The sequence below is a fragment of the Elgaria multicarinata genome, chromosome 3, assembly GCF_023053635.1.
Source record: "Elgaria multicarinata webbii isolate HBS135686 ecotype San Diego chromosome 3, rElgMul1.1.pri, whole genome shotgun sequence".
In the NCBI taxonomy this organism is placed as follows: Eukaryota; Metazoa; Chordata; class Lepidosauria; order Squamata; family Anguidae; genus Elgaria; species Elgaria multicarinata.
Window position 1 is genome coordinate 1,734,199 of NC_086173.1, and position 140,283 is coordinate 1,874,481.

Sequence of the window (140,283 nt, forward strand, 5' to 3'; positions counted from 1 at the left end):
CATGTACAAATTAAACAGCATAGGGGATAAAATAGAGCCCTGTGGAACCCCATGGCTTAGGTGCCACGGCACAGAGCAATAATCCCCCAGCACCACCTTCTGAAAACAGCCATCCAAGTAGGAACGGAACCACTGCAAAGCAGTACCTCCAACTCCCAGGTCAGACAGCCTATCCAGAAGAATAGAATCATAGAATAGAGTTGGAAGGGGCCTACAAGGCCATCGAGTCCAACCCCCTGCTCAATGCAGGAATCCACCCTAAAGCATCCCTGACAGATGCTTGTCCAGCTGCCTCTTGAATGACTCTAGTGTGGGAGAGCCCACAATCTCCCTAGGGAACTGGTTCCATTGTCGTACTGCTCTAACAGTCAGGAAGTTTTTCCTGATGTCCAGCTGGAATCTGGCTTCGTTTAACTTGAGCCCATTATTCCATGTCCTGCACTCTGGGAGGATCGAGAAGAGATCCTGGCTCTCCTCTGTGTGACAACCTTTTAAGTATTTGAAGACTGCTATCATGTCTCCCCTCAATCTTCTCTTCTCCAGACTAAACATGCCCAGTTCTTTCAGTCTCTCTTCATAGGGCTTTGTTTCCAGACCCCTGATCAACCTGGTTGCCCTCCTTTGAACACGCTCCAGCTTGTCTGCGTCCTTCTTGAATTGTGGAGCCCAGAACTGGATGCAATACTCTAGATTAGGCCTAACCAGGGCCGAATAGAGAGGAACCAGTACCTCACGTGATTTGGAAGCTATACTGATATGCAGCCCAAAATAGCATTTCCCTTTCTTGCAGCCATATCGTACTGTTGGCTCATATTCAGCTTGTGATCTACAACAATTTTAAGATCCTTCTTGTTCGTAGTATTGCTGAGCCAAGTATCCCCCATCTTGTAACTGTGCCTTTGGTTTCTATTTCCTAAATGTAGAACTTGGCATTTATCCCTATTAAATTTCATTCTGTTGTTTTCAGCCCAGCACTCCAGCCTATCAAGATCACTTTGAAGTTTGTTTCTGTCTTCCAGGGTATTAGCTATCCCACCCAATTTTGTGTCTTTTGCAAATTTGATCAGCGTTCCCTGCACCTCCTCGTCCAAATCATTAATAAAAATGTTGAAGAGCACTGGGCCCAGGACTGATCCCTGCAGTACCCCACTCGTTGCCTCTCCCCAGTTTGAGAAGGTTCCATCGATAAGTACTCATTGAGTCCGATTCTGTAGCCAACTGTGAATCCACCTAATAGTTGTTCCATCAAGCCCACTTTTAGCTAGTTTGTTAATCAGAACATCACGGGGCTCTTTGTCGAAAGCTTTGCTGAAGTCAAGATATATGACGTCCACAGCATTCCCACAGTCCACAAGGGAGGTTACCCAATCAAAAAATGAGATCAAATTTGTCTGACAGGATTTGTTCCTGACAAATCCATGTTGGCTTCTAGTAATCACCGCATTGATTTCAAGGTGTTTACAGATTGACTTCTTTATAATCTGCTCCAGAATTTTCCCAGGGATGGATGTCAGACTGACTGGTCTGTAGTTCCCTGGTTCCTCCTTTTTGCCTTTTTTGAAGATAGGGACAACGTTAGCCTTCCTCCAGTCGTCCGGCACCTCACCCGTCTTCCATGATTTTGCAAAGATAATAGACAAAGGTTCTGAGAGTTCTTCCGTTAGCTCCTTCATTACTCTAGGATGCAGTTCATCGGGCCCTGGAGATTTGAACTCATTCAAGGAAATTAGGTGTTCTTTGACCATTTGTTTATCAATCTCAAACTGCAATCCTGCCCCCTCAACTTCTGCATCACTTTTTCCAGGGGGATCATAGACCCACTTTTGGGAGAAGACTGAGCCAAAGTAGGAAATACCATGGTCGATGGTATTGAAAGCCACTGAGAGGTCCAGGAGAACCAACAGGGTCGCACTCTCCCTGTCTCACTTCCAGCAGGGGTCATCCCACAGGGCAACCAAGGCAGTTTCCGCTCCAAAACCAGGCCTGAAACCTGATTGAAATGGATCTAGATAATCCGTTTCATTCAAGAGTGCCTGGAGTTGTCCTGCAACCACCCGCTCAAGCACCTTGCCCAGGAAGGGGATATTAGCCACCGGCCTGTAGTTGTTAACATCCTCCGGGTCCAGATTAGGCTTCTTCAGGAGTGGTCTAATTACCGCCTCTTTTAAAGAGGCCGGCACCACTCCCTCTCTCAAGGAGGGATTCTTATGGGGCATCTGTAGAACCTAGGGCTTCTCCACACAATGGCTTTTCATCCCGCAATTTTTACAGAGGCTCCTGCTCCTGGATTCTTTGCATGATTAATTTCGATTTCAGCCCTTACACACCGGTTCTCCCCTCATCAGCAAGTTCTACATTTCTTTGAACAGCAACATCTAGTGGCTGTAGTTATAGTGGCACTTCCTATTTATTTATTTATTTATTTATTTATTGCATTTCTATACCGCCCAATCTTGGGACAAATGCAAACAGATCTTTTTGTTATCACATTATTTTGTTTCAAATTAAGCTGCGGAAATGCTCAGAAAACACAAGAGAGGCACTGGAAATTGCTGGAGTCATGTAAAGGACCTGCAAACTTCCATGAGTAATCAATCTCAATTACAGGATAAAAGCTCCATGTGAAGAAACCCCTAGACTGTCTCTGGAAAGCCTGGTCTGTTTGTTGTAATGGAGGGGCCCTCTGTTCTGTCCTGAAAGCAAGAAAGAGCTAGGGCTTCTCCTCCAGACAGTTAAATCAGGCTGCTGAAATCCCTCAGAGCTTCCTAAGCCCCTCTTACATGATAGGGATGGCCTAGAATCTCTCTAGATCTTTCATGAGATGCTAGACACCCACTTTGGCATTGGGAAGTTGATACTTTTTCAAATTTTTATTTTATGTATGTACTTAGGTATACACTATACATCTTCTGGTCCATCCTGTTTCTGGAGAGCCTGGTCTGTCTTTCATAACGGAGGAGCCCCCCTCTCTTCTAGCTGAAAGCAAGCATTTGGGCTGGCACTGTTTGCCATCACATCTTTTCTTTCTTATTTTTAAAAACATTTTATAGTTAAGGGGCAAACAGGTGGGCATTTACATGGATATAGATGCTCTTTTTGTGTGCGTTAAAAACATCTTACAGCAAAATGGTGCTTATTCCCAAGTCAATGTGTTTAGTATAAGGGCAGCAGAAGCAAACTCCATTTTATTCCTGCAGTCCTGATGGTGCTATGATTTAAGTGGATTTAAAATATGAAACTTCACAAGCTCAAATGTATTTCCTTTTTTTAATCCAGGTTGGCACATGACAATTTCTTTTTATTTTCTCCCTCTTCCCTCCCCATCCACTTTTCCTTGTGTGTCATGTCTTTTTTAGAATGTAAGCCTGGGGGTAGGGACTGTCTTCTTTATTCATACATTGTAAGCCGCTCCGAGAGCCTTTTGGCTGAGGGGCGGGATAAAAATACTCTAAATAAATATATAAATAATGACTAAAAAACCTATGTCAGGAATGTAGAAACAGTTGTAAAACGTGGAATAGTAGTGGTGGTGGTGGTGGGAAAATGTTAGGTGTTCTGCAATCAAAGTAGTACACCTGGGGCCTCCCATACAACCCTTAAGTCCAGGGTCTAAAATTTCCTAGCTTCATGACGGCTCTTATAGAAATACTTCCCACTTTGGTATTCCATGAAGCAGATATGTCCTATCTCAAACTCTATCACACCACACCTACCCTTTAAGGTTAGATGCAGCACCATGCACAATTCTATGCATATCTACTCAGTACTGTTCCATTTAGTTCAGACTTCCTCAACCTGGGGCGCTCCAGATGTGTTGGACTGCATCTCCCAGAATGCCCCTGGCTTGGGCATTCTGGGAGTTGTAGTCCAACACATCTGGAGCGTTCCAGGTTGAGGAAGGCTGATTTAGTTCAATGGGGCTTGCTCCCTGGTAAGCAAGTATAGATTGCAGCCTAAATCTCTGCTCTGGGGTCACTAGCAGTATCCATCCGAAAGGAGAAAAACATTTGTCTTTTCCTTTTACAGCTATCGGTCTGTGCAGTGGGGATGGGATTATGATTTTCTAAGACTGGAGCTCTAGCTTTCAATTTTGGGCCTGTCCTTTAGCACACTCACTGGGGAAGGACAGATTTTTGAGGGCAAGGAATGCATGGCCTTGTTTTCCTCCTGAAAGGGTGGGGGGTCATGAGGGTTTGCTGCTTGCCCCATCTCTTCCTCCCCCACCTCCCCATCCTGAGCCAACTCGAAACCTGGCTGGTTTAAAATAAAACACAATGTCTGCATCGATTCTGCCATGCCTGATTTGCCCTGGGGGAGTTCCACAAGACATTGCTTTTTTTATTGTGCAGTTGGACACAAAATGTGCAGTTGGTGAAAAAAATGTGCAGTTGGAAATCTGATAATGTGCAGTTGAAAAAAGTGGTGGAGAAAAAAGATACGTGTTAGGTGTATGTGTTTTTTAAGAACTTAACAATAGACGAAGTCAGGGATGGCATGTAACACAAATTATATAAGGATGCAGGTGAAAGAGGCCTTGATGGTGTGACTGAGGTTGTTGGGTCCTGTGACAGTGTTGCCTGAATAGATGTGGGGGCAGAGTTGGCACTTGGCTCTGGTCCCTCTGTCTGTGTCTCTGTCCTGTGCACTGTTGCTGGTTAGCATCAGCTTCAGGTTGGGAGGTGGTCCGTAGGCCAGGACCGGTCCTCCTCCCAAGGCTTGTGAGAGAGAAGTGTCTGGGCTGATGAGGGGTTGGAGTTCACTGATGATCTGTTGCAGTGGTTCTAATTGGAGGCTGTAGGTGAGAACCAGTGGTGTTCTTCCCTTGGTCTGTCGTCCTTCCTGGGTATCCGTATGGCCCTGTCAATCTGTCTTTAAGTTTAAGGTGCTTCTAGAGTTGGTGATAATCTCTCTAGTTGCGAAAGAGAAATAATGTGTTTGTCTTGGGCGGGGGTGGGGGGGAGGTGTCCGATAGGGCATTTGAGCAGTTGGGAAATTTGTTTTAAAAAAAAAAAACCCTGCCCTGGTCTGATCTTGCAGGGCTCTTCTTATGTTGTTGAGCCCAGGCAAGGCAGAAAGACAACCCACCTGTGCCCTCTCTCAGCCCCCACCTATTCAACAGCAGTAGTATCGACCCCCTCCAACCTCTCTCAGCCCAATGTGGCTGAGTTCGGACGACAGGCTAATCAATGGTTGTTTTAAACCGAAGAATTTTAAGATGCTGTGGTTGTTATTTTAATATTGTATTAGTTGTATATGCTCTGTTAACTAAGTTTATGTATTATATTGTATTTGGTGTTGTTCCCCATGGGTTATTATTATTATTATTATTATTATGCATTCTGTTCCTAGCCTCGTGTGGCACAGAGCAGTAAAGCAGCAGTTTCTGCAGCCGAAACTCTCCCCACGGCCTGAGTTCGATCCCAGCAGAAGCTGGTTTCAGGCAGCCGGCTCGGGTCGACTCAGCCTTCCATCCTCCCGAGGTCGGTAAAATGAGGACCCAGTGAGCTGGGGGAAAGGTAATAACGGCCGGGGAAGGCAACGGCAAACCACCCTGCTATAAGGCCTGCCAAGAAAACGTCAGCGAAAGCTGGCGTCCCTCCAAGAGTCAGTAATGACTCAGTGCTTGCACGAGAGGTTCCTTTCCTTTCCTTTCCTTCCTATTACCCACCCCCAGTTGATTAGCGTGTCATCCGAACTCTGCCTGTGGCTTAGCGTGACCTGCGAACCATGTTTGCGCGTCCAGGCAGCCTCCTGTGAGCATTGCAGCTCGGGTAGGTAGTCTGGTGCTACCATAAAGGCCACTCAGGCGGCCGCCTAGAGTGCCAAGCTAAGAGGGGCGCCGGTTACAGCGCAGCACTCATGCGCGTTGGCTGTGAGCCGGCCCACGGATTCAGCTGGGCCTGGGTGGGCGAGATGGCGCCCCTCGCCCGCCCAGCCGAAGCGAAGCCAGGGACGCTGGGATGGGGGTGGGGCAGCTCCATGTTTGGACTTCCGGAACGCGCCTGGAAGAGAGAGAGAGAGAGAGAGAGAGAATGTATGGGTGAATGGGGTGCATCATGGGGTCTTTGAGTAAATGTATGTGTTCATGTGTGTGTGTTTGGAGTCAGTGATGCTGAGTGTGTGTGTGCGTGCGCGTGTGAGTTGGGGGGGATGATTTGGAGGTGATATTCCTATTCAATAATGCATTTTAGACCCATAGTCTAAAATAGCAGACCCTTTCCAATTAGTTTGCTATAATTGGCATCACGTATTTCCTGCACTTTAAAATAAATTTAGCAGTTTCAAGTTTTGTGCTTCTTATTTTTTCCAGGAAACATCTGTTCTTAAAAATCAAAGTTGGCATTTTTTTGGGGTGTGTGTGTGTGTGTGTGTGTGTGAAAGTAGCTCACCTTGCCTAGGGCGCAAAATAGTCTGGCACCGGCCCTGGTCGTGGCCCCGGGCAGCCCACCGGGGAGCCCGAACAAACGCAGGCAGTCCTCGGCCGCGGCGGCGGCTTCCTCTGCTGCTCAACAGCCTCCCGGGGCGGCAGCGGGGTGGGCAGAAGTGGGCAGCCCCCGCAGCCCGGGCCCTGGTGGGCCGCCAGGTGAGGTCTACCTGCCTCCGCGTCGCCAGCCTCCCTGGATGGCTGCGCCCCGGGCGCGCCGCCTGGCGCAGGCGGAGGAAAGCTCGGGTCCCTCCCTCCCTCCTTCCCTGCCCGCCTGCCTCCCTCCGCGCGTGACGGAGCCCGCGGCGGCCCCATGACCGGATGTTTGCGAGCGCCGTGCGATGCTTCGGAGCCGGCCGCGAGGAGCTCCATGTTGGCGGCGCCCGCTCCGCTCCGCGCCGGCTCTCCCGGAGGTGAGCGCTCCCCTTCGCCCCTGCCCCGAAAGCCGCCGCCGCCGCCGCCGCAGGTCTGCCTAGTGCCGCCTTCCCCAGCCCTGCTGGGGCCCGCGGTCGGGTTGGACTGTAACTCCCATCACCCCCGGCCCTTGACTAGGCTGGCCGGGGATGATGGGGGCCCTAGTCCAGCCCGTCCGTTGCGGGAGGCACCCCTGCGCCCCGCCGCGCAGTTCAGTGCTTGCGCCTGGGCAGGAACCCAGAGCATTTTGATGGCGACGGGGGTGGGGGTGGGGGTGGGGGGACATCCCAAGAGCGCTGGAGCCCCTTCCACGGCCAAGACGTTTCTGTGGGCTCCAGCTGGACAGGACCACACAGGCCACCGGGACACACCTGTGAAGCTATCAGAACACGGTGGCTGGGTGGGTGGGTGGCCGGCTGGAGATGCCCTGCTTGGAGCTCTTGACAAAACGCCTGGGTTTAGGACAGCCTTCCTCAACCTGGGGCGCTCCAGATGTGTTGGACTACAACACATCTGTAGCGCCCCAGGTTGAGGAAGGCTGGTTTAGGAGGAGGTGCCGGTTGCAGCCAGAGGGAAGGAGCTCGAACCCTCTGCCCGCTCGCCCTGGCTTCAGGCCAGCCTCGCCACTCCCTGCTTCTGTTGACCAAGAAGCAGAAAGAGGGAGAACCCATGTGTGGGCCGGGGGAGTTCGGGAGGACTAGGGTTTATGTGGTCAACAACAACAGATTCTGAAAGAGCAAACAATGCAAGAGTTAACCGCACAACACTAAGCAGAACTGCATGCAAGATCCACTCCAATGAATAAGATCCAGGCAGGGTCTACACGACTGCTTTAAAACGGTTTATAACAATAGGAACCACTGTTGGGGCCCAGGACACGCTCCCTAGACAGTCTTCAAAACGTTTCCAAAGTGTTACATCCTGCTTAGTGTAGATATGGCAGGTGTCATCCACTGTTCATTGGTGATGAACTTCTCTCCCCCAGCCCTACTTCCTGATGTCGTTCTGGAGGGTTTATTTATTTATTTATTTATTTGTTTATTACATTTTTATACCGCCCAATAGCCGAAGCTCTCTGGGCGGTTCACAAAAATTAAAACCACAAAAACATCGAACAGGTTAAAAACACAATTACGAAATACAGTATAAAAAGCGCAACCAGGATAAAACCACGTAGCAAAGTTGATTATAAGACTAAAATACAGAGTTAAAACAGTAAAATTTAAATTTAAGTTAAAATTAAGTGTTAAAATACTGAGTGAATAAAAAGGTCTTCAGCTGGCGACGAAAGGAGTACAGTGTAGGCGCCAGGCGGACCTCTCTGGGGAGCTCGTTCCACAACCGGGGTTCACATCTAGATGGGGGCCCAAACATTCAGCCCAAACCTTAGTGGTTTTCTGGGCTCGTCAAACTGTCCTGGAAGAGAGTCCCCCTCCCCCTGGACTACCCATTGATCCCTCTGTGTCAGGGTGTGTCTGTGTATGGCCCACCAGATGCTGTGTATGGCCCACCAGATGCTGTTGAACTCCAGACTCCCATCAGCGCTAGCCAGCATGACCAGTGTCAGAGGTTATGGGTGTTGTAGTCCAACATCTGGAGAGCCACATGCCTCCGCCCCTGCCTTTCGTGATGCACAGCTGTGGTAGAGATGTGCTGGGCTCATTCTAAAACACACCTATTGGTTGCAGAGGAGAGTGCACCCTAGACGTCATCCCAGAATCCTTTGCAGTGCACAGCGATCCTTCAACAGACAAGTCCACCTATGAAGAGTTCAGGGTTTCCTGAACATCGAACGGGAAGGATGGGAGAGGCATAGATAGGGCCCAAAACCCAATCCAGCTCTTGTGAATGAGATGGTGATGTACTAGCTTGACACCCAGGGACTTGAGGGTTCCGCAGAGCATGCTAGAAGTCCGTTACCTGCCCTGCAGAGATAAGCAGACACACATTCATCCACAAGGACAGATGATGTTGTCATGCTTTGGCATAGAGAACTGCTGGGAGGCTAGGATGCCCTTAAAATATTTATTTTTTTCAAACGTATTCTGCCATTCCTGCCATTCTCCCCTTAAACAGGCCACGAAGACAGCCTACAATAAAGATCTGTTAAAACGTTTATAATATCCCTGGTGGTCTTCCAGACTGAAGAATTTCAGTGCTAACTATCAGAAGGTTTGTCTGTCTTTTCTTCCTTAATGGAAAAAAGATGGAAGACACAGTGAGAAAGCACTGGAGGGTTATGAATGGAAGACAATGCCATCTGGACCCCCCCTATGAAATCCCACCAATGAAGCAGGCTGATGCCATGATCAATGCCTTGTCTGGAAGCACCCTTGTTCTAAAAAAAAAAAGAGTGGGGGGACATTTAGTACTGCAAAGTGTCATGGGTGCCAACGAAGAACCTTTGGGGAGATAGTGATGGAATTGCTTAAGAGCCAGCATGGTGTAGTGGTTAAGAATATTGGACTAGGACCACAGAGATGTGGGTTCAAATCCCCACTTGGCCATTAAGCTCATTGACTGACCTTGGGCTAGTCACTATTTCTCAGTCTAATCTATCTCACAAGGTTGTTGCGAGGATAACATGGGTGGGAAGGACCATTCAAAAGCTGGGGTGTTGAATCTCTTTAATTCCATTTTGGAGAAGCTTTTGGTGGCCACTTTACAGCGGTGGGTGGGGGCAATTTTTTTTAGCTTAAAGCTCTTACTGACCAGGTTCGCATGTCATGGCAGCCATTCCACACCAGATCTGTTTTTTTAAATCTATAAACAACCCAGAGTTTCCAGGTTTTAATCCATAAACAACCCAGACTTTCCAGGTTAAACAACCCAGGAATTTTGGGGACAAGCAGAGTGTTCAAGCTGTGTGTGTGTTGTTTCTGCTTTTAATTTACAAGCCAGGAATGAGGCATTCCTGGGTTGTTTCATGATTTGCAAACGTTTAAACACTGGGTTGTTTATGGATTAAAAAACAGGACAATTGTTGGGTTAACTCTGGGTGGTTTATGCAGTGCCAGATTTAGCCCCTGGGCTTGAGGTTCTGCACCCCTGATTTAAAGGAAGGGCATTATTCCGTGGACCTTGTTTGTGGTAACTTAAGAGTACTGTTGTTTCTTCTTTGTTCAATGTGCTGAACTTTGTGTCTGGCTAGTCAGCAATTCAGATCTGGTGTGGAACTTCCACTTTGGGCTAGTAGCTGGAAACACAGAGCTGTCTCACGGAGAACCTTTCCTCTTTCTACTGATCTGTAGTAGGAGCGCCTTGGGTATTCTTCTACTTACCTGCCATCAAGCGAGTCAGCAGCCACTGTGTCGTACTCGTCTTGAAACTAATGCTTTTGTGGACTCGCCTGCTCACGGTTCTTTGAGCCATTGTGGTTGGCCATTACACAGAGTCATAATTTGGCACACCCTCCAAAGTCATGCACTTATGTAGTGTTATGCCTGTTCTTAGATACTTGCTGACAAACTGCATGCCTCGGAGGGGAACGAGACGCACCAGCAAGTCACAAAGCTGGTCTTGTGAGCTGACTTTGGAACTGCAGGATGGGTAAGGAGGGGAGAGATTATTGTGAACTTTGCAAAAGTATGCATTTGTCTTAAGTGTTGATTTGCCTGTTTCTTTGGCAGGGGAAGTGTAATTCGATTAGGTGAAGTTGGGATTAGTTGGGTAGCAGAGATAACAGCAGTAAGTTTAGGGGACTTAACTATCATACCTGTTAAATCACAGGAATCTCGGATTGTTTTCATGAGTGCAGAAAGGATTTTAGTCCCCTTCCTTGCAGCATGAAGCTGGGACTGTAGAGACTCTGTGCTCTTTTCCCTCTTTGCAGAGAGGCAGAAACTGCTGACCCCAGTGAATAACTACGGGTCTCAGGATGGAGACGAGCGGCCAAGGTTGGGCTCCGTTTCCTTTCACCCAGAAGAGGAGGAACTCCGCAGGCGGCTCAAGTACTACTTCATGAGTCCCTGTGACAAGTTTCGTGCCAAAGGCCGGAAGCCGTTCAAGTTGGTCCTGCAGCTGATCAAGATCCTAATAGTCACTATCCAGGTGTGTAAGGAAAGGTGAACCTGGGACAGTGTCTCTGATGGCTTTTGTGCTAGCTCTGTCCAGAAACCTTCTAAAAATGTTGTCCTGTGAATAGCTGTTTACCTTCTTCCTAGAGATGTCGGACCTGGCCACGGTGACACATGCCTTAGTTACATCCCGATTGGATTACTGTAACGCGTTCTACGTGGGGCTGCCTTTGAAGAGTGTTCGGAAACTCCAGCTGGTTCAAAGAGCTGCAGCCAGATTGTTGACCGGGGCTGGTTACAGAGAGCACACGACTCCCCTGTTAAAACAGCTCCACTGGCTTCCAGTCTGTTTCCGGGCACAATTCAAAGTGCTGGTTATGACCTATAAAGCTCTATATGGTTCGGGTCCAGGTTATCTGAAAGAACGTATTCTCCCTTATGAGCCTGCCTGTGCTTTGAGATCTTCTGGAGAAGCCCTTCTTTCAGTCCCACCATCTTCACAGGCGCGCTTGGTGGGAACATGGGAGAAGGCCTTCTCCGTGGCTGCTGCGGTGCGCTGGAACTCTCTTCCCGGGGAAGCTAGGCTGGCTCCCTCTTTTGATGGGCTTTCGGAAGCAGGCTAAAACTTTTTTGTTCCAGCAGGCCTTTGGAGAATAATTTGGTCCTCCATCTATGTTAATGTCTTATAATTTTGTTGTGTATTTTTTTAATTGTTTATGGTTTTGTTTCCCTCCCCCCCCCCCCATGTATATTTTAAACTTTTAAGGCCGCCTTGAGGCCCAGCATTGGGCAAAAGGCGGGATACAAATAATAATAATAATAATAATAATAATAATAATAATAATAATAATAATAATATGCTGAACACTGCAGTCTCAATCTGCCCATGTAGAAAGGGTTGCCCTCTGGTTAAACTTTGCTTAGGCAATAAGCTATCTGCGTTTTAGTTGGTACAATTCGTTCGTGTAGTATAATAAAAGGTTTGTTTAATACAAAAGTCATGCATATGGCTGATGTCCTCTTCAGAACTTTTTTTAAACAAATAATGTTAAGCACCCAAATTGTTTAAAGGAAGAAAAGATCCCTTTAATATTTTTCATGAAAGATGTCAGACTGAAGCCGAAAGGACTATCAGCTATTGTGTTTAAATCAGGGCTAAGACACTTCAGCTTGTTAATAATGTCAGAGTCAAGGGACATGCTTAACATTTCGCAGTACTAGCCGTGGAAAGCACCTTTCCACAAGGCATTCGTGAGTTTGGGGGAAGCAAAGAGTTTGTTTTATGCCCTGTGCAGCCTTTGACAATGGGCTCTGTGCAGCAGGCTACTCTCCTACATGGAGCAGGACTTTTGTGAGTGCTGGAGGGAACAGCTCTACCGAAATCTAGAAAGGTGCCCTGGGTGGGGGATGGTAAAGTACTTCACTACACACACCCCAGAGATAGGAGTTGGAAATAATCTCTCCTCTCTCTCCTGGCAACTGACTCTGAATCCCTGGACAGATCTGCCTTACAAGCAAGGAAGGGGTGGGCGGTGTGGGGCAGGGGGCATTCCGGCATACCAGCTTGTGTAAGGCTGTGGTTCTTCCACTCTCCTCAGCCCGGTCTGTGCTTTCTACCTTCCCTTCCCACAGCTCATCCTCTTTGGACTCAGCAATCAAATGGTGGTAACTTTCAAAGAGGAGAACACAATTACATTCAAGCACCTCTTCCTGAAGAACTATGCAGACGGGTCAGAGGAAACCTATGCGGTCTATACACAGGCAGATGTCTACGACCACATGTTCTATGCGGTGGATAAGGTGAGAAGGGGCACAGCTGCGCTGGCGTGGGCGGGGGGGGGCTGTGTGAGGAGGCAGCGGCATTAACTGGCACCGCCGTGGCGGTGGGAACCTTCCTCCTGCAGTACTTGGCCATCCCAAATGAGACCATTGGGCGCTACGCCTATGTGCGGACAACCCGTGCTAACCAGTCGGCGCTCATGCTCTGCCAGCAATATTACCGCAAAGGGAGGATTGATCCGGCCAATGACACCTTCAACATCGACCCCAAGGTCATCACAGGTGAGCCGATGACTTCCCCGGGGCCTCAGATGTCCTAGCTGCTTTGCACCTTTGGAGGTGGAAATGGCGCTTTCCCTTGCTTTCAACCCATTCAGCTATCTGGGGCCCACCCTGGGGCTTAAAGGAACAGCGAGCATTTTCCTCTGTAGTATAGCACTATTATTATTATTATTATTATTATTATTATTATTATTATTATTATTTGTATCCCGCCTTTTGCCCAATGCTGGGCCTCAAGGCGGCCTTACAAAGTTTAAAATATACATGGGGGGGGGGGAGGGAAACAAAACCATAAACAATTAAAAAAATACACAACAAAATTATAAGACATTAACATAGATGGAGGGCCTGCTGGAACAAAAAAGTTTTTGCCTGCTTCCGAAAGCCCATCAAGGAGGGAGCCAGCCTAGAGAGTTCCAGAGCACCGGAGCAGCCACCGAGAAGGCCCTCTCCCATGTTCCCACCAAGCGTGCCTGTGAAGAAGGTGGGACTGAAAGAAGGGCTTCCCCAGAAGATCTCAAAGCACGGGCAGGCTCATAAGGGAGAATACGTTCTTTCAAATAACCTGGACCCGAACCATATAGAGCTATCCTCTGTAGACTCTGGGAGTTGCTCTATTATCCACTTTTGCCTTCCTGAGTTGTACTCCTGTCTGTCAGGTTTCTGAGCTGCTTCACTTACGTTGGCCTACAGCAGAGGAGGGTGGAGAGAGGAGATGTCTTGTGCAGGTTGGGTGTTTGGGAGTGTTGCTTTCCGTGTATTTTGCTTTACTTTGTAGAAGGAAGTGTCAGGTACAGCTTGGTTTGGGCAGATGCCCCACCTGCCCCATGGGCATGGTCTGGAACTTGTCCCTGGGATAATGTCTCCTTTCTGTGTAGAGTGCCTGGGTGTCGATCCTCCAGAGAAGACACTCTCTCCATTGGACTTTGATGAGACGTTTCCAGACTTCCTGGAGCCAGACCGCAGCTACAGGAACTTTACTCTCAAGTTTTACAAGTAAATAGGCACATTTTCTGGTTGTCTGCAGCAGCACTGAATGGTTTGCAAGAAGTCAAAGACCTGGTTAAAATGTTACAGCAAACTATGATTTAATTAACCATGATTTGTAGAATCATGGGTTGTCATTACATGCAAACCCAGAATTAGGGATTAACTTTGGGTTGTTAACCACAAACGACCCATGAAGAGAAACCATGGTTTCCTGTTGGGTTGTGAACTGAGGATTGTTTAAACCATAGGTGGTTATGTGTGAACCCAAGATCATGGGTTGTTTCACCAGGCTATAGAAGCAGAGAGCAAAAGCAGTAAAAAAAAATCCCAGCCTCTTTACAGGCCAGTGCTGCAAAGACATCTGGAATACAGGGAGGGAGCAGGCAAAGGAAGAGGGAAACAAACAACCCAGGGAACTGAGAAAACAAACCATGGTTCATTTGATTGTCTGTCAGACAAATCATGGGTAGGGCAACAAGCCATGTTTTAATTAAACCATGGGTTCGCTTTGTGTATGAACCAGGCCATGGGAAGAAATCATTAGGGTTTCCCTCCAACTTTGTTTTTAAATCATTGAAGCTTTCTGATCCCATTACTGTTTTTGGAAGATTATTCCAAAGTTCTTTGTCTGTGCAGATCTGAAGGTTTCCATCTACTAACCTTAAACTTATCAATGGACATATTATAGCCATTCATTTTTGAACCCACCATATTGCATGATTCCTATTACTATATTTGCTGAGTTTATTATAGCCAACATGGGTACCTTTGCTTTTTGTAAGACTTGGGGAACACTGAATTGCACTGTTCAATAGTGTGACCCTTTATTGGAGGAAGAGAATTTTCTACTTCCCAAAGGTGAGACTTCCTTCTCTGAGGGTTCTTCCCTTCCATCTACTAAGTAAAGCTACTCAATTTGGCTTTTATTAACTTCCCTCTACCTATACTAGTATAGCACCTAAAATTACCTCCAGTTTTGTTAATATAAAGACTGCCTAGTTTATCTCTACTCTTTCCCACTGATCGAGGAACCTGTCTGGTTCACCCACGATGGACACTGTTATGAGTTAACAGCTGGATTTCATATTTTTAAAAATGAAGGATCAGCAGTCGTCTGCTACTTTCTGTGGTCCTAGAGTCATTGAACCTGATACTATCACATCTCCTGCTAGAGCCCAGTTTCAGTGTCTGCAAATCCTTCTCCGTATTTATTTTAATTTAACCTTTTAAATTAAATAGTTTTACTGATTTTAATTGTTTTAAGTTTTTAAGACTCTGACAATACTATAACTTCAACAGCAAGGCAGCCTCCTCCTCCCTCAATCCCATCCCCCCTCCACATTCCGCCAGCTTGCATTTTGTAATATCTTACCTGATAAGAGATCTAGAGATTGCAAAAGTTTGCACAGTTTGAGACTTTTGAGTTGGCCTAAGGTATTACCTTAAGATTGATTTTGCTTCTGGTGTATATGAAGAGTGCTGCTATTCTCTCTCTCCCTCTCTGGTCTAAGCGTAAGCTCCCTTAAGCTTTTCTGATAAGAGAGGCCCTCCATTCTGTTTGCAGTCATGCTCTTGTGAAATTCAGTGACAGACTGGGATGGAGCTGATTCTGCACATCTTGTCTCTGGCAGGCTCATTAATGTCACCATCCAGTTCAAGCTGAAAGCCATAAACATCCAAACAATCATCAACAATGAAATTCCAGACTGCTACACATTTTCCATCACAGTGAGTACCGATGTCGGAGGAGGAGGAGGAGGAGGAGGAGGAGGAGGCGCCTTTGCCTCTCCGCCTGTGTTTGAGGACTCCGCATTCACGTGCTGCGCTGGGAGAGCTGAAGATGCTGGTCTGAGGCTTCTACTGTGCTGGCCAGGGGTATTTCCCCCACTGACCTCCTTTTCCTCCACTCCAGATCACGTTTGACAACAAAGCACACAGTGGCAGAGTGAAGATCTCCTTGGACAACAAAGTGGACATCCAGGAGTGCAAGGACCCAAGTGTCTATGGCAAAGGTACCAGTGGGGTGTGTGTGTGTGTGTGCAGGGGAAGCAACATTGCACAAGCAAAAACTAACTTTTGGAAGTGGCAGGACTGGCTTGATGTGAAAAGGCATCCAACAGGGGGTTGTAGCAATATCCTAATTGGCTTAAAGGGCATTTGGCTTCTTCATAAAACTGTAGCATGTGAAAGTGCTGCGTGTCAGTAAGACTGGACCTTCCACACCGGTGCCTTTGCCCCCCACTCCAGCTTCTGCCTCGCTGGCAACAGCTGTGCTGTACCTCATTCATGAACACATTGAGCTGCATCTCTTAATACGGCTATCCATTATTTTTATTTATTTATTTATACATTTATATCCTGCCTTTTTCCCTCCAAGAGCCACTACACCACACTGGCTCTCTCCCAATTTGTTGAGGGGTTGTTAATGCCATTGAATTTAGTGGCAATTCCCAGATCTTCAGGTAATCATAGAATCATAGAATCATAGAATAGCAGAGTTGGAAGGGGCCTACAAGGCCATCGAGTCCAACCCCCTGCTCAATGCAGGAATCCACCCTAAAGCATCCCCGACAGATGGTTGTCCAGCTGCCTCTTGAAGGCCTCTAGTGTGGGAGAACCACCACCTCCCTAGGTCACTGGTTCCATTGTCGTACTGCTCTAACAGTCAGGAAGTTTTTCCTGATGTCCAGCTGGAATCTGGCTTCCTTTAACTTGAGCCCGTTATTCCGTGTCCTGCACCCTGGGAGGATCAAGAAGAGATCCTGGCCCTCCTCTGTGTGACAACCTTTTAAGTATTTGAAGAGTGCTGTCATGTCTCCCCTCAGCCTTCTCTTCTCCAGGCTAAACATGCCCAGTTCTTTCAGTCTCTCTTCATAGGGCTTTGTTTCCAGACCCCTGATCATCCTGGTTGCCCTCCTCCGAACACGCTCCAGCTTGTCTGCGTCCTTCTTGAATTGTGGAGCCCAGAACTGGACGCAGTACTCTAGATGAGGCCTAACCAGGGCCGAATGGAGAGAAACCAGTACCTCCCGTGATTTGGAAGCTATACTTCTATTAATGCAGCCCAAAATAGCATTTGCCTTTCTTGCAGCCATATCGCACTGTTGGCTCATATTCAGCTTGCGATCTACAACAATTCCAAGATCCTTCTCGTTTGTAGTATTGCTGAGCCAAGTATCCCCCATCTTGTAATGAATTCCAGAAGTTTAAGATGTTCTGTATAAATAAATACTTTTCTTTAATATTCAGTTTCATGGACTGATCCCAAGTTTTAGTCTAGTGTAGTGAGAGAAGACTTTTTAATCCCTGCTGTGCTGATAATTTAAATTCTAATTATTTTTGAAATTCAAAAGCCTCAACCTCTAAAGCCTTTCTTTATAGGGAAGATCCATTTAGTTGTCCTTTTTTCGGGACCTTAACAACCTTTTGAAGGATTGGGACGACTAAAACTATACTTTGTATTCCAGATGCACCATAGCTTTATATAATAGCATTATGATATTTTCTGTTTTATTTTCAGTCTCGTTCTTAACCGTATCTTACATTGAATCCATCAGCCCTTTTAATGGCCACAGTGAAATAGCTTCCATTTTCTGTGATCCAAACATCTCTGTCCTGGGTGGTTTGGGCGAAGATGGGCTCCATCAGTTTTCAGGCTGTTCTCCCCATGCTCATTTCCCCTTTTTTCTTTTCCACTGCAAATGTGCTTGCTTTTGTCCCATTCTTTCTCCCTGTCCACCGGCCTCTTGAATGCCACGTTGCTACTTCCATGTGCCATCATAGCAATACCTTTGTTGCCTGTTGTTATTATTATTATTATTTATTTATTTATATAGCACCATCAATGTACATGGTGCTGTACAGAGTAAAACAATAAATAGCAGGACCCTGCCGCAAAGGCTTACATTGTAATAAAATCATAATAAAACAATAAGGAGGGGAAGAGAATGCACCAAACAGGCAGTATAAAAGTCAGAACAAAATCAAGTTTTAAAAGCTTTAGGAAAAAGAAAAGTTTTTAGCTGAGCTTTAAAAGCTGCGATTGAACTTGTAGTTCTCAAATGTTCTGGAAGAGCGTTCCAGGCGTAAGGGGCAGCAGAAGAAAATGGACGAAGCCGAGCAAGGGAAGTAGAGACCCTTGGGCAGGCGAGAAACATGGCATCAGAGGAGCGAAGAGCACGAGCAGGGCAATAGTGTGGGATGAGAGAGGAAAGATAGGAAGGAGCTAGACAGTGAAAAGCTTTGTAGGTCAACAGGAGAAGTTTATATTGGATTCTGAAGTGAATTGGAAGCCAATGAAGAGATTTCAGAAGTGGAGTAACATGGTCAGACCTCTTCCCTGCCTGCCCCTCTACAATAGCTTCGGCTATTTGGCGGTATAAAAATGTAATAAATAAATAAATAAATAATACTGTTTAGATTGCAATTTCTGTGATTGTATCTGTCCTCTTTAGCACCTTGCATATTCCAGAAACCCGTCACTGCCCTCCCCCTTTCTTGCAGGAGACAACCGTTTCCGGATGTTCTTTGATGTGGTTGTGCTCCTCGTCTGTGTGCTGTCCTTCATCTTGTGTTCCCGCTCGATCATCAGAGGGCTTCTACTGCAGCATGTGAGCATTTCTAGGGAAAGGGCATCTATTTATTTATTTATTTATTTATTTATTACATTTCTATACTGCCCAACAGCCGGAGCTCTCTGGGCGGTTCACAAAAATTAAAGCCATTCAAAGTATAAAACAACAGTATAAAAACATAATATATAAAATACAATATAAAAGCTCAACCAGATAAAAAACAGCAGCAAGGCAAAAGTACAAATTTAAAACACCAAGTTAAAATGTATTTATAGATTGTTAAAATGCTGGGAGAATAAAAAGGTCTTCACCTGGCGTCTAAAAGCATATAATGTAGGTGCCAAAGCAACCCTCCATCTCTATTTCTAGGAGCAGAAAAGGCTTTCCTTTCGTTTTTCGGGAACAAGGCAGTAGCAGAGTGCCATGCAGTACCTTTGCTCTGCTGAACAGTTCCAGTAAAGAGCAAAAAACCATGGAGATGGTGGGAAAAACAGACACGTGTTCCTAAGTATGTGGTTTGTATTTGAAGCCCATGAAACCCACGGTATGGACTGACCGTCCAATTCAGGATGGGTTGGTTTGTCCCTGGTTTTCTCTTTCCAAAGCAGCAGCACACCCACATTCCCTCTTCATTCCACACCCAGCCCTCCTAATAATTTGGTGGTGTGTAAAAGTAGAGATAAGGACAGTATCTGAAAATGTGCAAGGCCAGACCGCACTCCTCCAACGAATAAAATTGCAAGTGCTGCCTAGCGGTGGGTGGTTAAGCAAAACATCAGCTTTTAAAAGTTATGATGTGCATGGGGCAGAACCACAGTGAGTTGTTTGCTCAGAGTTATTAGCAAAGGATCTGGGAAGAAAGGTTTATCACCTGTTTATAGAGGTGCTGAATCAATACAGGAAGGAATTGCAGGCAAATCAGCTAATCCAGACATACGAACTCAACATTACAGTCAAAAATGGTTTTCAAAGTTTAAAATTCTAAGGTTGGGGTAGACCTGAGTGGACAGCTTGTTTTCACTCTGCACTGAGCCTCCACTGCCATATTCTTTTCTTCCAGGGATGGATTCTATAAACCACTTTTTCCCCATTGCAGAGTGTTAGAGATCTGGGAGATCTTATGACTGCTGGTAGACAGGCTGCTTCTTCATAAGAGTTCCCCCAAAAGAAAGAGAACAGGCTGGCACCAGTCAGGTTAACCCTCCTGACCCACCCTGCATGGGGAGCTGTATGCCCTTCGGCCAAGGACCCCTTCCTTCACCCCAGCTCATGGAAAAAAGAAAAAGAGAAAGACACTGTGGATCTTCTTGCGTGAAAACCCTAGAATCATAGAATCATAGAATAGCAGACCATCGAGTCCCACCCCCTGCTCAATGCAGGAATCCACCCTAAAGCATCCCTGACAGATGCTTGTCCAGCTGCCTCTTGAAGGCCTCCAGTGTGGGAGAGACCACAACCTCCCTAGGGAACTGGTTCCATTGTCGTACTGCTCTAACAGTCAGGAAGTTTTTCCTGATGTCCAGCTGGAATCTGGCTTCCTTTAACTTGAGCCCGTTATTCCGTGTCCTGCACTCTGGGAGGATCAAGAAGAGATCCTGGCCCTCCTCTGTGTGACAACCTTGCAAGTATTTGAAGAGTGCTCTCATGTCTCCCCTCCATCTTCTCTTCTCCAGACTAAACATGCCCAGTTCTTTCAGTCTCTCTTCATAGGGCTTTGTTTCCAGACCCCTGATCATCCTGGTTGCCCTCCCCTGAACACGCTCTAGCTTGTCTGCATCCTTCTTGAATTGTGGAGCCTAAGAGCGCAAGGGGTAATTTAGCCACCGTACAGTCCTGCCCCACGGAGATGGCTTCACTGAAAATAGCCTTTTAAAAGAATTCAGCCAAATGTCCAAATATTTAAAAAGGAGTTGATGGGGTGGGGGGGTGGGGCAGCAAAGGAAGTCACCAAACACGCACTGAATTCCAGGTAAAATCAAGCTAGTCAATGTAACTCAGCTAGATGTATGTTACCTGCTAAAGTAGAAACTTGAGCTGCAGAGCATGTGTAGAGGTTCCCCCCCCCCCCAGAGAAGTTGGTCTGTGAGAGAGCAGCTTTGGCTTCCTGATTAGATGTTGTTAGAAAGTCAGGAAGTGAGAGAAAAGCTTCACCGTTATGGGAATCTGAGATCAGTGAAAGTCAGCTTCTTCGTGGACCCGGCTGTTGTTTTGCCCAATAGTGTGATGCTCTCTATGTCTGATGTCATGGTTAAATCAGCAAATCTTAGTAGCAGCACCTACCTTCTTAAGCACCCTACACTTGAAGCTAACGTTCTCAACGTATATTGGAGAACAAAATATAAGAATTGAATTCTGTCCTCAAACCTTGCTCTAGGGTGCACTAGAACACCAGATTATAGGGACTTGTCTCACATAAAGACTAGAAACTGCCACCTACAAACTGTGGTGTCTGTAAGTGTTCTGTGGCCACCATGTGGGTGGGAGGGTGGGGGGTCATGGAGGGGGGGGCAGTGGACTTGGTTACCTGAAATGCTGGTGCTGCTGTCAGGCAGAGAAATGTCAGCTGAGTTAAAGCAGTTTTGCTCCCAGGGATTCTATTTTATGAGCAAACTCCTGTAAAATAGTAAGAAGGGGCTGGGATTCTCCCCAGTCTTTACATGCCTGGGTGGACCATCTGGCCAGGGAGGAAGCTGAGAGCCCCCAGCTCTTCACAGGTTCTCTGATGATCCTGTAAACTGAGTAGTATTAGCGCTGTCCTACTCCTCTGGAGCAGGGGAAGGGGAGCGAAAGATTTGGGCTGGTGGGGTTAGGAGGTACTGTGTTTTGGAGTGGGCAGGCAGTTCATGGGGGCTCCTTCTCTGTGCGCAGGAGTTCAGCCATTTCTTCCAGCGCCACTACGACCAAGACATCTGCCTATCCGACCGCATGGAATTTGTGAACGGCTGGTACATCTTGCTCGTGGTGAGCGACATCTTCACTGTGTCGGGGACCATAATGAAGATTGGGATTGAGTCCAAGGTAAGGAACCGCCCTGGCAGGCTGCTGGAAGGGCCTGGGCAAAGTTTCAGATGCTGGGCTGCAGTCTGAGCCACAGATACTCTGTTCACGTCACACCTCACGGTGCCTAAAGAGCAAACCCTGTGTCTTGTTCGCAGAACTTTGCCAACTATGACGTGTGCGGCATCCTCCTGGGCACCTCCACGCTCCTGGTCTGGGTCGGAGTCATGCGCTACCTCAGCTTCTTCCAGAAGTACAATGTGAGTTGAGCTGCTCTCTTCTCTTGTTTCCCTCTGTCATGGCAGGGGCCCACATCAGAAAGGTCCTGCAGCAGAAATGATACCTCTATATGCATTTTTTAAAAACTGAAAGCTGGCATCCTTGGCATGATAAATCCTGCACCCAGTACCACGCTTTGCACTTTTACTATGCCACAGTGCAGACACACTTCTTCTCGTCACCGTGCTCTCGTAGCCTCAGCTGTCCTTATCTGGATCACTACTGACTTGGCCGAGGCTGTCCAGCAAGGCTTGAGCTGAGCTGGGATGTGGATTTGGGGTCTGCGATTGTAATCTAGATCTTCTAATCTAGGGGTCTCAGGATTGCTCTAGCTCATCCTCTTGCTTGATGTCTCCCTAGATCCTCATTGTCACCATGCGGGTCGCCCTCCCCAATGTCATCCGCTTCTGCTGCTGCGTGGCAGTCATCTACCTGGGCTACTGTTTCTGTGGCTGGATCGTGCTGGGACCCTACCATGTCAAGGTAAGTGGAAGGGGGAGCAGGTATAGATGTTGGGCATAGCCTAGAGCAAGGGGGGAGGCCTTGAGATCAGTGCAAGCAATTTCCTGTTCCAAAGCATGGTCACAATTAACTCGTTGCTGTTGAAGAAAGGCACAAGGGCCTACGTCTTTGAAAATGTAGCATGACCAAATGTGTGTAGCATTCATTAGTTCCTTCTGGATAGGCAACATATGTGGCAGCCCCCCTGCTTTGGCCAGCGTCCATCCTGTGACTCAGCCGAAGTCCCTACAGCGTGGCTGCCAGCCCCCCACGTTCCAAGGAGAAATGGAGTGGTTTTGTCCCAGCTGGGAAGCATAGAACCTTGCTTGGGGATTTCCTGTTCTGGACCTGATTGAAAGCCCTGCCTCTTTCAAAGGTCAGAAGGACGCAGTAGTTAGCACCTGTATGTGTGGATGCTGTAGTGAGGTTGTACCATATCCAGCTGTGTGCAGGTTTCTTTAAGCATCATTATTGCTCCATGCTCAGCATGGCCCCGGGACATTTCTCCGGCTCGCTGGTTTTCTCCAGCAAGTTTTGAATCCCCCTGGGCTGTCTTCAGTTCCTCGCCTGTTCGTTTCATTTCAGTTCCGCACCCTTTCCATGGTGTCCGAGTGCCTTTTCTCCCTCATCAATGGGGACGACATGTTCGTGACCTTTGCCGAGATGCAGCAGAGCAGCTACTTGGTGTGGCTGTTCAGCCAGCTCTATCTGTACACCTTCATCAGCCTTTTCATCTACATGGTGCTCAGCCTCTTCATTGCTCTCATCACTGGCTCCTATGAGACCATCAAGGTGAGTCTTGTTGGGAGCGTGCAGGCCTGCCCATAGAGCTGGAGCTGAGCAGCTTTGCTTGAATGCCTTGACAAAGCTCGGCATTCTGGGACTCCAAAGATGCTCTCTTTCTCGTGCGAGCTGCAACCAAGGGGGGGGGCGGGGGAGAGGGGGAAGGAAGGGGCGCTGTTCCTTTCAGAGTTCTAGTTCCTGTCCAGAGAGACTGAATTGTTGGCTTTGCTGGAGTCCCTGTCCTGCTGCCAGGGAGAGTCTGTGGCTCATTGGTAGAGTACCTGCACTGAATGCAGAAGGAACCTGGTTCCATCTCTGGAGGCTTCTCTAAACCAGGCTGGAGAAACGCCTGCCCTGAAATGCTGGAGAGCCACTGCCACTTACGGTCAAGGCTAAATGGTCCCAGAGCCGCCCTGGCCGGAGCCGTTGCTGTTCAGACCCGTCTTCTGGGTGGCTAGCAGCTGCACCAGGCCTTGCTGCGGAGGCCCCTCACAGCCCCTCCTCGCTCCTCTTCTTTCAGCATCAGTGCGAGGGGGAAGCGGCTGTCACGCAGCTCCACACCTACATAGCTGAGTGCAAGGACAGCCCCAGATCTGGCAAGTTTCGCAGGGAGAGCAGTTCCTCGTGCTCCATCTTCTGCTGCTGTGAGCGGTAAGTCTGCAGGGGCAGGCGCTTGAGGGACCGCCTCAGTCCCTAGCAACTTTCCTCGGGTTGGAAGACTCCCTGTTCGCTCCGAGAGGATGAAACATCAACCATGCAAGGCTCTGCCCCATCCTGCACTGGTGCAGCGTGCTGGCTGCTGACCCCTGCCTCACAGCCCATGTGCTGCAGAGGATCTGGGCTGAGCCTCCAGGGCGTGTATGAAATCGGGGTGTTGAAGCTCTTTCAGCCCAAGGGCTGAATTCTGGGCGTGGGTCGTGCTGGAGGCCAGAGGAGCGCGGCAGAAATAGCCGTCCGTTTTAGCTTCACGCTCTGACTGCCAGCAACTGCGCCTTAGGAGTTTGTGCTGACTTTTATACTGTTAGTTTTACTCTACCCTGTGCCTGTTTGGTGCATTCTCTTCCCCTTCTTATTGTTTTATTATGATTTTATTAGAACGTAAGCCTAGGCGGCAGGGTCTTGCTATTTTATTGTTTTACTCTGTACAGCACCATGTACATTGATGCCGCTCTCTCTATATAAATAAATAAATAAATAAATATAATAATAATAGAGGCATTTCAACCCTTTAGAATGGGGAAAAGCTGGGAAACCATCAAATGTTCACTGGCAGGCTGGATTTGGCCTGCGGGCTGGAGGTTCCACGTCTCTGTACGAAGTGCTGGGAATGGCCCGACGGGAGCAGAGAGTCAGTGCTGGGAGTCCAGGGCACATGTTGCTGCCTTCGCTGTGAGAAGGGGGACAAGGGTTGCAGAGCGTGATGGTTCTTCTCTCTCCCCCCCCCTCCCCCAGAACCCCACTGCAGGAAACCGTGTTGGCAGTGAACTGAAAGCTCCAGCATGGATCAGGAAGGGACTGTTTGTTGGACCTGGCGTGGATGTGGACTGAAGAGGCCTGTTCTGTGGCAGTGACTAAGGCAAGACGTGGCAGTTCGTGTCACAGCCTCCTGTGAGCGCTCCTTCCACGGAGAGCAGTGGAGACCGTCCTCGGCATCTGAACGAGAGACACCTGGGGAGTGGGGGGAGAGGAAGTGGAGTTTTAAGTAGGCCTAGGCTTTCGCTGGGGCTGGATTCGGCCCTGCTGAAGCCGTTGCTGTGTGTACCACAGGAAACCAGGCCGTTTGCCAAACAGCTGCAGCGGGGGATAGAGTTTTTAAAAGTTTATTTTGGAAGAAAAAGGTTTCATAAAAAAAGGTCATGTCACAAGTAGGTCCAGGGCAAAGCCCTTTACGTTGCTCTTGAGGGGCCTCCACCCCCTTCCATGCCATATGGGGGGGGTTGGGGGGCACGTTTTAGAGGTTTTCATTTGTCTGGGAAGGATGGCACTAGAGTATTGCTTTGTTTCGTTCAAGTGAGGGCCTCCGCAGGATAGGCTTCTCTCCACTGTTACTGGTTTCACATCAGACTGGCACCTGGCAGGTTCAGGATGCTACAGAGTAAAATGCAACGAAGCCGTTGGTTGGTGAGCAGGGGAGCTGCTGTGAAGACTACGGAGAGGAAGGGCAGGGGCTTCCCCTGCCTCACCTGGTGCTGGGCTCCCTGGGGCTCAGCTAGAGGGCCTCCTTCCCTGCCTCTCCCACTCAGTTGTGAGGAGGTCTCACTTGAGTGCCTTGGTTTGGAACGAATCCTGTTCCAGATCAGACGGGGATGCCAGCCTAGGGATGGTACATCTCGTCCCATCCCTCAGGCGCTCTGCTCACCTCTTGGGTCCTGACAAGTAATACGGAGCTTGGCTTCCTTTCAATCATGTCTTAGTGAATGAGTTTCTCTTTCTAGCACCGCCTTCAAAATGTTGCACACAGGAAGATTGGGCCGTGCTCACTGGTCAAGCATACAGTGAAGAACATAGGCCACCTTCAATGGAATGTGAGTGGGCAGGAGGGCTTGGCCAGGCCTGGAACCCCCTGCTGGCTTCTGACACAGGCTCTTGCAGCAGGGTAATACTGGATTGACAAAGGCAACAGAGTTCAGAGTTGACAGCCAGGCATGGAGACACTTCCTGCAGGATGTCTGCGCTGTGTGGCTGTCTCTTGCACACAGTTCCGTGCTGCTGGGATTTTGCAGTGAGGGAATGAATGGAGATTCCAGCATGCACGTCAACATTTTGGATGAGAAGCTGACCCTGCTCCCTATGGCTATTGGAAAAGGGAACTTTGCTAGTTGTGGTCCAGAAGGGTGAAAACATCCACCTCTCTCCTGAAGTTAAAGGGCTTCTGGTCCGGCCCTGACTCACTGACCAGGTTTGCACGATCGTTGCGGCTCACTGTGGCTTATTTAAGCCATGATGGGTTGCAGCGTATACCAGTGGCCATTTTGAATATTCAGCCCTGATGGGGTATTACCATGGTTAGTCATGTCATCCAAACCCGGACGGCAAGGATTTTTTCACCGTCAAATAAACCATGGTTGCTTGCAGGGTTATTTGAGGGTTTTTTTAACCCTAAAACAACTCAACACCCTGGTTCAGACAATATGACAAACCATAGCAAACCGTCCCCTCAATCCCAGTTGGGGTTGCATTTTCAAAATGGCTGCCAGCATGCACTGCAACCCACTATGGCTAAAACAAGTCATGGTGGGCTGCAATGATTATTCTGTTTCCCCTTTACCCTGGGACATCTTTTTTGAGCAGTAGATCGCAGAGAAGCATCATTTCCCCTCCTTTCTGTGTGTGTCCTTTACAAAAACGAGCTCCAGTTCCAGAGGATGAGAGGCATCTTGTGACTTTTCACTTCAAGTACAGAAACGTCCACGGCCAGGGTTAGGATTTGACTTGCTGGACTCGGGTAGAGGGAGAGACGGGGGTTGTACTCTTCCCTTCCTACCTTTCTGCTAGCTACTTGAGTTGGTAAAACAAGCACTGTTGGTTGACCATTCAAGTATTGTGGCCAATTTTTTAAGTGTTAATTTTGTAGAATTGTAACAAAGGAGACTTAACTAATTTGGGGTTTTGTTGTTAGCATAATTTATGGGGGGAAATGAAGTGCAATTTTGAATTACTGAAATTGGTTATTTATAGCGAACTATGTTATTAAAATATGGAAATATGGAAAGAAAATACTAAAGGGGTTAAGTAGTTCCTTCTGCCTTTTATTCTGGAGCCCCAGGGTTGCCCCAGTTACAAATCTGTATATTTAATTTTAAACATACGTAGCAAGGGTGCTTCCAGATGGAGGGCTGCTACTGCTACCAGTTAAAAGGCACCTTGCAACTTTTCTGTCTTTCCTAACTTAATGGACTTTTCTAGTAAGAAAAAAGATGGAAGTGATGGGAAAGAACAGGAGGGCTCCAAATTGGGGACATGGTCTTTCCCAACCCTGTTAAATTGACATTCTTAGCTTCATGGAATCAGTGATCAAATATTGTCAAATAGCTGGCTAGCTGAGCAGTGCCTTTGCCCATGTAAACCTGACGTGACTACTTTCCTCTTAGGGTGTCTCTTATAAGAAAATGTGGGATTAGATGTTTTAAGAACATCTTTACCAAGTGTATGGTCTTGCTTGCATGTACGTTACATTTTGTGGCACTTTCACCTTAGGGTAATTTGCTGTGTGTTAAGCTTCAGCTGGGTCTACTATATTCTTTCTTGGGCTTGTGAATTCTTGAGGCATTGCAGCTATTTTAGAGATAATGGTGGCAAATGCCAAGGGCTCAAGCGATATAATGTGTGCCCACTACATGATGCAGTTACGTAGCTAATCATGCCTAGGGTTGCATCCGTAGTAACTAGAGTTTAGTTCATCTTAGTCGGTGTCCTCCAGATGTATTAGACTGCATCTTTCATATTTCCCTTGGAATTATGAGTTTTGGCCCAACACATGTAGAGAGCACTAGGTTAGGGAAGGCTGCTCCAGGCCACGTGTTTGGGGACACGCCGGCTATTGTTTCCACACGTATACCAACCACTGCTCTAAAAGAGAAGTATTCTGAAGCCCTGATGGCTTTGACTTTGTGTATATTTTTCTGGAATAGGTTGTATATGCAGGCAGCATCATTCACAGGAGCAGTGCCCTGGTACATACAAGACTTAACTGGTCTGCTGTCCTTGGGGCTTAATTTTGAGGACTGAAAGATACACACGGTGTAATAAGATGTTGAACCATTCCTGGAATGAATAAAGCTGTCCCGTCCCCCCATTCTTCTCTCGTTATTTGAGCAGGGTGAACAAGTTGCTTGGGCTGCGTTCAAGCAACCCACAGAATAATCCACATTTGTTTCTAACTCAACTGTTTATCACTCCTCCCAGCACGTGGCAACAAAGGCGCTCTGTGTGTGTAGCAGCAGCATGATGGCTGGTTAACCTTTCCTGCTGACAAGCAGGAATTTTCTAGACAGTTCAGCTTTATAATCAAGATGTGCAGATATAATCCTGCTCTGGTCAGGAAAGCAGAGAGCCGTGTATAGCTGAGAAGGTTTCAGCAATTTGAGTTTCCCACCAGGCACTCTAGTTGCACTGGTTTTACCATTTTTAGGTAGTGGCTCAGGCTGTACTCTTGTAAACCCCAAATGAGCCTTCAGCTATATGACCTGTGCTGCTGCACGGCATTATGGGCACCTGTTGGGCAGGACCGGGGCTTAGGGGTTGCACTCTCCCTAAAGGATCGGGTCCGTAGTTTGGGGGTGCTCTTGGATCCAGAACTGTCACTTGAGGCACAGGTGAACTCGGTGGCAAAGAGCACCTTTTATCAGCTTAGGTTGATATACCAACTACGCCCTTATCTGGACAGTGATAGCCTAGCTACAGTTATCCATGCTCTGATAACCTCTCGTTTGGATTACTGCAATGCGTTATACGTTGGGCTGCCTTTGAAAATGGTCCGGAAGCTTCAGCTGGTACAAAATAGGGCAGCCCGTTTACTAACAGGGACTGGCCGACGAGACCACATCACGCCAGTCCTTTTCCAGCTTCATTGCCTGCCAGTCCAGGTCCAGGCCCAATTCAAAGTGCTGGTATTGACATTTAAAGCCCTAAACGGTTTGGGGCCAGGCTATCTGAAGGAACGCCTCCTCCCATATGTACCTACCCGGACCTTAAGATCATCTACAGGGGCCCTTCTCCGTGAGCCCCTGCCAAAGGAAGTGAGGCAGGTGGCTACTAGGAGCAGGGCTTTCTCCGCTGTGGCACCCCGGTTGTGGAACGAGCTCCCCAGAGAGGTCCGTCTGGCGCCTACACTGTACTCCTTTCGTCGCCAGCTGAAGACCTTTTTATTCACTCAGTATTTTAACACTTAATTTTAACTTAAATTTAAATTTTACTGTTTTAACTCTGTATTTTAATCTTATAATCAACTTTGCTGTGTGGTTTTATTCTGGTTGCGCTTTTTATACTGTATTTCGTAATTGTGTTTTTAACCTGTTGGATGTTTTTTGTGGTTTTAATTTTTGTGAACCGCCCAGAGAGCTTCGGCTATTGGGCGGTATAAAAATGTAATAAATAAATAAATAAATAAATTAGGGCCCTCTCGCAGTAAGAGAGGTCATTCCCGTCTCCAGAAAAACAACCCCTACACTCCCCACCATGGGTTACGGAACCTCTTCTATCTCAACACTATTGATTTGGGGTTGTTTCTGGTATTTGTTTGATGTAACCGACTTGCACATATTAGAAAATAGCCATCAAAATGTCCTGACAGCTACTTCAGGGAGCTATCTTGTTTTGATTTGAACTGACACCTAAATCATGTGTTTGAAAAGAAAACCCCAATCTCAAATACTCGGTTTGGGGAACTGCAACTGTCCTCGGGGTAAGGGAACATTTCTGTAGTGCAGCCTTTTCTCACCTGTTGCCTCCAGGTGTTGGACTGCAACCCCCATCATTCCCAGGCAGCAGGGCCAATGTCCATGCTGGCTGGGAATGATGGGGGTTGCAGTCCGACACATCTGGAGGGCACCAGGTTGGGGAAGGCTGACAAATTGATTTTGAATGTCATTTATCCACAGTCAAGAGCCAGAATGGCAACTTGTGGCCGTCCAGATTTCAATTGGGCTAACGTGATAGGTTTTATTTGGCTCTCAATGATGGCTTGTATGTATTGACTTCTATGGGGCAAAAGAAATAGTTGTGAGCTGTGGCTGTGTGTGAAAAGCATGAGAGCCTCCTTGTCACTCCAGTGATGTGGGGATGGTGGCAGCGAAGGCCAACTTTTGCCCCCTGTCCCTGAGCATCTGCCATTTTTTTTTCATCATACCTGTGAATGGGAGACTTGTTATAGGTAAGTGCTGCTCTTGGGGGCAAACCTGCTGCTGGCTGGCTGAGTCACCCTGTTGAGGACGAAACAATGCCCCCCGCCCCCCTCCAGCCAGGGCTGTGGAGAAAAGGTGGGTGTCCCCCTCTTGTGCCCCCCCCCAGCCAGGGCTGTGGAGAAAAGGTGGGTGTCCCCCTCTTGTGCCCCCCCCAGCCAGGGCTGTGGAGAAAAGGTGGGTGTCCCCCTCTTGTGCCCCCCCAGCCAGGGCTGTGGAGAAAAGGTGGGTGTCCCTCTCTTGTGCCCCCCCTCCCTGCCAGGGCTGTGGAGAAAAGGTGGGTGTCCCCCTCTTGTGCCCCCCCCCAGTGTGTGAAGTAATAACCCCGATTACTGGGAGGGTGGGACTGCAGTTTTGCCCCCTGCCCCCCCCCCCCATCTTGTCCTTCGGAAAGAGCCCCATGGTTGGCCTGTGGCAGGCCTCATCTAGAGTATTGCGTCCAGTTCTGGGCTCCACAATTCAAGAAGGACGCAGACAAGCTGGAGCGTGTTCAGAGGAGGGCAACCAGGATGATCAGGGGTCTGGAAACAAAGCCCAGACATGAGAGCACTCTTCAAATACTTGAAAGGTTGTCACACAGAGGAGGGCCAGGATCTCTTCTCGATCCTCCCAGAGTGCAAGACACGGAATAACGGGCTCAAGTTAAAGGAAGCCAGATTCCGGCTGGACATCAGGAAAAACTTCCTGACTGTTAGAGCAGTACGACAATGGAACCAGTGACCTATGGAGGTTGTGGGCTCTTCCACACTAGAGGCCTCCAAGAGGCAGCTGGACAAGCATCTGTCAGGGATGCTTTAGGGTGGATCCCTGCATTGAGCAGGGGGTTGGACTCGATGGCCTTGTGGGCCCCTTCCAACTCTGCTATTCTATGATTTTATTCTATGATTCTATGATCTAAGAAGAGCTCGGGTGAAGGGAGCCGTGGGAGGCCCCGAATATTGCAGCAGGGGCGGAGACGTCCCTCCCCCCACCCCGACCGGGCTTGCTTCTGCTCAGGCGTGTACTCGGCACTTGCTCAGAGGCACGCTTTCCGAAGCTCAGGCGAGGGGCGGGGCCGGTCGGCGACTTCAGCTCCTCCCCCCGGGTGCTCCGCGCCTATCCCCGCGCCGGCCGGGCGCTCTTCTCCGGGGGGGGGGCGCTCCGCTCCTGACCCCCCCCCCACGTCCACCCCCCCCCCACGTCCCGGCAGCCTGGCGAGCGGCTCGCAGCCGGGTGTCGCGGGCTGATGACGTCATTGGCCAGGGCGCCTGTGCCGGGAGCGGCGGAGAGGCCGGGGGCGCGGGCAGGATGGGCCGCCGAGGGCCGCGGGGCCATTCGGAGCCGGCAGTGGCCGCGGGTGAGTCGGAGGGGGCGGCGGGAGGGGGCAGGGGGAGGGAGGGAGGGAGGGAGGCTGCGCCCCCCCCCTCAGCCATGGACATAGTAATGGAAGTGGAGAGAGAGAGAGAGAGAGAGAGAGTGCCTCTGAGCATGTGTGGAGTGCGTGTAGATAGATGTCGTCGTCGTCGTCCCCGCTCTCTCCTCGACAGAAGCAGCCCCCGTATAATGCTGTAGACTGAATAATAATAATAATAATGATAATAATAATGATGATGATGATAATAATAATATAATGCTGTAGGCTGAGAGGAAAGGAAGAGTGTGATGGGTGTGTGTGTGTGTGTGTGTGTGTGTGTGTGTTGGGGAATGGAAGCCCCTCAGGCGGAGGCGTGGGAGAGCCAGTGCTCGGAGGGCGTGGAGCGGCGGAGGCGCCTGAGCCCGCGGGCGCCAGGCTGCAGACGCCCCGGGGGCACCACCAGGATCGTGGCAGCTCTGCCCCCCATTGCCCGTCAGGCCTTTAGAGTCTCCCTCCAAATGAAGGCGCCCCCCCCCCACTTCCAGACCTTGAAATGCTCACAGAGGATGTTGAGGAGGTGGAGCGGAGCCGGCGGGCCCCCCACCAGAGCCGACGCCACCCCTGGCGCGACCGTGACCGGCTCCCCATCTCCTCCGTGGGCGCAGCAGAGGTGCGCCAGGTGTGGATCGAGGGAAGGGCGCTTGCGGCCGGGTAGCGGAGAGCTCGGAGCTTCGCCGTGAATGGAAGGACTACCCAGGGCAAGGAAGAGTAGCTGAAGGCAGGGGTGGTCCAGGAAAGGTTCTGCTCAAGAGACTGCATTTCGGTACGTGTTTACACCAGCCTTGCCCATTCTGGCCCCCTGGGAGTTGTAGTCCAACGTATCTGGAGCGTGGCACATCGGGGAAGGCTGTTTAGACAACCCTTCTGGAAGCTCAGTGCAGTGAGCTGATGTAGAGCGATGCCCAGGGAGAGGTTGAAGCTTTGGGATGCATGGTCAGTTGAGGGTCAGGGCAGGACAGCTGCTGCCTCTGGCCTCCATTGAGTGCCTGGAGGAGGGGCCCTGCTGCCCAGTCCCAGCCAACTTCCACACTTGGGTTAGTGCCACTCAGTGAGGGATCAGTGGGGCCCAGCAGGCCTTTGCCCTAAGGGGGAGAGGCAACCAACACAGGGGCAGGTATTCCAAGCAGCCTGGATTACTCAACAACCTGGATCCATTCCAGTAACATATGCTCCACTGAGCCAAGCTCAAGGTCATTTGGTTATAATCAAACGGTATCAGCTTTATCAGGAATTGGCGTTTGTTGTAATAAAGAAGACCCGGCTTGATGCGTGGGTGTCTGAGCAGCTCGTAGTAAGGGCGCTGGTGAGAGGTGTGGCAGGAGGAAGTGGATTGTGATAGGAGAGGTTCCATCCAGTGACTTGTCTGCTTTAGTGGATATTGGGGGAATTAACATGCAGGGAAAAGTGATGTACATGATCCAAGGATATGAAACAAGCTTCCCTTTGAGAAGGCCAGCAGGGCTGTACCCGTCACGCTACCTTCAGTGGCCATTCAGAGTAGCATGTTGCTGATCAGGAACCTAGAGTCGGGACGGCAAGGACTGCTACCTGTGATGAATGAGGAGAAAGCCCACCGCCTTAGCACCTGCAGGCAGGCCACACACGTACTCCAAGCAGAAACTGCCCCGACACTTGCGCACTCTTTTCCAGGTTTCTTCCAGCATGAATGAGAACTAGAAGATTGCTTTTGGGGTCTTCTGTGCTGGGGCTCTTTCTCGTACTATTATTACTGTGCTGATTTCTGGGTCCCCCTGTTCAAGGAGTGATCAATAAAATGCATGTTCATTTGGCAGCTGTAAGAATGTGGGTTAAGCTGAATTGTTTGTACAAGTTGCATTTGTACCGCTTTGCTTGTTTTAGATAATATCATAGAATCATAGAATAGCAGAGTTGGAAGGGACCTACAAGGCCATCGAGTCCAACCCCCTGCTCAACGCAGGAATCCACCCTAAAACATCCCTGACAGACGGTTGTCCAACTGCCTCTTGAAGGCCTCTAGTGTGGGAAAGCCCACAACCTCCCTAGGTAACTGATTCCATTGTCATACTGCTCTAGAATCATAGAATAGCAGAGTTGGAAGGGGCCTACTAGGCCATCGAGTCCAACCCCCTGCTCAACGCAGAAATCCACCCTAAAGCATCCCTGACAGATGGTTGTCCAGCTGCCTCTTGAAGGCCTCTAGTGTGGGAGAGCCCACAACCTCCCTAGGGAACTGATTCCATTGTCGTACTGCTCTAACAGGAAGTTTTTCCTGATGTAAAGTCTTCCACATGAGATTCTCTGAATGCTGATTTCTATGCATATTATTACATTATGCAGAAATACAGTATACCCGCACTCCTGATCAGATACAGGCTCAAAAATAATCTCCCCCTTGCTCATGTGCACTTTATTTTGTTGCCATAAAATATCTCCCAGTAGTCATGTACAGACACTAGTCTAGGCGGTCTGCTGGGCGGGATGATTCTGGAATCCCTGTATCTCTAGAACTCCTGCGATATAGGTGATTCCAGACCCATCACAGTCCACTTTCCTGCTGGTTCTCAGGTGTATGAGCTCCTTTTTGGCAGCAGGTGGAGGCTGGCCCTTCACGGCTGAAAGGAATGCAAGAAGTGGAGAAATTGGGCCCAAAGGATTGCAGATTCTGCATCCTCTGATCCCAATTCTCCCTTGCCAAAGGATCCTTTTGGAGGCTATAGGGCTCAGGCCTCCTTCACAATGCACGAGAAGAGCTGGGGGAGAAGAACCACAAGCAAGAGCCTAAATCTAAATGACCAACCCAAAATCTAAGGAGTTGGTTGCTTGTGATGTCACCTCCACGAACTGCCTGTTAGCCCCTACAGGAAAAACCTGAAGCTGCCTGTTTGGTTTTTTAGAAAAACTCTCGAGTGTTCGAGTGTCTCACACACCACTGTATTCCCTAGGTTAGTGCTCTCATGCGTCTTCAATCAGCAGATGGCATCTGATAACAGGAACTGCCTTCCACGGCAATTTGGGATCCCTCCCGTTTTTGTTCAGAAATGAACTTTGTGACCTAATCCTGGTTTTAGGGCATGGTCACATGATGGAAGCAACTTTCTCTAACAGGAGGGCGGGACACAGGCTTCTGGATAATTCACGAAACTGAATGTTTACGTTAGGTCCCTAAGGGTGCAGGTCAGGGCATGTGTTTACAGGATGAATTATCCTGGGCCTAAAACTTCCTGCATTCAGTTTGACCTCCATTTTGTTTGTGCGTTCAAGAGACCTATTTGAGAGGGTCAACAATCCTTTTCATCCAAGGATAAGGTCATTGTAGTAACAATAGCTGGGTTGGCTTGTTCTTAGTGACTGGAGTTCACAGTTCTATAGAGAGAGAAAGTGCTTTGGATACAACCCTAAGCATTCTTACTAGGATGTAAGTCCCATAGAACACAGTGGGACTGACTTTCATATTAACTTGATTAGGACTGTATTTTTAACAGTGATCTCAAAAAGGCCGGGCTGAAACACCCAGGAATTCTCCGGGAAGTCAAGTCCCTGAACTGTGTAAGCAACTCCAGAGGTTTGCCTTTCCTCCTACTTTTCTCTCTCGCTGCCCTTGGAGAAGGAGTGTGGTGTGACTGCTGAGAAAGCAGTCATGGACAGAAGTAGAGTCTCCAAGTCATGGGAAGTAATAGTTCTGCTCTGTTCTGCATGGATCAGGATGCATCTGGAGGGCTGTGTCCAGTTCTGGGTGCCCCATTTTAAGAAGGGCATTGACAAACTGGAGGGCACCCAAGGTGATGAGGGGACTGAAAGCCAAATCCTATGAGAAAAGGATCAAAGAGTTAGGTCAGTTTAACCAGGAGAAGAGAGCATTAAGGGGAGACATGATAGTAGCCGTCAAATATCTGAAGAGCCGTCATGCAGAAGATAGAGCGGACTTGTTCTCTGGTTCTTTTCCTACCCTCCGGAGCGACAGTGTGTTGAAATCACAGAGAAGCTGATTTTGGCTAAACATTAGGAGAAACCACTAATAACGCGGGCTGTTTGACAGTGGGACAGAGTGCCTGGTAAGGTGGTGGGCTCTCCTTCCTTTCCTGGATGCATCTAAGCAGAGGCTGGATGGTCCTCTGTTGGGATCCACACAGCCAATCCTGCACGGAGCAGCAGTTTGGATTAGCTGACCTCCAAGGTTTCCTCCTACTCTGACCCTAAGGCCGGCTTGTGAGCCTTGTGGCTCTTTGCGCGAAACGTGTGCAGCCCTTTTGAAGAGAACAAGGTCTGACACCATTTGTAGCCGCTTGGTTGACCAAGGAAACGAAACATTAAAAAACTGAATGCTTCTCCGTCTCTTCTTCGGCTCGCTGTTCGCGTTAGGAGAACTGACTCCATCAGCTCCACCCCCCATCCAGCCTGTTTGCCTTTTTCCCAGAACCCTGTAGCTGCAATTGGCCTGGCTCTCCGCCAAGCCTGACATTAATGAGCTTGCTGCGCTCCATCAGTCCTTTCTTGACAGTCCCAGGGCTTCCTATTGTTTGTGCTTAAAGCATAGCTGGTGTTTTAGCCCCGTTACTTTCCAAAATAGGTTTTCAGTTACTAACTGAATGTGGGCGCCATTTACCAGGAAAGTCTGCTGTGCAAGCGCCATTGAGATGAACATGCGAGGGAGGCTGGAGCAGGCAGGGGCCGGCAGAGCCTGCCCCCCCCCCCCAGGCTAACATCTTCACCTTGTGGGGAAGAAGGAGCTGTTGGTTTGCCCCTCCATTGGGAGATGAGAGGACGGAGCAGGGCCTTCCCACCAGCCTAAGCAGTCTCCTTAATTTCTTTTTATTTTCTCCCTCTTCCCTCCCCATCCACTTTTCCTTGTGTGTCATGTCTTTTTTTAGAATGTAAGCCTGAAGGGCAGGGATTGTTTTCTTTATTCATACATTGTAAGCCACTTCGAGAGCCTTTGGCTGAGGTGCGGAATAAAAATACTCTAAATAAATAAATGAACATTGAGATGAATGTAATGTTGCTGAGCCACACTGCCGTGTGATCGGCAGCCTTTTGATATTCCCATAGCCGTCCTCTGAAGCATTGTGCTGGAGTGACCTCTTAGCATATCTGTCCCCTGAGCTGGGATGAGAGCTGAGCACTTCTGGTTGTGTGCCCTCTTTCACTCTGACTGCTTTGTTAACTCCAAGTATGGGTGCTTCCAGGCAGAGGGCTCCTAGTACTAGCAGCTGGACGACGTCATTGTGCAGCTATTCTGTATTTTTGTTCTTAATGGATTTCTGCAGTCAGAAAAGAGGTGGAAGGATGAATGAGATTGGGTTATGAATGGAAGATGCCACCAACGATATCTGGAGACTGGACTCCCTGGAAAATTTCATGGATTACTTGTCTAGGAGCACCTTCTGGCACCCACCACTTCTTTGAAAGGAGGCCTCCTGGCTGAGCATCAGGCTTGGGGATACTCTTGGAGTGTCATGCTGTTTTCCACAACCTCCTTCAAGACACCAACCTCAACACTCCCCAAGTTGGGAGGATTTGGAAAGGAGCGCTTTGAAAAGGAAGGGACCTTGGATCAGATAAAGGAGGAGAGGGAAGTGTCCCCTTTCCAGTGTTCTAATATTCTCCAATGTCTTTGTGGTTGGAGCCAGGAGCTCTCATAGTGGGCATAGAATCGTAGAGTTGGAAGGGGCCTATAAGGCCATCGAGTCCAACCCCCTGCTCAATGCAGGAATCCACCCTAAAGCATCCCTGACAGATGGTTGTCCAGCTGCCTCTTGAAGGCCTCTAGTGTGGGAGAGCCCACAACCTCCCTAGGTAACTGGTTCCATTGTTGTACTGCTCTAACCGTCAGGAAGTTTTTCCTGATGTCCAGCCGGAATCTGGCTTCCTTTAACTTGAGCCCGTTATTCCGTGTCCTGCACTCTGGGAGGATCGAGAAGAGATCCTGGCCCTCCTCTGTGTGACAACCTTTTAAGTATTTGAAGAGTGCTATCCTGTCTCCCCTCAATCTTCTCTTCTCCAGGCTAAACATGCCCAGTTCTTTCAGTCTCTCTTCATAGGGCTTTGTTTCCAGACCCCTGATCATCCTGGTTGCCCTCCTCTGAACATGCTCCAGCTTCCACATGTGCACACAATGGCCTGGTTCAGGAAACATGCTAAACCATGCTGCTTAACCACAAAATGGTTAAGGGAATGCATTGAGGTTAATACATTCCCTTAACTATTTTATGGTTAAGCAGCATGGTTTAGCGTGTTGTCTGAACCAGACCAGACGCTTATTTTAGTTCAAACTGAATTCATGCACAGCATCTCTGTACTGACCACAGGATCCAAGAAGATGGAAAAGGAACTTCTTTGCACTAGAGTTAGCACAGAGATGTATTTGTTCAACAGAAATTAACTATACCAAATATATACTGCTAGTATATTGCCCCCCTGTTCAGTACTGCAGTATTATATTATCATAGTAGTGGATATTGCCAGGATTCGACCATATTTGTCTGTCTCTTCTGCCAAGACTCTCGTTCACGCACTGGTTATCTCTCGGTTGGACTACTGCAACCTTCTTCTCTCTGGCCTTCCTTCGTCTCACATCAGTCCGCTGGTCTCTGTCCACCACTCTGCCGCTAAGATCATCTTCTTGGCCCGCCGCTCTGACCAGGTCACTCCACTTCTGAAATCTCTTCATTGGCTCCCAATTCACTCCAGAATCCAATATAAACTTCTCCTGTTGACTTTTCAAAGCTTTTCACGGTCTAGCTCCTGCCTATCTCTCCTCTCTCATCTCACACTATCGCCCCGCTCGTGCTCTCCGCTCCTCTGATGCCATGCTTCTCGCCTGCCCAAGGACCTCCACTTCCCTTACTCGGCTCCGTCCTTTTTCTTCTGCTGCCCCTTACGCCTGGAACGCTCTTCCAGAACACTTGAGAACTTCAAACTCAATCACTGCTTTTAAAACTCAGCTAAAAACTTTTCTTTTCCCTATAGCCTTCAAATATTGAGTTTGTTCTGACTTTACACTGTTGGTTTTGCCCTACCCTGTGCCTGTTTACACTTCCCTGTGCCTGTTTGCATTCTCCTTCCCTCTTTATTGTTTACTACAACTTTATTAGATTGTAAGCCTATGCGGCAGGGTCTTGCTATTTACTGTGTTATCTGTACAGCACCATGTACATTGATGGTGCTATATAAATAAATAAATAATAATAATAATAATAATAATAATAATAATAATAATAATAATAATAGTGTGTGTACCTGACTAACAATGCAATATTTATCTGGAACTACGTACGTCCTGCTGTAGTCAAGGGGGGGTTACTCCTGGGTGAGTGTGCATAGGATTGCAGTCTAACTCAGTGTTGCATTAGATTGGTATTTGGTGTATAGGTGGGCTGTAATCAGGAAATCTAGAAATCAATTTGTATCTTATTTTATCCTCCCCTGCACATTTTGAGCAGTTTACAACAAACACTTTAAGAGAAGCTTAAAGAGTTCTTATTCATTAAGTAATTTGGTCATGTTTCCTGGGACGTTTTTAAGGATTGTAGCTGGTCGCTTCACTACAAAAGGTAATTGTCTCCCATTTGGTGATGTAATGATGTTTTGAATTCATGCTTTGAGGGTCCAATAGATGTTGGGTTATGGATGAAATCCCTGTTTTGGGATGCTGCAGCTGCTGTTTTTTTGTTGTCTCATCTTAGCAATTTGGTTTAACCCTCCGCAATTGTTGCGTCTTTTCCCCGCTCAGGGATGACACCACTGTTCTTCTGAGGTGGTCGGCACCTTCTGCCCAGCTTCTTTGTACTTCATGGCCTCTGCCTAAGGTTGACCCTGGGTAGGAAAGGAGGTTTCTGTCTTCCTTGGGAGCGGGAGCAAGTTGCAGAGGCTGCAATCCCTGGCGGTGAAGCAATTGCTTCAGCCCTGGGCAACTGCAGCTCAGGCACCGGCTATTTTGAAACTTACAGGAAGGACAGCAAGACGCGGCTCGTGCACTGGGTGGCCAGCCAAAGGCGTAGTGTGTTGCTTCTCCAAGCTGGCCTGGTGTTAACGGAAGGGAAGCAAGGGTGGGCGGTGAATGAAGGTTCGGCTCCACTGTGGGTAGATTCCTTTGAGAGCGCACAAGTTGTTGTCAGTGGAGCTGACTGAGGAGTTTTGCTTCTAGGTAGGCAGCTTTGCCCTGAACTGGCAATTGTCACGTGTCCTCATCATGGGTAAGCACTTGCGTGTGTGCGTGCGTGCGTGTGTGTGTGTGTGTGTGTGTGTGTGTGTGTGTGTGAAGTGTTCCTGGAATGGAGGCCTGGTGGGAGAGCACGGGGGCCGTGTGCGTGCTAAGGTTTAATTCCTGTTCAGTTCTGTTTAATTTATATAGGGTGAGCCTATGAAAAGGAGGACCGGGCTCCTGTATCTTTAACAGCTGTATTGAAAGGGGAATTTCAGCAGGTGTCATTGGTATATATGGGGAACCTGGGGAAATTCCCTCTTCATCCCAACAGTTAAAGCTGCAGGAGCCCTGCCCTCTTTTAAATCTGGTCACTCTAGTATAGCAAGCACGAAAAGAAGGAAAACCCTGTAGGGGAGTAAAAAATAAGCCAAAGGCAAGGGCAGAACCAAGGAATCTTCTGCAATAATATTATTAGTAAAAGGTTTATTCAAGTGCCAGGTGCCTACGCATTTCGAACGCGGTTGCGTTCTTCCTCAGGGCTTTATAATGTTAATGCAGCTTCTGCAGACAACTGCACTAAGGTTATAAAGCCCTGAGGAAGAACGCAACCATGTTTGAAATGCGTAGGCACCTGGCACTTGAATAAACCTTTTACTAATAATATTATTGCAGAAGATTCCTTGGTTCCACCCTTGCCTTTGGCTTATTTTTTACTCCACTCTAGTATAGCTCCTGCACTTTTAACTGTCGTGATGAAGAGGAAATTTCACCAGGTTCCCCATATATACAAATGACACCTGCTGAAATTCCCTTTTCTATGCAACTGTTAAAGATACAGGAGCCCTGTCCTCCTTTTCATAGGGTCACCCTGTATAAATTAAACAGAATTGAACAGCAATTAAAACAGCAGGAGATAAAATCATGATCTAACACTTAAATAAATGGCTTAAATAAATGCATCTTGACAACCCACCTGAAAGCACGCAGCAAAGGGCTGAAGCATACTTCAGGTCAGGGATCTGTTCGAAATCCTGGGAACCAAAGTTGAAAGGGACCTCTTCTTGGATACCCACAGTGGCAGGACTCGAAGGAGGGCCTCTGAGATTCCAGGCAGCTTTATAAAGGGAGATATCGTCGTCTGAAACCAGTTAGGATTTTGAAGATAAAAGCCAGGACTTTGAATTCAGTGCAGAAGTAAACTGGTGGAGGATTGGTTTGATAACGTGACAGGAATAGGCAGCTCCCGTTAGAAACCTCAACAGCAACATTCTTGGCCAGTTGACGCTTCCAGACCATCTCCAAGGGCAGCCCCATGTAAAGCCCATGGCAGTACTCCAACTTGGAAGTGACAGGTGCAGGAGGCTGGGTCTGATTTAAGCCCTAAAGATTTTATTTTATTTTATTTTATTTTAGTTCCTGCCACTAGGACAGCCACCTAAACAAACAAGAACACTTGAGCACGTTGTCCAACCTGGGGATCTTGGCTTGTTGTTCTCTTTATAAGCCAAGATTGTAAACCAGGGTTTGTTCTTAGCTCACGAATCCAAACTTTTTGGGGGCGCAATGAGGCAGGATCCTGGTTCAGACAAGAAGCTAAATGAACTGTTTCTTATGTGTTTAGCTGCTCACACTAGCAAAGGGAGACATCTGGGAGTCAAGGGGCTTTGTGTACTAGCACACCGTTCTGGATTCGATGGGAGGCTGGATTCATCACCTTTATAAACCCTGTAGACTGGAGCCTTCTAAGAGAGGAATACAGGTCTCCAAGGTTGCTACATTCCGGAAGGTTAGGATGGACTAATCCAGCCTTCCTCAACCTGGGGCGCTCCAGATGTGTTGGACTGCATCTCCCAGAATGCCCCAGCCAGCCCCAAACTCAGAGCCCTTAACCATGCACAAAAAACTTGACTATCTTCCTTCCAGCTGACCAGTCCACCTCAGTTCCTCACCTCTTAACTACACCGTATTTTAAGCGCAATTGTATCAAAAGAATGTTTGACATCGTCCCTGGAGTGGCGCGATCTGAATGTCTCTCTCTTCCCTGCAGAATCCTTAATGGACTGGGCCTGGAAACGAAGTCGATAGCCGCCATGGGGCAGAGTGAATCGGAGCCGCAGGAGGAGCCGGAGGTATCGCTGGCCTGCTGTTCGCTGGCTGTCAGCCATAAGTGCCCGGGCGGGGGGGCTTGTCCTGCTTCCCACCCAGCTGAGCAGCATTCCCCCCCTCCTGCTGTTCTCTTCTTCCCACTGCATCAACCTGCTGCAGCAGAGGCACCCCTGAGAGCTGTGCCTCGTGGCGTTCCCCTCACTGAAATGGGCCGGGCTTGGCTGACCACCTGTGGCTGTTGAGGACCAGTTTCATTTCTAGGCATTTATTTCTGTGCTTTCTTCTGCTTCTAAAAATGAATTGACTGGTTGTCCTCTTTTTATTTAAGGCCTTGGGAATTAAGGGGGCCTGGTTAGGGGTAGAAGAAAGCTGTGTGCATGAACTGAATGGAAACTCAGAAATGGCTGCTTATTTATTTATTTATTTATTTATTTAGAATATTTAGAATATTTATATACCGCTCCCCATTGAAAAATTTTGGAGCGGTGTACAAGGTAAAATGAAAATAAAAACAGAATAAAAACAGTTAAAACAAAATTTAAAAGAAGCAATGACAGTAATCCAAGGCTGCATGTTAGAGAAAGGCTTCTTGGAACATAAAGATGTTTTCGGGAGGCGCCGAAAGGTTTCCTGGCACAATACGGCCCCTCCAGACGAGTTGGGCTACAGCTCCCATCATCCCCAGACAGCAGCGCCCATGCTGGCTGGGTACGGTAGGGGTGGTAGCCTAACACAGTGGTGCACCATAAAGCACTTGAATGAATCTGCTTTCTTTCCTTGGCATCCTTTGTTTCGGAGTTCCCCATCCCTGCTCCTGTCCCTCAGTGCCTGCTGCATTCTGTCTCCCTGCAGGATGTGCCCCTGACAGCTGTTCTTTCCAACGTGAAGCTCTTTGTGGAAGATCAGCTCCAGACCAGCATGGTGAGGGGGGGGGGGGCTTGCTTGGGTAGAGATGTGTGGGGTGCTGCCCCCGTGGGCACCGCAGCAGGAAGCCGCTTCTTCTCCCAGATGCTGGCAAGGGTTCGTGCTTCTCCTGCTGGCAAGAACAGACACCTCTTTGCAGGGGTGAAAAGTTCTGGAGGGAATGGGCTGTGGAACGCTGGGGAAAAGGGATCCTCCTTTTGAAAGTGGATCTTCGGGCATGATCCAACACAGCCTGAGCTGAGCAAAAGCCCCATGGCTCCGTGCTGGCCAGGTTCAGTTTTATTTTTTATTTAATACATTTCTGTGTGCTTTTCTGTATGAGCAAAGCAGCTGACAGTATTACTAACCATTAAAACCATCAAATAGAAGAGCAACCAATAGAAATCAGAACAACATCAAAGTAAACCAGTTAAATCACCTCAGAAAAAAATTGCAGCAGGAAAAGGCAGATTAAACATACTCAAGGCGCAACGCTATCCATGTTTGAACAAAAAAGGCCTACAGCTCGCAGCATGCCCCAGCCTAGTCATGCATAGGGTGCATTCTCTCATGAGAGCACTCTTCAAATACTGAAAAGGTTGTCACATAGAGGAGGGCCAGGATCTCTTCTCGACCCTCCCAGAGTGCAGGACACGGAATAACGGGCTCAAGTTAAAGGAAGCCAGATTCCAGCTGGACATCAGGAAAAACTTCCTGACTGTTAGAGCAGTACAACAATGGAACCAGTTCCCTAGGGAGGTTGTGGGCTCTCCCACGCTGGAGGCCTTCAAGAGGCAGCTGGACAACCATCTGTCAGGGATGCTTTAGGGTGGATTCCTGCATTGAGCAGGGGGTTGGACTCGATGGCCTTGTAGGCCCCTTCCAACTCTGCTAGTCTATGATTCTATGATAGGGTGCACCCTTAAGCAGCACCCACTGTTAGAGTCCAAAGCCTGCATAAACAGGTGAGCCTTGCTCAAACTAGGTAGCCTTGGCAAGTCTCCCTGGGGAAATCATCCCACAGCATTGGCACTACCACCGAAAAAGCCCTGCTTCTCATATCTGTCTGCCAGCCACACCTCTAATGGATTTCCTTCGTAATGGCTGTGCACACACATGCTAAGTATTTTGAGTTTTAAGTCTTGCCTCCCTAATACATGCAGGCTGTCATGACACCTGCAAACCAAGAAAGGATATAACGGGACACTAGGCAGCCCCTGTGATGCGAGACATCACATCAGATGGAGCAATGATCAGCGCATCTCCTGAGCCAATATTCAGCTGTCACTTCCTTTGAACACAGGCTGAAACAGAATTTTCATGGATCAGCAGAAAACCAAGCACTGTGGAGGCTAAGGGGGCTTCCCTCAAAAGCTTGGGTACCACAACCAAGAAGGCCCGGTCTCGTGTGTCCACTCACTACACCACTAGTGGCACATGGACATGGAGGAAGGCCTCCAAAATGGACCAGAGTTCCTGGGTGCATACAGATGCGAGGAGGAGGCCCTTAACCGGCTATCCCCTTAAAATCCTTGCTGGAAATAAATAATATGCTTTGATTTAAAAATGACTCCAGTTTAATTTAAAAAAAAATTATTGGTATCTCATTTCAAAAATGTAGTCTAACACAAATGCTATTGGGGCATCGTTAACTTGGATGTTTTCACCAACAAGCAAACTGTAGAGAGAGCAGAGAGTATCTGCTTCTTTTGCTAGGGCAAACAAATGGGGTGGATGAGGGAGGACACACAGCATACCCATGAAGCAATCCTCCCTGGGCTATCAGGAAGCCCCGGAGGAGAAAACAGAAGATAAAGCAGTGGAATATTCCCTTGCCTTGAGCCTGGGCTCATAGTAAATAATTCTCATGGTAAATCATTCCCAAGAGCCTACTAGGCAATTCTGTGCAGAGAAGCTTGCAAAAAGCACTCCTGCCTACCAGTGCAGGGGTTGTGGTGGTGAGCTCACAGACTAGGTGGCGTCCTAAGCCCAGGAGAGGCTGGTTCTCAGGGACTAGAGGCCTTCAAGAGGCAGCTGGACAACCCTCTGTCAGGGACGCTTTAAGGTGGATTCCTGCATTGAGCAGGGGGTTGGACTGGATGGCCTTGTAGGCCCCTTCCAACTCTGCTATTCTATGATTCTATGATTAAAAACAATGGTTGCAAATGCTAAAACTCGTTCCAGGTAAACCTATGTGCCACCTTCATTTCCTTGGCATGAGAGCTGGTGTGCATGATATGCTGTCAGAACAGGGACACCCATAGCAAGTTCTCCCCGGCCCTGCAGTGAAGCTTGCATGTTCTTTACTGTGGGGAGGGCTGGCACCACTCTCTGTGCCCGCCCCCACCCGCCCCACCCGCCCCCACAGCAGCTTGGTGCCCTGGTGAACTTTCTCCTTAGAGTTCTTTCCAGCTGTCTCTCATGGTGCTTAGAAAGCACTTCCTACCTGCTGCCCTGGCTCACAGGTGTGTCCGGGCGGGGGGGGGGGGGTGAGGGGAGAGAGATGGGTGCCTGCCTGCCAGCCTGCCTGCCTGCCTGCCAGCATTCTTAGGCTGTTAGGAAAGCGGAAAACATCAGGATACTTTCCCCTTCTTCCCCCGTGGCCATTCTCGAAGTTAATCCTCTACAATCCCAGCTCACCACCCCCTTCCACCCTAAGGCCTGTGCAACCAAGGGTTTAGCCCCCCAAAACAAGCCTCGTCCTGCCTGCCCTAGTTTCTAGTTCCCTTTCCCGTCAAGGGCAAGTAAAGGGCTTCTTATGCAATATTTCTAGTTGACCCTTTGCCAGCTGGCCTGGGACAAAGTTTAAACCGCTCAGCACCACTGTCCCCAGCCTGATGCCCTCCAGATGTTTCGGACCAAAACTCCCGGACAGACAGCATGGTCAGTGGTTGAGGAGGATGGGAGTTGTAGTCCAAAAACATCTATAGAATGCCAGGGCTGGGGGAGGCAAAAGGAAGAAGTCAGAAGAGAAGGATTCCGCCTAGTCCTGGGAAAGCAAAAACCGCGTTGCTGACTTCTGTGCCAGCGGTACTGGCGGGAGATGCACACGTCGTTTCCCCACCCAGGCAAAGGGAGACGTGCTGCATCACCCTGTGCAAGCTGTGGTTTGGTCTTGCACCACTGTCCCAATGTAGGCAGTTCTTAGTTTGTTTTCTTGTGCAAAGAGCAGTTCCTGGAGATCACAAGCCCCCTCGTGAAGCTGACTGGGTGGGAGCTCTGTAGCAACGGGCATCAGACCTTTGTGACCACCAGGAATGTCAAGCCCAGGGGGGCCGCTCTCCTCGCTCCCCAGGCTCTGCCGTCTGGTATCATGTGCTGCTACCAGACCAAAGGGCAGGCCAGCCTTTCCCAACCTGGTGCCCTCCAGATATGCTGGGACTGCAGCTGCCATCAATCGCAGGCAGCCTGGGCGGTGATGGGAGTTGCAGTCCCAACTGCATCTGGAGGGCCCCAGGTTGGATGGGGCTGCAGAGGGCCGTGCCTGGAAGCATGCCTGTTTCGGCCCATCTGTGTGCAAAGGAGCATCTGGCGAGCCATGGCCGGTCTTCCCGTACTTCCTTCCGTCTGCAAGTGGTGTGTAGCTCTCCTGCCCAGGCACCAGGTTCAGCTGCTTCGCCTGACAGCTGCCTCTTCCACCTGCATGGCTCCAGAACTGTGTCTCTGCACAAAGGACTGGAACTGCCCAGAACGTCTCCTCCAGTAAATTCAACGGGTTTTCCAGAGCCTTCCGACAAGCTGTGGACTGTACACCCATTGGGCTCCCACTCTTCCCGACAGGTGCTGGGTGTGGTGATGGGAGTCGGGCTGTCCGTGCTGCTTGTCACTGCTTTGATCCTGGTGTTGATTCGCCGGTTCCGCCTCCAGAGTAAGTTCCCTTTCGGCTGTGGGAGGTGGAGTGCCTTGTGGGCCACGCCAGGGTGGGAGTTCCTTGCCCAAGGTGGGCCTGGCCTTGGCCGGCTGCCTCCCTGACCTTGTTGCCTCCTTTCTACCTCCCCTGCAGAGGTCCAGGCCCAGGAGCAACCCAAGTATCGATTTCGCAAGCGGGACAAAGTGTTGTTCTACGGGCGGAAGATCATGCGCAAGGTGCGGGGCAGCACAGGGCCCGGAGGGAGGGCATGGAGCTGGCGTGCAATGGATCGGTTCGCCGAGGAGCCACTGTTCGTAATGCAACCTCTCAGTGGACAGATTCTGTGGAACCTGGAGCTTGCTTGGGCTCCACAGAGTCTGGGTTGCGCAACGTGCCTCCAACCCTTTTGCTTGTTCAGGAGAACATCCTGGTCAGGCCAAGCTTTGGCAGGTGCTGTTGAGGACCTGTGTCCGGCTGGACAAGCACCGGCCCCTCCCTGCTGGCGTTTGCCACACGGCTCCTGAGTTTCCTCTTTCCGTGGACATCCTCCTTCCACTTACCACGTCCGTTCTCTTGGCAGGTTTCTCAATCCACATCCTCCCTTGTCGACACCACCATCTCTGCTTCCCGGCCACGCATGAAGAAGAAGCTCAAGATGCTAAATATTGCCAAAAAGTGAGCCGAAAAGCCAGAGGGGAAGGGTGGGTCTGGGCATGTCAAAAGTTCAAGGGGCGCCTTTGGGCAACGCCCTTGGGAGTTTGGGGCGCCTGAGCAGCCACAGCCCACTCCCCACTGAAGTCCCACCAGAGAGGGAGCATTGGAAGGGTGCTGGTGGGGGTCGCCCAGGTCAGCTCCCAAGGAGCAGGCCGGCTCTCCTGTACGTAAACCATCCCCAGCCGATGCTTTGAAAGCTCCCAAGGAAGCCGCCCTCCTGAGGCAACAGTGACTTTGGGGGAACCTTTGTCAATGACTCCCTGACTTCCAGCGCTTTAAAAACTTCTTGTCCTGTCCTTAGTGGACAAAGTAAGTCAGGATTGTTCCGTCTTCTTTCTATTAAATAAGTGAAACATGCAACTATATTTCTCTCTGCCTCTTCCTCTTCCTCTCTCTCCACACACACACGCAAGGCAGTTCTTTGGACATTCCTCTGAATCTGTTCCAGTTCGCTAACAAAAATGAAAGTTTATTTCAAAAAGGGAGACGGTTTATCTTAAGTCTTAAAATATGCATATTGCTTACCCAGGAACCGCCATAGTGGACCTGTGGCAATCGTGGGAGCTTAGCGGTTTGGAGAGGAAATAGAGGTTTAAGGCGTGTGTGTGTGCGTGTGTGTGTGTGAGTGAGACGTGGGTGTCACTTTCAGGCCAGGGAGATAAGCAGGGGGCACAAGCCTCCTGGACCTCCTCCTCCTCCTCTTCCCAAGCAAGCAGGCAATGCACCCATCTTCCCTCCACGTTGAAGGGAAGAACACATCAGGTTTAGCACAGGGGCTGGCCCCTCTCAGGTCTGGGGATCTCCCCTTCCTCGCAAGGAAGTTGGCTGACCTGCTGCCTGCAGAGGAATCTCAGCCGTTTCTCCCTGTGCTCAGGATCCTGCGGATCAAGAAAGAGCTGCCGACCCTCCAGCTGAAGGAGCCGCCCCCCTCGGTCCTAGAGGCCGATCTCACAGAGTTTGATGTGGCCAACTCCCACCTCCCTTCAGAGGTGCTCTACATGCTGAAGAATGTGCGGTGAGTAGGGGCTGCAGGCACACATCCGCTCCGGTTGGGGGCTTGGGCGGAAGTGAATGGAGGCTGCAGGGCGGGCCTTGGTGGCAGCACAAGACAGGGCTCCTGTTTGCAGGATCCAATCTCTTCTCAAGAGGATAATGCCGTTACCAGGGCTGGCTCCAGCTAGCCAGCCTTCTTCAACCTGGGGCGCTCCAGATGTGTTGGACTACAACTCCCAGAATGCCGTGGCATTCTGGGAGATGCAGTCCAACTCATCTGGAGCGCCCCGGTTGAGGAAGGCTGAGCTAGAGGGAGGCAATTTCCCAGTCCTTGCTGAAACGTTTCCCACTCTGCTACTGCTCATATGTGATGCTGTTTGCTACTACCAGGCTGCTCCCCCTTGGCCAACTCCACACAACCCACTAACCCACCCCGGGTTATTGTATTGTCTGAGGACGCAGCGTGTTTTCCACAGGGGGGCTTGTTAACCGTGCAGTGTGGTTTATTTTTTTTCGAGCAAGTGACCTTGAGAACCCATAGCTTGTTGTTGGGTTGTTGAGAGCCGTCAACAAGCCACACTTCGTGGTTAACAAGCGGCCCTACGGAAAACACTCTGTGTTCAGCCACCACGATAACTCACCTTGCGGAAAATGCATTGCGTTCGGACAACACACTTAGCTCACGGTTCAGCACCAACCCACACCGGGTGGCTTAGTTTGTTGCGTGAACGCAGACAGTGTAGATTCTTGCAGTGTGATCACCGTGGGGCGTTGTGGGCTGCTGTTCCCATTTCTTCTACCCCTTGGGGAATCCAGTGACAGGACTGATTTTTTTTTTAATTAACATTTTAAAGTTTCTGTAGAGTTTGCTATGGTAGTCTATCACAATGAAAACAAAGAGTCTTGTGGCACCTTAAGGATGAACAGATTTATTCTGGCAGAAGCTCGTGGGCTATAGCCCACATCATCATCATCATCATCATCATCATCATCATCGTAGTTACTCTCCTCTCCCTCTGGATTGAGACAGGGTACAACACAAATACCACAAAATACATATAATTAAAACATTCAAAACTAATACATCATTAAAAGCAGCACATTATTAAAAGGCATCTTAAAATGGGTAGGCCTGCCAGAAGAGTTCAGTCTTCATTTTGTTGTTGTTTATTTGTTCAGTCGCTTCCGACTCTTCGTGACTTCATGGACCAGCCCACGCCAGAGCTTTCTGTCGGCCGTCGCCACCCCCAGCTCCCCCAAGGTTCAGTCCATCACCTCCAGAATATCATCCCTCCATCTTGCCCTTGGTCGGCCCCTCTTCCTTTCGCCTTCCACTTTCCCTAGCATCAGCCTCTTCTCCAGGGTATCCTGTCTTCTCATTATGTGGCCAAAGTACTTCAGTTTTGCCTTTAACACCATTCCCTCAAGTGAGCAGTCTGGCTTTATTTCCTGGAGTATGGACTGGTTGGATCTTCTTGCAGTCCAAGGCATTCTCAGAATTTTCCTCCAACTCCACAGTTCAAAAGCATCTATCTTCCTTCGCTCAGCCTTCCTTATGGTCCAGCTCTCGCGGCCACAGGTTCCTACGGGGAATACCATTGCTTTAACTATGCGGACCTTTGTTGTCAGTGTGGTGTCTCTGCTCTTAACTATTTTATCAAGATTTGTCATTGCTCTCCTCCCAAGAAGTCAACGTCTTCTGATTTCCTGGCTGCAGTCAGCGTCTGCAGTAATCTTTGCACCCAGGAATACAAAGTCTGTCACTGCCTCCATGTTTTCTCCTCAGCTCCTCCTCGCTTTCAGCCATCAAAGTGGTGTCATCTGCATATCTGAGATTGTTAATGTTTCTTCCTGCGATTTTAACTCCAGCCTTGGATTCGTCTGTTAAGTTGACGAAACTCCTCTGGCAGGTCATTCCACAGTCTGGGGGCGGCAGAGGAAAAGGTCCTCTGGGTCATCAGATATATGGAGTGTTATAGAGAATTTCAAGCACGTATTGAAATGGGGGCGGGGGGGCAGGAAGAGGAGAGAATTTTAACCAGCGAGACCAGAAGAAAATCAAATACGTAAAGTACTGCCAGCGATGATCACTCCACTTTCCGCGTTTCACTTCCTTCTGATCTGAATGTTTACAATTCTTTCCCTCAGCCCCACCATGTACATTGTATGTACATGCCTGAAACTCTTGGTAACACTCCCTACATCTGATGAAGTGGCCTATAGTCTATGAAAGCTTCTGCCAGAATAAATTTACTCGTTTTTAAAGTGCCTCAAGACATTTTAAAGTTATTGACCTGACTGCAGGGCCCCTTTCGGGCTGGGAAAGGGAGTGTGGATGCATTAAAGAGAGCAGTGAGTGCCCGCAAATGCACTGTTCTGAGTGCCTGCACTCCTTCCGCCCAAAATTGGGTTTGCCCTGGAGGGGTGAACAAAACTAAGAGTCTAGCAAGCTTGGATTACGGAGCTAGTCTTAGATTCCGTGGCATAGCCACCCCCCACATGACAATTCTCTTTCTCTTAGAACCTAAAGCCAGCTAGGGATTGGAGTCCAATGAAAAAAAGCCCAGGCCATAGCTAGACCTAAGGTTTATCCCTGGATCGTCCAGGGTTCAAACCTGTTCATCTAGGTGACACACAGGGGATCCAGTGCTCAGGCAGGGGCGAACCCCGGATGATCCTTGATCCTCCAGGATCTCGAACCTCCCAAAGTGCAGGACACGGAATAACGGGCTCAAGTTAAAGGAAGCCAGATTCCAGCTGTACATCAGGGAAAACTTCCTGACTGTTAGAGCAGTACGACAATGGGACCAGTGACCTAGGGAGGAGGTGGGCTCTCCCACACTAGAGGCCTTCAAGAGGCAGCTGGACAACCACCTGTCAGGGATGCTTTAGGGTGGATTCCTGCATTGAGCAGGGGGTTGGATGCGATGGCCTTGTAGGCCCCTTCCAACTCTGCTGTTCTATGATTCTGTGATCCCAGGATAAACCTTAGGTCTAGCTGTGGCCCCAGTCAGCCCTCTGTTCCTGGGTGAGAGCATGCTCTTCACCCTCCAATGCCCTGGAACATGGGAGAACAGTAACGCAGCTCTTTCAGCGGGGCTTGAGAGGTTACATAGCAACATAAGAGGGAACTGCCTTGTCCTGACACTGCACATCAAGGGTGGGGAACGTGTGGCCCTCCAGATGCTGTTGGCCAGCAACTCCAATCAACCCTCCCCATTGGCTGTCCATGACTATGGGGGGGGGGCACCCATACCCCACCTATGCTGATTGGAAGTGGTTCTCCAAGATTTTAAGTCAGGACATGCCAGAGAACTTTTTAAGGAACTTCTTCTTCCACTCATGTGCTCTGCCACTAATCTATACCTCAGGCTGAGCCTGAATTTCCCAAAGAGGCATATTTTGAAATAGTTTAAAACAACAGATAACTTAAGGGGGCGGGGGGGAACTGCAACAAAATGTTGCATTGTGGCGTGTTTCTGCTGAGGACCCTTCATTCTGTTCCTCCCCCACATGTTCCATTTCTCTCTCCCAGACAGTCAGCCAGTGTTATTCTGTAGCACGCTCAGTCCTTGCTGAGCTTTTCGAGGAATGCCCCCTGCCTAAAGATGTTTTGTACTTCCACAAACCTTGGGATTCCCCTGATCTTGCTAATACCTGCCTCTTGTTCATGGGTGGGGCTGTTTTTGGCTACATACGTGACAGCTCTCCTCTCTGAGCGTTGGAAATAGAAGGAATGATGAACGAAAAGAAGGCATGAACTTAACTGACTCTAATGAGTTATTGGCTAGTAACGGAGGCATCCCGTATTTGCTTAGAATTGTGCTGTCGGCGTATCACCGGACATCGCACACAGTCAGAGGGCTTCAAGTATCCAAGTCCAAAGGGCTTCTTCTCTCCTCTGTATTTTAAAGATCATTTTCTTCCGGGTTAAAGAAGTGACTGCATGTGCTTTCTCAAGCAAATTCTGGCCACCGTTGTTAGGGTTATGTGGATATTAAAGCTAATTATCTTGGGAGTCAAACTTCATTCATATGTAGATCCCAATTAAAGTAAACATGTTTCTCAGACTTCCATTTCCTTGGCATAAATTGATGTCAGAGAGGAAGAGACAGGAGGGTTTGCCAATGTACATGCCCATGGGGGATCCTGTCTAGTTTAGACTTGAGCGTGGGCCGGCATTTGGGATCAGTATCATGACTTAGCTTGCTAGTTTGTATGCAATACTGAAAGGCTTTGTTTATAAAGCCTTTATTAGCTTTTTACAGATGCTGCTATACTAGAACAATTCAAATAAAATGTGTTAGGAAGACCACAGACACCTGAAGACTGCAGGACGGATGTTTGTTTAATTATAAAGATTTATGTCCTGCTTTTTAATCCAATAGTCCCCAAAGTTGTCTGCAGCAGATTATTATTATTATTATTTATTATTTATTTATTTATTTATTTATATAGCACCATCAGTGTACATGGTGCTGTACAGAGTAAAACAATAAAATAGCAAAAGCCTGCCGCAGAGGCTTACATTCTAATAAAACCATCATAAAACAATTAGAAGGGGAAGAGAATGCACCAAACAGGCACAGGGTAGAGTAAAAACTAACAGTATAAAAGTCAGATCAGAATCAAGTTTTAAAAGCTTTAGAAAAAAGAAAAGTTTCTAGCTGAGCTTTAAAAACTGCGATTGAACGTGTAGTTCAGTGCAGAGCAATGAATTTGTCTTTTGATGGAGGGATGGCCAAGAGAGATGCTGGTGACACATGACAGAAGGCCTCTGCCCATCTCTCTGGCGTTCCTACTGATGTGCGGCTGCAGTCAGGTTGGCATGATGGGGTGCTGTGGCGTTGTGGTGATGGGGCCCTCACACTCCATGCAGGGTGCTGGGCCACTTTGAGAAGCCCTTGTTCCTGGAGCTGTGCAAGCACATGACCTTCCAACAGCATCAGCAAGGCGAATACGTCTTCCGCCCAGGCCAGCCTGACACCAGCATCTACGTGGTCCAGGATGGGAAACTGGAGCTCTTCCTGTCTGAACAGGTGAGGAGCAATTGCTCAGTGGGGCATCCGCACTGGACAGGGCAACCTCCTCCCAGCCAGGGCCACTGACGTGAACACGTCTGGGCAAGTCCACCGGGCCCTGCTGCGTGTTTCATTGGGACTTGGAGGGCGCTGAAAGGCTGGCCGTGGGGCGGGGAAGGACCTGAGGGCAGGCTCTGGCCCTGGCCGGCTTCTCACAAGCGTTGGTGTGTGTGTGATCCAGGACGGGAAAGAGACCCTCGTGAAGGAGGTGTTCCCGGGAGACAGCGTGCACAGTCTTCTCAGCATCCTGGATGTCATCACGGTAGGATCCTGTCCCCACAGTCAGGAGGCGTCTGTCCCAACCCCTCTTCTCCTCCTCAAGCGCCCCGCACCTCTGCCATTCCCGCTTCCCTGGCTGTTAAGCAGGTGCAGCCTGACCCGGCCCGCCCACTGCGGTCTTGCTGTCCCTTCACCCATCTTCACGACTCCTTCTTGGGCTTCTCCTAGTGGATGGGGCTTGAAATGGAGGCCAGTCCCTGGGCTAGCATCAGCCAAGCCACCACTGCTGAAGCAGAAGGGTTGAGTGGTTGGCTCCTGGCCATAGGCAAAGGGCTGGTTGTCTGGGAAGATGGGCCCTGTGGAATGGCAGTGGGTTGAACTGAGAATGGGGCACCTGGTGTGGTGGGTGAGTGCCTCTGCCCTCCCCTCCGAATATTCTGCCTGTGGGGATCGTGGGGCTCTGTAGATCGCGATAGATCTCACACGCGTGGCTTTCCAACAGGGTCACCAGCGGCCATACCGGACAGTGTCTGCCCGCGTGGCTGAGGACTCCACGGTGCTGCGCCTGCCAGTGGAGGCCTTCTCTGCCGTCTTTGAGAAGTACCCCGAGAGCCTTGTCCGTGTGGTGCAGGTGAGTGAGTGCCTGCTGATCTTGCCCCGATCTTGAGTTTCCCAAAACAGCCTTTCTCTCCCTTCCCCTCCCACCTCCTTCCTGTGTTCACCTCTTCGTGTGTAAATTGGCCTCCCTGTGGGGGGACGCTTGCTTGCAGGATCCCTAAAGATGGTGTGTGTGCTAAGGAGCCCTCGACTCCTTAGCACGAAGGATACACGCTGAGAGCCAGCGTGGCGTAGTGGCTAAAGTGTCGGACTGGGAGTCGGGAGATCCGGGTTCCAGTCCCCACTCGGCCCTGGAAACCCCCTGGGTGACTTTTGGCCAGTCACAGACTCTCAGCCCAACCCACCTCACAGGGTTGTTGTTGTGAGGATAAAAATGGAGCGGGGGAGGAGGAAGGTCATGTACCCTGCCTTGGGTTCCTTAGAGGAGAAAAGGCGAGAAACAAATGCAATCATAAAAATGGTTGAATCAAGAACGCTGCTATCTGACTGAAGTGGCCCTCCGGCTGAGAGCAAAGCCGGTCGCTGTGCTGGGGCGGCTGCTGCCGTGTGCTCGCTGGGGACAAGAGGTGGGAGCCGAATGGCAGGGGCCTCTCCCTGGCTAGGGAATGGCAGGGGCCTCTCCCTGGCTAGGGTGAAGCGCTTCCTGGGGTCCCAGCAGTGCCCCCAAACGGCTCGTGCCCCACCGTGGCCAGGTCTGGCCGCTCCTGGGGGACTTGCTTCAGTGGTGCTGCTCTGACCGGCCTGCTTCCAATTCCAGATCATCATGGTGCGACTGCAGAGAGTCACCTTCTTGGCCCTGCACAACTACCTTGGCCTGACCAACGAACTTTTCAGCCACGTGAGTTACCAGCCACAGCCTGTCCCACCCCCCCACTCCTGACCACCACACTCTCTCTCTAGAATGTGGGATGTAACAGTCAGTGGTCTCTGAGCATGTGCAGAATGCAAACTCCTCAGCTTTGGTCAAGGCCCAGGGCAGCCTGCCCCAACCTGGTGCTTTCCCAGATGTGTTGGGCAGCAACTCCCATCATTCCCATGCTGGCTGGGGATGATGGGCTTTACAGCCTAACATATCTGGAAGGCACCAGGTCGGGGCAGGCTTTGGGGTTCGAGAGGCTGGGATTTCAAAGCCCGAAGGCGCTTGGCCGGGCGCCCCCCCTTGCGCGATGGACACGAGCCTGCTTCCCCTCCCCAGGAGATGCAGCCCCTGCGCCTTTTCCCCCAGTCGAGCCACCCCTCCCGCGCCAGCCCCGTCCGCCACAGCAAGCGCGTCATCAGCGCCTCCTCCGTCGAGGACGCCAAGGATAGTGCCGGAAGGCAGCCGGAGGCTTCGACGAGGGACCAGGGTGAGCGCATCCCAGCTGGGTTGTCAAGGGCGGGGGGGCAGGGGCGGGGGGCTTCTCTGCTTCTGCAGGACGTAGCCCTGCTCCTCAGGCCCAGCTACAAAATGTCTCAAACCCCCCACTCCGCCTTCCTCCCCTGTGCCTCCTTTGCTCAGTCAGGCCTTCTGTGAACACCCACCCACCCTCGCCATCACTGGGGCTGAGGATTGGCCAGAAGCTGGGGCCCCGGCCGCATGCCGCCTACGGCCTAGTGCTCACCTCCCGCGGCGTTCCTGGGGAGTGGATGCAGCCCTTCATTCCTTGGGAAGGGGATCAGGGCTGTTCTTGGAGACACAATTAGGGCTGGGGGCGTGTGCAGGGGGGGAGAAGCCTACCCTCGTCCCCAGATGGAGGGATCGCCAGTGCCTGGGATGGGGGGGGGAGCCGGCCCTGAGGGCAAACTTGTGCTCCTGGATCGTGGGGCTCAGGGGCCCACGGGCTTACTGTGCCTGGCGAGTGACGGCGTCCTACTCTTGCAGGTGACCCGCTGAAGCCAGGTGTGCTGGAGCCGCCCACTGCCCCGCTGTTGAGCCGCTGCATCTCCATGCCGGTGGACATCTCAGGTACCCCCCTTTGCCCTTCCCGTGGCCCTGCAGCGTCCGAGGGCCGGGGCGCTGCGGTTCACTGCTCCTCTCTCACCCAGGCATCCAGAAGGGCCCCCGGTCGGATTTCGACATGGCCTACGAACGGGGCCGCATCTCAGTGTCCCTTCAGGAAGACAGCTCTGCCTCGTTAGACGGCTTCGCCCGGGTAGGTCTGGGCCGCCGAGTGGGCTGCTGCTGGGGGGGGGGGGGGGAGGGAGGGAGGGAGGGAGGGAGGCTGGCTGCCGGAGGGGGGCGTCTGGGCAAAGGCCCTCTGTCAAGCGTCCTTTGCTGGGCTAGAGGGTGATAGGGTGCTCCACTTGGGCGGAGACTGCCTGGGAGGAGGAGGAGGAGGAGGAAGAGGAGGAGGAGGCGGCGGAGGAGGAGGAGGAGACGGAGGAGGAGGAGGAAGAGGAGGAGGAGGAGACGGGGGAGGAGGAGAAAGAGGAGGAGGAGGAAGAGGAGGAGGAGGGGGAGGAGGAGGAGGAGACGGAGGAGGAGGCGGGGGAGGAGGAGGAGGAGGAGGAGGCGGGGGAGGAGGAGGCCGTGCTGCAGCTGGGCCGCTGCCCCTGCTGCCTCCCCTGAGCTTCTCTCCCGCTGCCCCCTTCCTTGACAGTCCACCTCCCACGAGCCCCGGGAGCGGAAGTCTGTGACGGTGGAGGAGCAGCCGCCTGGGATCTACCACTACAACTACTGCGAGGATGACTCCGCCACCGGCAACTGCCCTTTCGGGCCGTACCAAGGCCGCCAGACGAGCGCCATCTTCGAGGCTGCCAAGCGGGAGCTGGTCAAGCTCATGAAGATCGAGGTAGAGGCTTCCTGTGCAGAAACACACACGTACTACACACACACACCACACACACAACACTCCACACACACACACACACAAAACACACACATACACACAACACACACTCCACACACACACACAACACACGCACAACACACACTCCACACACACTCCACACACACACTCCACACACACATACGCATTTCGCTCTGAGTTGGGTTTGGAACGGAACCGACCGTGGTCCGAGCAGGATCCGAACTGTCCGTCCGTGGGCAGAGAAGGGCTGAGCCCTGCTGCTGCCTGGCTTGTTCGGGGCAGGAGGAAGAGGGGCAGCCAGGCCACATTCCCTCTCTCTTGACGCTGGGGCTTCTCCACCGCCTCTTTGCTTGCTCAGACAACGGCGGCCCTTTAGCTGGGCTGAGGGAGGGCCTGCTCAGCGTGTTTAAAGTTTAAATTGCTTCCGAGCCGCTTCCACTGCCAGGGCCCCAAATCTTTCCAGATGGTTCCAGCGCTCATTGTGCTGTATTCACAGGGTTCGTCCTCGCAAGGGTCCTGGTCACTGTTATTCCCATTTTCCATATGAGAATACCTGCGGCCACAAGAAAGTTACCTGCCCAAAGCTAACTTTGGGCCAGTTTCCACATGACGCCCAGCCACGTGGCGGCAGCTGGAAAACGCTGCTGCTAGATGCTGCCTCCACATTGGTTGGGGAACGTATAGTAGAGAGAGGAATCGCATGAGGATCATGTGCTCCCACACTGCAGATCCTTGTGTGGGCTCTCCATGTGAATGGCCAGGGGGGTCCGGGGCGGGGGGTGTTGTTGTTCACATTATTATTATTATTATTATTATTTACATTTTTATACTGCCCAATAGCAGAAGCTCTCTGGGCGGTTCACTTGGAGGGCATCTCTGCATGTCACTGCCATGCAAACCTTCCACATGCTGGTATAATGGGCTAACCAACATCTCCCAGACCAGGGGTCAGTTCCATCCGTGGGACTGCCACAGGTGCTCTGGACACCAACGCACTGTCCCGTCCCCCAGTACGTAACATACGTTTGGGGCAGCTCCGGTTGCTTCAGTTTCAGAACCCTGGAGTCTTGTGATGGAGCTGTGGGAGGGGTTGAGTCTCAGCACTTTGAGAGAGAGCTGCAGCCCCCAGGATCTTGGAGGTGAACCTAGTTCCAGATTAGCGCAGTTTCATATGTTTGCTGTACTTGGGGCAGGCAAGCTCAGTGCAGTGATCAGACCAAGGACTTCTCAGACTCCCGGCTTCTTCATCTCGCCCAGCAGGTCCTTTTCCTCCTTGCTCTCTCCACCTGAGCTCAGAATCGTCCTTCTGCAGGAGGACCTGGGCCCCACTGGGCCTCCATGTTGACCCTGACATGCTGAGAACTTGGGTGTGCCGTAGGACCATTAGCTGGCCTGCCGGGTCTGAGGAACCTCGGCTCCTATTGCAGGACTTGGCCTAGATGGGACATCCATTGCCAGCTGCATGGGACATCCATTGCCACCCTCCTTCTCTCTCCACAGGATCCCTCCTTGCTGAACAACCGGGTGTTGCTCCACCATGCGAAGGCTGGGACAGTGATAGCCCGTCAAGGAGATCAGGCAAGTATTATGGATGGCACGCACATTAAGGACATTGCCTGGCCCAGAGGAAAGGGGAAGCGACCACGGGAGGCAGCCTCCCTCCTCCCAATATTAAAGAAAGAAAGAAATCACACAACGCAGTGAGCAAACTCAAATGAACAATGCACAATCAGGGAAGATGTGGGAAATGTGGAGTTTGTTTACACAAAACGGCTGCCTGTGCTGGGTGCCGGGCTTGATGGATGGGTTCTATAAAAGAGGGGGGGGGGACTCAGTAAATCCTCCCTCCCTCCCCCCCCACCCCCACTTCTTTTCTCCACCCCCTCCAGTTCCTTCTGCCTCTCTTTATACGCTTTGCCTTGTAGAGCCTTGATCTTCTCCTGACTCTTTTTTGCATCCATGGGCAGGACAAGAAGCAATTGTCCTACCCATGGATGCAACATTGATGGTGCTATATAAATAAATAATAATAATAATAACAATGCTGTGTAACCACAGGCAGGCAGATTAAACTTAAGACACAAAGAAGGATTTTCAGGCTCCTGCTGCCCCTCCGGATTTCAGCTCCTGTTATAGTTATTGCTCCAGTTCCTAACTGCAGGGACCTGAAGTTGTAAAACCAATGAATTCCACATCTAGTTCCCGGTGCAACTCAGACCTTTTCACCAGAAAAACCAAGTGCAGCAATTAGCAAGTATTGTGAATAGGCTGAATGTTTGCGTATATTCCATTGCATAATTATTGTTGTTGTTGTTGTTCAATTTGTTGGAGGTTTCCCTCCAAAACGCATAGTTCTGGGTTTTGCTGAAATGTAAAACACAGCTCCTTGCTGAGAATCTGGCCGAGTTGATCAGGAACTGGAAAGGAAGGGCAATAAATCTGTCAGGACAAGGCATGAGAACTGGAAACTGGAGAAAGGGGATGAAATGCATGCTGGCTCCAAAAGCATTTCCTGCTCTCATCAAAACGGCAACTCTTGAGTGTCCAAAGCCTTCAGCGAAAACTGCCCATGTGGCTTCAGATTTTAAGAGCGAGGAACATGCGTAGCGCTCAGCGCCATCCTAACGATGGCCGTTCCTAGCGTCCTGCTGAAGTCGGAGGCTGCGCCTCGTGCTCCGCAGGGCGCCCTGCCAGCCGGCCCGCCCGCCCTCCCTCCCGCGCAGGTCCGCAGGCTCCCTCCTTGTCCCTTTTCTCCGCCCCGCCCATTATTATTATTATTATTTATTTATATAGCACCATCAATGTACATGGTGCTGTACAGAGTAAAACAGTAAATAGCAAGACTCTGCCGCACAGGCTTACATTCTAATAAAATCATAGTAAAACAATAAGGAGGGGAAGAGAATGCAAACAGGCACAGGGTAGGGTAAAACTAACAGTATAAAGTCCGCACAACGTCAAGTTTTAAAAGCTTTAGGAAAAAGAAAAGTTTTTAGCTGAGCTTTAAAAGCTGCGATTGAACTTGTAGTTCTCAAATGTTCTGGAAGAGCGTTCCAGGCGTAAGGCCCAGCAGCGAGGCTGCTTCCTGGGGCCAGCCCTGCTCACGCCGCTCTCTCCCGGCAGGACGCCAGCCTGCACTTTGTGCTGTGGGGCTGCCTGCACGTTTACCAGCGGATGATCGACAAGGCCGAAGACGTCTGCCTCTTCCTGACGCAGCCCGGCGAGATGGTGGGCCAACTGGCCGTGCTCACTGGCGAGCCGCTCATCTTCACCATCAAGGCCAACCGGGACTGCACTTTCCTCAAGATCTCCAAGTCGGACTTTTACGAGTGGGTGACGGATGCCCATGCGCAGGCTTGCGGGCGCGGCTTTGCCACGCAGGGCCTCATCCCTGCCCCCAGGCTCCTGCCTCCGCTCCCTCCCTTGGACTTGAAAGCGTTCCCCCACCCTGGGCCACCCATTTCCCCCTGCTTTGGGATCTGAGGGGGAGGGTGTCTGGCGGGGCACCCCAAAGGCAGAATGGGGGGAAAGGGCCAGATTACAGCCATTGCAGAGGAGAAGAGGGCCTGTCATGGCCACAGGACACTCTCCCCCCCCTCACTAGGAGGAGCTGCTGAAGATCAAGGCCACGCCTTTCTTGACAAGCAAAGCAGCCACAGAAAAACTAGGCCGGGGTGGCCAACCTGGAGCCCTCCCGGCGATGTTGGGCTGCAAACTCCCATCAACCCTCTCGCCACTGACTAGTGCTGGAGGGGGCAACAGTGTCAGGGCAGCAACCCCTGGACTAGGTCTTTTTTCCCCCTTTTTTTTTTTGCATTTTCACGGCGCTGGCTAATCTCTTTGAGAACAAGGAGATTGGCCGGGTTGGCTAAAACTGGTGCGGCCACATGGCCCTCACTGCACACACAGGGCTTCCCACCGTTAGCTGCTCTCCTGAAAACTCTCCAGTCTCCAGCAGCTGCCATTAAAGGAGCCCATGGACTGGGCCTTGCACTGAGCCAAAGCCCAGCACTGTCCAGCCCAACGGGCCGTGCCTCCGCCCAGGGTCTCTTCCTGGCCCTGACACTGGGGACTGACCTGGCCCCCCTCTACGTCCTGCATCGCGGGTGCTCTGCCGCTAACCTCCGGCTCCTCCCCACTCCAGGATTATGCGAGAACAGCCGAGCGTGGTGCTGAGCGTCGCTCATACCGTGGCAGCCCGAATGTCTCCCTTTGTGCGTCAGATGGACTTTGCTATTGACTGGATGGCCGTGGAGGCTGGACGGGCCCTTTATAGGTAAGGGAGGGGAACGTTTTCTCCTTTCTGTTTATTTATTCGTCCCCGATGCCTGGATTTCCCCCTTTCCTTTGGCAAGGTCCTAACTTCTCCATCGTAGACCTGGGTGGGGACCCTACACACACATCTGGGGCGATTCTGGGCCCTTCCAGTCGCTTTGTTTAGCTATAGCTGGGAGAAGGTGGTTCAGGTGGGCGCTGCAGTGGCTGCAGTCCCAAACTGAAGGCTCCCCTTCTTCCTGCGGAACCACAGAGGCCAGGTCAGAGCACTCCCATCAAATACCTGTGCTCGCAGGGCTTTGGTGGATGGCTTGGTGCCTGCCGCCCAGGGCTGTTAGGCTGGTGGCGAGTACAAGGGAGAGGACCTTTCAGTGGTGGCTCTGAACACCCACCTGTTTTTGCTGGCTCTCCACAATCCGTGGGCTGCAGGTTTTATTGGTGTGATTGGTTTTGATTGTGTTTTGTAATATTTTACTGTATATTTCATAGAATCATAGAATAGCAGAGTTGGAAGGGGCCTACAAGGCCATCAAGCCCAACCCCCTGCTCAACGCAGGAATCCACCCTAAAGCATCCCTGACAGGTGGTTATCCAGCTGCCTCTTGAAGGCCTCGAGTGTGGGAGAGCCCACAACCTCCCTAGGTCACTGGTTCCATTGTTGTACTGCTCTAACAGTCAGGAAGTTTTTCCTGATCATAGAATCATAGAATAGCAGAGTTGGAAGGGTCTTAAAAGGCCATCGAGTCCAACCCCCTGCTCAACGCAGGAATCCACCCTAAAGCGTCCCTGACAGATGGTTGTCCAGCTGTCTCTTGAAGGCCTCTAGTTTGGGAGAGCCCACCACCTCCCTAGGTAACTGGTTCCACCGTCGTACTGCTCTAACAGTCAGGATGTTTTTCCTGATGTCCAGCCGGAATCTGGCTTCCTTTAACTTAGAATTCATGTATTGCTTAGTTTTGTATGGCTTTTATCCTGTGTTGAGAGGGTTTTCTTCTTAAAGATGGCCTCCTCCTCCTCCAACTCATTTTGCATAATATCAAGATCAAAGCGCGCTCCATAGCAGAGGCCAGGGGAAGGGTTCAGGCCCACGGTAAGAGCGTTTCTCCCTTCCTCTGCCCCTTTCCCACCCTCCCCCCACAGGCAGGGTGACAAGTCGGACTGCACCTACATTGTGCTGAACGGGCGGCTGCGCTCCGTGATCCAGAAGGGCAACGGGAAGAAGGAGCTGGTTGGGGAGTACGGACGCGGGGACCTCATTGGAGTGGTGAGTGGTAGGGCGGGGGGGCGGGGGGGGAGGCCCCAGGCAGGGTGCCCGGAGAGGGCTGCACTGGGCCACGGCACAAGCGAGGAGTGCTTTGGCTCCCAGGTGCTCCTCTTGCGCTCTCTCACCTCCCAGCTCCACCTGCTGAGCCGTTAGTGGCTTGCAGGGCCTGTAGTGGGACCAGGCTGCCCACCCACTGCTCCCTCCTTTCAAGCACAGCCTGATTTTGGGGGGGGGGGCGCAGCGGGCCTCTCGGGGGCGTTTGGGAGCTGAGCTGGAGAGACTCTTTGTAGCAGCGACTGCTGGCTAACACAGAGAGTTTAAGTGCCACTAGGCGCAACTGTTTTCCCGGCCTGGCCGGATGGTGGCTGAAAGCAGGCCTCAGTCAGTCCTGGCACAACGCCAGGACTGGCAGGGAATGCCGGAGACCCTCCTGAGCCGTGAAAGAGGTTCTTAGACACAATGTGGTGACCCTGTGGGTCGCTAGAGGGTGACTGGGCGGCGGGGAGGCTAGCCAGAGGACCTCTCCGTAGCCCCTCGTTTGCTGGAGAACAAGGGGGCCTTAACTCCTGGCCATCCCGTTGGCCTCTTTGAGCTCAAAAGCCAGTGCTGCCCTTATTTCTGTAAGGTGGGCTCAAGCCACAAGGTCAGACTCTTGTTCTGGCTCAATCCTGAACACATGCACCTACTGACCATCTCTGCTTTGGCCCAGTTGTGGCCCCCTCCTAGATAGCCTTTCTTCTTCTTTGCTTGGATCTGAAATAATTATTGCCAAAATATTCTTTGGTTTGCACATCCCTAACATCTGAGTGTCGCAAAAATAGCTCGTTCCCTGGTGTACCAAGTCCAATTCAGCACACAAGGAGGCGAGGAGGAGAAGTGTGGGTCAAACAGCGTTTATTCGGCAGAATAAAGAGGCACCGGAGCTAACGGCTGCAAAGCATGTGCCCACCTCGCAAGGGAGGTAGCAAGGTGTTTATACACAATCTTCTCAGTCATCTAACAGGAAATTCCAAGCTGAAAAGAAAGCACATGGAAATACAGTCTCTCTGTTCTTTTGGCAAGCATCAACTAAAGGAGATAACTACTTACTCTTCCTTAGGGAACGTTTGCTTGATTTCGGTTATCTTAAGAATTTCTTGGCTTGCGGACATTTCCTTAGCAACTCGCATAGCAGCTACCTGTCACCTGGCATTCTCTCAGCACAGGTTACTTTGGTTCGGAGCTGGGCACGTCCTCCAACATGAGGGGCTCCTCCTTTTCGTGCTAAGAATCCTGAGATGGGGGCTTCCTAATGGGACTCACCTGTTGTGCCTTCAGGTAGAAGCCCTGACCCGCCAAGCCAGGGCCACCACGGTCCATGCGGTGAGGGACACAGAACTGGCCAAGCTCCCAGAAGGGACCCTCAACAACATTAAGCGGCGTTATCCTCAGGTAAGTGCTCAGAAACGTTACCTCAATTTTTAGAAGTTCTGTAAACCGCCCAGAGAGCCCTGGCTATGGGAGCGGTATAGAAGTTTAATAAATAAATAAATAAACGTTGCGCTCAAGAAGGACCAAATTCTGCATGTCGACTTAAAGTTCTCAAAGTTAGGAGCACAAATGGGTCCCGAACTTGTACCCGTTAATCCAGTTCGGGGTTTCTTTCAGCAGAATTTGGAGTGTGTCTTTATGTGCGTGTAATATATACGGTGTAGTGCGGATGTATGTGCTCAGCTGGAGAAGCTAGACAAGCTAGAGAAATAGACATAAACACTCAGGATAAAGGTAAAAAGAATGCAGCTCATAACTGAATCCCCAATCAAGTACATCTCCAGCATGCAGCGCCCCAGTGGATAAGTGATGGGAGTTGTAGTCCAACGCTTCAGGAGGGCACCAAGCTGCGGAAGGCTGTCTGAAAAGCCCCACAGAAAAGGGGGACGCCCCACTTTACGACTTGACTCATCTTGTGATTCTAAAACCAAAGTGGTTGCTGTCTGTTTGTTCTTCTGCCTGCAAACTCTCCGGTCAGCTATGACCGTGGCCGCAGAGTGCCGATTCCCTCTGCTCATTTCAGAGCCACCTTGATTTTGCGCTCGCTGGACATGCCAAGAGAGGCTGAGACCTGTCACGACACAGGCCTCCCACACCAGGCCTTGCCGCGCACAAACCCTCCTCAAGCCAAGCGCCACCACTTCAACAACTTGAGGGCAGGGCGAAACACACCCTTTCCCCTCACATGGGAGGGGATCTGAAAAGTTTTTACTGCGTATGCAATAAGCTGAAGGTTATATATAAGATGTTTACGATAGTCACTGTAGAGCAGGTGATCAAGCCAAGCAGAGACGTGGTTTGAGGTAACAAAACAAAATAAAATGTTTGTTTTTGTTTAACACAGCGGTTCTCAACCTGTGGGTCGGGACCCCTTTGGGGGTCGAACAACCCTTTCACAGGGGTCGCCTAAGACCATCGGAAAACACATATTTCCGATGGTCTTAGGAACCGAGACAAAATTTCATTTATTTGTAATTAGAAATAAATATTTCACAATATATAATTACATATTGTTTTTGTGATTCATCACTACGCTTTAATTATGTTCAATTTGTAACAATGAAAATACATCCTGCATATCAGATATTTACATTACGATTCATCACAGTAACAAAATTACAGTTATGAAGTAGCAACGAAAATAATTTTATGGTTGGGGGTCACCACAACATGAGGAACTGTATTAAAGGGTCGCAGCATTCGGCAGGTTGAGAACCACTGGTTTAACAGATCTTGGTTACTTCAAATTCAAGTTAACCTGCTTAATCTACTGGTTTTAATGAAAACAGTCATCTTAAGTCTCTTAAAATCTCCTCTCCTCTCACGCTCCACGCCACTGACAACCCTAACTGACAACACTCCCAGCATCCAACCCACTCACCCCCCCAGTGCTAGACTCCCCCCCCCATTTGTACTCCTCCTCCTCCTCCCCCCTTTCACAGCATCATCAGCCACAACCACTCAGTCCACCATTCTGCACTCACTAGACATACAAAGCCAGGCGTACCCAAGGGGACAGAACTGTGGGGGTAATGCCACATGGATATGCCAAGAGAGGCTGAGATCCATATGCCAGAATAGGGAAGGCAGGTAGTACCTTTAAGGCCTCTTGGTGTCCCCTGGATGCTCCGACCGGCTTGTGCCCCTCGTGCAGGTTGTCACCCGTCTGATCCATCTACTGAGTCAGAAGATCCTGGGGAACTTGCAGCAGCTGCGTGGCCCTTTCCCAGGTAGGGCTGCTGCACCGACCTCCGGCCGCACGCCACGGACAGACAGAGCCCCCCTGCTGCGCTGCATTGCGGCTCCAGGGCCTGCCCTGATGTGGGACTTGGGGGAGGGGGCTGCCGGGGCGTGTGCAGCGTCCCGTCTGCAGCCGTAGGACGCCCGTGCCAGCCACTTCCGGCCCCACTGGCATCTGTGTGTCCCTCTACAGGTTCCGGCCTTGGCATGGCCCCCAGCTCGGAGCTGACCAACCCCGCGAGTAACCTCTCCACGGTGGCAGTCCTTCCGGTGTGTGACGACGTGCCCATGGCGGCCTTCACCCTGGAGCTCAAGCACGCCCTGAACGCCATTGGTGAGCTCTGCCGGCGCTCTCGCGTCTCGCGTCGCTCAGCCCGGGTTCCTCCAGTCATGTCCAATTTTCTTCTGGCTTCACAGGCCCCACCCTGTTGCTCACCAGTGACATCATCCGGGCTCGTCTCGGGGCCTCAGCGTTGGACAGGTAGGTGGTGCGCGTGCAGGCGGTCTGCAGGCAGAAATGCCATAATTGCTGTTGGGGGGGGGGGGCGGGGGGGCATGGATTGAAGGTTGTGCCGGTGATGGCATAAGGGGCCCCTGCCCTCCGCTGCGCTGCCCCGTCTCTGCCCTATTTCACTGGTGTGTTCTCACTGGCAGAGTCTTCCTCCAGCATCCCTGAGGCCTTCTGCTGCCATGCCTGTGGTGTTGTACCCCGCCTCGATCCAGAGGGAGAGGCGGGTAACAAATACATAAATTACCGTATTTCTTCGATTGTAAGACGCCATCGATTCGAAGGCGCACACTAATTTCAGTACCACCAACAGGGCAAAAAAGCTTTGATTCGAAGAAAAAACAAATTTCTTTGAACATCTTTTATGAGTAGAATTTCTTAGAATATCTTAGAATTTCTTAGAAAGAGCTGGGTTTGGGGGCCACTGGGCTGGGAGGGGCTTAGGGGTAAGCAAAAAACCAGGCGCTTACCCTCCCAGCTCCTCTTCGCTCGCATGGCTCGCGGCGGCTGCAGGAGCTTCCTCTTTTGGAGGCCTGCCTGCACGAGGAGGAGAGGGACGAGTGGAGCTGGAGCTGCCGCGTGAGAGCAGCTTCGGCGGAGCAGCACTTCTCTAGCCTCCGGGCACAGGTTTTTCCGTGGGCGTGAGGAGTTCCAGGCGGGACACGCAGTTCCCAGCATGGCAGCTGGGGGGGGGGGACACCCGGTGCTTGGGGGGGGTGAGCCTCCTGACTCTTGGAGCCGCGTGTCTTCCCGGCGCGGCTGACGAGGGCCGGAGCTGCACGGGGCGCGCTGTAGGCCCCAATCAGCCTGCAAAGCAATCTTAAAAAGCCCGGCTTGCTCAGCTTTCTAAAAGCAATAAAGCTAGAGCGAATGGATGTTTCAGACCCTTTTTTAATAGGAGAGAGTCTTTTTGCATCTACCATACTGCTTCGATTCTAAGACGCCATCGATTCTAAGACGCACCCCATTTTTAGAGCTGTTTATTTAGGGGGGAAAGTGTGTCTTAGAATCGAAGAAATACGGTATTATTATTATTATTATTATTATTATTATTATTATTATTATTTTGTCGTCGTCGTCGTCGTCAGCATCATCCATTCCACCCGTGTCACGGGGCTTTGCCCTACGGCCGGTGGACCCTCAGCCAGTGGAGTTCCTCAGTTAATCAGTGTGATGAAATTCTAGTCCTCCTACTGGCCATTTTGAGCCTTCCTAAGTGAAAGTGCACAGGCTCCAAGTGCCCTTTTCTCTCTCGCCAGAGGGCCCCGTGGGGCACTAAACGTTGGGGACGTGTCTCGCAAGCATTTTTCTGCCATCCACGTAACACGTGATCCCACATAGAGTGGGTTGCATTTCTTATGAATCTGATTTCCTTGCGGCCCTTCTGCAAGAACACGGCAGAGATGACCCCTTCTCATACCCCGACCTCTGTCCATGGGGCCGTCTGTGCTGTCTGCAGATTCAGCAAAGTGTTTGCTTAAAATATAGAGCAGGTGGGTGGGGCACTTTTGGCCCTCCAGATGTTGCTGGACTTCAAGTCCCATCGGCCCTTGGCCAGCAGAGTTCATGGTGAGGGATTATGGGAGTGGCAGTGTGCAACAGCTTCTGGAGGGCCACACATATCCCCCCCCCCGGTGATAAAGCGGATTGCCCCTTGAGCGCTGAATCCCTGGGGGTTGGGCCGCGGGTCGTGCGCTTTGCAGGGCCTCCCTTGAGGGAGAGCTGGGGCTGCCTTTGAGGGCACTCCGCCCACCTCGAGTGCCGGCTGGTGAGGAAACCATGAAGGAAGCCGCTCCTGCCTTTGCCCTGCAGCATCCATGAATATCGCCTGTCTGGTTGGCTGGCGCAGCAAGAGGACATCCACCGCATTGTGCTGTACCAGACGGATTACACCTTGACGCCCTGGACCGTGCGCTGCATCCGCCAAGCTGACTGCATTCTCATTGTGGGCCTGGGGGACCAGGAGCCCACGCTGGGCGAGGTAAAGGGGTTCTCACGGAGCAGGGCCTGCTGCAATGGGAGGACAGGGCTCTCCCTGCCGGGAGGGTCTCCTCGGATGGGAGGGCAGCTTCTTCCGGTGCGGGGGGGGGGGGGAGCTGAACAGATGGCATTCCTGCTGCTGCCGCCCCCCCCCCCCCGCCCCCCCTAGAGCCACCAGTGTGCATGTTGCTGTGTTGGACTTAGATGGAGACAGTCAAGACCCAGAATGGCTCAAATGACACCTTTCTATTGGCTCATCCATGTTGGCTTCTTGCAGACTTGCTCCCTTTCCTTGCCCTTTCCCCCTCCAGTGGCAAGCCTTGTCATGGTCATGAAGGAAGGCCATCAGCCCTGCATGATGTGCTGTGATGGGAGCAAAGGCAGTGGACTCAGTCCCCCCCCCCCCGCCCTCTCTCTTCCTCTTTTCTTTGGCCAGCTAGAGCAGATGCTGGAGAACACGGCCGTGCGAGCCCTGAAACAACTCATCCTCCTGCACCGTGAGGACGGTCCCAGTCCTGCCCGCACCGTAGAGTGGCTCAACATGCGCAGCTGGTGCTCAGGACATCTGCACATCAAGTGTCGGCGTAGGGTCTTCTCCCGGCGCAGTCCCAACAAGCTGGTACCAACCAACTCTGGGCCGGGGTGCGTGGGTGGGTGGGGGTGGTTTCACGCTGACCTCCCAAGCGCCTGTGCCTCGGTCCCACCACTCTCCTTTACCTGCCATGCTTAATGGCCCATTCTTCGGAGGACGCCCCTCCACCCTAAGGCCCTGCACAGGCCACCTGCTTGAGCTGCCATGCTAGACCTCCGTTGTCCTGTTTCCCTGCTTCCTGGGGCGCTCTCCCTGTAGCACCCAGACCCACAGCATTCCCCTCCCCCCGCCCTGCTTTGGATCGCATCTCATAAGAACATCAGAAGAGCCCTGATGCGGGATCAGACCAAGGGTCCATCTAGTCCAGCACTGTGTTCACACAGTGGCCCACCAGCCATCGGCCAGGGATGAACAAGCAGGACATGGTGCAACAGCACCCTCCCGCCCATGTTCCCCAGCAACTGGTGCACACAGGCTCACTGCCTCGAATACTGGAGATAGCACACAGCCATCAGGGCTTATAGCCATTGATAGCCTTCGCCTCCAGGAATGTATCCAACCTCCTTTTAAAGCCACCCAAATTGGTGGCCTTCACTACATCTTGTTGGAAGTGAGTTCCATCATTTAACTAGGCGCTGTGTGAAGAAGTCCTTCCTTTTATTTGTCCTGGATCTCCCACCCATCAGCTTCATGGGATGACTCCAGGTTCTAGTATTTTGGGAGAGGGAGAAAAATGTCTCCCTCTTCACATTTCCACACCGTGCCTAATTTTGTGCACCTCCATCATGTCTCCCCTCAGCCTCCTTTTTTCCCCAAGCTAAACAATCCCAGCTGATGTCACCTTCCCTCCTAGGGGAGAGGCCCCAGCCCCTTCATCGTTTCAGGTGCCCTTTTCTGCCCTTTTTCCAGCTCTATAATACCCTTTTTTAGGTGTGGTGACCAGAGCTGTACACAGTCGCACATTGGACTTGTATCACAGCAGTATAATACAAATCTGTCTCCTTCATGGGAAGGTCTGAAGGAACACAGGCAAAGTTCTGTCAGGTTGAGCTGGTTAGATGAGCTGTTCTGGTTATTGGGGTGGGCAGCCCAATCATGGTTTTCTTTTTTTTAGAGGACAATTTGATATACTGGAGCAGGCAAATTTGCAATCCACCATCCGCCCCGTCCCTGCCTTGTCCCTCTTCTCTACGGCTGGCAGAGGTAGCCTTGTACCCTCTCTCTCTCTCCCTCTCTCTGCCTCTCTCTCCCTCCCTCTCCTTCCCCTGCCACAGAGAGAGATGTACGAGAAAGTCTTTGAGAAGGATGCCGATCGCCACAGCGACTTCTCCCGCCTGGCGCGAGTTCTCACCGGCAACACCATTGCCTTGGTTCTGGGTGGTGGCGGGGCCAGGTAAATGCCCTCACTCTGGGAACTCCGGTGGCAGCGGGGCCCGCGTGCAGCCTTATAGACCCTGGGCAAGAGTCCCAGCCCAGTTCTCTTGGCCTGGCAGAGGAGCAAGGGGGGCTCCCCGCTGCTTTTGGAGAGCCGGGGCTTGGAGGGACAGCAGGCCGCATTTGGGCCTGTGCGTTTCGGAGGCCGGTCTTCTCAGGCCATGGCTCTGCCTTTCCTTGCAGGGGCTGCTCTCACATCGGCGTGATCAAAGCCATGGAGGAAGCTGGCCTCCCTATCGACCTGATTGGGGGCACCTCCATTGGCTCCTTCATTGGGGCCCTCCATGCCGAGGAGAGGAGCGCCGTGCGCACGAAGCAGCGAGCCCGAGAGTGGGCCAAAGTGAGCAGTCCTGGAACCCGTGGGAGGAGGAAGGGGGGCCCTAAGTGGAAGCCAGGAGAGGAGGGCTGATGGGCCACGAAGGCTGCAGTCCCGAAAGCACTTACGTGGTAGCAAGGCCCCATTGAACTCAGTGGGGCTTGCTTCAGAGTAGACATGTCTACGATTGCACTGTCAGCCTGTCGAATTGCAGGAGGCTGAGTCTCTGGCAGCTCAGAGGGGAGGCTCTGGTGCCCTTTGAAGCCATTTCATCCTGCAGTGTTGTGCCTCGGGCACGTGACCTTTGCCCCTCCTGGCTTGGACGGAAGAATCTCAGGTGGGCGGAAGTCATTGAATGACGGGCGGCGGGCGGCAATTGCCTGCCTTGATCGATTGCGGGCAGGTTTAGATTTAAAGCCTGGATTGTAGATGGGACGGATTCTCTCCTCGCTAGAAATTCATCTGTGTATCCAGTGACATTTCGTTTTCCTAAAAAAAAAAAAAGGAATTTAGAAGATGTAGTTGAAATAATAATAATAATAATAATAATAATAATAATAATAATAATAATAATAATTTATTTCTTGCCCGCCTCTCCATTTTGATCGAGGCGGGGAACAACAGTAAACGATAAAATATGTTGAATTGGGAATAAATAAATAAAGTGGATTTTGGCAAACTAACAAAGTGCTGGTATTAACATTTAAAGCCCTAAACGGCTTGGGGCCAGGGTATCTGAAGGAACGCCTCCTCCCATATGTACCTGCCCGGACTCTAAGGTCATCCTCAGGGGTCCTTCTCCGTGAGCCCCTGCCAAAGGAAGTGAGGCAGGTGGCTACCAGGAGCAGGGCCTTCTCTGCGGTGGCACCCCGGCTGTGGAACGAGCTCCCTAAGGAGGTTCGCTTGGCACCTACATTATGTGCTTTTAGACGCCAGGTGAAGAAAACCTTTTTTATTCTCCCAGCATTTTAACAGTCTATAAAAAATTTTAACTCGGTGTTTTAAATTTGTAATTTTGCATTGCTGCTGTTTTTCTCTGGTTGAGCTTTTATATTGTATTTTATATTATGGTTTTAAACTGTTGTTTTATACTTTGAATGTTTTTAATTTTTGTGAACCACCCAGAGAGCTCTGGCTATTGGGCGGTATAGAAATGTAATAAATAAATAAATATCAAAAGCAATATGAATAAATAAATAAATAAATAGTTAAAAAAAAAATTGAAGTGAAAATATAGCAGCAAAACGCCACAGTTCCAGCAGAAAGCCAAGCGCTAAGTTAGTGTCCCAAAGAAATGAGCTTAGTGCATTCTGACCCTCAGTTTCGAACGAACCCCCGATGAAAGCAACGGGATTACTTGAGGAATCGATGTTTTTAGGATCCAGGTATATTAACACTCAAGGGAATGTTTGATGAGGCACAAAGGAGGTGGCTGCAGGCCGGCAAGGGACCAGGCTGTTGGGGTTCAAGCAGGTCTTTTCCACCTGATCAAACATGGATGAATGAGCCTTTTGCTGATTATTGGCTAAATAATTTGAAATTGATTTCCCAATGAACAAACGTGCTTATCCAATGCATAGCGGAAGCATGTTGTCATTACTTGTTTTAACTGCTATAGAGACTAATGTCACAATCAATATTCTCTTACTCATCTTCCATTTTAGACATTTCACTTTGAATTGGCTTCCTCCCTGCCCCCTCCCCCCCCCCGGCTCTCTCTTGCCAACATTGATTCCATTTAGGCTACCTGTAAGCCACCTGGGGGCAACTTGTGGCTGCCCAGATGATTTGGTTTACGACTCCCATCGTTAGCTGTGATGACTACGGCTGATGGGACTCGTAAGCCAAAACGTCTTGAGAGTCACAAGCTGCCCCTCCCTTCTGCAAGCAGAGGTCGGATGTTCCGCCCGTGAGCTCTAAGCCTGCCAGAATTTCTTCTCCAATTCCAAAATAGAAGTCAGGAGAGAAGAAGGAAGCCCATCACTGTGGACTTCATGGGGTTGAGTCACCGCCTCTTTGGCCAACTTTTTGATCTTTGGCTTGTTGTCCCTTGTCTAAAGCTCACCTGTCCTTCCACAGAGCATGAATTCGGTGTTTGCAACAGTGCTGGACCTCACCTACCCCATCACCTCCATGTTCTCTGGGTCTGCCTTCAACACCAGCATTCAGAAGGTGTTCCAAGACAAGCAGATTGAGGTGTGTTTTCATCCGTACCGCTGTAAGGCAAAGATCTGTTAACCTCCCACTGAAGTTGTGACCTGTGTCCTCCAGTTAACGCTTTTGGGCTCCGGACTGCTTTATGCCTGATGAAGGGGCCGTGTGCCTGGACTGGCCCACAAAAGTGCAGGATTTAGGATCTGGTGGTGCAGAACCCATTCTGCTAAGAGTTCTGGTTGTTTTCTCTTAGTGTGACACATGAACTTGGAATTCTGGGTTGTTCGGGGAGAAACGAACCAGACCAAACCATGAGTTCTAACTCTGGGTTTCTACCACAACTCAGAGTTCCGGGTTTGCACATCACGGAGAAGAATAACCCAGGTAGGGGGCAACCCTGGGTTGTTCAGCGCACTGGAAGGAAGTGAGTGGTTGGGAACTACCACGATCACTTGCTCCCAAACAGCTCAGTGAGTTGTTTAATCACGTGAACCAGGTCTGAGGGTATATGGTTAAATTCCCGTACCTGAGGGGAGATCTTAAGTGCCCTCCCTGCCTTTCCCCCAAAGCAAGCAGAAACAGAACACATTGTGCAAATCAAGTAACCATGGCAAAGGCGCAGACATGATTCGGGCTGCAGGGTTTGGTTTTATTGCTGCAGAATGTGGGTTTGTTTGGGTGAATGTGTGCGTACCGGTGTGTGGAGTAGATGCCTCCCTCTTTGCGGCTTTCCCCTCCTCTTGCAGAAGGAGTCCTGTGTGTGATCTCCGCTCTGTTCCACTCTGTCCACTGCAGGATCTGTGGCTCCCCTACTTCAATGTGACAACGGACATCACAGCCTCTGCCATGCGAGTCCACCAGGATGGTAAGTGTGCATTTCCTCCTGCACAGAGGGCAAGACCAACCCTGGGGTTCACCGACACCCACCTCCCCTCATGCCCTTGAAGTCCAGGAGTGGCCTGCGGTGTCCAGGCACTCATGGCCTTGACTCCCTAACTGGAAGGAGACAGGACCCACGGATTGGGGAGTGGTGTGGAGAGAGCCCCCGGTTCCATTGGGGAGCATGGATCTTCAGAGGGGAACAGTGGCCTCCAGAGAACCCTGCTCAAAATGAATCTCTTCCACTGCTGCGTAGATCCACCTCTTGGTTTTGGTTCTACATCAGGCAGCTTCGAAGGAAGGACACATCCAGGTGACACCTGCCCGTGCTCCTATTTGGGGGCTGTAACACCCTGTCGTAGCACAGGAAGAGGCCGGGGAGACAGCAAGTGTTCCCTTCCCTCCAGGAGACCTCTGACTTTGCTGCGAGGGCCTAAGCCAGAGGAGCTGAGGGAGGATGTGCCGAAATGGCCCACCGGACCCCTTAGTGAGACCCTCACCTTAGTGAGATGTACCCTCAGACTTCCCCCACCCAGGCTAGAGAACACTGAGGGGGGGGGGGCGGGCGGTTGCTGCACATTGCAGACACAGGTAAGTAAGAGCAGGTCTTTCTTTGGAGCCTGAACCTTCACACACCCAGAGCTCGCTGGTGAGTGCCTTCCCTCAGGCCCAGGCCCACTGACAAGAGCTGTTTCCCCACCCACAGCCCAGACAAAGTTTCCTTTGGAGAGGCATCTGGGCTAGGCCTTCATGGCAGCGCACTTGTCTGTCGTCAAGGGCGGGGTCCGAGTTCTTCGGTCACCTGCAGGCCAGCGGTCAGCACTAAGCCCCAAATCTGATGCATGCGAATAAGGCTGGGTCAGTGATATACTCTAGGCGGGTTGTTCACATCTTAGTTTACTCCAGAAGCAACCAGACAGGGGCAGAGCGAACTAAGGGGGCCCCGTTTCTCTCAAATTGGGCAATCTCTTCTCGGGGCCAGTGAGTTCCCTCCCTTTGGCTCAAAAGCCCACGTTGGCTGAGTGAAGAGGAGCGTTGTGGGGGGGGGGGGGTCTCTGGCTTGTCTGCCACATCTCTCTGTTAGTGTCCCCAGCTGGCTTTGGGCCTGCTTCTCCTTGGTAACATTTCACTAAACCCACTAACTGTACCCCACTGACTTTGTGGTCCCCATGTCCTGGAGCAGCCGGCCTGCAGAGCTGGCTTTCCCATCCCAGGGAGGCTGTGGGTTTTGCCCCTCGTGGATCCCCGCAGGCTGCGTGAGGTGGGGGGTGGGGTGACCCGTTGCAGTCTTTCCTAGTGAAATGTAAGGAATGAGTGGATTTTGAAATCAGCTTCGGAGGGGGATGGATTGCAGCTGGGGCAGAGAAGGGAGGTGGGTGGGTTTGGCCTCGTCCCTCCGCCTCGCCCCGCTGGCTGTCGCAAGCATCAGATCTCACCTGGGACATTGTCGGCAGCCGTGCCCAGCTGCAGGGCCAGGGGCCGGGGAGGCTGTAACTGCCTGGCTTTCTTCATTCTCTGCCCACTTTCCTGTCCTTCCTAACACAGCTAACCCCTTCTCCCTACACCCCGTCCCCAGGTAGGCAGGCTGTGTGTCTACGGGCGTCTGTGCGTGTGTGTGCGTGGTCTTTCCTGCCCAGGGAGCCAGACTTTCCAGGCTAGGATAGAGGCAGCCTCGCTGCACGCACTCTTCTCGTCCGCGAGCGCGAGGCGGTGGAGAAACCTCTGAAGGGTGGGGAGGGCCCGCTGTGTCCTGCTCTGATGGCCACCCTTTCAGGCTTCTGAGGCTCCAGTGGTTTCCATGAAGTTCTGCTCCGGCGAGAAAGGGTGTCTGCCCCTCTTCCACGGAGGGCAGGGGGAGCAGCGGGTTCCAGCCCGGGCCCGGGGGATCAGGCAAATAAAAGGAGGCCGTTTTCGGCGTGCGGTGGTGGTGGTGGCTTCTTTGCAGCACCTCTGGTGCCAAACCAGCAGCAGCCCCTAGCCAGGCCCTGCTTCATTCCTTTCTGTGAACAGACTGGGAGCTACTCCTGCAACAGCCCCATTGAAATGAATGGCTTCTCTCTCCCCCCTCCCCCTCCCCCTCTTTCATCTCCCATTGCTTTCAATGAGGGGGTGCAGCAGAGGTCCCACGTTGCTTTGGTCCCACGTTGCTGCTACTTTTGATCCAGAGAGCTACAACGATCATTCCACAGGCCGGGGCAGCCTGGCTTCCCAATGACCTGGGTCTCGACCCGAGCCTCCCTGCTCGACCCGTTCCCTCTCCTGGCCACAGGGCTCCCAGAGGGCCCCACCGAAGACCTCCTCCTGTGCTGCTGGCGTGGCTCCGTTCACGTTCAGAGCAGGGCTCTCTGCTTCCCCACAGCTGGGCTCTCCTGACCGGAGGCCTTCTGGGGCCTCCCCTGATTCGAGTTCTTCTTCCCCTCAACTGGGCTCCCAGGATCGGAGGCCTTTTGTCCATGCGGTAGTGAGCCCAAGGCTCCCCGACGCCTCGGAGGCTGGGCCAAGGCGGAGGAGGACGCCTGGCTCACCAGGGGAGGTCTCAGCGGTGCCCGCTTGCCCGGAGAGGGCGCATTGTGCCGGTTACGGACGTGGAGGCACCCATGGCAACCTTTGTCCTCATTGAGACCCTCGCCGTTTTGGGCAGTAGGGCTGCTGCTGCTGCTACCTGAAAGAGGGGGAAAGGCTGGGCAGGAACGTAGCCCCTGGCAGGGGGAGGGGAAAGCCAAGGCAGAGGGCCGACGGGACTCTTTCCAAGAGGTGGGACGCAGCGCTAGGGGAGGGGGCCCTGCTGCAGCCGGATGTCCGCCCTGGGCCTCCTCCACGGAAGGGAGCCTTCCCAGCACCCCTCCTCTCCCACGTGCACTTTGTTCTTCTGAAGCTTCTGTCATGATGTCATTTCCTGTCCTGTGCTCCTTTCCTCCCCCCCTCCCCCCTCCCTTTGATTGAATCTCCATCTTCATCCGGCAGGCAGCGTGTGGCGCTACGTCCGGGCCAGTGCATCTTACACCCCCTATTTGCCTCCCATCTGCGACCCCAAGGACAGTCACTTGCTTGTGGATGGCTGCTATGTTAACAATGTCCCAGGTCAGCATCGCGTTCGCCTCACTCCCTTGGCTGGTGGACGTTGGGAGCGCACGTGGCTCGGGGGGACGGAGGCCGTCCGTGGTCCGGGGCACAGCCTCCTCCCTCCCTCCCTCCGAACCACCCTCACCCTTCTTGGCTAGGGCTGGGCATGACAGGCTTGGGGTGGCAAGCCTGGCTCCTGCTCGCAGGCACACTTGGCTCAGGCTGGCAATTCTGCACGATAGAGGAAGCTGTCTGCGCACCGCCCGGTGGCGCTGGGGCTCTGGCAGGCCATCTGCCGGCTCGCGTGGGCCGGGAGGTGAGGAGAGTGGGTTTGGGGCCTGGGAGACCCATGGCTGCCTAGCGGTTGGCTGCTCTGTAAAGCGCCCTGCAGAATTCCCCCGCCTGAGCAGGTGGGCCGGGGCTGTGCTGCACGCTCTCTCTCCATCCCTCTCTGAAGGGCTCGCTGCTGCTCTGGGTTTCTCTCTGCTCTTCTGACTGCATTTGTTCCCACACGGTTAGGCTCGCTGTGGCGGTACGTGCGAGCTAGCATGACCCTTTCCGGGTACCTACCGCCACTCTGCGACCCCAAGGACGGCAATTTACTGATGGACGGCGGCTACATCAACAACCTTCCAGGCAAGTATTGGCCAGTCATGGAGACGGCAGCACAGCCATTGGCAGCTGCTTGGCCTGGCCTGGCCCTGCGGTGGCTTCCATGGCTTCCATCCTGAAACTCTCTTGTCCTCAGCTGGGAACACCTAGCTAGCAGCCCGTGGGAGAACAGGGCAGGGGCTCACTTGGGAAGCCAGTGACCCCCCACACACACACACACTTTCTTGTGGAAATAAAAACGTAGCAGTGGCTTTGAGATCTGGAACGTGTTATATGGGCAACCGAACAGCTTTTTCAGTCTGGTGTGGCCTGGCTTTGCCATTTATCCTCCCTGACATGCCTTGGCAAAAAAAAAATCTATATCCCCTGGACCAAGGGAGGGCAAGAAGTTGGGAGCACTGCATTGCACCAAGGGGCAGCCAAAGCCAAGTCCTGCCCCCCACCCCCGCTTGATGGGGTCATAAGAAGAGGACGTCAACCCATACGAGACACATTGGCCTGTGACGCCCTCTCCCACGGGCCTTTTCCATGTCACCCCTCAGTGCTGTGTCAGTGAGAGCAGGGCCAGTGAAGGTGTGTGTGTTGCGGGAGTTCCACTTTGAGCCCTCTTGTGCCAGGGGAAGGGATCCAATGTTGCTTTACTTGTTTATTATAGGAGTTGCATCCCATTACTTCAGCTGAATGCTTCTCAGAATGGCCACCACAGTTTTGGAAGCAATAAAAATCCAAACCACAAATTTGTACGCTAGCAGCAGCCAGAAAAATGTACACTCAGACAAAGTGAGGCATATGAACCCCCCCCCCAAAAAAACCCGAGATTAAAAAGACTTCAACTAGACTAAGACACACACACACACACACACACACACATCAGTGTCGGCACTGGTTGAGTCCCTTGGGAGCACATTTCACATTTGGGAAATCTCAGTCCGGAGGGCCTCAGCCCAGGTTGCCAGTCGCCTTGCCACGGAAGATGGCAGGAATCACAAGAGGGCCTCTGAGGCAGTTCTGAGTAGCTGGACACAAACCCCACACAGGCAGCCTCTTCACCAAAGAGCACCAGTTCTGGCCAGGCATTCTTGTGCACACAACTACTAACTGCAGCAGCCCTTTTTTGCAGTGCTGCAGAGGAAAAGGGGTGACAAGGGCCCAGGAAGGCTATAAGTTGGCAGCTCTAGCTGTATAGCATCAATAACAGGGAATGTGTAGCTCTTGCCACCCCCCACGCCAATCCCTTATGCAGCCAGATTTAGGGTGTGATTTAAAAGCTGCACCATCAATAATAGCCATGGATCAGGGATGGTGAGCAACCCATTTCATGCCAAAGTCCACATCAGAAAAGTTGTCCACCAGAGGGGCCCCATACCCAGGTTACGAACGCTGTTTTCATGATTAACGTGATCCACCCATCATTATCTCACGCAAGAGGTTATCTCATGCAGCTGACAGAAGTCTTGGTACAAAGAGGGTGAAAACATTTTTAGAGTCATGGGGCTGCCCTAGAACTGCCCTCGTTGCAGTGGTCCTAGCAGCTAACTCTGTACCGTGCTGACTGGCCCCATAATCTTGAAACCACACCACCACCACCCCCAGATTTCCACTTTAAAATGTCTTAATTAATAAGGTGATACATGGATGGATCATTTCACGAGGGTTCACAAAGACGCAGACATGCCCACCAGAAACATGGGGGCCAGGTGGATGGTTAGAGCCAGCGTTATTTATTTATTTATTTATTTATTTATTTATTGCATTTTTATACCGCCCAATAGCCGAAGCTCTCTGGGTGGTTCACAAAAATTAAAACCACAATAAAACAACCAACAGGTTAAAAGCACAATTACAAAATACAGTATAAAAAGCGCAACCAGGATAAAACACGCAGCAAAATTGATATAAGATTAAAATACAGAGTTAAAACAGTAAAATTTAAATTTAAGTTAAAATTAAGTGTTAAAATACTGAGTGAATAAAAAGGTCTTCAGCTGGCGACGAAAGCAGTACAGTGTAGGCGCCAGGCGGACCTCTCTGGGGAGCTCGTTCCACAACCGGGGTGCCACAGCGGAGAAAGCCCTCCTCCTAGTAGCCACCTGCCTCACTTCCTTTGGCAGGGGCTCACGGAGAAGGGCCCCTGTAGGTGATCTTAAGGTCCGGGTAGGTACATATGGGAGGAGGCGTTCCTTCAAATAACCTGGCCCCAAACCAGCTTTAAATGTCAATACCAGCACTTTGAATTGGGCCCGGACCTGGACTGGCAGCCAATGAAGCTGGAAAAGGACTGGCGTGATGTGGTCTCGCCGCATGTGGCTGCCATTTCAGCGGAGAGGGATGACTTGCACAGCAGCTGAAGACCTGTTCTTTTATTATGTCTGTCTTCGCCTAGAAGTATAGTATACTTCTAGGGGGGTGGGGGTGGAGTGCAAGTCAGCCTTTGAAAAACCTTGAAAAGGTGGCCTTTGAAATCCTGAAAGCTGAAAGACATCTAGAATATTGTCTGCTGTTTATATGGTTCCATTTTATATTTCAAAATGCAATATGTTCATTTTATCACTGCAGCCAATCATCTTTGTACACCTGAGATCAACTCTTGAATGATGATTGAATCTCATCATTCCTAGGCGATTATTATGCCCTTGTCCTGATCATAATTGGTTTAATGAAAGCCGCGCATCCAAAGACTCCTAGGAAGAAAGGGCATGCCACCCCCAAAAAAATTATTTGGAGGTTGTGCACAGCCCCAAGGCCCAAACATTTCACATTATTAATCAAAATTCATCCTTGGCTGTAATATGCAGGGAATAAAGCCCCGAACAAGGCATAGTTCTTCATCAGAAGCTGATCAGAGCATGTTCACTCTTGATGCAGCTTTACAGAATTCCTATTTCTTGTTTAATTTGGTATAGAAGCCCTTCTACATTCAACCTCCAGTCTTGTAGCTGGCTGAGGCCATTTTGGGGACCAGCAGATGTGCTGTTTTCGATTCAGGGCCTCACCAAGCCCTGCTGGTTCATACACGTGGCAGAAATGGCGTTGTCGGGGTCTGGTGCTCATTAGACCGGAGACTTCAGAGGAAAAGACTTACGGAAGAGCCTAAACGTCTGCTGCAGGGCCTGATCCGGATCTACATGACTGCTTTAAAACGTTTTAGAACAGCAGTGACCACGGTTGGGGCCCAGGACGCGCTCCATAGGCAGTCTTCAAACCGTTTTCAAAGCGTCATAGCCTGCTTGGTGTAGATCTGTAGATCTTTCTTCAGCAGGAGGGTTGCCCACACACTAGCATTGCCTGCTGCCGGCTCAGGTGAGGCTGTTTTGCTCATCCTTTTAGGGATGTACCTAGGTGAGACGTGGGAGAGCTGTGTTCAGGGTCTACCATGGGATTTTTTTTAAAAAAAAAAATGGAAATAGCCGTTGAAGAGTAGCAGTGAGACATGAGAAGTGGGTTGGGGCAGCAGTGCTCAGATTACCGGGGGGGGGGGGGGCGTTCCTTCCTTAACTGCTGCTCCTCAGAGGTGATGGGAATGTCATTTGACTCAGCCTGGACAGTCGGGGAGGGTTAGGGTTTTCGTTAAGGCGAAAGGTTTATACGATCTGAAGAGAAACCAGATCCTCCCCACCCCCAGGCTGTTATTGTTGAGTTATGACTTTAAAAGCTGATCAGTTATGGCACAGACCGGGTTTCTGACACATAACCTTTTGTGTTAAGTCTCTGTCTGGGCCTTCCAGAGACTAGCAGAGATTGCAGCGGTTCTCAGCCAAGTCAGCAAAGACATGAATTAAGACAGAGATTTTTGTAGGTTAAAACAAACCTTTTTACTGGCAGATAAATATATAATTTAGTTATGGCAGTACAGATACAAACGGTCAGTCAATACAGCTCACATCAAGTTGGGTAAGGGACATGGAAGTAAAGTGAACATGAAAACACATTTACTTTTATAGACAACCTGTACAAGGATGCAACTCCTTGCAACCCTTAATTGAAGACAATCAGACAATTATTCAATTATGACACTCAATGTCCAGGTGTAGAGTTGACCTTTAAGTTTCTGCTGAGTCCTCTGTTCTTCCAGATCCTCAGCAATTAACAAATCAATGGAAAACATAACCAGGATCCATTCCAGGATCCAACAAGTTATTCCCCGTTGAGGACAAAGTACAAGACGAGTGCCCCTAGGCTGCCTGCCCCCTCCATAGCCAATAGCAGCTCCCAGTGGGGCAGGACTTGCATTGGGAAAGGTTTTTTTATATTGAAAAAAACACCCATCTCTCATGCCACCGCTGCCCCCCCCCCCCATTCAAATCAAACACCACCCCAGTCCAGCTACTTTTGAAAGGAAAAAGGCACTGGAAGCTCTAGTCAGGATTCTCCTGCCCAGCGTTTAGCTTGGCCCAGAGTATTTATTTATTTATTTATTACATTTCTATACCGCCCAATAGCCGGAGCTCTCTGGGCGGTTCACAAAAATTAAAACCATTCGAAGTATAAAACAAACCGTATAAAACCATAATATAAAATACAACGTAAAAGCTCAACCAGATAAAAACAGCAGCAATGCAAAGTTACAAATTTAATTATTCGCCAAACGGTCTTTCCCAGGTTCCCTTTCCGGCAAAGCTGGTTTGCGTTTGCCTTGCAGACGGCTTTATGGTGGGGTCCGTCCCATCTTGCCCAATGTCTGCACTGCAAGAGGCAGGTATGCAAAGAGACAAAATCCTCAAGATTTTGTTCCAAAACCCAGCCCTGGATGGGGCAGCAAAGGCAACGCTTTCCAGAGTCTTTTCCAGAAGCTGCTGCTGCGTGTTGCTGGTCATTTGCTTTTAAATGTTTGCTCTATTGCTAAATCGCTCTTTTTTCCTAATGTTTAAACTAAATCTGCCTTTGTTAAATTCAGATTCATAGTTTCTCTTCCTCTGTCCAGTGGCGCTAATGAAGATTTGTCCATTCTCTTCTTCCACTTAACTGACAGTAAAGGCTGTTACCATATCCCGGCCTCCTTTATTTTGCTTCCTCTGAGCTAAACTCCCTCGCCTCTGCCAGGCTTTTTTTATGTGACTCGTCTTCTAGGTGATCTTTTATCCATGTAGCTTTCCTCTGAGCCTTCTCCCCCCCCCCCTTATTTCTCAGCATCCATCCTGATTTGGGATAACCAAACTACAGTCCTGCAGAAGAGGCCGTCTGAGCAGAGAGCGCGGCCGTGTTTTCCAAAGCTGCCTTGGTTTTGTCTGATGTTTATATTACTGTAATTTCAGTCCTCTGTGTTACATTATTCTCTTGTTGATTCCATGTTTGTCTTGTTATCCATTGTAAGCAGGATGTTTTGTGTGGCCTTCTACCCATGAAAAATCAAGTTCTGTGTCTTGGAACGAACTACGTATTATTTCCATGCCTTCTCCTAATAATAATTATACAGGGAGGTACAAAGAGTACTAAACCTTCTCCGTCTGATTAACCCCTCTCTGTCTTATGGGATTATCTCCCAAGTACCATAAGGGCTAGAGGCGTGTATTATTATCATTTTTAAGATGAAAGCTCAGGATGCCAAATTGTATTCTGCAGCAGATACTTGCAGAACACAAATGTAGCCGAATACATCCCAGGTGCAGTGAATGCAAGTTAAGACCGACATGCAAACCGCAGACGGGACAAGATGTTGCAGTCTGCTAACAGGGACTTGCTGAAAGAGGCGGTGAACCACTACATGTCGTGTTGATGAACTTGATTAACGAGCAGGAGCTCCTCGCCACGCCCTCTCTGGATGATAAATTCCAGGTTCCTTGAATTCCCAGCAGCGCATGAGAAGGAAGACAGGATGAGGCAACTGGGTTTGGCTGCACTTCGGCAGGTCCCACTGGTATTTCCGCAAATCCCCGCAGGTCGCTGGGAACCGGAATTCAAAAACCACAAGATCAAATTGCCTTATTGAGCAAAATCGAGGGAAAAGTTGGCCTTGCTGCTTACATGGCTCTTCCCCAACCTTGTGCCCTCCAGATATGTTGGATTACAACTCCCATGATTCCCAACCATTCACCATGCTGGCTGGGACTGATGGGACTTGTGGTCCAAAACATCAGGAGGGTGCCGGGATGGGAAAGTGTTTTTAATAAACGTGTTTCAGATGAACCTGGCAGGTGGCTCCAGTTGTATTGCTGGTCGAAACAAAAGCAGCCTCTTTATGCCTCTGAAGTAAGCACGTCTCCGTCACCCCCGTGAAGCTTGAGCTGAGAAGGGGAGTAGGGCAAAGAGGGACCTCCTTGCTGCTTGTGGTGGTCTGCCCGCTGCAGCTCCCCGGCCCTCTTGCCTTGTTCTGGGCTGTGTCCCACGGCCACCCCTCCAGAAACCCCGTGTTGCTGCCGGCCGTTCCCCTGAAGCGTCTGTCTCCCTTTCTCCTCTCGATGTAGCCGACATTGCTCGCAACATGGGTGCTAAGACGGTCATTGCCATAGATGTGGGCAGCCAAGACGAAACCGACCTTTGCAACTACGGGGACAGCCTGTCCGGCTGGTGGTTGCTCTGGAAACGTCTCAACCCCTGGGCCCAGAAGGTTAAGGTCAGTCCTTCTCTTTCACCACCCCACAACTTCCTAATGGGGAGTTTAGCAAGGATGTACAAGGGTCCTGCTTACGCCAGCTGGGCGGGTTGCCACTGTAATTACTTTCCCCTCTCCTGCCTCGGGGGTGTTGAACCGCTTTCAGCCCAAGGGCCGCAGTTCCGTGCCACAGACGTTCTCGTGGGCCGCATTCCAATGGTGGGTGGGGCCAAAGAATGCCAGCATATTTTAGCTTAAAGCTCTAAGCCTTGGGAGAAGCCTTTCAACCTTTTAGAATGGGAGCTAGCAGGAGGAAGTGGCTAAACCCATCTGGAAGGCTGGATTTGACTCATGGGCCTGGGTTCTGCACCGCTGAACTACAAGGAAGTATTTCTGACCATTTCCCCCAGCATTCAAACGGCTTCAGCTTGACACCTTGGAAAATGAGATTCTTTTCCCATTGTTTTTTTTATTGGTTTGTTTGTTTGTTTACCTGTTGGGATGGCTGTACAGAATGTCATTGCACGAGTGTCAGGGGGCCCCTGCTAGATAGTGCTTGCAACATACCCCAGAAATCTGCCCTGTTTTAGTCATTCTAGCGGTGTAACTCTGCCAGTGGCACAGACCTGCTGGCTGACTGTTCTACCAGCATCTCTGCCAGAAAGTTCTGTAGACATATTTTTTCATGGTAATGTTGTGTCTTGCATTCTGCCAATGTAGTGGGGCTTCCACCAAATCTTAAAGCCCCCTCAGCAGGTAGATCTTGGGTGAAGGATTACATCCTAAACAATTTAGGGAAGGAAAGGAACCTCATGTGCAAGGACTGAGTCATCATTACTGACTCTTGGAGGGACGCCAGCTTTCGCTGACGTTTCCTTGGCAGGCCTTATAGCGGGGTGGTTTGCCGTTGCCTTCCCCGGCCGTTATTACCTTTCCCCCAGCTAGCTGGGTCCTCATTTTACCGACCTCGGGAGGATGGAAGGCTGAGTCGATCCGAGCCGGCTGCCTGAAACCAGCTTCTGCTGGGATCGAACTCAGGCCGTGGGGAGCATGTCAGCTGCAGAAACTGCTGCTTTACCGCTCTGCGCCACACAAGGCTCCTAAACAATTTAATATGCACTTAAATCTACGTTTACATACATATTTTGGTGCTTAAAAAGGGCAATGCAGAAACGTTACAAAACTATGGTTCAAAACATGCGAAGGTGCCTTGGACTGGACATAGATCCAGTCGTCCGTTTGCTGGTTCAGCGCATGTCTGTCTAATCCTGGCCTTGGGCTAGAGGCTTTGCTTCCTTCCTTAAGGCTCAAAGCCTCCACCGTATTTTCACACTGGAATGTTGAATTAAATTAAATATACTGCAATAATTCCTGGCAGATGCCTACCTAGCGTTCTTTCCCACTTACGTGGCAGGGCATTTAACAACTTCTTAGGCTCTTTTGATTTGCTGCGTAAGCCTTCATAATATTTACCTGCCGAAAACAACACTGGTGCTCCTTCCATGTGCTGCTGGTAGGGAAGAATCCGACCTGGTTGCTGCCACCATCATTAATGGAGGAAATCCAGAAAGACTCCTTTGCCAAGCAGAAACTGCCCCCACTCCGTTCTCTCCCTTCCACGTGGAGCAAACATGGTCTGGAAACTTCATAGCAAGGAGGGGACAATAGGAGGCCAGCAGGCCACCTGCATCCCCCTACTGCCAGTGGTGGCAAGACAAAAGGGCTGTGTGTGTGTGTGTGTGTGTGCTTGGCTGCTGAATTTGGGCAGCAAACTGTACAGAAGTGTAAAAAGGACAAACTTCTCTTGAAAGCTACCTAAAGTCATCCTTTTCACCCCTTCGTAGAGGTTGGCTATTGAGATTAGGCTCCAAAGCACCTGCTAAGGCCTCCTGGCTTGGAGAGGATCTGCTGGGGGTGTTGCATGTGGGGAGGCTGTCTTCCTGCCGTCAGTTGGGGGTACCGGAAACGTCGTGCCCCACCCCGAGCTGACCAATGGTGTGCCCAGCGCATGTTTGCCTCCCACTGCATGAGGGCTGAGGGAAGTTGCGAGGCGGGGCCCTGCGCATCCGGGCGCCCCTTTTGTCTCCCCGTGGCCACGCCGTGCCTTTGCCCTTCCTTCCCTTCAAGGTGCCTGACATGGCGGAGATCCAGTCCCGCCTGGCCTACGTCTCCTGCGTGCGGCAGCTGGAGGTGGTGAAGAGCAGCTCGTACTGTGAGTACATTCGCCCTCCCATCGACCGCTTCAAAACCATGGACTTTGGCAAGTTCGACGAAATCTATGTGAGTCCTGTGGGCCCAGCTGGATGGGTTCATTCTGAGGTATCAGGAGGTCATCAGGCTAGAAGGGCCGCGGTGGACATGGAAGCCACTGAGCTGGGAGGGGCCGACAATGGGATCTGCCCGAAAGAGGAGTGCTCCTGACAGGAATCCGCAGGGTGGTGGGTAGGTGGGGGCGTCATTCGGAAGACATTCTCGACATTTAATTTAATCTCTTGTTTGTGGCCGGCAAGTTTGGACGTTTGCCAAGACTCAGGCTTCTTTAACAAGAGGAGAACACACCCCAACGTAATGGAGCCTACGGCGGGGGTTAAGCAACCTGGAGCCCTCCAGATTTTTGGATTACAACTCCCATAAAACCTAGCCAGCACGGCCAATACTCAGGGGTTATGGGAGTTGTAGTACGACATACCTGGAGGGCATCAGGCTGCCTACCCCATGCCTGTGGGATGCTCTCACAGTGCTTCATTTCTGGGGGCAGCGGGGAGAGAGGCCAGGCCTCAGGCCTGTCTGGAAGCCCCTCCTCCGCTAATTGCTGGCTGGTGTGTCTATGTAGGGACTGTCTACTGCAGCCTTCCTCAACCCATAGACAGAGGCTGTTGCAACCGTCCGTACATGCTGGGTTCCAGGGCTAAGCCCTGACACTGAAAAAAGGGGTTTGCTGAAGCCTCCATGTGAGATCTGTGGCTCACTCGGCCCCTTACACTTCCACACCAACTTCCTGGACTGCTGCTAGCCATGAGTGGCTATTTCGGCAGCACCTCCAATAAGGATGCATGGAATAAAACCCACCCAGAGGCATTTTGCTAGTCTTGGGGGTGATCTACAGCTGCAGGCCTTTCGCCACAGGAGAGGCCTGCTCCCGAAGGTTCCCCGCTTCCGCGATCGCCACTCACAGGGCACACGCCACTGATCTGTACCACAACTACATGAGTGCCGTTGCAGAAGCATGTGTGCCCCGTTGCAGCGGCTCCACATGTGTATCGATAGAAATGGGCAGGATCTAGGCAGATGGGTACGGGGCACAGGATTTTATTTTTAATGACTCCCAAGGGATGCGCAACAGCACGGACACACAGCAACACATTGGGGGGGGGGATGAACTGTGTCGAATATGCACTCCTGCGCAGAGATATGTTTGTATTTTTTTAAAAAAACCACTCCGATACCCATGCACACGCTCCTCACAGCTGATTGGCTGTTCGTTGAGCCTGGAACTCGCGGTGAACAGCAATGACCTTGCAAAGGGAGGGGGCATACTACAAACGTCCTTTGGAGTGGACGCGAGGGAGCAGGAAAAAACGAAAGAAAAGCAGTCGGGGATATCCCGGTAAAAGGGAGGGGTGAAGCTGGGACCATAGTCGGAGCAGGTGAATGTCGTGTGGCCCGTTCGTGGCGGCCGCGATACATTCCTGCAGTGAACGGCTGGTGTGGGCTCCCCTTCACCTCTTTAGCACCCTTTGAAATCCCTTGGCTGATTTGGATGAGAATGGACCTGGCCGCCCTCCTCCAAATGTGCTCTGAATTGTGTGCGAGGTGAAACTTGAATGGCAACTCAAATCTCTAGCCAGAAGACCTCAAATCTGCTGCAAAATCCTAGAGGGGGTTGCCTCTTGGGACTTTCCTATAGACCCATGGAATCATAGAATAGCCGAGCTGGAAGACGCCTACAAGGGTGGTTGTCCAGCTGCCTCTTGAAGGCCTCTCGTGTGGGAGAGCCCACAACCTCCTTAGGTCACTGATTCCATGTTCGGACTGCTCTAACAGTCAGGAAGTTTTTCCTGATGTCCAGCGGGAATCTGGCTTCCTTTAACTTGAGCCCGTTATTCTGTGTCCTGCACTCTGGGAGGATCGAGAAGAGATCCCGGCCCTCCTCTGTGTGACAACCTTTCAACTATTTGAAGAGTGCTCTCATGTCTCCCCTCCATCTTCTCTTCTCCAGGCTAAACATGCCCAGTTCTTTCAGTCTCTCTTCATAGGGCCTTGTTTCCAGACCCCTGACCATCCTGGTTGCCCTCCTCTGAACACGCTCAACTTCTCCCTCTCTCTCTGCCCTTCGCCCATAGGATGTAGGGTACCAGCATGGAAAAGTGGTGTTTGATGGTTGGAGTCGCGGTGACATCATTGAAAAAATGGTTAAGGACCGGCACTCGGCAGACTTCTACGAGAGCAAACGCATGGACGTAAGTGCGGAGATGGGGGTGGTGGGGGAAGGCAAGCTTCCCTCGGCAGCCTCTCCAGCTAACTGGAGGGACTATATCCAGGGTGGGGGTGGGGGGGTTGGCGATGATGGCAAGGCCCAGGACTCAAGCTATTCCAAAGCAGCAAAGTTTCAAAGGGAATGGGGGCGCTGACCTCTGATCGCTCTTCAGAGAGGCAGAGAGCATGTGGAATGAAGGTTGCACAGCCACACTGGTTGGTGTTTGCACCCCGGCTCCCCAATTTAATGTGTGCCCAAAGGGCACATGCTTTGCATGCAAGAGGTAATTTGGCCCCAGGTATCTCCAGGTAGGACTGGGGAAGGGCCAAGCCAGAAACTCTGACTCTGACTCTCAGTAGACGGTATGGAGCTAGGCGGACCAGCAGTCTGGTCTGGTGTAAGCAGGTTCTCATGCAAGGGCAGACGACGCCTGGTGGGCATGTCAAATCGTGTTCACGCTGCCTGCACAGCCCTGTTATGCTAAATAAGGAAGTGCTGCTGAATATATTGGATGTCAATAGAATTAGAGATGGGAGAATCTGTCAAGCTCACTCTGATTCAGGTTCTGAGTTTTCCACTGTTAAGCTGCCTCAATTCCATGTGAGTCTCTTTTTGCCCCTTAGAAATATGTAAGTATTTTGGGGTGCGTTTTTCACGCCTCGTGTGGCGCAGAGCGGTAAAGCAGCAGTTTCTGCAGCTGAAACTCTCCCCACAGCCTGAGTTCGATCCCAGCAGAAGCTGGTTTCAGGCAGCCGGCTCGGGTCCACTCAGCCCTCCATCCTCCCGAGGTCGGTAAAATGAGTACCCAGTTAGCTGGGGGAAAGGTAATCACGGCCGGGGAAGGCAACGGCAAACCACCCCGCTATAAGGCCTGCCAAGAAAACGTCAGCGAAAGCTGGCGTCCCTCCAAGAGTCAGTAATGACTCAGTGCTTGCATGAGAGGTTCCTTTCCTTTTCCTTTTCAAATGTACATATGCTTGTACTCATGAACCGATTGAGTACATGTTAGAGATGTACATATCTTCACTTGCACATGTTTCAAATGTGTGTATTGTGTCAAACGCATTTTGTTCCGTTTTACAAAACACACCATAAATGTGGCGTTGTATAGATTTCCATCATTCCGACCCACAAATTGTATTTGGTTCCATGTTCAGTTCCAGTAGAAGTTCATTGGATCAACTCACATTAAAATGCACACCCGACACATTTCTCACCCATCGCTACATAGGATGGATGGTAAACCAGCCTGACCCTTTGGGGACAGGGTAGAGAAGAAATCCAAATAACGAATTTAAACCGATGCTCCTTATTAGAGTGTAATTGTTGTTTCAAAGGCAGGAAGGGTTTGGGTGCAAAGTACCACCAGCCCTGCTTCTGCTTCTCCTAGGGGGGATTCTACACGTCGTACTGAGGGCGCTTCCATGCGCCCCCAAAGCGATCGTGCAGCTTGCCTGGGAAGAGACGAGGAAGAGGCATCCTTGCCGCTGCCACCACTCACCTACGGCGAGGAGGTAGGTGGGTGGCGGCGGCGGCAAGGACGCCTCTTCCTCGTCTCTTCCCAGGCAAGCTGCACGATCGCTTTGGGGGCGCATGGAAGCGCCCTCAGTACGACGTGTAGAATCCCTTCTAATCGCTAGTGTACAGAGCTGCCGCCAGCCGCTCCCTCTCTCTGGCCCGTGTCGTGGGAAGAGGGCCTCAGCAGCTCTGTCACCTCCTGCCCTGCCCTTCCCCAGGTGCTGATGTGTCCCAGCGCAGGGTTCACAGACTTGGCAGAGATCGTGTCTCGTATTGAGCCGGCCAAAAGCTACCTCTCAGACAGCTATGCAGACGGTGAGTACCAGGGCTAAGCAGGCTCAACTTCGATACAGGAGTCCTGGGTTCAAGTCCCAGGACTCTGGGATGCCTCCAGGTACAGGCGGTTGTGAGCAGGGTTCACTACACCTGGCAACAAAATCCCCACGTACATCACTGCTGGTAGCAAGACCAGCACAGCTTGGTGTGGGCCTTCTCTTTCTCTCCATTCATCCGAATAAGATGGCGGGGAGGGGCGGGATGGGATAGCTAGAAATGTACACAAACCCCAACCTTGGGATTAGCTATTGGGAGGGCGGAGTGGGGCCGAGGGAAGGGATGGTGCTTTTGTGACGAAGCCAACGCCCCCAGTGGCTGAGGGAGTGTCTGTTTGCCCACAAACCAGGAGAAGAGTCGGACTACCTGACTGAGTATGAGGAGGACGGGATGGATGCCGTCCGGGAGGAGGAAGGGCAGGAGCTGCTGTTTGCCCCAGCAGAGCAGAACGGTGTCTTTGAAACAGTAAGTTCCCTCTGCGTGGCAGCCCACGCCTAGCCCGGAGCCCCAGAGCAGGGGGGCAGCTTGTGGCCAACAACTCCCGTGATCCCTCACCATTGGCTGTGCTGGCTAGGGCTGCTGGGGGCTGTAGGCCAGACTCTTTGGAGGGCCACATGTTGCCCACCCATGCCCCAGAGGGACATGCGTCCCCTTCCCTAGGCAGTGACCATCCAAGGCTGCTCTCCTGCAAGGCTCAGCTCGTGCCTTCCTCGGAAAAGAATGTGTGGGTGGCTCACTCTGACGCTCTCCTTCCAGTGTGGAGAAATCACAGGGAGGGGAAGGCGGCCCTCCCCTCACCAGGCTGGCCTAAAGCCCATCCCTCTTGGCCCCCCGTAGTGTGGTGGGTAAGGAGTTGAGCTTGGACAGCAGTGTAACACGAGGGATGTGCTATTTCCCACACCCACGTGCACACTCACCCAAATATGCCACAGGAAATCAAGTAGAGAGTTTCATGATGAGCACAGATGACTTCATCTCCCTGCAAACTGATCTGGTAAATCTGAACTTTAGTCACGACAGAGGAGAATCCTGGTAGACGCAATAAATGATGGTGCCTTGGAACAACAGCGAGGACGTGTTGATCCCCAGCTTTCCCCCTGGAAATGTTAGGGTGGAAATTTGGGGGTTCAGTTTGGTTCCTGCAGGGCTCTGCGCAAATTTTGCTAGGAGCGTTTGGTTTGCTCACAACCCAGTCTGCCCTGTGAGGGCTCGGGGCTGCAGCTTGAAAGAAAGGCCTTCCCAGTAGGGATGTGCTCCGCTTCTTCTCGGACTGGAGAAGCAGGAGCGGATTGGGGAGCTTCGCCTCCCCTTAAGGCGGAGGCGAAGAGGATCGGGGGAGCCGCGGAGCGTTGCGGAGCGGATCGAGGTGAAGGCGGATCCTTTGCCTCGATCCGGAGCTCCGCAAAAAAGGTAAGGGGGGTTAACTTGGCCCTGCCACTGTCGCTGCTGCCCATGCAGCGACGGCAGCAGGGCCAGGTAAAACCCCCCTCCTGCCTCTCCCTTACCTGTGTCCGTCCGCGGTCCCGCGGCTGCTTCAACTGAGCCCAACTTGGGCTCAGTTGAAGCAGCCGCGGTCCTGCGGACAGACACAGGTAAGGGAGAGGAGGGAGCCAAGTAAGGGGGAGGGGGTCTTACCTGTGTCCGTCGCGGCCCCGCGGGCTCTAGTGAAGCTGGGATGGGCCGCGATGGACACAGGTAAGGGGGAGGAGGGAGGGGAGCCTTACCTGACGCCACTCCCCGCCACTGCGGAGCTCCGATTCGGAGCCGGAGCTCTGCAGCGGAGTGGAGTGGCCCCTAGGCGGATCAAGGCGGGGCAGAGCGGGCCCGATCCGCAAAGAGGATTGGAGGGTACGTGCACACCCCTACTTCCCAGCCAGCCTGTCTGCTACACACTCAAAGCAGCCCCCTGCTTTGCCAATGGACCTACACTGAGCAGGCTGATGAGTTTATTTCCAAATAAACTTTGTGCTGCTTTTTGTGGGAATGAAGTGCACACCTGCAGAGAGCAGAAGCGGCACATCTGAAGCAGAAAAGTAACAAAGTGACCTGTAAACTAAGGCCTCATCTACACCAAGGGGGACGGGGGGCTTCTTCTGAGTGCTAGAACACCTCAGATGGTGGATCGTCTGTTTAGGGTTGAGGCTTGAATTTCATACACAAGTTTGAGCCAGCCCGCTCGATACGCGGCTGCCGTTCTCTGCTCTAGAGAGAGAGCGCCTCAGAGCCATGTTGTCTGTCCTTCTTACAGGATGAGGAGAAGAACCTGCGGCATCGCCGAGGGACCCCACAGGAGCCCCCCGTCCCCCTGGCCACTCCCAGCCCCTGAGATGGCGCTGTCACTGAGCCTCTGGAACCAAATCTCGCACCTACCATACGAGGTGCGCTGTGGTGGTGCTGGTGGGGGGCTGATGGAGCCCTCCTCCCCCCCCCCCAAAAAAAACCCACGTACTTTTAATCTTTTACTGTCTGGATGGCACAGTGGTGAACCTCCAGGCGCTTGGAGCACCCTTTTAACTCCCCCTGCAATGGCAGAAGACGACCCGCTGGAACTCTCCTTACCGGCATGAAGTGCAGACTGTGGCAAACTGAACCCAGCACAGTGTGACCCGGCCAGGCTCCGCCCAGCTGCTGCTGTGGAAGAAGTTGGGGTGCGGCCAGCCCGCTTGCGGTCCTCGTGCTTTCAGGTCTGGAACTGCAACCGCTGGCTCGAGGGATGGGCAGGAGCCGGGGTGTGTGTGTGTGTGTGTAGGGGAAGGCCCTCAGTCCTTAGGAGCCTCCTTGGCCTCCCTCTTGCTGCTACTTGAAACAGCCCTGAAGTGCAGAGGAAGGAGGGATCTGCACTTGACTGACGCTGCACCCTCCGTTAGGGAAAGGAGGCAAGGAGAAGTTGCTGATTGCCCTTTGAGCTGGCAGAGCGCCAGGTGGAGTCAGTTTGGAAGCCATCACCTCCCCATCTCTGAGGGTCCCACGGCACAGGCCCCATGGGTGGGAATCCCCCCCCCCCCCGCCCGCGTCCACCAGCTCCTCCCTGCTCTTCTCTGAACTTCTCCCCTCTAAGCATGAGCGGTTCTGTGAGCACCACCACTGGACAGGAAGCAGAAGCTGACGTTGTTCCTGTGTCGACTAACTTATTCCTGCTTAGAGCTGAAGCCCGGCTTCTCGTGGCTTTTATGGCCCTTGGCCAGCCAGAGGGTTCAGGCCGTGGGCCGCATTGACTGTTTTCTGTTGTTGTTGTTGTGTTTATTTTTAAAGAAACAAAACAAGGGGAAATACTTTGTGTGTGTTGGTGACTTGCGATAGATAGGACGATGGGGAGTTCTTGCCACTTTGGCACTGACACGAGAGGGCGTGTGGGACACGGCTCGTGGGTGGGACAGCTCACACAGGCCAGTGCGCCTCTCCAGGAGGCAGCCAGGAGGAGCCCTAGTAACCCTTCAGGCCTGCGGGTTGCCCTCCGGACCGCTTGGCAAGCATCTCTTAGCCCTCCTCCACATCCTTTCTAACTTCTGGGACAAAGGCGCTTGTGCCTCTCTGCCTTTTAATCAGGCTAGTCCATTGAAAGCACTGCAGGCTTCCAAACACAGAGGCCCTGCGAAAATAAAGCCGAATCCCCTCACCTGCCTTCCACGTGCGAGACACAGAAGAGCCCTGGACGAGCCAGGAACACCCAATGACACCAGCTCTGGGTGGGGTGGTTTATACACCTTAGGAGACAGAAACAAAATTCAAAATGGACTTGGCCGGTTAGAAAACTGAGTAGAAAGAATGGAATTTAACAGAGACAAGCTCTCCATTTAGGAAAGAAAAATCAAATGGGGGGCAGAGGGTACTTTGCCTGTCACTAGGATGCATGAAAAGGATCTTGTAGTCAATCACAAGCTAAATATGAGCTCCATCACACCTACCTTTTTTTTTCCTGATATGCACCCGTGATTTTGACCTCTGTTTCATTAGCGCAGCAAGCGCTAGTCACTTTCACATGCTTGCATTGTTGTGCTATTTCACCTTGTCACTTGTTCGCTCTCCCAGTCCACCCTGCCTCACCCCACCCTTTCTCCTTCCTACTCCAGTTCATTGGTTCTTGGTGATGGACATTGTGACGGACGTGGCTGCCTTCTCCCCTTGCTCTGGCTCTGTTGTCTAGTAGGGGTGCCTCATCAGAGCTCTGTTCCATTTGGAGAACCACTTCATTTTAGTCTATAGAAATTAACAGAAATGCTTACATTTCCATCATTTTTAAAGATAAAGAGATGAAACTTGGCACCATGATAGCTCTTAAGTACAGCTTTAGGCATGGCAGGATTAAAGCAGATCCCTTCATCCATTAATTTTTAGGATTTTTTTTTTAGGTTTGAGGTTTGATTTTTAAGGATTTTTTAAATTTCCACCTCAAACCATTTCCCCTCCATAAACACACACCTCTCTGATTCTGTGTTAATCCACCCCTGTGCATTTATGGATGGAGAAAGCTGCCTCCGTAAATGCACAGGGGTGGATTAATGTGGAATCAGAGGGGGTGTGGGTGTATGGTGGGGAAATACTTTGAGGAGAATTTTTTTTTTAAAAAAAATCCTAAAACATCAATGTTTGAAGGGATCTGTTTCAACCTTGGCATGCCTAAAGCCCTACTTAAGAGCTATCATGATGCCAAGTTTCATCTCTATCTTTAAAAATGACAGTGGTGTTTTGTTTTAAAATATATATTTAAAACCTCAAACTTAAAAAAAAAATCCTAAAAATCAATGGATGAAGGGATCTGTTTCAACCTTGGCATGCTTAAAGCCCTACTTAAGAGCTATCGTGATGGCGAGTTCATCTCTTTATCTTTAAAATGACAGTAGTATTTTTAAAATATATATATTTAAAACAAACTTAAAAAAACAATCAATGGATGAAGGGGTCTATTTCAAACTTGGCATGGCTAAAGCTGTACTTAAGAGCTATCATGGTGCCAAGTTTCATCTTTAAAAATGATGGAGCTGTAAGCATTTTGGTTAATTTCCGTTGAGAGGGGTTGGAGCAGCACAAGCCGGTTCATTTGATATGGGGTGCTGGGGAAGGAGAATGGCCCCACTCTCCTCTTTTATCAGCATGACCTCTCTTCAAAGCACACCTCCCCAACAAAGGACATAGTGCGAGGATAGCATATACGGAGTGAAAGAGCACTTTAATCCCGCATGGAGGAAATAAGCTGGACTTTCCCTGCTCTAGGAAAACAAAAAATGGAGGGGAAGAAACATGGAGAACAGGCATGACATCATGTGAGTACTATGCTGCAAAACAGGCATGATGAGAATGCAATAAAACGCTGGTGTGATGGAGCCTTATGACCCAGCAGTATGATGTGGCTGAGGTCATGGTATCAATGCTAGTAGGATGGCGAAGAGGCTGGGATTCTCCTTCCTTCACTAATCAGACATTCCAGACCTTTCATTATTTTTTAAGAAGAACGCTACTTGAAGATGTGGAAACAAGAGTGGAGCAAGTGCAGATGAAGAGACCGGCTCAGCCCATTCTCAGTAGTGCCAGTGGGGGTCCATGGGAGAAAGTCACCTGCATGAAAGCTGGGGCAGATGTAGCAAAACGGGCTTCCGTCCCTGACACTGAGTTGAGCAGGCAGGTGTAGGGGCCTTGAGTTCAGCATCAGGAAAAGGACCTCTTGATGGGCTGTAAAAGTAATAATAATTATAATAATAGAAAATGTTATTAGAAAAAAACAGTTGCATCATTGGGACAGATGAGAACTCGTCCCCACTAACAGATTAAACACATTCCTACTAGAAATGTTTCAGGGAACTGTTAATTTCCCCACAGGGAAAAATGGTGCTTATGGGCCCATGCATGTCCCTGACTATAATGCATTGCCCCAGGGCATGTGAAACAAGGTGTCTTGCATAGGAAGAGTTATATACAAAGATTCAGGATGACTTCCAATATAATGTGCACACACTGCTGTTGCCCGTGCGCTTGAACTGCCTTCAATGCGATGGCTCCTTGGTTTCCATGGAGTTGGCCTGCACGAGAGGGTTGCCCGTTGTGAGCATTGGACATTTTCACAGAGGCCCTGGAGGAGCCCCAACACTCCTCATGCCATCATAACACGATCATCCCAGAAGACGCCTCTTTCAAAACACACGTGGAAGGTGAAATCGTGAGTATGAAGCAGGGGTGGCCACTTGTGGCCCTCCAGGTGTTTTGGCCTGCAATTCCCTTCAGCACTCGTCAGCACAGCCAATGGTCAGGATGATGGGACTTATAGGCCCCAACATTTGAAGAGTACAAGTTTCCCACCCCTGATATAAAGAGACCCCCACAACTCCTTTGCTTTTTCTTCCAAAAACAATTAAATGGGGGAAATATAAAGGTTTTATTGGGAATATCATAGCCTGTGCAATTTGCAAGGAAAAGTCTGGGGTGACCTTCATCTTCAAGGTCATTTATACGTCTCAAGAAGAACGGAATATTGATCAAAAGCCCCACACAAAAACGCTTTCAAAGTAACAAGCCTACAGTTAGACAGCAGAAAACGCGAACTACTGGCTGATGAGTGGGAACATGGCCAAGCTAGAAAAGAAAACCAGCGTGTCGGGCGATAAAACTGGTGCCCCACTCAGGAATTCTAGGCTTGGATGGCACGCGGGTGAATGTCGACACATAATCAGCTGGATGGAAGAGGGAACAGGACACAGGGCGCAGGGAGTGATAAGAGGCTGGGCGTGTGGGGAGATGGCTGCTTCCGCCACCGATTCTGATTCTGGAGTTAGCTGTCAGCAGCAGGCAAGAAGGGGGCAGCTGATTAAGCAGATGAGGTTTCCTTTGCATGCCCAGAACAGACGTGATGCACGGAGAAACTGGCTGTTCTATTCTGTGCACCCAGCCGGGCTCTTCCATTTGTTCCAGCCTGGCCCTCAAATAAATGCTTAGCAGCCTCTCTCCCTATGGTTGCCTCCCCAGCCCCCACTGCCAAATGTGGCATAAAAGGCACAGCAAGGCTCAGCCCCAGATCCGATGGGGACCCAGGAAACTGTCGGAACGATCTTTCAAGTTTATTTCACATGTTGAGTGTATGCAGTCCTTGCATAAGCGGGCAACTGATGAACATGGGGTGTAGTTTCTTGAGGCAGCAGAGGGCATTTTGCCACACCTTGCCTGGCCCTGCTCCAGTTTTTAGGGAAAACGTCTTCATCTTCTCCCCACAGAGGGCAAGTCTCTGTTTCAGATCTTCTGCTAGGCCACCTGGTTGCCCCAGGCCAGCTGCTCTGTTCCATACTCCTGGTTCTGAGCAATTCAAACTTTAGATTCAGAGAAACACGCTCTGAATCCTAGAAACAACACCATAGCCTACCAATCCATGCACAGGCCAAGATCCACCACTTCCTGAGCCTCCTCTGCCATGTCTGCACCTCAGCCTCTCATCTTTAGGGCTGACATCAAGGCATTTGTGCTGTATGGACTCAAATAATTCTGTGAAATTTTGGTTTGGGCTACTGGCTCGTCAATAGAATACTACTGAAAGGTTCTGTTTTTAAATGGATGTTTAGCAGATATGTGCATACATGTACAAAGTATCAAAATAATTTCCTTTGTAAGTCACATTTGAAACGGTCCGAATTTCAAACTTCTGTATTTCAGTTCTCATCAGGGTGTGTGTGTGAGAGAGAGAGTGAGAGAGAAAGAGAGAGAGAGACCCATCAAATTTCCACAGTCTACTTTAGGACACATGGGAGGGGCATGGACAGGGTTTCGTTCACTGCGGTCTACAAACAGGAGACGCCTTGTGCAGCTCCTGCCTTATTTCCTTCACGGAAACTGCCGTGGTCTTTGTGGGATCCTCCCACTTCTTGCTTTTTGCCCCACCGTGTCTGATCAGCCGGCAAACGTATTACACCCCAGGCTTTTGCAAAGGAGCATTTCTATGTGATGGCGGCATGGAAGGGGCTCTACACTAACGTGGATGCACTTGAACATGGGGTAGAGGAACCCAGGGCACATGCCCAGAAGAGTCATACAGGTATGTGGCACTCCGCCGTCCACGGTAGGAAAAGGGTTAGACCACGGTTAGACCAAAGATCCCAAAAGAACAATTTTATTCCAGAGTTTAGTAACCCTCCTCCTATTCCCACTCCCAGCTCAACAGCTCCAGGACAGTCGGGCTCCCTGCCCATCCTCCGTCCCATCCCCTGCCCACAGCATTCTCACCACAGCTCAGAGCTGACGCAGAAGTGGCAGCCCCCATAGGACGGTCTCCCACTGAAAGCTTATGGGTCTAGTTAGATTCTAGAATGCAACGGGAGACGGTTTAGTCCTCACTGTCAAAAGACCCTTCTGGCCTCAAGCATCCCCAGCAGGCAAAATGCTCCTGGGTTTCCTGGGGAGCACAAAGCTTTGAAGTAGCTGGGCAGAAAGGCTTGAGCGCAGGTGGCAAAGCACAAGATCAAGGCAATGGAGTCTCTTCTTGCAGCCGCCTTTACATTCTGGGTAGTTAGCTACTGGCCGACTGCTTTCTTGGATAGGAGGTAAGATTTCATTCGGCTCTTGCTTTGGCTCTTCAGAGATCAGGTTGTCTCAGATCATTTCAGGCCAGCCACTCTGCGCGCCCCTGCTTCAGAAAGGAAGTCTCGCATGCCTCCCCGTTGGCTCACGGGAAAACGGCATCCCGTATTTCGTTTTTGACAGACTAGATGAGATCTGCAGGTTTAGCAGCCCCTTCTGAGCGGACAAACTGCAGGCAAACAGGTCAAGGAGTCTCTCTGCTTGGTGCCTTTATCGTTTGAGGGTTGGATGGTTTTAAAGGAGGACGTGTATAATTTTTATTTCTTGGCGGAATTGTTTCCTCTTCTGAGGAGTTGAAGCTGGTGAAATTTCAGAGAGAAAGATGTGAGGGCTTTGGGGCACAGAAGATGTCGGCTTGAGCTGGATGAGGAGAAATGGCCCCACTGCGTGGCCCTTCCTGGCGTGCCCAGCCAGCAACAGTCATGGCAGAGGCAAAGGGCTGGGAGCGCCCCGGGCTGAAAGCCGCACTGCCTACATCCCAGAGCAGCGCCGTGACCACTCAATGACAGCAACAGCCAGGGATCGCAGAGAGCAGGGGGCATTTGCCTCTCCCCAGATGCAAGGGTCTCATGGGTTGTAGAAGGACCCCTAAACTGGTGGAACAGTCTCACGTGCAGGGTGTGTGTGTGTATTCAAACCAGAATACAACCCTACACCCCAAGAGATAGGGAGAGGCTAAAACACTCAGGCCCAGCATTCTGCAGACAACTTAACGAACTCTATAACAGCCCTGAGGAAGAGCGCAGTTGCATTTGAAACGCGTAGGCGGCACCTTGGCACTGTAAATAAACTTTTGTAAATATTCCGTTTTGAAGATTGCCTGGTTCTACCTTTGCCTTTGGCTTCTTTTTACTTCCCCAGCTGAATGCTGTACAGGCCAATAATCCAGCTCCTGAATGAGTCAACCAGCTGTTTTGGCCCGTTCCTCTCCCTGGCATCCTATGTGACCAATCGCCCCTGCTCTATTGCCCCTCCCTTTCCCACCCCAAATTGACTGCTTCATACACCATGGCAGCAGCAGCAGCAGCAGCAGCCCTCCTACTTCACTGAAGCCGAATCAAGTGAGGGCAGGGATGGGGAGCTTCTGGGCGGTGCTGGGCCATGTGGCCCGCTATGGTCAGCCGAGGCCCCTCCCCTTCAGCCCAAGCCTGGGGTGGGATTCCCACCATTACCTCTGAACAGTGACCAGGGAGGACAGGGCAGATTCCTTTAGTATGCCGCTGTCCAAACTGCTCAGAGCTTCGTCCACCTAGGGTGACCAGATGGAAAGGAGGACCGGGCTCCTGTATCTTCAACAGTTGCACTGAAATGGGAATTTCAGCAGGTGTCACTTGTATGCATGCAGCACCTGGTGACATTCAGTGGCACCAGTGTGGTGTAGTGGCTAGAGTGTCGGAATGGGAGTTGGGAGATCTGGGTTCTAGTCCCCACTAGGCCATGGAAACCCACTGGGTGACTTTGGGCCGGTCACAGATTCTCAGCCCAACCCACCTCACAGGGTTGTTGTTGTCAGGATAAAGTGGAGAGGAGGATTATGTATGCCGCCTTGGGTTCCTTGCAGGAAAAAAGGTGGGATATAAATGCAATCAATCAATCAATCAATCAATCATCATCATCATAGAATCATAGAATAGCAGAGTTGGAAGGGGCCTACAAGGCCATCGAGTCCAACCCCCTGCTCAATGCAGGAATCCACCCTAAAGCATCCCTGACAGGTGGTTGTCCAGCTGCCTCTTGGAGGCCTCTAGTGTGGGAGAGCCCACAACCTCACCAGGCAACTGATTCCATTGTCGTACTGCTGTAACAGGACGTTTTTCCTGATGTCCAGCTGGAATCTGGCTTCCTTTAACTTGAGCCCGTTATTCCGTGTCCTGCACCCTGGGAGATCGTCATCATTATCATCATCATCCCTCTACATCCCAACAAAGCTGCAGGAGCCCTGTTTGTGATGAAGAATGAATTTCAGCGGGACTTCTCATCTGGGGCAGGGCGTGAATAGAGATGTGAAGGCCCGGAAAAAACCGGGAAAATTCGGGAAAAAACCCGGTTTTTTTCTGTTTTTTTCCAAAGCCTTTTCTGGTTTTTTTCCGAAAAATTGGAAATATTGGGAAAAAATGAAGAAAAAACGGATTACGGATGTTTTATTTTAGCATGATGAATAAAATGTTTAAGACAAGGTGTTCAGATATTTACTTCTCCAAATGATTTCTAAAAACTGTACAGTATCAGATTATTACAATGTCTGTGCACCAAGGACAAGCAAGTCCTAGGCTGCAAACTGAGACTACAACTCTCAAATGCATTTCTGCCTCTAGGGGGCACTGCCATGGAAGCAGAGACTGAAACTACCATATTTCTTCAATTCTAAGACACACTTTTTCCCCCATATAAACTTCTTTAAAAACGGGGTGCGTCTTAGAATCACAGGCGTGACTTAGGGTTTTTTTTCTGTTGGTGGTACTGAAATTAGTGTGCGTCTTACAATCGATGGCGTCTTACAATCGAAGAAATACGGTAGCTGTAGGTCAGAAAATGAGTCTGATTAAATTTCATGCATATTCATTGAATCTTGGTGTGCCCCCCCCCCATTTTCTTTTTGCCTGCTCCTCATAAACTGGCAGAACCAAAGAGGTTCCTTACAGTTCAGGTATTCCTAACCGTTCAGGAGCTTGTAGCTCCATTTGTTACCAAAAAAAGGTGAAAAAAGTAAATTAAATTTGTAATAATTGTTAGAATACACTACTTTTAATATACCAAATGTAATAATTTTATGCCAAACCAACTTGGACATAAATACATTTTATGTTCCTAAAGTAACAAAGTGACTTTCAATCTGTAAAAAGTGCTAATATTGCATTATTCCAATTTTTCTGAAAATTTCCGTTTTTTTCTGAAAAAAACGGGGATGGGGGGGAACCTGGTTTTTTTCCATGGCTTCAAAATTTCTGGAAATTTTACATCTCTAGGCATGGATGAATTCTGTGCCAGTCCTTTCTGTACTGATCCCTCCACTCTTCATCCTGAAAGCTCCGGAGAACTGCACAACCCCTAATGACCTGGGTCATCTTTCCTGCATGGGGTCACTCACAGGGCCATTCCAGAAACAACAACAACAACAACAACAACACACACACACACACACACACACCCCGCAACACACAGAGAGAAGCACACACATGTATACAGTCGAAACTGTCTTATGAGGATCTTCCTTTCCTCCTCGCAGGCACCAAGGAGAACCCAGAGGAGGAGGGGTTTTATGAGACTGCTGATCCTGCAACCAGTTTGGGAGGGAAGCCAACAGACCAGGTGGCCACACCATGGTTCTCAGGTATGTGGGGGCTGAGCATCTGGGGACCCCAAGTTGATCTGGAATTGTCCCAGGGCTGTTTTTTGGGCAGCAGACTATCGGCAAGAGGCCTGAGAAAGGAATCCATCACAAGCTATAGACGGATGATCCTGGAGCTAAGAAGGCACCCAAAGTACCTGCATTTTTATTGCAGCCTGGAGAAGCAGTTAGAGGATTTGGGATAGAGGGTTTTTGACAGCGCCCCATTCTCTTCCCCCCCCCCCCGCATTGAAAAAGGATTTCAAAAAGGAGAGGAACAATTGTTACTTAGAGAACATGCTCCAAGGATGGTGTAAGAAGCACTGGAATTTACTGGGAGGGAGTTAAACGGCTTAGGAAGAAGGAATATGCCACTCAGCTCTATTAAATGCTATGGGAATTGTGTGCATCATTTGACCCACTCACGGGGCTCTGCCCCTGCTTCTCCCCTCCCCTCCTGTTAGGCTCCGTTTTACAAATAGAGGGAGCAACATAAGGGGAGCATAAGAAAATGGAGCATTCCGAGCCTGCTCCTGTTCCCAGTTCCATCCACCCTGGAGCTGGTGTCTTGCAGCATTGATCAGAACATGTGGGAAGGGGAGAAGGGGCTCTTTCAGATGCGTGGGGGGGAAATCACATTTCCTTACCCGCACACTTGCTTCCTGCTTCTCTTCCGCAATAGGGATGAGCAGAATCACACTGGGGCGAAAGGGGGAGCAAGCAGCGACCCCGTGGCCCATTCAGCTTAGTGGGACAGCACCCTCTAGTGGTCGTTTTGTAGTAACATTTCTCCTGCACATAGCAGGAAATAGTGACAAATACCACTATAGCTCAGAAGAGTGGCGTTTTCTGAGAATTATTTTATAACAAAAAATGGTGGAAGGCATGAGATGTCCACAGGACGATCACTGCGTCATCAAAATGACCCATGGACAACTGTGAGCGGGCTATAGCTTTTTTTCCATTTCTCCACTGCCCACCTGACTCTAAGTGCCTCCTTGCTATATACCAGGAGAGGGAGAGATTTGTGGAGAACAGGAATGGAAAAGCAGGGAGCCTTTTTCCTTCCCTCCGGAACACTTCCTGTATAGCAGATGTGTTGAACAACAACCCTCATGACTGAGGAAGATGGGAGCTGTTGTCTAACTCATTTGGAGGACACCAGGTTGGGAAAGGGTGCTGTATATCGTATTTCTTTGATTCTAAGACACACTTTTTTCCCCATATAAACATCTCTAAAAACGGGGTGTGTCTTCGAATCGCGGGTGCATTTATTATTTCTTAGAATCAAAGCTTTTTTTCTGTTGGTGGTACTGTAATTAGTGTGCGTCTTACAATCAAAGAAATATGGTATTGTTGGGAGGGTTTCTTCTTTAGAGTGTTATCATATGGTAGGGTGACCATATGACTGAATTTGCCCAGATTTGTCCGAGTTTTTGATGGCAAATCCGGGAGGGGGAGGGGAAATCCGGATTTGCCCCCAAAGAGCAGCTCTAATGGGAATTAACAAAAATGCTTATAACTCCGTCACTTTTTAAGATAAAGACATGAAACGTGGCACAATGGTAGCTCTTAGGAAGGGCTTTAGTCATACCAAATTTGAAACAGATCCAGTCATCCATTAATTTTTTAGGAATTTTTTAAAAATTGAGGTTTTAAAATTATTATTTTTAAAATTGACATTTTTAAAGAAAAAGAGATGAAATTTGGCACCATGATAGCTTTTAGGTAGAGCTTTAGCCATACCAAATTTGAAACAGATCTGGGGCCAGTAGCAAACCCTGTTAACAACAACAGCAGCTTGCAATGAGTGAAGATACAGTCAGAAAAGATATTTGAGGGAAGGGGAGAATGTAACACCAGAGTATAGCAAAAGCTTCAAAGTACAGCAAAACCTACAAAAGTAGGAGTGAATGAAGTTAATTTCAGATACATTGAATCTCTCAAGTTCTTTATTTCAGTGATTTTAACATTAAGATGTTATGTAGAACACGTTTGTCTTAAATGTGTGCTGTAAAATCAGACATGTGACCAAGGCTATGTTCGGGTGGGCACGCCCCCTTGGTACTGGACACGCCCCCTTGGGGGCGACCATGTTGTCCTCCTTTTTGGTTTCCAAAATATGGTCACCCTATCATATGGGGGAAATCATGGTTCCCTACCAAAGCTTCTCAGCCCCCACTCCTGTCCTACTTTACTTCCTCTTTCTTCTGGGAGAAGAAAGAGGAAGTAAACAAAGACCACATGGCCCATTCAGGGGGAGTTTTATCGTACCGCTTTTCCTGCGTACAGCAGGAAATGGTGGCACTTTCTGTTTTCCAAAAAACAAAAAAGTCGGATTAAAAGGGATCCATTTTGTGACGGACAAAAGGCAAGAAGGAGGGGGAGGCACGCGGGAGGCGGACGGCATTGTCTAAAGCAGCGGTTCTCAACCTGTGGGTCGGGACCCCTTTGGGGGTCGAACGACCCTTTCACAGGGGTCGCCTAAGACCATTGGAAAACACATATTTCCGATGGTCTTAGGAAACTGTATTGACTGAACTATGTCATGTATCATCTTTTGTATTAAAGCTATTGTTATGTATTATTTTCATTAGCAAACCATCCCATGGATCGTGTAGAGAAGAACGAAAATAATTTTATGGTTGGGGGTCACCACAACATGAGGAACTGTATTAAAGGGTCGCGGCATTAGGAAGGTTGAGAACCACTGGTCTAAAGGATACACGAAAAACTGTGAGAGGGCAGTAGCGAGCGTGTGATAAAACACTTGTCTGATGAACCCCTTAATCTCACGGCACTCGTTCTCCTGATCCTGCTCCCCCATCCAGGAAAGGATCAGCTTTTAAGTACTCTGGGTTTTGTTTGTTTTTCAGCCAAGAACCTCAGCACTCTAGACTGCAGCCTTACCTGCCCGTTAGTGTATTCTTTGGGTCATTTCCTCTATTTGTTAATGTGTAATTGGCACTGACGTATGTCGTGCTTATCTGTTGCATTTTTGTGTCATAAGAATATTGCAGAAAAATACATTGTATGGTAGGAAAGCTACGAATTAATGGAACTGGATGGTGCCACAGGGATTGGAGCGGCAGCTGGCCATAGGGCTGGGGGTGGGTGCGTGGGGGGAACTGGCAGAATGACTTTCTCTCTCCTTCCGTTCCCAGCCAAGAAGCCAACTTGCACACGCAGGGTGGTGATCATAGCCGGTGCTACTCTGCTAGCCACATCTGTGTCCCTCAATGTGCTGCTGCTTGCTCTGGGAATCGTGCACAGTAAGTGGCCTCCTGAGTCTCCCTCAAGGCTGGTGGAGTCCTAGACTTGCTTCCTCTATCACAGACATGCACAAGTTTTTGGGCCTTGAGGGCCACTTCAAGTAGTAGGGGCTGCACTTGTGTGTCTGTGTGCAAGCACATGTAGGCTCACACATTCACACACATCTTACACACAACATACAACTCGTACCCACACACACCACTCATTCATTCACTCACTCAGATCCTGGCCAAGAGTTCTTTGTTCAGGCAAAACCAACACTCCTCCCAACTGCCAACCAGGAACCCTGCCTCCTAGGCCTTCCCGCTCCGCCAATCCTCTCTTTTGCCGAAGGGTCCGGACATCCCACACTCTGTTACCTGGGTCTTTTTCGGAGACTAAAGAGTGGGAAATGCTCTAGGAACAGGCTCTATGGTTCCTGCTGTGGAAGCCCTTTTCCTAGAGCATCCGATAAAGTAGGCTGAAACCTCTGAGTGTAGCTTCCTAGGACGTTCCAGGGAAGCTGTAGGAACAAAGCTATTAGGGCAGGACTCACAGACTCAATTTCTAAAGTATTTTTCCTTCATTTTCCCCCTGGAGATCACTGCCACCAGATACTGGCTCACAGACCACACATTTTACACCCCTGCTTAACAGAACACATATAAGGGACCCAGGAAGGCTACCTGGATTCTAGTAGTTGTATCCAGATTTAGTCATACTTAGAACAGTCCCACTGTAATCCGTGCTAACTCAGTCCAATTGATTCCAATGTATCTACTCTTAAGGAGGACTAAATCTGGATACCACCCCTAGGCTCAGGGCTGTAACTGAGTGGTCAAGTACATGCTTTACACACGAAATATCTCAGGTTTAAATCTCAGCATCTCCAGCAAGGACTGGGAAAGGATTCGGCCTGAAACCCTGGATAGCTATGGCTACCAGTCGGTGTAGGACAATACTGAGCTAGATGAACCAAAGGTTGACACGTCCCCATGATCCCCAAGGTGGAGCACTGTTTCGTAGGCCCTTCAAACCTGGCAGGGAGCAGCAGGAAGACGCGTTGTTGGGGAGATCTCTTTGGAAAAGATGTGCCACAAAAGGCGATCCATGCCGGGTTGATCTGGCCAAAGAGACAATTGCTCCAATTACTGTGTGTTTTCTAGATACTCAGGTAGAAGAAGCTGCCCAACAGAATAAAAATAGATACAATTGTTTTGGGTGCACAAGACTGACAAGCGGGCGTATTTTATGCATGCCTGAAACATCAGTTCCACTCCGCACTGCCATGCCTGCTTAATAGCCAACACACACATTCCTCCCTCGCTGTCATCCACACTTCCTCTAGTGCCATTAACTTCCGATGCACATGCCACTATTCGCAATTTATTCATTCAAAGTGCATTACAGTCTGTACAGTACGAAAGTGCATTGAAGCATGGCTATTTCTGTGAGTCTGCATCACTGGTTCTCCCCAGAAGTTGAGCTGTATCTCAGCTATACCTTTGTTTATCTTGATTTAATCATTTCCCAAAAAATACAGTGAAAAAAAGAAATAGGGGGCACTAAAATGATTGATACTTTCCCTTATATATGCTGAATGTTCAGCTGATAAATAAGGCATGGAGATCATAGAATCATAGAATAGCAGAGTTGGAAGAGGGCCTATAAAGGCTCCATGCAGGAGCATCCCTGACAGATGGTTGTCCTGCTGCCTCTTGAAGGCCTCTAGTGTGGCAGAGCCCACAACCTCCCTAGGTCATTGGTTCCATTGTCGTACTGCTCTAACAGTCAGGAAGTTTTTCCTGATGTCCAGCCGGAATCTGGCTTCCTTTAACTTGAGCCCGTTATTCCGTGTCCTGCACTCTGGGAGGATCGAGAAGAGATCCTGGCCCTCCTCTGTATTTTAACCTTTCAAGTATTTGAAGAGTGCTATAGCACACACCCCCACCACCCTTTACAAGCCAGGAATAGGTCATGAATTCCAGGCAGCCTTACTACGATGGCCACCTCACCATGACGCTGCAGTGTCCCATGCCTTTCTGCTGTGCTGACAGCCTCCAGTGCTGTCCCTTCAATCTGTAATCCTTTCTGATGTCTGTCTGTCTGTTCCTCTCCAGATTCTAAAATGGCTGCTACTTTGGAGCAAGTGCAATCTGAGAATAACCATCTCAAGGAGGCAGGTGGGTGTCTTTGGTGGTTGTGGAGGACACTCTTGAGTTCAAACTCTTCATCCCTGGCTTTGCCCCCGGAGGCTGGGAAGCGCCCCATATGTATTTCAGGCCAGTCCATGTTTCATCTTAGAGGTGTGTCAAGCATTTCTACAAAGTTTCCTAGAACAGTGATACATAGCAAACCCAGATGGTTGCATGCTGGCAGAATTGGACCCAAAACAGGAGCACTGAGAAACAAGTAAAGAGGCAGGATCAGCATGGTCAGGTGAATGCCATGAAACACAGAAGTATGGAACACTTTATTAGCAGACGGGGGGGGGGGCGCGGGGGGGGAGCAGTAGCAGCCCACTGAGGACTGAGCATGTGTAATGGCCTCCAGCAGCCACAAAATGTTCAAGATCCATGGGGAAAGCAAAACGGAGAAAGCAAGGGGGGGGAGGGGAGAATGAAGGGGTGGTCCCTCATAGGGGCCTTCCACAGCCTGGTGCCCGCCAGGTGTTTTGGACTACAACGCCCATCTTTCCTGATCATTGGCCATGATGGCTAAGGCTGATGGGAGTTGAAGTCCTAAACATCTGGAGGGCACCAAGTTGGAGAAGCCTAGCTTATAGTATCCTGAAGCACCCCTGTAAGGAGATGAGGCAACACAGCAACATTTTGTTACAGATCCCATCTAAAACCTAGGTATAAACCACTTTAATTGTCAGGGAGTTCCCCATGGAGACCTGCGAATGCCAATTCTATGTAGGCTCTGGGAAATCCTCTGCCTTTTCAGAGAACTCCAGTTCCTTGCAAGGAGGCTACGTTAGTTAAGTTGCTTCAGGGGCCTGTAATATTCTGCAGATGTGCCTTGAGATGCTGCTGTGGCATCGTCCTCACATGTGGTGTCCGTCCTCTTCTCTTGCCTCCCCCCATCTGCACCCACCAAGATCTCACTGGTACTGATCCTCACATGTCCTTTACCCTGAGGCATACGTACCTAGTGCGTGTGACGGGATACGTTATTCTCAGTGGCGGCTGGTTGGTGAAGGGCAGGTCACCAGAGGCAGAGCCAACTACATCTAATTTGCCACCCAACCTTTTCAAAACGCTCTGGGACACAGCCCACAACGCAACCCACTGAGGACAGAGCATCACGAAGGCTTGCTGCTGAAGAGGGAAACAATGGAAAGCCAGGGTTGAGGAAGGTGGGATGGGATGCGCTTCCCTGGAAAAGGCCATGGCAAGATGAAGCACTGTGCACCTCAACACTTTGTTACAGTACAGGGTCCACTTCTCCGAGATGTTTTTTTAAAAAAAACTGGGGTGGGGTGGGTCAAACAGACACCCAAATCACAACAGACACGCAAAGGCAAATTGGGAAATTCATTCGACAGAGGACAGCTGGATCTGATTGATCCCTGCACAACACACTCCTTTAAGTCCACATTTCTTTGCTCCACAGCAGGAACCAATTTCAAATAAAGAGGACTTTAGCATCCCGGCAGCATGTGTGTTGCGGGGAGGCGGGATAAACACATTTTTGGAATCCTCAGCTACCAGATGTGGAATAAAAAATGGATTAAAGCAACCAGCAAGCCCGTGCTGGGTCTAGGTTTTTGAGGGCCCTTGGACACGACTCCCTCAATGGGGGCTCCTCCCTCAGCAAACCTCTCTTCTCACCGCCGCTCCTGTCACCAGCTGCTTTGGCTTCTCGTCCTCTTTCCCATAACTGGTTCAACCTTCTTGCTTGACGGGAAGAGAGCCAGTGAGCAAGGAGGCCGCGTGCCAGAACAGCAAGCAGGTTGCAGTGGTGAAGAAGAGGAGCAACTCAAGGTGGCTGTTTGTCGGTGGGCCCTGGACCCTCTTAGCAAGAACCCAACTAGGCCAACCTTGACAGCAAGCTATACCACAGCCAGGGGACGCTGAGGCTCATAAACTTTTAGATCATGAATGCAAAGCCCCAGACGGTGACGACGACGACGCTAATACTACTAACGATGGATGACAACTGTTCTCAAAGCAACACGGAAACCAGAACCTGAGCAGCCTCGAGCCGGAGCACAGAAACAGGAAAATGGGGCACATGGTGATGATGACCAATAGGCACCGGAGTTTGGAAAATAAAGAACAAACTTCTTTTTTCTTTTTCTTTTTAAGGAAATTGCAAGGCACTGCTCCCAAGAAGCATTTTTAAAAGAAAGAAAGAAAGAAATGCTAAGGCACACAGGCCCTCATAAGCAGTATTTTTAAAAAACATAATAATAATATATCACCAGCCTCCATATGCAGTTTTAAAAAAACACAGCAACTCCCAAATAGGAGGAGAGCATGAGGACCTTAGATCTGGTGAGCTGGGAAGCTGGGCCTGCTGGGTAGATCCACAGGCAGTACTACTACACACATATGCACAGAACGAGAGAGAGAGAGAGATTGATTTTAAAACACACACACACACAGTTGCACTCTCTCCACTGGACTCCAAACATACAAAATGCCTCACCGTGCATGTGTTGCAGCTGCTACTTTCATTGCTGGCTCAACCCAAATATGCTCAAAGATGTCAAGGAAGTGGAAACGACTAGAATCATAGAATAGTAGAGTTGGAAGGGGCCTACAAGGCCATCAAGGCCTGCCCCAAAAAGGTAGGTGGGGGGGGCATCCACTTCCCTGCCTATTCCTTGCCCTCACTGCAGCATCCTGGTGCTTGGAGGACAGTGGGGCGCAGGGGGATTTAATATGGTGTTTGGCATCTAGGCAGCAGTTCAGATGTGCCAACAGCCTGCCTGGTGCCGTCTTTATGCCCTGCTGTGCCTCCGCAGAGGAGAAGAGCAAACACAGGAAGGCACCTGTGCAAAAAAGGGCTCCATTGCACATGCACTGGTTGGAAAAGCAATCAGAATCACTGATGAGGAGCGTGCACTGCTCCGCGCTTTTTCAGTAAAATGGTTTTATATTCAGTGTTTTGGTCCTGGAGTTTGACACTGGAGGAGGACAAGTGGGATTCCACCCCCAAACCCCCATTAAAGACCTGGCTTGGATTCTCCTAACACAAAGAGGGCAGAGAAACTATAACCTAAATGGACGATTACCTGGTTCGCAAGTCTAGCGCCTGATTCCAATCTACTCTCCTTCCCATCGTGAGCTATGTTCACAAACCCGGAGAGCGAGAGAAACCTTGGCACTAGCGAGCGAGCTCACAAGCCCAGATCAGCCTGAAGGAAAGCACCGGGGATTCTTCCAGGTGAGGCTTTTATTCTGCAATCGCCTTGCCTCATTCGCAGAATTTTAAGGGAGGTTTTGACAACAGCACCACCTGCCATTGTGTTTTCCCACTGCTGCTTCGATTTTTGTTGTTGTTGTTGTTGTTGTTTATTCGTTCAGTCGCTTCCGACTCTTCGTGACTTCATGGACCAGCCCACGCCAGAGCTTTCTGTCGGCCGTCGCCACCCCCAGCTCCCCCAAGGTTGAGTCTGTCACCTCCAGAATATCATCCCTCCATCTTGCCCTTGGTCGGCCCCTCTTCCTTTCGCCTTCCACTTTCCCTAGCATCAGCCTCTTCTCCAGGGTATCCTGTCTTCTCATTATGTGGCCAAAGTACTTCAGTTTTGCCTTTAACACCATTCCCTCAAGTGAGCAGTCTGGCTTTATTTCCTGGAGTATGGACTGGTTTGATCTTCTTGCAGTCCAAGGCACTCTCAGAATTTTCCTCCAACACCACAGTTCAAAAGCATCTATCTTCCTTCGCTCAGCCTTCCTTATGGTCCAGCTCTCGCAGCCATAGGTTCCTACGGGGAATACCATTGCTTTAACTATGCGGACCTTTGTTGTCAGTGTGGTGTCTGTGCTCTTAACTATTTTATCAAGATTTGTCATTGCTCTCCTCCCAAGAAGTCAACGTCTTCTGATTTCCTGGGTGCAGTCAGCGTCTGCAGTAATCTTTGCGCCCAGAAATACAAAGTCTGCCACTGCCTCCACGTTTTCTCCCTCTATTTGCCAGTTACTTGCCAGGAAAAGAAAAAGCTGTTAAGGAAGAAAAGCTGCAGGATGCCGTTTGACTGACAGCGCTAGGAGCCCTCCGACTGGAAGCCGCCTTTGTGACTGCCGTGGCAGATGGGCTAGGTTCACACAGCATGCCATCTTGAGAACCCGTGGTTTGTTGTTGTTGGGCTGTTCAAGAGGGTGGTGAACAAGCGAATGGCATGTTTATCACACTGCGTTCAGACAACCCACAATTCAACAACAACCCACATTCAACCACTGGGTGTGGTGGGTTCATATGATGTGTGAACCCAGCCGTGGAGAAGAGAGCCAGGCTTTGACTTGAAGAGAAAGAGCAGGGGGGCTGGTGTATTTAGGGGAACACTACAATGGATTTATTCTATTTATTACGCTTTTAGGTTGCCCAATAGCCGAAGTTCTCTGGACAGTGCACAGGCAGGCAGCATAGTGACAGGCTCGCCCCTCTCCAGATTACCTGCAATGGTTTTGAATAGAGCTGAAAAGAGTTTGCTCCTCAAAAATTTCCCTCTGCCAGTTTTGATATTGAATGTTTACTAGCTATTCTCTGAATATAGGAATTCTTGCAGAATATTAGCCCGATTCAGGCATTCACCTGTTCGAGCATAGGGCTAAACAGTAGGGAAATGTGGGTGGGTGTCCCTGCCCTGCCCCCACGCCCCCAGCTTCCGTGTAGCCTTTCAAGTGTTGAGCGTCACAGTCTGTCGAGGGATCTGTGAGCGTAACCGGACACCCTGATAAGGCAGAATGCGTGATCACAGAATGTCCGTGCAAATGCTTGCAAATGTTAGCGTTGCTCTTCCAAATAGTCTTCAATGGACACCCTGAATTTGGACTGTGGTTTTGTCCTTGCACTTGTGCCTTCTTGTTTGGGGGCAATGACTGCAGGCCTAAGTCTCTCTCTCTCTCTCTCTCTCTCCCCCCCCCCCGCCCGTCCCGTCCCTGCCTGTCCCTGGCTCCTTTTGCCCCACCATGACATCGCCTTCGCCATCCCAGTCCCCAAACCCTTCTTGCTGTTCAACGAGAATCTCCAGATTTGTGTGGCTGTGCAAGAGGACAGGTCTCTCACAGGTGCTTCCTGTGACCCTGATGCCCTGGGGCAGCATTTTCAGTGGCTCTCCAGAGGCCTCCTCCGGCACGCGGCTTCGCAGCTCTGCGTGGCAGCTCAAGAGCCCAGAAGCAAGACCCGTCTCTCGCTGAAGCCCTGCAATGCACAGAGCCCGCTCCAGCGCTGGGAATGTCGCTGGGACAATCTCCTGGCCCTTGAAGGCAAGAATCTGTATTTCAACTATGGGAACGTTGCCCATCTGGTTATACTGTACAGCGGCAACGGGCTTTGGAGCCGCTGGGTCAACTACAAGGCCAACAGCAGCATCTGCAACAGTGAGTCCCAGCAGCACACGGAGGCTTCCTTTACTTGTCATAAATTGGGACTGGGATGTGCGCTCAGGCTTCCCAGAACAGAGATCACGTAGATTTCCTAGGGGATATGAATGAGGTCTCTTAGGGGATGAAAGCTGTGGTGTTGGAAAGCAATTGACCCATGGCTACCCAACTTGTCCTGCTGCACCATCACTTCACTTCAGAGTAAAGGGAAGCCTGGAGGCTCATATGTGGACCCACATATGCTCATTGCAAACCCCACATCTTCAAGGGTTCTCTAGGTGTGCATATTTGGGTTCTTAGTCAAGACAGCCCCCAGGGCACGAACTACTGACATGGAGCTGTGCTGAGCTTTTGTCCAGCTCCCTTTCATTTCAATGGGTTGTTCACACAGGAAAAGTGAATCATGCAGCTTATGTGAACCCCCACCCCCGCCACCACACACACACACACACACACACACATACACCAAAAGGTAACGCAATAAGCGAGGGGGTTTCTCCAGACCACCCTTCCTAGTTGTGAAACAGAAGCAACCTTGCAGGAGAGGGGTGAGGCCAACATTCCCACCACGTTGTTAATAAACTTGTTTTTGTTTTTTGGTTTAGTCAACCCATGCCATAGCAAAACTAAGATGATGATGATGATGATGAAGATGATGATGATGACGATGACTTCTTACCTGCCTCTCCTTCTAGATCAGCGGTTCTCAACCTATGGGTCGCGACCCCTTTGGGGGTCGGACGACCCTTTCACAGGGGTCGCCTAAGACCATCGGAAAACACATATTTCCGATGGTCTTAGGAACCAGATATTTACACTACGATTCATAACAGTAGCAAAATTACAGTTATGAAGTAGCAACGAAAATAATTTTATGGTTGGGGGTCACCACAACATGAGGAACTGTATTAAAGGGTCGCAGCATTAGGAAGGTTGAGAACCACTGCTCTAGATCGAGGCAGGGAACAACATTAAACACAACAATACAATACATAAAACTGGTTAAAAGAGCATATAAAACCGCTACAATATTAAAATAACAATCACAACATCTTAAAATTCTTAGGTTAGTAGCAGGTTTGGGTAGTAGCAGGTTTAGAGGAGGGAGTTTAGGGTTGGTGCCCCCCTCCCCTGCCCATGCTGGGAATATGTTCTACACATGCCCAAGCCAAGAACTTTTAAAGAACCAGGCACCACCTCTGGAGAAGAAGGTCCAAACTAATCAAAGCTCTTGTGGCCAAATTCTTTGTAAGCAGTTGTTGTGGGTGTGCGTGTGTAATAGATGTCTGTTCTGCACGGTGGCAGAGGCAGGCTGTTCCCAGTTGGATCTGGAATGCCAGCTCATCAGGGCAGTTTACTCGCCTCTCTCTCTTCGCTGCAGCTTGTCCCCCCTTTGCCAGGGATTGGACCTTCTTCCAGGGGAGCTACTACTTCCTCTCACACTCGCCGGGAACCTGGGATGTGGCCAACCAATCATGCACCTCCTTGGGATCCCACCTGGTGACGATCAACAGTGCAAACGAGAAGGTTGGTGAAGTCGCTGGAGCCGACCAAGCGCGTCCCTGGCAGCCCTCCCAAAATACACTTCCAGCCCTCTCTGGAGACTAACGTGTCCCCTGAGCCTACAGACATTGGGTATTGCTAGTCTATAAAACCAAAGAATTCTGGGTTATTTTAGAGCATATGGCAGGGGCAGAAGTCAGAGCCCCACTCAGTGGAATGAGCAGGAGGGCCCTCAAAGGCAGCTGGGATGGCGTGTCACATTTTGAAGCAATACGCGTTGCCATCTCAGGGCTAGTTCTACACTTCTGCTTCATAGCGGTATTGGGGCGCATGACCCAATCCATATACTGCTTTCGTAGTGTTATTTCCTGCTTTTTATTCCACATTACCCAAAGTACTGCAGCAAATGGCACCGTGTGTCCTACGAGGTATAAACATGTAAGAGGGATGTAGCATTGCCATGATGGGACTGTAATGATTTGACACAAGGTGGGTAAATTTGGCCCAGGAAGGCTCCCCTGGACCATCATTACATACTGACTGCACTACTGCATCATGGATCAGTCACGTATTTATGTACAGAGCTGGGGTTCATGGCCCTGCTATAATTTGCATGACCCCAAGATCTGAGAGCTGTGAGTCCAAAGAAACTGAAGTCGAGCCATTATCTCTGGTCTGGAAGGGTTCTGTTTGTTAGAAATGGAGAATGAGTTTAAGGTAAGAAAACATTAGGCATGAAGTGTTTTCAGCAGGAATTTTAGCTATCTTTGAACCTAGTACAGCTTCTTCCGACTTCACAACTCCGATGATAGAAAAGACAAAGAAGAGGTGCTGTGAAGTTGGAGGGGCAAGGAGGGATTTGCAAGCATTCATTTCTGGTCTTCTGGTCTCCTCTTGACCCGGGGCTGGGCAGCCTGCATCCCTCTAGCGCAGCCTTCCTCAACCTGGGGCGCTCCAGATGTGTTGGACTGCATCTCCCAGAATGCCCCAGCCTGGGGCATTCTGAGAGTTGTAGTCCAACACATCTGGAGCGCCCCAGGTTGAGGAAGGCTGCTCTAGCGGATCTTAGACTCTAGCTCCTCCTGTCATCCCTGAGCGTTGACCATGTGGCTGGGCTGACGGGAGTTGAACAACAAGCCCAACAATACCTGGAGGACCACTAGTTGCCCATTCCTGTCTTATTAACCCCTCTAACAGAGCAACTCTATACATACCTACTCAGAAGTAAATGCCATAGAGATCAATGTGACTTACTCTTACATCTTTGTGTGTAGGATTGACGCCCTGGTTGCTTTACTCTTTGTTGTACCGTCCTCCGCTAAATTCATGGGTTTGCCTTTTCCTTCATCCACGTCAAGCGTTGGATGAAGCAAGTTACAAAATTTGCCACACGTGACGAACTAAAACTTCTGCTTTTCTGGCATTTCTTCTCTCTGCATCAGACCTACATTGCAACCATGATGAAAACTCGTTCCTGTTGGATTGGCCTTATTGACCAGGTGCTTGAAGGTTCCTGGACCTGGGTGGATGGAACATACTTAGGACCTGACAACAAGTACGTCATGACCGTGAGGTCTTTGTGGTCTCCGTGCATCACACACGCATGGGCTCTGCGCCTGAATGGAGCCCCATTCAGGGAATTTCTATAGCTGGGGAACTTTTGGCTGGGAACCACCGGCCCCAGCCCCCGCCACCGCCACTGTCCCAGTGCACCTGTCTCAAGCAGCTCCCCACCTATTCACAGAATCATAGAATAGCAGAGTTGGAAGGGGCCTACAAGGCCATCGAGTCCACCCCCCTGCTCAATGCAGGAATCCACCCTAAAGCATCCCTGACAGGTGGTTGTCCAGCTGCCTCTTGAAGGCCTCCAGTGTGGGAGAGCCCACAACCTCCCTAGGTCACTGATTCCATTGTCGTACTGCTCTAACAGTCAGGAGGTTTTTCCTGATGTCCAGCTGGAATCTGGCTTCCTTTAACTTGAGCCTGTTATTCCGTGTCCTACACTCTGGGAGGATCGAGAAGAGATCCTGGCCCTGCTCTGTGTGACAAACCCCCTCTCTGATGCATCCCCCCCAAACTAGATTGGGATGCAAGTGAAGGGGGGTTAGGGGGGCTCCTCCACTTACTCTAGAGTAAAAAGGAGAGGGGGGAGACATAGCGGCTAGATACAGATTTAAAGTAATATCTGTTTGGGCCCCTAGTGAGCGTCACAGCTGAGTGGGGTTTTGAACCCACGTTCTTCATGTCCAAGCTCCGTACTCCACTGCCATTGCATGGTGGTTTGACATTGCTGGTGCTAGTCTGGGATCAATCCAAAATTCGCTACCAGAACATGTGATGATGGCCACTAGTTTAGGTGGCTTTAAAGGTCTGTTTAAAAGCCCACCCCTGTGGGCTTTCCAGCGGCATCTGGTTGGTCACTGTAGGAAACAGAGAGCTGCCGTAGGGAGGCCTTTGGACGGATCCAGCAGGGCTCTTCTTCGTTCTTGTCTCCAGTTACAAGGACCTCAGGTAGCAGGTGATTCCTGCCCAAGGCTGCTGCCAGTCAGGATGCCCTGAGCTAGATAGATCAGTGGTCTTGGTAAGAGGCAGGCGCGCATAGGTTCAATAATATGTTTGAAAGTAATGTATTTGCTTCACTTTTCCTTTTGAGCATTTTCTAGGCGAAGGGTGGGGAAGGTGCAGAAATCTATCTATCGCTTCCATTGTGTGCCAGGTTGTTATCCTTTGGTTCAGGGTTTTGCCCTTTGGTTTTCTAGCTATTGGCATGAAAAGGAGCCCCAAGGTGGAAGGGCTGAGAATTGTGCCCTGATGAGGAACCATCTTTGGTATGACTATCCCTGCCGAGACACTTATCACTGGATCTGCGAGAGGAAGCCCTAGTTCGGAGGAGGGGGAATCCCCAGCACGGCCGTTCTGCGATCTGCACTCAGCACCACGAGCCCATCCAGCTCAGCGCTTCACGAGCACAAACTCTAGAGGCCAAGCACACGCGGCTCCCAGCTGGCCACAAGTGCGGCTTCTCCCACTCAGGCCTGTGGGCGAAGAAAACGGAGTTTGCACCCCAAAGAAGTTGAGCGACGCTCCAAAAAAATGAAGGCAGCTTTGCGTATTTCACATAAACGGAATGTGCTTAGGGCGAGCCTGCTCAGAGTTTGTACAATTTGAATACGCTACAGCTAGTTCTTTATTTTTTATATAGACATCATTGTGTACTTCTTTGCAGGTTTGTAAAACCATAATCAATGACATTTGTTCTTCTGCCACTCTAAACACCTGAGGGGGAGAAATTATTATTCTTTTGTCACTTGAAAGGAAGTCTGTCCAACTAAGCCAGGAGTGCCCCATCTTTGTGCCCCACGGGCTTTGCTGCAGATTTGCAATCCCAACCCATCTGGAGAGCACCAGTCTGGGGAGGGGGTGGAATAGTTAATTATCCCACCCCCTTGTTTTAAGAAAGAAGCCCTTGTTTTAAGAAAGAAGGTAACAGCTTTCTGCTTCACCTGAGTCCACCCTATTGGGACAGGCCACGCTGCTCTCTGCATATGCCTTGCGAAACCTCTTTCATTCACCTAGGCAAGCATATCTCAGGGGGGGGGGAATGTTTCCCAAAGGAACTAATTCCGTATATCACCTGTGCTTCCCTTGCGTATGTCATGATGTCATCTGGCATTTCCTCATCCACTGCAAGCGGCAGCCCATGAATTAGGGCAGATGTGTTGGGCTGCATCTCCCATCAACGTCCACCGGATCAGCACCCCGTCCTCATGTTTGTTGACCCTCTCAAAGAATTCTAGCAGATCAGTGAGACAGGACTTGCCTTTGAGGAAGCCGTCTTGAGTCTTCTTCAGCAGGGCCTGCCCTTCTAGATGCTTATTAATTTTCTTATGGATTTTATATTGCTAATTGAACAAGCTTTCTTTCCCTTAAACATTGAACTGGAACTTTATTTATAGGCTTACTGTAACCTTTTAATTGTCCAATTATGTTTCATAGTGTTTGCTATTTCCCCCTCTCCATGCTGATGCGTTAGCTACAGGCAGGGGGGGCTTGGGTTTTTTTTAAATGTGGGACAGTGTTAAAAAAAATGTGACAGCCCAGCCAAGATTCTACCACATCATCGTGGGCGTGGGCGTGTTCTTCAGTTGGGTTAATAAAGGAATGCTGGACTTGCACATTGCAGAATTAAGGATTTTATAGTGCAAAAAACTTGAGGTCTTGCATTTAGTTAAGCCAAATTTTAGTGTGGCATAAAATGACAGCTGTATAAAACATGATGAAGGCCCCGAAATGCGCAATAGAATCATTCTCTCACATTCACACAGAGGCAGGTAGTATGAAATCCCATGTTCACAGCTCTTTTTAATTGTCCACAAGGACATACACATTTTTTAAAAAACATCCATATCCTCCGTACCATGTTTCTCTATTAGGCTGGCTATGGCTCTATGTCCTGAGGATCGGGAAAGGCTCCTCCTGCCCCTGAAGCTGCTGGCTGGAAACTGCACTGCCAGAGGAGCGTTAGGGATGAGCAGAAGGGCTCCCATCTTCTCATAAAAGGGATGGAGAATAACAAACTCCCACAGCACTCTGGAGAGTAGGGTGACCCTATGGAAAGGAGGACCGGGCTCCTGTACCTTTAACAGTTGCATAGAAAAGGGAATTTCAGCAGGTGTCCTTTGTATATATGGAGATCCTGATGAAATTCCCTCTTCATCACCACAGTTAAAACTGCAGGAGCTGTACTAGTGTGACCAAAAAAGAGGGCAGGGCTCCTGCAGCTTCAACCGTGGTGATGAAGAGGGAATTTCACCAGGTGCTGCATGCATGCAAATGCCACCTGCTGAAATTCCCTTTTCACTATAACTGTTAAAGATACAGGAGCCCGGTCCTCCTTTCCATAGGGTCACCCTACTGGAGAGGCTGACCTTGCTTATGACCCAGCACACGGAGGGCCTAACTACATGTTGCAGGGGACATGTGGTTGCAGCAGAACCAAACCTTGGGGTCAGGTTTGGTAGAAGGAACATGCAACACACCACCACAGCCAGGGCTCTAGATTGGAGAAGGCTGATCGAAGCCGTCCTAAAAGCTAAAGAGGCTCAGAGCTCACAGCCCAGCCTGGCAACAGTGTGAAGCACCCTTGAGCAGCTGCTAGGACCCCATGCCTGGGCAGGGCCCACCACCCATGCCTGCCCCCCAATGCTCCAATGACCATGGGGTGACTTAGCCAGGGAAGGGGCATTTTAGCTGCCCAGAAAGCCCTGGAAGGATGCTGTGCTGAGGGCATTGAGGAACCCTTAAATGCTGGCTCCCAACACCCATCGGAGCGCTGCTGCTGCCACCCCATAAGCCCCCCGGGGCACACTGGAGGGACGCTTTGGCACAGGCCCCCTTGAACCAAGCGCCAGCCCTGAGCAGAGCGGTTAAGAGCAGGAGCTACAAGTCCCCAGTCCAGTCCTCAGCTCAGCCATGAACTCTCACTCAAGGCAGCCTCTCCATCCATCATAAGAGAAGGAAATAATACTGACCTACCTTCAAAGACTGCTGAAGTGCTCCGGACGATTAGGGAAGTGTGCTACATAAATACTACCTATTCAAGATATACTTTTTCAAGCAAAGAAAACAAAACCTCGAGCCGCCGCCGCCGCCTCGCCCAACCTGGGTGCCCTCCAGACATTTCGAACTTCAACGCTCATGAGCCCCAGTCCATGCGGCAAACGGTCAGGAATGCTGGGGGTCGTAGATCTGGAGGGCACCAGGTTGGGGACGGCTGCGTTGAAGTATAGGACCAAGGCACAGCTTGGGAACTTGCTCCTCCCTCCAGCCCATGTAGAGAATTCGGGGTGGGTGGGTGTCCAAAGTCCTCAGCCAGAACTGCAGCCTGACAGCCAGTCAGCAAGAGCTCCAGGCAGCCACCACCGAAAAACGCCCACTCGGGGCTCGAGGCACCGTGAACGGAAAGAATACTGATACAAGCGGCAGGGTCAGCTGCCCGAGCTTGGCCTGGCCATGGCTTGACTGGCCGAAGGAGGCCGAGTCCCCCCCCGAGGGCTCACACTGCTCTGGCGCCCTGAGAGAGCGGCTCACAGGCAGACATTGATTTGCTTGGAGAGTTCTCGCTCTAGGTCCAAGATGAGGGCGTCGAAGTCCTTCAGGTTGAGCCGTGGGCTGAAGGGAGGGGCCTCCGGGTCCCCCACCAAGGCGAAGTCGCCCACGAAGACCGTCCGGCTGTGGCGGGCCAGCCCCTCTCTCAGCGCCGCCTCTCGGCCCCCTCCCTCCTCATTGTCACTCTCACTGCCGGCCACCTCGTCATAGTCCATGTCGCTGCCCAGCCTGGGCCCCGCCAGGAACTGCTGCCCACACACGCTCCAGTCTCCGGCATAACGGTTACTGGGAGGACTTTCCAGCCCTCGCGGGCGGCTTCGGGCCACGACAGCGGCTGGCAGCAGCGGCAGATCGAGGGCAGGGCGGCACTGGTGCTGGGCTTGACCGCTGGGCGGGCTGTGCCGGTCCTCTTCTTTCATCCTGCGTGGAGCTAGGGAGGAAGCGGGGGGCAAGTTAAGACACCCAGAACTGAAGGAAGGACGACAGTGTTCCCCATGACAAGACTCTGGAACTGGCAGCTGGGGATGACATCACGGTGACGCTGCACAAGAGCCCGTAGCTGATTTCTAGGTCACGGCCCCAAGCCTGCCTAGAAGTTGCCGGGTCCGATCTGCCATCATAGAATCATAGAACAGCAGAGTTGGAAGGGGCCTACAAGGCCATCGAGTCCAACCCCCTGCTCAATGCAGGGATCCACCCTAAAGCATCCCTGACAGGTGGTTGTCCAGCTGCCTCTTGAAGGCCTCTAGTGTGGGAGAGCCCACAACCTCCCTAGGTCACGGGTTCCATTGTCGTACTGCTCTAACAGTCAGGACGTTTTTCCTGATGTCCAGCTGGAATCTGGCTTCCTTTAACTTGAGCCCGTTATTCCGTGTCCTGCACTCTGGGAGGATCAAGAAGAGATCCTGGCCCTCCTCTGTGTGACAACCTTTTCAGTATTTGAAGAGTGCTCTCATGTCTCCCCTCCATCTTCTCTTCTCCAGGCTAAACATGCCCAGTTCTTTCAGTCTCTCCTCATAGGGCTTTGTTTCCAGACCCCTGATCAACCTGGTTGCCCTCCTCTGAACACACCCCAGCTTGTCTGCGTCCTTCTTGAATTGTGGAGCCCAGAACTGGATGCAATACTCTAGATGAGGTCTAACCAGGGCTGAATAGAGAGGAACCAGGACCTCACGTGATTTGGAAGCTATACTTCTATTAATGCAGCCCAAAATAGCATTGGCCTTTCTTGCAGCCACATCACACTGTTGGCTCATATTCAGCTTGCGATCTACAACAATTCCAAGATCCTTCTAGTTTGTAGTATTGCTGAGCCAAGTATCCCCCATCTTGTAACTGTGCCTTTGGTTTCTATTTCCTAAATGTAGAACTTGGCATTTATCCCTATTAAATTTCATTCTGTTGTTTTCAGCCCAGCACTCCAGCCTATCAAGATCACTTTGAAGTTTGTTTCTGTCTTCCAGGGTATTAGCTATCCCACCCAATTTTGTGTCATCTGCAAATTTGATCAGCGTTCCCTGCACCTCCTCGTCCAAATCATTAATAAAAATGTTGAAGAGCACTGGGCCCAGGACTGAGCCCTGTGGCACCCCACTCGTTGCCTCTCCCCAGTTTGAGAAGGTTCCATTGATAAGTACTCTTTGAGTCCGATTCTGTAGTCCAGTGCTAAGCTCAGGCTAGTAGTGTGTCAATGCTAAAAAGCCTCACATCACATGAATATCTAAGGAAAAATCACCTGCTCTGGCTACTCTGCCACAAAGTGCATTCAGTTACGATCTCAGTGCGCTGTTCAACTTTTTCATCACACTTCATACGTTCCGTGGCGAAGCTGACGCACTGGCAGTGAGTTCCAGGGGAAGGGCTAAGTGAGAGAACCTGGACCTATCATCCTGTTCCAGGGATATTGGCAAAAAGCATTCTATGACTAGTCCGAGAGGCAGCCTTCACGGCGCCAGGTTACCGCTGCTTTTGAGAAAACCTCCCGCTTTTGCTGCTGTGGGGTGGCGGCGGCTAGTCTGAACACCGAAGGCAGCACAGGTTTTCCAGCGGCCATTCAGCTGGCCGGGCCCATCCCCTGCCCTCTGCCAGGGCTTCCAGTGACCAATCAGGGATTACCTTCCACCCAGGAATACCTCTGCCTTGACGCTGGAGTGAGGACAGACGGTGGAAGGACCGTGGTGACATTGCTCCAGCGTGAAAAGTCAGGGTATGTCCTTGACTTTTTAAAAGCGTAGCTTCTTGAGAAAGCCCCGAGGTGGCTTCGAGGTGGCTGCTACACCGTATAACTGATGCAGCGCCACTGCACAGCTTTTAAAGTGTATGGGCAGCCCCTCAAGGTATAGAAGAATGACCCTTGCTGAGGAAGGATCAGCATGGCTTCTGCCAAGGAAAGTTTTGCTTCACCAATGATTTGGAGCAAACACCAGTACATGCATAGCAATCCAGGCAGTATATACTTAGATTTTCAGGCTGCAGCCCATATTTAGCACACTGAGACTTACTTCTGGGTAGATGTGCATGGGGTTGCATTGTCTGAATATTACCAGACTCTTAACAAAGTTTAGCAGCCATCGGATAAAACAACATCTCCTTTTATGTATCAATGAAGAAAATAGGAAGCCAAAGTTAGGGGAAAACGGACAATTTTCATAATAAAGAAAAGCAGGAGGGTGAATAGGGCAAAGTAATGAGATGCTACGAATCTGTAGTGGGACTGTTGCCATTCATAATTGGCCTGGAATCAGGGGTCAACAGTGAGATAGCCAAGCGTGCTATCCAATTCTTCAGAAAGGCGAAAAACCATGCACACTGTGGAGAGTCCCTAAAATACTTCACTAAGCTGTCTGAAGGGAAGTGATGTAAACTGGGGCAACCCAGTTTTAAATGGATATTGTCTGTTTGTGTTTGTCTTTTATGCTTTTTATGGTTTTAAATTTTGTATACTTATTTTTAATGTTCACTGTTTTTAACTTTTGCAAATTGCCCAGAGAGCTTCAGCTATGGGGCGGTATATAAATGTAATAAATAATAATAATAACCCCAACCCCACTCCCAGCTGTACATATACACTATAGATTGGGTGTGTCTCCTACTCAAGGAAGCGATCTCAAGGTTGTGGTGAATAGCTCAGAATTCAGTGCACAGCTTAGAAGGAAAAGCAAATTTCATGTTAGGGATTATTAGGAAAGGGGCTGAAAATAAAACAGTATTACTTAAATCTTTGCTGTGGCCACATTTTAGAATATTCTCTACTATTCTGGTCATCCCGTTCACGTGGCTTTTAAAAAGCCTTTCTGAGTGTCTGGGGCAAAACTGATTCCTTAAAAGAACTTTTGCTCTTTTGCTGGGGAGAAATGCAGGTTCACTATGTTCACATGCCGGATAGGTGGCTTAACGCCTTTAGAACAACAGTTTTTTGTTAACAGCGCTGTGCCTCTCTGCCTGTGGTTTGCCCAATGCAATGTCACTAAAACTAGCTGGCTCTGCCTGTGGTGACCCTCCGCCCCACCACCCACTGGCAGAATCCCCACCTGCCATCTCTAGAGTGCTGTCCTTGGGAGCACAATCAGCCCCTCCTTCAGTGGTTTTTAGAGGGAAAGGTCTTCCTGAAATGCATTGGGCCCAATAAAAGATTTCCTAGGCACCTGAGAGCACTTTCTCTCCTGTTTCGTGGCACTGTTAGTGCCTTTCTCCCTTGCCATTGCTCTTAAAATGTAATAATGCTCAGAACCTTGCCCCTGCCAAAGGAAGTGAGGCAGGTGGCTCCCAGGAGCAGGGCCTTCTCTGCTGTGGCACCCCGGCTGTGGAATGAGCTCCCTAAGGAGGTTCGCTTGGCACCTACATTATATGCTTTTAGACGCCAGGTGAAGAAGACCTTTTTATTCTCCCAACATTTTAACAATCTATAAATACATTTTAACATGGTGTTTTAAATTCATAATTTTGCATTGCTGCTGTTTTTATCTGGTTGAGCTTTTATATTGTATTTTATATTATGGTTTTATACTGTTGCTTTATACTTTGAATGGTTTTAATTTTTGTGAACCACCCAGAGAGCTCCGGCTATTGGGCAGTATAGAAATGTAATAAATAAATAAATAAAAAATCAAAGCCAGCTTGCACATGCATCCTCTTCTCGGTCACCTGGAAAGGCCCTCAGAGACAGGCTTAGAGCTAACTTTTGGATCAACAACCAAGGGATACATCATCAGATGCACAAATATATCCAGGGCGATAGTAAGAACCCCCTGAAACTTATTCTGTACTCAACGTCTCCCCCGTTCTAGGCCTGTCTGGCTCTCAGCGCGTTCCCTACAATGCATTGGGACTCCAGGGGACCTCTCCCCCCAGTAAGGGAAGACAAAGTGTCCTTCGCCCAGAGCCCCACATGCCTCCAGGCAGGCCTCCCTCTCTGGGGCACAGGCCATCTCTCCTCACCCACTCGCCTCCCCACCACCCCGGGGTCACTCACTTGGCCAGGCCTGTAGCAGATAATGCAACACTTCAATGTGGTGCTTGAAGTCCATGGTGCTGGCGATGGTGTGGTGGCGCTGGCCGGCGCTGCGGGCCCCTGGGACCCCTGCCCCCTGGATCAGCAACACAGGCCCAAAGCACACAGCGAGGTTCTGGGCATTCATTCGGTTGAAGGTGTGGAAAGCAGCAACCAGGCTGAGGTGGTCCAGCAGCACCGTCAGGGTGGCCTAGAACATGGAGGCACACAGGCGTCTTTCAGCCCAGCTTTGCAACACTGCTCCAATGCTGGAGAGGATGCAGCCTTCGTGGAGAGGGGAGGGGGACGTTCTGGCGGCGGGTGGGGGGGTGCATTTCAGCAAGGAAACTGGAAGGGCCTGAGGGCAGCAGGAAGGCAAGTCTGAGCCCAATAACAGATCCACGCCACGCCCCCCTGGTCAGCCAGAACCACACTCCGTTGCAAGGGGTCATCATTGGCCCAGCAGGAATGTACAAGATCAGGAACGGGGTGGGCGTGGGGGAGTGGGGTGTGTGTGTTGCTGCTCTCTCTCCTGGCCGGAGCCCTCACCTTCTCGACTTCCGGCAGGCAGTCCAGAAGCGCCGTCGTGGCCACCGACTCCTTAGCTTCCCGGCCCACTGGCCGACTGGACATGGCTCCCCGTACCGCTTGGTAGAGCAGGTCGGTGATGAGAGGTGTGGGTAACTCGCGCAAATAGTCCTTCAAGATTCCTGGGGAGGAGGAAAGCTGAAAACACCGGCGTCCTTTCCCATCTCCACGGCTCCCCTCCCAGCTCATTCCCCGGCCTTTACTGAAGAGGGCTGCTGCCAGCCCTGCTGGATCACGGCAGAGGTCCGCCCAGTCCAGCATCCTGGTCGCACAGTGGCCAGCCAGCTGCTCTGAGCTGGGGAAGCTCACAGACAAGCCGTGAGGGCAAAATCCCCGCGCTCCCGGTGTTCCCCAACACCTGGCATTCAGCGGCACTAATAGCTTACTGGGGCTGAGAGAGTGTCACGCCCACGGCACGCTGGAGATCAAGTGGCCCAGACTGGCGTGACGAACCCTTGCAGGCAAAAGCCCTCTTCACGCAGGGCGGACTAGGAGGGGATGTGAGTGTGGCCGGGGGGGGGGGGGAGGCAGGGGGAGGGGAAGGAGCCCTTTTGCCGCGACAGCCCTATGTGGCTACTCTTCCAGCCCTGACATGAAAATTAAGAAGGCGGGGGCCATAGGGTTCTTAAGAAGGCCGAGGGCAGCGTGGGGAGTTCCAGGGAAGAGCCACCCAGCAACGTCTGCCTGCTTCCAAATCAGGCAGAGCGGAACTCAAAACGCCCCCACAAACTTCCACCAGCGTCGCTTGAGCCAAGAATGTCCCCCTTCCACTCCATCTTCCAAAAGATACGGAAAAGCCAACCGCCGGGGCTGGCACTCATCCCATGAGCATCGCTCGCGAGAGATAAAGAGGCAGGCTGACTGGAAGGGCATCAGCAGCTGTTGGTGCCATCCAGGCTCCGGCTCCTGAGCCGGGCTCCACCCTGGAAGCAAGGAACACAGCCAGAGGCTCTCCTCCCGTCTCCCCTCCTTGGCCCGGTTAAGCGGCTTGCTGGTATCAATTCTTCCTCTTCCGGCAACCCCGGTCACCTCTGGAGCCGGACTCCTCCCTGCTGGCCCCTTCTCCCACTGGGTCCCCCATGCCAAGGCCCACCCGCCTTCCCTGCTACTTCTGGGTCAACCAGGAACCGAATGGCAGCCCAAGAGCAGCGCCCTTTGCAGCTGCGGCAGGCTGAGGCTGAGCTGGGCCGATGCGCCGTCCTCAGCCAGGAGCGGGGTGCTGAGGCCCCTTGTCCTCAGCTAGAAGGAAACAGGAAGCACAGCAGCACAGGTGCAGCGCTGCCTGCCCTCGGGTCCCCGAAGGCTCCGCAGAGAAGCCAGCCGTGGGTTCTCCAGGGCCCACAGGGTTCTGACTGGTGGCCGGGCTCAGTGGAGAGGGCAGCTGGGAGCACTGACCTGTAATGACATTGATGTCTGGGTAGAGGTCTTCGGAGAGCGCCACGGCAGCACTGTCCCGCTCAAAGGCGTCGCGCAGCTCCTTCTTCACTGCCGCCGAGCCGCACAAGCGATACAGACCCACAACCTACAAGCAGAACGGAGCCCGTCACTTTGGCAGACACGGCGACAGCCCGGGGATGGGGGGGGGACAGAGAGGGCGGCTCTGCTGCCCAGATGTTCTGTGGCAAACGCCGGGCGCCTCCTGTCCCTGGAGAGCCACACGCCTGGGAGACAGGAAGCCGAGCCCTACGGGCAACGCAGGCCTCCAGCAGCCTCGGTAGCCCGTCCTGGGTCTTCTGGGACGAGGCCACGTGGAGGGAGCGTTTGGGGGAGGGTGGGGGAGAGAGCATTCACCTTCAATCCCCGTTGCTCAATCTGGGCGACACACTTTTGGATCAGCAGCGGCACTTTGACGGCGGCCCTTTCCCGCTCCACCAGCTGGCTCAGGTTCACTCCAAAGACCTGTGGCTCCCGGTCACCGCTGGATGGATCCCACTGGTCCACCAGGGTGAGTCTGATGTAAAGGAGCCCCCGTGGCTCCAGCTGCATGGCCACCTGCTGGGTCCTGCTTCCTGGGAGGAGGAGGAGGAGGAGGAGGAGGAGGAGGAGGAGGAGGAGGAGAGGAAGGCGGTGAGGATGGACCGCCAGCCGCCTCAGCTCCAACCCATCACCCCCACCCCCTTGATTGATTGATTGATTGATTGCATTTTTATACCGCCCAACAGCCGAAGCTCCCTGGGCGGTTCACAAAAACTAAAACCATTCAGAGTATAAAACAAGCAGTATAAAAACATGATATAAAATACACGTTAAAGAGTGATTAAAAACATACCACACATGATTAAAACATCCTTAAAACATTCTAAAATTTCGCTGGATAGGCCCGCCGGAATAGATCCGCCTTCGTCGCTCTGGGCCCCTTGGCCATACAATCCATGCTGGGAGACATTAAGGGTTTTTTTCTGTCTAACCATGCGTAAGATCACACACCTAATGTGATTTAAATTTTATATTACGTAGGATTTTTTACCGGAATACTTGTAAAAATGTAAATGCAACAGCGTGAACTTCCCTTGCTTAAATTTAAGAGAGAAAAAGAAAGGTACCAAAAACTGTTGACACACTAATTAATTTTAGCGACCCAAAGTAATGAGAATCACATGCTGACAGGCGTTCATCCATTTCAACGAGTTCATCTCTCTTCCACTAAGGTTGTCACTATTTATTAGTTCCATTTACTCTGAAGCAGTAGTGCACTTCAATGACGTACGTGTTCACTCACATGATGGCTTTTTAGCAATAAGGCAGTATATAAGTCTTAATAATATATAAATAATACTTGCTAAGAGTAATGACCAGAAAAACATTAATTGCAACTTTGAAAATGCTGAGCTTGCCTAATATTGTATTTGCAATTGGCGTATTTTCACTAATAAACTCATGAACCAGAGAACCTTCTGCAGAAAGATAATAATAAAGTATTGGCAAATTTTCTGACCCACATCACTGACTGTGGGGATTGCGTATATGAGAAAGAGAATGGATGGACGGGAGGAATGAGAGGGAAGGAGGGAGGGGGGTTGGCAGAGAGAGGGTGAGAGAAAAAGGGTGGCCCTGCCCACGTCTGGCTTTGGCTCCCCCCACTAATGGCATGTGGGCCCTGACAGCTCCCCCCACTCACAGACTGCACCCCGGGGCTTCAACATGCCTGCTCACTGCTGATCTAGGCTACAGCCCTGGCGAGGCAGAGCGTGGAGGGGCTCTGGCCAACGGTTAGAGCCTGGCCCCCTCCCTGGAACGCAGGAGGTCCCAGCTTCAATCCTCAGGCAGCAGCGGGTGGGGACGGCCTTGGACTGAGACCCTGGAGAGCTGCTCCCTGTCCGACTAGGCCACCCTGCCTGGAAGGACGAAGACTCTCACCTGGCCCAGGGCAGCTTCGGATGTTCCCAAGCAGCTGCAGCTGCAAGGCACATGATTTCCAACCCTAACATCTCAAAAAGTGCGAGGCAAGTGGTGAAAGGGCACCAGCGTTGCTCCTGACCCCATGCCTGCAAGGGGGAGTGTTGCTGGTCTACAGCCGGGCCCCTGCTGCTCTGCAGTCCACCAGCGCACGGAGGAGGTACAAGGGACCAGTGGCCCACAGAGCTTCTTTCTCCCCACCCACCCCAAGCTCCCACCTCCTTAGGAAACAACTTAGCTGCCTGTGTCTGGACTTGTTCCTGCCTTGCGGCCCACCTTACCTTGGAAAATGTGGGGCAGGACGATGGTGCCGTGGCAGCAGACACGGTTCTTGCCCACAGTGGGGTCGCACGAGAAGACCACGACTTTGAGGAGTTGGGCGTGGTCCAACTCCAGCTGGAAGGAATGGTTGAGGTCGAGGAAGGCTGCCTGGCAAGGCAGAAGGGCCGTGCGGGCCTTGTTAGCCGAGTCTACTTGGAGGACGCAGAAGGCCTCCTTGGCTTCAGCCTTGTGGGGCCTGAAGTCCTGCACCCCCAGCAGGTGGATGCTGACAAGGCCGGAGAGGTGCTGGGCGCAGCTGGGCTGCTCAGCAAAACAGTACGGCCGGAAGGAGCCCCCGTCCAGCCCCAGGCAGGCCTCGGCTTTGGCCAGGAGCTCTGGGGAGTCGCCGTCACTCAAGTAGCCCCCTTTGCTGGCCACCTTGCCCCGGACCAGGGGCTGCCGAGAAGCCACGCTACTGTCGAGGTGGTAGCGGCTGATGACGTTGCCGGACTCCTTGGGGGAAGAGCTGCCCTCTGGCTCTGGCCCGCGGGGGCGGGAGCCGCGCAGGCTCAGCTTCCGCCTCAGCTCCGGCAGCTTCTTCATCTTCATGGAGAGACTCCGCACTGGGCCCGGGGACTTGGCCTTGCCAAGCGAGTGGCCCTTCTTGTGGGCAAGAGCGCTCTGGGCCACCGGGGCAGCGCCCTCGGGATCCACGCTGGAGACTGGCGTCTTTCCTGAGGAGAGAAACTGCGTAAGAGAAGTCAAACCAACTGCCGCTTACCCAGCGGATGCCTGAGAGGCTCCGAGGGGGGAGAGAAAGGGAGGCCTGGTCTGGTCTGTGGACTGGATTCACAACAGCAGAGAATCCAGGGCTTCCCACCAAAAGGGTCAATGTCCTAAGGAAGCTCTTGTCCTAAGGAAAGAGCAAAGCAATACAACAGTCTGGCCACAGGACGCCCTCTCCTCTGCAGTGATCGCCCTCCTCTCTTTAGCCGCTGTGGATATCTCACACAGGTATCACGCGTGAAATGCCATCTAAGCATTCATGCGGACACGTATGTCAACATGGCAAGATGGACGGCACCAAAGCTCCTGGTGCTGGGTCAGAAACCAAACCGATATTCTCCGTGGCTGCCGAACAAGCTGGGAGCTTGTCAGTCCAAAAGCAGTCAGAGAATGTGCACAACTTAAATTGCTTTCAATGAAGGAGGGAGGTTTCCCCGCAGGGACGGCCGGAAATGCAAGAGCCGCGGCGTTCCGAGACGCCCCAGAGCACAGGGCCAGCGGCCTTCTAGAGCCCTTAGCAAAGAGTCCACGGAGAAGATGGGGGATGTTCTCTTCCACATTCCAGGCTCATGAGTCTCATGCAAGAGATGCTCCCAGCTGACTATGCGCCAGTGACTTTCCCAGAGTGGAAATTACTAGGAACGGGGTGCGGATGCGTCAAAAAGGGGCTATGGCACAGCCGAGGAGCGTGTGCTGTAGATAAAAACAGACACTCAATGTCAATGAGCACACATGAAATAGCGCAGCACCTGATCGTTTCAATTTTACTGGCAATTATTACTGTTGGCAAATTAGTGTTTCCGTAAGACGCCAACTCCAAAAAGCATTAAAATGGAATATAAATGGCCAATTAAAATGGATTGACTTAAACTGAACAGCTGTCAGACTGGAACTGCCAGAGGCTGCTACATGTATGAGAGGTCTCACAGGCACAGGATACGTGCAACACCGAGAATATATGACATTCGCTTGATGCCCCCCAAAGTGGCTCACTGCGCTGGGACTACAACTGCCAGGAAGAGGGATGCCCTGAGGATTGGGTCGAAGTCATGGGAGCCTGTGGGAGGGCGTGGTTTCAGTGACGTGGCATGGGAAAGGGCGTAGGCTTTGGCATGGAGTGGGAGTGGGAGTGGGAGGAGGAGGAGGAGGAGGAGGAGGCGGGGACCACAGAAGAGGAAGTCACGCTCACCACAGGCCAGGGTCTGGGGGCTGCTCAGTTCTCCAGCTGGCTGAGCCGGCCTTTCTTGGTTTGGGAGAGTCCGCAAGCCATCGTTGGCTGCCTGCTGCAAGGCGCCGAGGCGGGCACACTCCCCTGCAGCTCCGACTTCCCTTGGCTTCCCCTTCTTGCTCCGGTTCTCAGCACTGCTGCCCCATCTCCTTTCAAGGCAGGGCAGCTGCAGGTTCTCATCCTCAGGAATGGGGTTGTACCAGATCTCCCCTTCAGTGCCGCCGAGCACGCTGGCCGGCTCAGCGCCGGGGCTGGCAGCCCGCTCTTCCGTGCCCTGGCTCTTCCCTGCGGACAGAACCCAGTGGCGGCTGCTTCTCTCCAGGCTCTGCAGGTAGGCACCCTGGCTGCTGTACTTGGCGCTGAGGCTGGAGCTGCAACCCTCCAAGCTGCTGACAGGCGATTCAGATGTCACCACCAAGCCAACGGAGGGCAGGCTCTCTGGGAAGAGCCCTTCGTCCAGGCCAGCAGGCCCCGGGGCCGTGCTGGGGGCGTTGCGGCACAGCTTCCGGTTGCGGGAATTCTCCTGGCTGCCCCAAGTGAACTTGGCCCAGTTTTGCTTCCTCGACACGGTGATGTTGGCCCCCTTCCGGCACCCGGCATCCGGCGGGAGGGGCCCCAACAGTTCAGGCTCTGCAGAGGGCTCTGGAGCAGCTGGTGGAGGCTCTGTGGGGAGCAGAAAGCAAAGCGTTGGTCCGTCCTGACTCTTTTCGATATACGCCTGGCTGGAACGCTGTGGGCAGGAAACGCCATTAGCAAAGTCTTGATAACAGCCCGGAAATGGAAGGTTGTGGAGCCTCCTTCCTTGGGGGCTTGGCAAAGGCAACTCTTAGGGAAGCTTTAGGTGCCGGAGGTCCTGTTTGGAACACAGGGTGGGCTGGATAGCTTCTGGGCCTCCCCCAGCTCCACTACGCTGTGCCCCTCCCACATCCAGTCAAGGAGGTGCATGCCAGCTGAAGATCTGTGAAGGCCAGCTGACTCCCCCACCCCACCTCCCAACAGCAGGACCGGGATTTGAACTGGGCCTTAGATATTTGGATAACGGATGTGCTGACCAGCCACATGTTTGACCCAGAGATTATAGACATCATGAGCTGTTTAGATTGCCAGTTCTTCAGGGAGTGTTTGGAAGGAGTCAGTGGATGCCAGTGGCATTGGCTGAAAGGTCCTAGAAGCCAAGTCTAGTTTGTCAAGCAGGAGACTGAAGTCTGGAGCTCCTAAACTAGCATTTGACCAATGTTCCCCACAAAACCAGCATCTGCGAGAAAGCCAGCTGGAGCTGAGGAGCATCTGGATTGGGACAATTCATCCCTTAGTGAGGACCCTTTTCATCCTCAGAGTGAGGCAGGATAGCAACCAGTAACAAACACCCAGAAATGGCTGACAGCCAACCGAAAATATTTAAATGCTACAAGAAAAAATTACACAAAACACGAGGAACAAAATATGTGAGAATATGAAAGCCAAGGCGAGGGAGTCCCAGTAAAAACACATTGATAGAGCGCCCGATCAGAAACTGGTGCAGCCTTGCGGTAATCGCGATTTGAGAAGAGCCAATTCCTCCACCAATTCCTCTCTGTGGCAGGGGAGGGCGATCTTTTCCCCTCGCAGGTAATCTGTCGGAGGCCCCGTGTCACTGGTGGGCAGAGCCAAAGCCAGCTGTGGGCAGGGGCAGGTCACCCCCTCTCCCTCTCTGCCACCCCCTTCTCTCTCTCCCTCCATCTTCTCTTCCAGGGAAGGAACCGGTCACTCTTTCCAGAGGTCCAAACTGATCACACGCAGTGGGCTTCTGACAGCAGCCTGAGGGCTGCAGGTTTCCCACCGAAGCTGTATCAAAGAGCACCTTTTATCAGCTTAGGCTGATATACCAACTACGTCCTTATCTGGACAGAGATAGCCTAGCTACAGTGATCCATGCTCTGATAACCTCTCGCCTGGATTACTGCAATGCGTTATACGTGGGGCTGCCTTTGAAAATGGTCTGGAAGCTTCAGCTGGTACAAAATAGGGCAGCACGGTTATTAACAGGGACTGGCCGACAAGACCACATCACGCCAGTCCTTTTCCAGCTTCATTGGCTGCCAGTCCAGGTCTGGGCCCAATTCAAAGTGCTAGTATTGACATTTAAAGCCCTAAACGATTTGGGGCCAGGTTATTTGAAGGAACGCCTCCTCCCATATGTACCTGCCCAGACCTTAAGATCATCTACAGGGGCCCTTCTCTGTGAGCCCCTGCCAAAGGAAGTGAGGCAGGTGGCTACTAGGAGCAGGGCTTTCTCCGCTGTGGCACCCCGGCTGTGGAATGAGCTCCCCAGAGAGGTCCGCCTGGCGCCTACACTGTACTGCTTTCGTCGCCAGCTGAAGACCTTTTTATTCTCTCAGTATTTTAACACTTAATTTTAACTTAAATTTAAATGTTACTGTTCTAACTCCGTATTTTAACCTTATATTAATTTTGTTGCATGGTTTTATCCTGGTTGTGCTCTTTATACTGTATTTTGTAATTGTGCTTTTAACCTGTTGGTTGTTTTATTGTCGTTTTAACTTTTGTGAACCGCCCAGAGAGCTTCAGCTATTGGGCGGTATAAAAATGAAATAAGTAAATATCAGGCAGGGTGGGAGGGTTCAGCGTGGTGGTTGGTGTCGCCCACCGAAATGCACACTTCCACTTCTCTTGCCTCTGCCGGTGCTTAAAGAACTGGTTTCCTTTAGCAACCTTCTGGAGCAGCACCCAGATGCTTCCCTGCCCTCTAGTTTACTGGAGTCAGGTGCGCTACTCCAGCTGGTGAAGCTGGAAAAGAAATGGAGAAATGAACTCCCTGCTTTTGGAGGCTCTGGCCGGGCAGGTGAGCAGGGGGCTATCGATACGTACGGAAAGCCCTGGCGTGAGTGCGCAGCGGCGCTGCTGCGTCACTTGTATGTTTCCTCCATGAAACTGAAGGGGGTCGCAGCAGAGGTGTGGCCGGGTGGATAGTGACCCCTGGTAGGTCACTGTCTGCCCGGGCAGACAGCAGGAGCTTCCAGACACCCCATGCTTTTGCTGCTGCATCAAGATTAGCCACTGCCACGTGGAAGCAGGAAAAGTGTGGGGTTTTGCTTATCGTGGTGGCCACCCACTGCTCTCTGCTAGAGAACCTGCAAGTATGACACAATCTTACAATGACAGTGTGGGCTGGAGTGGTGCTCCACTCCGCTCTACATGCTGCCTGGCAGCGGAGTGAGCACCTGCTCATCGCTGCCACTGGCATTGCTGTGCCTGAGTTACTTGGCACGATGGCAGCTTCCCCTCCGCTGTCGTAGGCATCATACCCACTGTCAAGAGCAGCTTTATTGTCATTAGCATTTCCTAACCAAAGCTCCAGGTCTTCGTTCCTAAAACATGGGCTGCCATGGCTCAGTGGTGCCTGGAAATGGCTTCATTTGAACTAAAAGTCCTCAGCTCATTCCAGATGCGTAGCAGGCACTCTGCACTTGCTCAAAGGCACTCTCTTCTTTAGCCACCGTATTGCGTCCTGGCACTGAAAACAGAATCAGGGGCTGTGCCTTATTGAGACGAGCTCTGCAGATCTTTTAGGGCTACAAAACTGCTCTGAGCTAAGCAACCCACTGAAGCCTTTGGGGAGAACCGTCTCTAAGGGGAGGAGAGCAAAAGCGATGCGACGGGGAGAGGAGGAGGGTTTCTGGAGGGGCCCTCCCAAGCCCACCATCGCTGGGCTCGGCCTGAAGACGTGCGGCCTGAAGAGGCCTGCAATGCAGCTGAGGCCGGGAGGTCCCTCCCAAGCTCCCAGCTGCTCAGACCCGATGCCAAGTTGGATTTCCTGTTGTTTACTGCACAGTCCCCTCCCCGGCCAAGACACAGAGCTCCCTTTGTAGGTCCCCCAGTAACTCAGCACACGGGCAGCCCCACTGATCAGGGCAGAGCTCTCGAGAGCGAAGACGCAAGTCACAGAGCAGAACGCCTGGGAGCAAAGAGGGAGAAGGGAATGAGCAGCTAGGCCCACCCCCGTCTTGCAGGGTGGGGAGATCTGTTTTCAGTAGAAGGATCTTCGGAATGGTCTTGTTTCTGGACATGCTTTACCAAACTCTCCAAAGAGAAATGACCTGATTTCATTGATTATTTGACTCCTTTCCCTTCTTTCTCTCATGGCTTGTTACCAACCACTTTACTTACATCACTGCCCAACAAACTCCTAGATGCACAGCTGGGGGAAAGGGGCGGTAACTCAGGCCTTAGCTAGACCTAAGGTTTATCCCAGGGTCGTCCCTGCCTGCTCCCGGGATATCCTGTGTGTCAAGGAAGCCAGATTCCAGCTGGACATCAGGAAAAACCTCCTGACTGTTAGAGCAGTACAATGGAATCAGTTCCCTAGGGAGGTTGTGGGCTCTCCCACCTTAGAGGCCTTCAAGAGGCAGCTGGACAAGCATCTGTCAGGGATGCTTTAGGGTGGATTCCTGCATTGAGCAGGGGGTTGGACTCAATGGCCTTGTAGGCCCCTTCCAACTCTGCTATTCTATGATTCTATGATTCTATGAAATACTTAAAAGGTTGTCACACAGAAGAGGGCCAGGATCTCTTCTCGATCCTCCCAGAGTGCAGGACACAGAATAACGGGCTCAAGTTAAAGGAAGCCAGATTCCAGCTGGACATCAAGAAAAAACTTCCTGGCTGTTAGAGCAGTACGACAATGGAATCAGTTACTTAGGGAGGTTGTGGGCTCTCCCACACTAGAGGCCTTCAAGAGGCAGCTGGACAAGCATCTGTCAGGGATGCTTTAGGGTGGATTCCTGCATTGAGCAGGGGGTTGGACTCGATGGCCTTGTAGGCCCCTTCCAACTCTGCTATTCTATGATTCTATGATTTACATGACAGGGATGACCCCAGGACGATCCCAGGATAAACCTTAGGTCTAGCTAAGGCCTCAGTCACCTATTCTGGGATACCTATTGTAGCGAGTATTATTGTTGTTGTTGTTATATAATAATAATAATAATAATAATAATGATGATGTAGCCTTCAACAGCTGACTCTTCAGTTGTTAGAACTCTCAGGATGGCTTGCAGTTAAAAACAACAGCAAAACCATCAAATTACATTACAAAGCTAAAAACAGCAACAGACTTCGAGTGGAGGGAGAAGCAACAATTAATACTAAAACCGGAAAGAAATTTGCAGCCCTGGCTAATTCAAAAGGCCTTTGCCCAGCACTGAAAGGTTGGTAGCCTTGGTACCAAGCATACCTCTCTGGGGTGATAGCTGTACAAGCAGGGAGCCAACACAAAAAAGGCCCTTTCCCTGGTTGTAAGTAGAAAAGAGGGGTGGGGGGACAGCACAATGCAGATACGAAAAGTGAGGCCAGCTCTGGTGTTGGGGGGGGGGGAATCTTACCTTTAATAAAAGATATAAAATATTTTAATAAAATATTAAAAACGGCTGCTGCTCCAACAATAAAAAGCCCCACGGCAAAATTCACCCACGGTGGCTTCTCGTTATGTGCAGTAAACCAGGGCAGTGAGGTTGTGCCCAGGCCTGCCGAAGTAAGCCTATTTTCAACCCTCTCTCGCACAAGTCTTATCACCTGTGAATGTTATTAAATGAGGGCCTGGAGAAGGAGAGACACCGTTTTTCGCAGGCTGTTCTTGCAGTTGCATCGGGGGCTGATTCAAGGACCCCCCCCCCCCCCATTGTAGCCTCCTGTGTTCAAATACCTCAACGGTCCATTCAGTCAACCATCTGCGGGTCTTTTGCCAGGTGCTTTTAGGGCTTTGACTGGTAAGTGCAGAGCAGCGGATCCCGGTGGCAGAAGGACCCGGCATCTGGCACGTGGGGGCCATTCCAGAGGTTCTCTCCGGGCCATCCCCTGGCCAGCGGTGGCGGGCAGCAGCCCCTCTGCAGGACGCGCAGCCTTCCCCTTGCAGCTGCATGGGACTACCAGGCTCCATCACGCCCAGCCAGCATGACCTGCTAGCTGCGGCTGATGGGGCTGCAGCCCGGAGGGCGCTGGGCCGGGAAGGCTGGGCCGGAGAGGAGACGTCGGGGCCGCTCCGTCCCTCCCGCAGCCGCCTGGCCGCGCCGCCCTCTGGCCGCGCCGCCGAGCCCCGCGCCCGCGCCTTCGCTCGCAGCGCCGGACGGGGACCCACGCGCGGCTCCCGGGACGGCGCGGCTGCGGCTGCAAGCAAGCCCCCGGGCGTGGCACGCCGGCCTCCCCGGCTGCCCCACGCGGCTCCCGGCTTGGCCCTCAGGCAGCTGCCGGGGCAGGGGCCGAGCCAGCCTTGCCGGGACTCCCGCGCCCTCCAGGGAAAGCAGGGCTCCGCTGCCGCCTTCCCTCCGCTGCCTTTGGCCACTGTCGGGAGCCACCGCGGAGGAAGCGCCGCCGGAGACCCCCGCCCGCCGGCCCTCCCGGCCCCCCTCGCGTCTCCCGGGGCGACGGGGTGTCCCTGGACGCCCCCCGCCCCGCCCCGCTCTCCCTCCCTCCCCCCTTCCCTCCGTGGGGTCCGACCTGGGTCTTTGCGCGGCGGCGGCGGCGCCTTTTTGCGCCCGAGGCGCTCCTTGCCCCGCAGCCGGGAGAAGGTTTTCCGGAGCAGCGGCTGGGCCATGGCGGGGCGGGGCGGGGCGGGCGGCGGCGGCGTCCCCCGGAGCCTCAGGCAGGAGGCGGCGCAGACCCCCGCGCGCTCCCCCCGAGGGGCGCTCGACGGCAAGCGGAGGCCTCGGATGCCCCTCCCGCCCCGGCCGAGATGCTGCTGGGGGTTGTAGTCGCAGGAGGCGGAGGAGGAGGCGGAGGCGGAGGGGGAAGGGACCCCCGCCCCAGCCAAGTGGGAGCGGCGCCCGGCCTGGGCGCTGGGAGCCGGCCGCGGCGCCAGCCAGGTCTTGACCCCTCGGAGGGCTGGCCCCCCGGCCGGAGGAGGCGGGGAAGGGGTGGGCGAGGGACTTCCGCCGCCGCCCCGTCCGCGCCCCCCAGTTGCGGCGCCCGGCTCCTTCCCACGCCCCGCGCGAGCGAGCCAGCCAGGGGAGAGGCCGGCCCGTCCCCGTCCCCGTCCCGTCCGGGGGTGGGCGCGGAATGACAGCTCCTCGCCAGGCCCCGGCGTTTGCCGAGGCGAGCGAGCGCCCCGCCACGTCCCGGGCGCCTGCCAGAGACGGTCCTCAGGCGGGGCCGGTGGCCCCGGCCGGTAAAGTGCTGGCTAGTGCAAGCGTAGCCGAGTCCCTCTGCAACGCGCCTGCCCTGCCCTGCCGCCCTCCCGGATGTGTTGGGGTTCAACTGCCAGCATTCCTGAGCATTGGCCACGCTGGCTGGGGCTGATGGGGGTTGTAGTCCAACCCATGGGATGACCCTTCTTGCAAGGGGCCTGTTTTAATTGACTTTATCTGCATGCCTCCCTGAGAGCCCAACGATATCGGGAGGCATACAAATGGTGTAATAAATAAATGAATAAATAAATAAAATGCTCAATTAGTGGTCACCATCTGCAGTGGCAGAACACAAGAACTGCCTCCCCCTTGCCCCGAACTTCAATTCCAGGCATCTGCAGGGAGGGCTGGGAATGACCCCTGCCTGAAACCCTGGACAGCCCTGCTAGGCGGGTTTGCACAATCATTTTCAGTAGGCATGTGCTCCGCTCCGATTAGAAGCGCAGAAGCAGGAGCGAATTGGCCTGCTCCGCCTTGCCCAGAGGCGGAGTAGAAGCGGACCGCGGACCCCTAGAAGCAAGGCGAAGAGAAGCGCCCATTTTTGGAGCGCTTCTCTTTCCGCGGAGCGCTCCGATCGCCATCTTGAAACATTTCGCCCATAGATAACTGGGTTGTTTTTGAAGCTATCGTTCTGAAAATTCTTGTGCTTAGACAGTCGTGGATGGGGGTCATTTTGAGACTACTCTCACCTCTCTGCATCGTGCGGGTCGCGTGGTATATTTTTTAAAAAATCGGGTCAACAAATGGACAGCGCGGGTCAAACGGCGGTTTTCGCCCATAGGATTGCATTGCGGAAAAGAATCAGGGATAACTGGGCTGCTGCTTCCCCCTCCTCTGGGCACGTCCCCCTATTGCTGGTAAAAGACAGATATAGCCTTTTTAAAAAAGTTCTTCTTGCTGTTTATTCAGCAACACTGCTGCTTTTAATTCCACCCCTCCTTCGTTTATTTATTTATTTATTCCATTTTATATGCATTACTGGCTTATATCCTTGGCTCACTTCCTTATGCCCCCAGAAATGTCTGCTGCCTGCCTGCCTGCCTTCCCTCTCTCCTCCCCTGCCCGCCTTGCAGGGATGTTGTGTGTGTCTGGCTTTGACTCAGGGGAGAAGTCCTTCCTGCACTCACTTGGAATTTTGGAAGTTCCAAATCCATTTTTCAAGTGTGGAAGAAGATTCATATTAGGTTTATCTCTACTCCCCAATTCATGGCATGTTGGGATTTCCTTTGAAATGGCCCCATTGAGATGTCTGCAGGTTTAAGCCCCGCCAAAAAACAGGGGATGATGGGACTGCCTTGAGTCTCAGCGTGTGGCGTATGTATCCCTGGATAAGCTGTCATGGTGGTGAGTTTGAGGTTTTTTTTTAACGTGCAAATTGACGGAGCTATTGGAAAGGGGTGTGAATGGGTGTTGGATTTTCATAAATTCCCCAAAAATCAGGGGATGATGGGACTGCCTTGAATCTTGGCGTGCGTATGTATCCCTGGATAAGCTTTCATGGTGGCGAGTTTGAGATTTCTAACGTGCAAATTGACGGAGCTATGGAAAGGGGTGTGAATGGGGTGCCCGATTTTCAAAAATTCCCCAAAAATCAGGGGATGATGGGATTTCCTTGAGTCTGGGCGTCCATGTGGACACATGGATAAGCTGTCATGGTGGTGAGTTTGAGGTTTCTAACGTGCAAATTGATGGAGCTATCCCAAGGGGTGTGAATGGGGTGCCCGATTTTCATAAATTCCCCAAAAATCAGGGGATGATGGGATTGCCTTGAAACTTGGCATGCGTGTGTATACGTCCATGAGGTGTCATGGTGCCAAATGTGAGGTTTCTAACTTGAACCGAAAAAAAGTTGTTTACTTTTTTAGCTTTCAATGCAACCCTATGGGGGGGAAAACGGAGCTCCAATCGGGAGCTCCAACAATTTTAATTGTTTATGGTTTTATTTCCCTCCCCCCCCCCCCAATGTATATTTTAAACTTTGTAAGGCCGCCTTGAGGCCCAGCATTGGGCAAAAGGCGGATACAAATAAATATAAATATAATAATTGTTGTGTACCTGTCATACTTGTGGATATCCTGAAGGTATCTGGTTAACCACTGTAGGAAACAGAATATTGGACTA

General features: G+C 51.1%; 4 protein-coding genes across 10 annotated transcripts; 3 read left to right on the top strand and 1 right to left on the bottom strand.

The window, feature by feature from the left end:
- The first annotated feature begins 6,758 nt into the window (after positions 1-6,758).
- On the top strand, positions 6,759-26,763 carry MCOLN1 (mucolipin TRP cation channel 1). The gene is made up of 15 exons (XM_063119037.1): positions 6,759-6,837; positions 10,292-10,387; positions 10,671-10,888; positions 12,487-12,654; positions 12,759-12,915; positions 13,794-13,911; positions 15,537-15,633; positions 15,818-15,917; positions 18,409-18,515; positions 21,348-21,497; positions 21,635-21,736; positions 22,116-22,238; positions 22,842-23,048; positions 23,560-23,690; positions 24,492-26,763. The coding sequence occupies exons 2-15, from the start codon at positions 10,384-10,386 to the stop codon at positions 24,526-24,528; spliced, it is 1,719 nt and encodes a 572-aa protein (XP_062975107.1). The 5' UTR covers positions 6,759-6,837; positions 10,292-10,383; the 3' UTR covers positions 24,529-26,763.
- A 4,432-nt stretch (positions 26,764-31,195) lies between these two features.
- On the top strand, positions 31,196-93,206 carry PNPLA6 (patatin like phospholipase domain containing 6). 7 transcript variants are annotated; one of them, XM_063119024.1, is made up of 38 exons: positions 31,204-31,274; positions 39,457-39,505; positions 41,504-41,585; positions 42,415-42,483; positions 46,246-46,333; positions 46,469-46,551; positions 46,896-46,990; positions 47,904-48,044; positions 52,902-53,061; positions 53,285-53,365; positions 53,825-53,953; positions 54,698-54,778; positions 55,136-55,286; positions 55,802-55,885; positions 55,966-56,072; positions 56,520-56,711; positions 58,230-58,307; positions 59,853-60,058; positions 60,874-61,005; positions 62,145-62,268; positions 63,586-63,699; positions 65,453-65,528; positions 65,732-65,872; positions 65,956-66,019; positions 67,859-68,027; positions 68,463-68,645; positions 69,893-70,011; positions 70,236-70,392; positions 72,448-72,564; positions 73,318-73,387; positions 76,366-76,482; positions 76,984-77,100; positions 83,478-83,626; positions 85,733-85,885; positions 87,949-88,065; positions 89,819-89,915; positions 90,283-90,398; positions 92,182-93,206. In XM_063119024.1, exons 1-38 carry the CDS (start codon positions 31,226-31,228, stop codon positions 92,257-92,259), a joined length of 4,335 nt encoding a protein of 1,444 aa, XP_062975094.1. In that variant the 5' UTR covers positions 31,204-31,225; the 3' UTR covers positions 92,260-93,206. The 7 variants fall into 7 exon arrangements, with proteins under 7 accessions (XP_062975097.1, XP_062975094.1, XP_062975096.1 ...); XM_063119027.1 differs by lacking the exon at positions 39,457-39,505 and having other exon boundaries at positions 31,196-31,274; XM_063119026.1 differs by lacking the exon at positions 76,984-77,100.
- A 4,506-nt stretch (positions 93,207-97,712) lies between these two features.
- Positions 97,713-118,303, top strand: LOC134393979 (macrophage mannose receptor 1-like). The gene is made up of 8 exons (XM_063119036.1): positions 97,713-97,944; positions 101,713-101,817; positions 104,979-105,086; positions 107,187-107,249; positions 112,236-112,622; positions 114,007-114,152; positions 115,571-115,683; positions 116,888-118,303. Exons 1-8 carry the CDS (start codon positions 97,854-97,856, stop codon positions 117,009-117,011), a joined length of 1,137 nt encoding a protein of 378 aa, XP_062975106.1. The 5' UTR covers positions 97,713-97,853; the 3' UTR covers positions 117,012-118,303.
- A 2-nt stretch (positions 118,304-118,305) lies between these two features.
- On the bottom strand, positions 118,306-137,573 carry SYDE1 (synapse defective Rho GTPase homolog 1). The gene is made up of 8 exons (XM_063119032.1): positions 137,477-137,573; positions 130,946-131,647; positions 128,991-129,704; positions 127,105-127,322; positions 126,709-126,835; positions 125,275-125,435; positions 124,708-124,936; positions 118,306-120,666 (listed from the first exon to the last, which is right to left on the bottom strand). The coding sequence occupies exons 1-8, from the start codon at positions 137,571-137,573 to the stop codon at positions 120,215-120,217; spliced, it is 2,700 nt and encodes an 899-aa protein (XP_062975102.1). The 3' UTR covers positions 118,306-120,214.
- Between the last annotated feature and the right edge of the window lie 2,710 nt (positions 137,574-140,283).

Coding starts and splice junctions, on each gene's coding strand:
- PNPLA6 (XM_063119024.1), top strand. CDS start 31,226: ATGGGCCGCCGAGGGCCGCGGGGCCATTCGGAGCCGGCAGTGGCCGCG. Junction 48,045..52,901: donor TACATGCTGAAGAATGTGCG/GTGAGTAGGGGC, acceptor CACTCCATGCAG/GGTGCTGGGCCACTTTGAGA. Junction 55,886..55,965: donor CATGCCGGTGGACATCTCAG/GTACCCCCCTTT, acceptor TCTCTCACCCAG/GCATCCAGAAGGGCCCCCGG.
- MCOLN1 (XM_063119037.1), top strand. Junction 22,239..22,841: donor TGGGACCCTACCATGTCAAG/GTAAGTGGAAGG, acceptor GTTTCATTTCAG/TTCCGCACCCTTTCCATGGT. Junction 23,691..24,491: donor ATCTTCTGCTGCTGTGAGCG/GTAAGTCTGCAG, acceptor CCCCTCCCCCAG/AACCCCACTGCAGGAAACCG.
- LOC134393979 (XM_063119036.1), top strand. CDS start 97,854: ATGGCGGCATGGAAGGGGCTCTACACTAACGTGGATGCACTTGAACAT. Junction 105,087..107,186: donor TGCTCTGGGAATCGTGCACA/GTAAGTGGCCTC, acceptor GTTCCTCTCCAG/ATTCTAAAATGGCTGCTACT. Junction 114,153..115,570: donor TCAACAGTGCAAACGAGAAG/GTTGGTGAAGTC, acceptor TCTCTGCATCAG/ACCTACATTGCAACCATGAT.
- SYDE1 (XM_063119032.1), bottom strand. CDS start 137,573: ATGGCCCAGCCGCTGCTCCGGAAAACCTTCTCCCGGCTGCGGGGCAAG. Junction 129,705..130,945: donor CCCCCAGACCCTGGCCTGTG/GTGAGCGTGACT, acceptor TTCTCTCCTCAG/GAAAGACGCCAGTCTCCAGC. Junction 125,436..126,708: donor AGACATCAATGTCATTACAG/GTCAGTGCTCCC, acceptor CCTCCTCCCCAG/GAATCTTGAAGGACTATTTG.